Below are 144,179 nucleotides of genomic sequence, written 5' to 3'. Positions count from 1 at the left end.
TGACTGTATCCAAAGTTAAACCACCATTGGCTAATGCATCACCAAAGAAAAAACAGTGCTCTACTGAGGGGATTGTCTCTAATTTGTATTGTCCTGTGCCACTTCCATTACCAAGTGCTGAATTTGCAGAGACTCTTCGTAGCAACCTGGCTACAATCGGCAGTAAGAGCCAGATGTTAAAGTTACTGGAAGCAAACTGTAAGCAGCCTGCTGATCTGGTCTCCACAGAATTTGGGGACCTTCCCCGGGGTTCTGTATTAACTTACCAAACTCAACGTCCACTGTCCATTTTCAGTGAAAATGACCCTGAACTTCCTCTACCTCCACAGCCATGCTCATTTAGCACTGCTCTAGATGATACTGAAAGATTCTTCTATGGTGGCCTGACTGTCACACTGTCTGATGCAAAGCATCTAGAGATGGAAACCAGAGGACAAAGCAGTAGCAAGACCTGGCATCAAGTACGAGCCAAACGCCTGACATCATCATCATTCAAAAGAATCTGCTCCAGGGTGAGAGACTTTGACAGTTTGGCAGCCAGCATGGAGAAACGGTTGACACAAACTAAAACAATGAAGAGAGGCCTTGAAATGGAGCCAGTCGCTGCTGCTGAATACAAGGAAATCACTGGCAATGAAGTCTACCCCTGCGGGTTTGTAATTAACCCCCATGCCCCACATCTGGGGACCTCACCTGATAGGAAAGTGTGTGACCTTAGTGCAGCACCAACCTACGGACTTCTGGAAATCAAGTGTCCAGACAAGGAGAGTTTTAAAGAGTGTGCATACTTGTACTGCAAGACCGTGGAACCTATGCTCTGAAGACAATCCATGAGTACTACTACCAGATGGTGGGACAGATGGGTATCACCGGTATGACATGGTGCGATTTCTTTGTCTGGTGCAAACAGGACCATCACCTGGAGAGGGTCCACTTCAACCCTGAAGAATGGGAAAACATGAAATCCAAACTTGACAGTTTCTTTTTCACATACTTCCTGCCTGCCTTGTGCAACAAAGGTACATGAAAAGAGCATCAATGAAATGAAATGAAACACAGGAGGCCATGTTTAAAAATGTTTTAAAGTGTTTTATTTTTCAGAGGTTTTGTGACAAGTGCTTTATATTTAAAAGTTATTGTGACTTTTACAAAAGTAAAAACTTTAACTTTTATATTTTGTATAATAAAAGAAACTTGACTGTAAATCAACCTGTCAACGTAATTCAGTGTGCTTCATGTGGTGGACAGTATAATTTCAAACCAGTCCATAAAGACAGGTATAATTTCAAGGGTGCACTGGCACTCTTTAGAACAGAGGCCCTTGGAAGTTACTCAAGAGGGCACAAACAGTCCACAGTTGATTGACAGAGCCCACTAGTGTTATTGGTAAGACCCTATCGAATATGTGATACTCTTTGATCCTCCTAATGGCACGCTCAACATGAATGCGAAGTCTGGCTATGGCTTGTGTCTGTCTCACCTCTTCTTGGCTGAAATGTCCACTTGGGCCTAAAAAGGGTGGGATCACAAGGGAGACATTGATTTCAGTGAGAAGGTCCTTGATGAGAAATCCTTTATCCGCCATGACCTCATCGCCTTCCTCAAGCAGACGCAGGATCCCTGATTCTCTTGTGATCTCCTTGTCAGATATCGAACCTGTATACAGGTCACTGACAAAAGTGACTAAACCTGAGGGAGAGATGCCAACTAGGCCCTTTAAAGTGGTGTTACCTTTGTAGTGAGAGTAGATTTCAGAGTTGAGAACTTTTGAACTAGGTCTCTTCACGTGTATTTCTGTACAATCTAATATAACTCTTGTAAGTGGGAAAGTGCTTTGGAAACAAGGAGGCATGAGCTCGTTTACAGTTTCTCTCGAAGGCCAAATTGGAAGTGATCCTAACATGAAATATAGATAGTTTGCTTAGGTAACACAGACCCTGCTTACAGTTGACTGACACATCAAAGCGCACTGCAAGGTCCTGTTCAGGAAACCCTTGCCTAAGACGACAAAGAAATAGAAAAAACTGGTCAATGACGGCCAGTTTAGGAATGCTAAACCCCTGCCTTACAATTTCCCCGTCAGCTTGCCTTATTCGCTGTGCCTGACTCCACCCTACCATGTTTTCTGCAGTGGGCTGTAGGGCCATAAACACTGCTTTCAGTGTGTTGTAATCAGGAAAGCCTGTGAAAAACATGATGTTCTTATCATCGCCTTGGAATCTTGAAAGGAGAAACTGCTTGGTTTGAAGACGTGCAATTAATTCTGCTTGATCGTTGATGATCTTGTGAGCTTCCTTAAGTTGCTCCTCCAGTGGCGGGGGCAGTTCAGCATAATCATGATCGGGGTGTGGAGGGGCCGTCTCTGCACTGCAAGGGCAAGAAAATATTGAGGGACATAATTTTAGGAGAGCATCTTTAGGAAATCTGCTGTCACCACCACCAATATAGAAATATTAGTTTAACACTCAGTATTGTTTACTACAAAGAGATATATAACTTCTTGAAAGGTTCGATCCCAGACAGAATGAAATATATCTGGGTACAATATGTATCATTTTCATGTTTTAGATTTTCAAAAGGATTAAGTGGTAACTACAGAGGGGTGTACTACAAAGTGAGGTTAATGGGTTAGCTAAGTTTGTCACACATGACCAGCGTCAGCCAATAGTGAGCCTACGTGGTGATGTGCAACACAGACGCGCTACGCTTAAACACTACGTAAAAAGACCCGAGGCCCAGAGAGAAGGAAATGAAAAGTGGAATAAAGTCGTTATTTTTGTTTGTTTTTGCGCACAAAAAGTATTCTCGTCGCTTTATAAACTTAAGATTGAGCCACTGGAGTCACTTGGACTATATTAACGATGTCTTTAATACATTTTCTGGGCCAGCAAGTTAAGGTGTCCATAAGCCTGCAGGAGGAGTGATCCAGCACTCAGATTTCATCAAAAATATCTTAATTTGTGTTCCGAAGATGAACGAAAGTCTTACATGGTTGGAACAACATGAGGGAGAGTAATTACTGACAGAATTTTCTTTTTTGGGTGAACTATCCCTTTAATAGGTCTACATTTTAGTGCAGTATTATGAATGAAAAACTTGAAAACAATAGCGTACTGTAAACAGGACTTAACGCGGACACAAACAGTTTTATTACTTTTAAACCAGGAACACTAGCAACCTTCAGTTGTCATTGTTGTGTCTCTATATGAATAAAGGGATGTGTCATAGAGAACGGGGAATGACGACACACAGCGATAATCAACTTCTCCTTCCGGCGCCACCACGTCGAAAGAGTCTCTTCTGCTGCATTTATTTGATCAGAAATACAGTAAAAACAGTGAAATATTATTCCAGTGTAAATCAGCTGTTCTCTATGTGAATATATAGCAAAGTGTAATTTATTCATGTGCTCAAAACTGAATTTTCAGCATCATTACTCCTGTCTTCAGTGTCACATGATTCTTCAGAAATCATGATGATTTGATGCTCAAGAAACATTTATGATTATTATCAGTGTTGAAAACATTTGAGGAGTCTTTGATGAATAGAAAGTCCTAAAGAACAGCATGGATTTTGAAATAAAGTATTTTGTAACATTATAAATGTCTTTACTGTCCCTTTTGTATCAATTTAATGCATTCTTGATGAATAAAAGTATTCATTTCTTTTTTTTTAAAGATAAAAAAACAGTGTTCCCAAACACAAAAAAGAATCTAAAAATAATCTAATGAAAACTGGGGAGTTCAAAAAGAAAGAAAATATATGACAAATGTCATGATTTGTGTTGTATAGCTCAGAGTTTACATTCATCTGGAGTGACACCAAATAATAGTATTCAGTTACATTAGACAGTGATCCCGTTATTGCCATACTTTAAGTTGAACTCCTTGCCACTGGAGGGCGCTCCAGGTCACATGTTGTTTGGCTGATGCTGACAAAGTAATACAAAACGAAGAACAAGTTGTTTTCCCAAAACTCACTGTGTTGTGTCTATTCCTAAAAGGAGATATAAATAATCAGTACTATATGATGCAGACATAATGATAGCCTATATAGCCTGACGTCGTCATACTCAGATTCTAGTCAGAATGTGAGTCTGATACTGCTCCATAGAGATTTGATTATGGGGTGTGTCTCAACCGAACCAGGAAAAAAAAAACCTCTGCACTCAATTGGATAGACCTACAACCAATCAGAGCAACAGAGTAAATGACGCATGTTCTTCATTCATATTTTCAACCAACGCCCTGACAATTTTTGTTCGGGCATAATAGCTCCTCAACGGAGCGAGTCCAGACCGAACTTCCCGACCAAAAAATGTTGTGGGCGGGGTTCGGGCTGGCACCCAGGCTAGATAGCCTATATATTTTAGCACCTTTTTTGACTATTACAAAGCATTTGATTGTTTAGAATATGATTTTATTATGTTAGAGGCAGAAACACAGTCCCGGGGTCCGTTCTTCGCACGTCGCTAACTCAGTTAGCTGGATTTGATTGTTGGCGATTTGGCATGATCTTGGATTGTTTGGTTCTTCGACTCTCATCCTGGACTTGCTGTCGTAGCAACAGGTGCGCAAGCTTAAACCTGCTCGGGAGCTTATTTCATGTAAACAGTATTAGACTGCGGCTCATAAGCGGAGCTGATACGGGAAGTCCAGCGCAGCGCGATAGTGCACTTTCTGAGATATGTATTTTTTCTCGTGACTCGTGAGATTGTCGTTTATATTATTAATTTGTTGGAAACGCACATTTATTTTCGACTTGTCGGAGTCGGGCTTTAACTACAGCACAAACTGTTTGCATTGCCTAAGATTATTTGCAAGTGGCTCTTACCTTTACACTATTGGAGATGCAGAGAACTTGATGGAAAGTGCTGTCTGTCGTGTCATTCGGAGTTTACCTGGCACTTTTAGGTTTAAAAAACAGTTTTAGGTTTTTTGTGGCATTTCCAAGCCACTTAAGACCCAATGTTGTAAAGCAGTTTTTTTTTAGGCTATCATCATTTTTTATGAAGATCATGCAATCATCATGACCATGCCGATTACAGTATATGTCACTCAGGCTTCACTAACGTGATTGGTACCATAGACTATAGGCTAGACCATCAAGGCGTCAATGAAGGGGATTATGTGAACAGAAAGGGGGTCCATAATGTAAATGTGCAGCCCAGTTACTATTGGGGTTTTTAATTCCAGATTAGTAATATTATATCAAATAAAAAAGGCAGTTGACTAAAATCTTCCATATCCCAAATCTGAACGCAAAATGGCCAGGATCTATGCATGACTTAAGAATGTTCAGAGATTCACATTTATGCACATTATTTGAAAGTGGTAAGAAACAATACTTGACAAAGACAGATGGCAAACATGAGGGCTTAAATACACAGACTAATGACAAGAGACACATGTAAACAATGATCAGACAAAGAAAAGACACAAGGCAGGATCACATGACAAACAGGGAATCACATGACAGACATGGAAACATGACATGAACAAACCCAAAACGTGACAACTAACCGGCAGAATATTCCACAATTTTGGCTTAGCTAAATAATCGTGCTTTAAATTATCAGGTACAGTTCCTGATTCAAGACATTTATTTATTAAATTCTAAAAGGTTTTCACATGTTTAACAAGGCGAGGAGGAATTACATCAAGAGAGGAGCCAGTGGGTTTTAGCTTGTTTATAATTCTCTGCAAAGATGAGAGAGAAATTGGTCTGAATTGATTGAAAACCACATGACATGCAGCACAGCTGGGTCAGGTGTTGAAGGCAAGATATTCAATCTTATGTCCCTGTAGCGTTAATAGAGTGATTCTGACTGGTCAATTTAGCTCAAAGGGATTATTAATTAATTTATAGGGAATTCGAAAGAATCACTTATTACAACCGAGCAAATGACTCGTTCGCGGTTCATTTGAACTGGCTGTAATTCTTCAACGGATATAAATATCCAAACTATAGTGACACACTATAGTTAACAAGGTAACTTAGATCAGCAGTTTAAGACATTAATTATGTAAGCACATAACACAAGTAACACTTCTCTTTAAAAATACAATACTTTATTGATTATTCTAACACAGACTAAAACTAATATCTAACACAAACACACGCGCACACACACAAGTTGCAGAAAGGAAGAGAGTGAGGAAAGAGTGAGTTTAAGAGTGAGATGATGAAATCCCAAGATTCTATGCACTTATAAGACATAACCTGAACGAACCATCAATCATTAATTTAACCCTTCTTAGGCGGGTTATTAAATCAATACAATACACCAGTTCAGCTTTTGGTCTGGAGGTTACTTGCTTGTGTTGCGTAGGGATTCCCTTTTGTCGGCGTTCGTTGGTTGATGTCCTCGTGCTTGAACAGATGTCTGGGGCGGCCAATCACGTGGTGTGCTGGCGAATGAATGATAGTCTTTGTTGAAGCTGGCTTTGCAGAAGAAACGTGGGCCGAAATCTTGTCACAAAACTTAACTTAGAACTGAGACTCACAATGGAAAATAAGAAACTAAGAAAAGAAAGGAAATTGAGATGAGAGTAGTTAGATGGCTTGAATGAAGTTGTTGAACCCGTTCTTCTGATCTTGATTTGGGTTCTTTGTCTCTGCGCTTCTACATGGTTACTGTCTTTCTGTTCTCTTCTCCCTTCGCGCACCTTTTCAACCTTGTTGAAAATTCTTTCACCGAGAGAGCGCGCAAACTTTGTTCAGGTCTAAGATTTTTAAACTCACATGTTTGTCCAGCATCCTAAGAGAACTGACCAATTAAGACACTGGCTTAATTTAGGAGGTGGCGTTCTCTTCATCTCTTATCATAAATCAAGCTTATCTGTGCTCTCCTTACTCTCTAAGCTCTAGCAGAGAGGAAAGAGGCCACAGTTTAGACATTATTACTAGTATAAGAATACAGAACATTTCACACAGATTTCACTCAAGCCATCTTTTGAATTAAGAACATACGATCGTACCGATAGGAAGCACGACACACTTTCATTCAAGCATCTAATAGTTACAACAATTACATGAATTATATGGGATCTAAGCATATTAGACATGCCCACATATTGTAAAAACAACAGAATTATGTAGTTGCATGATGTTTGATTATAAGTCCATCGTCAATTGTTCTGGGATAATTTGATCCCAGAGTCAAAGTCTCAGTCTCTTTGGTTTGAAGTGATTTCAACACTGGGTCATTCATAGGTCTCCTTAAGGAGACTGGGGTCTGTTTTGTGTCTGTGTGGAGTCCAGCAGCTTCTCTGCTGTTATCTTGATCGAGCACAGAGCTTTAGCCATCTCTGAACCAATCAGTCTTTGGAACCAATCTAACATTGACACGTTCTTCCTTTAGTTGGGCTCATCTCTTTGAAGCCTGCATGGCCATAAAGTTCTTAGCTGGGGGTTTTCGTTGGTTAGCGTAGACTGGCTGGCGCCTGATTTTATGGCTCTGAATTGGTGATTTAAATGATGTTTTATTAACAAAGTTCGGGAGGAACACGTTCTAATGATCAAACAATCAAGTCATTCCAACCAGCTGTCAGCAATCAGTAATCAACAGGTCCACTCAATCAGCATGATTAAAGGCCTATAAATACTCACAGTCGACTCACCCATTATCCTTGACAGTTTTCAGCATCCCTCCACCACCCCATCTCCTCACACTTAATTGGTTATCTTCCTAACCAAGAGATACGGGGGGAGTACTCTGGGTTCGGGCCCAATTTCCGAGCTCGGAGCCCTCCCCCCGGACAGCACGCCAAATACGCATAACTATTTATTCTCTGATCATTTGTAAGTGTGAACTCGTGAAGTTCTGGAATGTTGAGTCCTGTGTGGAGTTATGTTTGAACAAAACACCTGGAAGCTTCATTTGTGTTTGATTCGCACTCAGTCGTCACACTAGTGTGGATCCTCTCATGTGATTTCAGATGTGATGAGTGACTGAATCTCTTGTCACAGTGTGAACACTTGTAAGGTTTTTCTCCAGTGTGGATCCTCTCATGTGATTTCAGATTTGATGAGTGACTGAATCTCTTGTCACAGTGTGAACACTTGTAAGGTTTTTCTCCAGTGTGGATCCTCTCATGTGATTTCAGATGTGATGAGTGACTGAATCTCTTGTCACAGTGTGAACACATGTAAGGTTTTTCTCCAGTGTGAATTCTCTGGTGCAGTTTTAAACAGTCCGCTGTAGTAAAAGTCTTCTCACACTCAAAGCACATGTACTCTCTCACACCAGTGTGAGTTTTCTCATGTGTATGTAAATATTGCCGCCGTGAAAAACTCTTTCCACACACAGAACATGAATGCGGCTTCTCCTTCGTATGAACTGTCAGGTGTGTCTTCAGGTTTGATGCAAAGACAAATGTTTTGCCACATTGATCACATGAGAACGGCTTCTCTCCAGTGTGGATCCTCATGTGTCCTTTAAGGTTTGAAGATCGACTGAAATCTTTCCCACATTTATCACACTTAAACTGTTTCTCTCCAGTGTGAACTCTCATGTGTAGCTTCAGTGTACTTTTAAGAGCAAAACTCTGTCCACACTGATCACACGAGTACGGTTTCCCTCCAGTGTGGATCCTCTCATGTGACCTCAGATATGCTGATCGACTGAATCTCTTGTCACAGTGTGAACACTTGTAAGGTTTTTCTCCAGTGTGGATCCTCTGGTGCAGTTTTAAACTGTTCGCTTCAGTAAAAGTCTTCTCACACTCAAAGCACATGTACTCTCTCACACCAGTGTGAATTTTCTCATGTCTATGTAAATATAGCAGCAGTGAAAAACTCTTTCCACACACAGAACATGAATGTGGCTTCTCCTTCGTATGAACTGTCAAGTGTTTCTTCAGCTCTGATACACAGATAAATGTTTTGCCGCACTGATCACATGAGAACGGCTTCTCTCCGGTGTGGATCATCATGTGAAGATTAAGGGATGATGATCGACTGAAATCTTTCCCACATTTATCACACTTAAACGGTTTATCTCCAGTGTGAACTCTCATGTGAACATCAAGACCATATTTGCTTGTGAAACTCTTTCCACACTGAGTGCAGGTGAAAGATTTCTTGTCTCTTCTTTTCTTTAAAAATGTCTTTTTAGTCTTTGAGCAACTCAGAGGTTTTTCTCCAGGTTTGACATGATGTTCCTCCTCCACTTCACTCAGTTCTTCACTCTCCTCCTTCACTTCACTCAGTTCTTCACTCTCCTCCTTCACTTCACTCAGTTCTTCACTCTCCTCGCTCTCTTCCATCAGGTCTGACATGAAAGAAAAATGTATTAAATAATATTCAGTACATCAAAATAATACACTGAAAGAAATACAAATTGAAAGGACATGAAAGTGAGCCCTAAAGTAATAGTAGAAAGTAGACAACTGTTTTAAATATTATGATAATTTGCTGCCTTTTTATAAATTGATTATTTATCAGTTAAAATAGTATGTTGATAATCAATATAAAAATTTCTCAAACCTCCCTTTACTGACCATTTGTTGAAGAAAACCCAAAACATTCTGTACCGTTTCATAGTTGAACTGTTTATCTAAATGTGATGAAGTGCTTGAATGTTTCTAACATGAATGTTCCTCAGCATCATGAATGAATGAAGAATAAACACCAACCTCTTTGTTCTTCAGGATCTTCAGTGTGTTTCATTCTGCAGGGTTCTGGATCACTCATGTTCTCACTGTCCTCTTTAATAAACTCAAGTCTTGGCAGATTTCAGCTCTTCCTGATGCTCTGATGCTCGTCTTCACTTGTAGCTGATGGGAATTTACAGCATTTATTGGAGAATTGATGTGTGAGGAGCTTCACTGACCATGTGACTGATGTGGGAGGAGCTTCACTGACCATGTGACTGATGTGGGAGGAGCTTCGTTGATGATGCAATTGGTGTGGGAGGAGCTTCACTGATCTGCCCAAAATCAAAAATATATCAGTTACTGAGTTTGTTTTTATACTAACTGACACTTGAAAATTTCCTTGAACGAGGGATATTTTTCTTCCAATTATTTTTAAAACATTATCGAATCTGAATCCAGGGACAAATCCCATTGTTGCCATATTTTGACACCAACTTTGAGACTGATATTTATTTTACTAAAAACGTTTTGAATTATTAATGGCCGTTCACACTAGACTTTTCCTTGCACTGACTTCCATTCATACGCATGTGAAAGTGGGACACCAGAAACACAAGCTCAAGTGAATAACCCTGTGAGAAATAACAACCCATTCATTATTTGTATTGCTAATCCTAACATTATTCTGTTTCTTCATTAAAATACAGGTATCTAGAAATAAATAAAAGAATATAACTAATTTAAATTCTTCCAAATATGAATAATGGTTAGAAAAACAGTTAAACATCATAAACACAGAAATAAATGTACATATAATAGCCAGCAAATCCCCTCAGTCTGCTGACACCAATGAAATGAGCTTTAAGTGTCAATTTACAGGAGATCTGAAGACATCAGCATAATAAATGAGGTGAAAACAGGAACTATTGTCATGAAATAAAGAGTGTTTTCAGCAGATCTGTTAATATTGATGAGCCTCAGACTATCAACACTCATTCAACAAGCCATTCAGGATCATCAGCAGATCATCTCACTTTATTCTGAGTGTTTGCTGTTAGAAACACATTACTTGAGTCAGGATACATGATAAAAGCCTGTAAAACTGCTCCACTGAAAGACAATACTCTTATTTCTTAAACTATAACATGGATAAAACATCAATAACACAAAACAATGACACTCATCTTCCTCAACCACTACAGATTACAGCAGCATAATGTCCAAATCAATCTAAATATATAGTTTGATCTTATAATAACTACATTAATCACTACACAGTAAATTTGAAATCCGGAAATCAACACCAATGTACATAATTTCAACACTTTAAAAGTGTAAATATGGGAACAACCCTCTAAGTATTAGTTCGACACTTTCAAGAGTGTTGCCTCTCGCAACACCGACACAGAGTTACAACATGAACACTAAGAGAGTGAAATATGAACACCTATTCTGCATTACCTACTTTAAAGAACTGTAAAATACACTGACAAATCATGTAATCTGAAAAAATGAATTCACTTTGAAATAAACACATCACTTTATATTACTCTTAAAAACTTTATTTCAAAACAATCCAGAAATTTAAATTGTAGGCTAACCTTAGTCTGGGATCATAAAAGTGGTTTTCTCAATTAAAATAATAACATTTTATATGCGCAGAAACTGAAAATGATCAGATAAAGATCACCACAAAGCACTATTGTTCCAAGAGTAAAACACTATTCATATTTATTAGTATTGATTTAATGTCTCACATGGCTTATCATAGGCTCAATGTAAAACATTTAGCAGTATCTTTTCCTTTAATAAAGCATTTCTATGCATTTAAAATTAGTTTAATATTATATATCTATTAAAATTGCAGCTTAATAACATTTCGATTTTTAAATCATTTTAATCAAACACTGGTGAAATAATTAATTACATTTACATTTATATAGCGCTTTTCTAGGTAGGCCTACTCAAAGCGCTTTTACATGAAACAACCACTTATGTCTGTAATGGTGACTTGATAGCTAGGACTGTAGCTAGGTGAGTATAGGTGACCACTGGTGCATCGGTAAGAATGCAATCGAATACTCTAATGCTCTTCAATTGATTTATTGACAGCCAGCAGATGATTATCTGTCTTCGTGAGTATATAGTATGATGCAATAAGTAAAGCTAGTAAATGGTAGCCTGATTAGTACAACTTTCCCTTCAAGTAACTTTAGCTGCTTATATAACCAAATAATATACCAGATAACACACATTAGCTAATAACTATACAATGTCAGGTGAGTCCACACATAAACACACTAGTAGTGTAACACTATACTAGGTATTAGCATAATGCTAGCGAAATTTATGCTAACATACTGCATTACAACTGAGTATCCCAGAATAGACAACACTCATAAAAAACCTAAGGCACCAAAATACACATACAGTGCTATGCATAAGTTTAGACACCCATACTAAAGTTGACTAAAAAGAGGAATAAAAAAATCATCTTTTGGAAACTGACCTTAATGCCTTAATTTAAAAAATTAGGAAAAATCCAACCTTTAAGGACACCAATTTTCTTTGTGAATGAATAATGTATCGTAAATAAATAAATGTTCTTCCTTAAAATACAGGGTGCAAAAGTTTGGACACCCCTATGTTAAATTCCCATAGAGGCAGGCAGATTTTTATTTTTAAAGGCCAGTTACTTCATGGATCCAGGATACTATGCATCCTGATAAAGTTCCCTTGGCCTTTGGAATTAAAATAGCCCCACATCATCACATAGCCTTCACCATACCTAGAGATTGGCATGGAGTACTTTCCATAAGATCATCTCTCAATGCAAATAAAACTAGCTATTAGGCTAACTGAAATAAAACCATGCCAATCTCTAGGTATGGTGAAGGCTATGTGATGATGTGGGGCTATTTTAATTCCAGAGGCCAAGGGAACTTTATCAGGATGCATAGTATCCTAAAAATTTATAAAAAAAAACACTTAAAAATAAAAATCTGCCTGCCTCTATGGGAATTTAACATAGGGGTGTACACACTTATGCACCATGTATTTTAAGGAAGAACATTTATTTATTTACGATACATTATTCATTCACAAAGAAAATTGGTGTCCTAAAAGGTTGGATTTTCCCTAATTTTTTAAATTAAGGCATTAAGTTCAATTAAGTTTTTTTATTCCTCTCTTTAGTCAATTTTAGCATGGGTGTATTCACTTATGCATTGCACTGTATATCTATAAAGACAGAATAAGAAAGTCTCTATGTGCTTTTCAATAAAAAGGAAAGGTCAATGAAAATTTTAGAATAAAGATTGCTGAGAAGGAGATAGATGAGGTACATGAAGTAAAATTTCTATGGGTTGCTTTAGATTCTCATCTTAAGTTTGATAGACATGTAAAGAGACTGTGCAGAACTGTCAAGAAGACAAATTTAAACTGCTTCCGATTAATAAGACTATAGATACTCATTAAGGCAGTTTATGCATTCTCTGATATTTACTCATCCACCATATTGCATTACTGTTTGGAGTCAGGCCAATCAAACAACAATTACACCCGTTAGGTCATTATATAAACAGGCATTAAAAGTAATGGACCAGAAACCTGTAAGATGGCACCATTGCCTCATTCTAAGGAAGCATAATGTTTAGAGTTTTGACAATTTTGTAAATTATTCATTTCTAAACCTACTTTTTAAGTGTGTGAACAACCTTGCACCAGAAATATTCTGTCAACTAGTAGTGAAACAAAAGAGCGGAATAAGAACTAGAGGCACAATAAGTGGAAACTGTACAGCCGCAAAACGTAGAACAACATTTGGTCAGACATCATTTTCAGTAAGAGGCAAATTGTGGAAAACATTAACAGAGCTCAAGGTTTTTAATGCACATTTAAAGCAATGGCTGAAACTGAAACAATTGTGTGAACACTGACTGTACAGGATACAACACAACGCATACAAACATAAAGTTTCGTGTTGTTGTATTGTTAAATGTGTCTAGATTTCTACATCCATTTAAGCCCATATCTTATTGCATGTATAGGATGTATTTATTGTATGTAGCCTATTTTAATAGTTATAATCTTTTAAATTCAATACTCTGTCATTTCTGTTTTAATTTTACAAGCCTAACCAGGGACAGGGTTTGCAAATTAGTCATGACTATAAACCTGTATGCATGGCATCTACTTTGTATTCTTTATAAATCAATGTTCAATGCATTTGTCCCTGTTAAATAAACAATAAATAAATAGTGTAACTGTTTAAATCTAAATGTGATGAAGTGCTTGAATGTTTCTAACATGAATGTTCTTCAGCCTCATGAATGAATGAAGAATAAACACCAACCTCTTTGTTCTTCAGGATCTTCAGTGTGTTTCATTCTGCAGGGTTCTGGATCACTCATGTTCCCACTGTCCTCTTTAATAAACTCAGTCTTTGCAGATTTCAGCTCTTCCTGATGCTCTGATGCTCGTCTTCACTTGTAGCTGATGGGAATTTACAGCATTTATTGGAGAATTGCAGTGGGAGGAGCTTCACTGATGACAATTTACAGGAGATCTAATAAATGAGGTGAAAACAGGAACTATTGTCATGAAATAAAGAGTGTTTTCAGCAGATCTGTTAATATTGATGAGCCTCAGACTATCAACACTCATTCAACAAGCCATTCAGGATCATCAGCAGATCATCTCACTTTATTCTGAGTGTTTGCTGTTAGAAACACATTATTTGAGTCAGGATACATGATAAAAGCCTGTAAAACTGCTCTACAGATAAATAATTACAGAAGCATAAGATGTACATTTGAATAGTTACATTTTATGACAATCATGAAGTACATAAATTGTTAAAATATTAAAATATACATTTTGTGTGCGCTGAAACTGATCATAAAACGTTTAAAAATAAAGAGCACCACAAAGCAATATTGTTCAAAGAGTAAAGCGCTATTCATTTATAATATTAACATTTAAGAGTTGATTTAATGTCTCACGTGGCTCATTATAGGCTCAACGTAAAGTAAGAGATCAATTCACATCAATTCCCCTCACAGATCTCAAACTTTACCTCTTAACTCTTGACATTCAGTAACAGTTCTCACTCCAAACATCGAGTCAATCACACAAACGAACACAAACTCGCTCAGGTCTGAATGAACTCAACATATTCTCCTCATGCTCGCTGCTGCTGCACTAAATGTTTATTTCAGAAGGAAGACGCCAGAAAAGACGCACAAGTATCGCTGTGATCGATGAAAACAATACAGAAATGAGTCTGTTGCTTAATCAAACTGTATAAAGTGTGTGTGATGGTTGTGTAAATATGAGAAATACCGTGAACTGCTCTCCTCACCTCAGAAGACTCGACGCTGAAACTTTTCTTTTTCTTCTTCTGGTGTTTAATGGCGGATTGGCAGACCAACATAAATGGTGCATTTCAGCCACCTACTGATCTGGAGTGTGGAGTATACTTGGCTTTGGAAGAAAAAAAATATTAATTATTAATTCATGAATTCTTGATTGTCTTGACCCATTTCCTAACAATACTTTTATTGAAATTGTATCAACTCCCATCCATCGTAACTCTTGACTTAACTGTTGTCTCTCCCTTTCATATGCAGCACTTTCTAAAAGAATATGCTGCACTGTTTCTAAATCCTCACAATTATCACAGTTTCCTGCATCATGCTTCCCTATTTTATAAAGACTATAATTTAATGCAGTGTGACCAATTCTTAACCTTGTAATAATGACATCTTTATTCCTATTTCCATATCTTGTCCTCTCATTTCCAACCCGTTCCTGAATTTGATAAATATGGGATGATTATAGTATCAAAATGATTAACACGTGCAAGCACACTTATAAATTAACTTGATACATGTTGCAGAAATGTTTTATCCATGCCTTTCAACTTGTGTGTGCAAAATTCAAAATTGAATGAATGTGAAGCAATTTGTACAAATAGAGACATTTTTGTGAATACAAATGTTTTCCTTTGTATTAGTGTATCATAATTTGCACATGCAACACAGAAGATGTGCATGTGTGGATCAGGTGCAGGGCTTGACATTAACTTTTTTGCTCACTAGCCAATGTGGCTATTGGTTTTCCAAATTTACTAGCCACACAGCATTTTTACTAGCCACATTTTTGTTTTTGTGAAATTACCTGATAAAAGTTGACTATGGCGTGCTAAAATTTACTTGAACTAGATTTACAACCCCTTTAAATGTAAAACCACTGTAGGCTACACACCCAAATCAAGACTACATAAATATATATCAATACAGGTCATTATCATTAGCTCTGATAAGGTTGTGTGTAAGGCTCCTTTTTTTAAAATAAAACCATGTATTATTATGTATTATATGTCGCCACATAGCTCCACACCGGCATACGACGTAACTCCAGCAGGGCATGCAGCTAACTGTCTCTTCATTTCTGTGTTGTCGGTCACAAGCGCGCAAGTGCAAGGCAACACTGTGTGCATGTAATACTCATTAGGGCTGTCAAAATAGCTCAAAAATGACGTTTGAATATTCAAACGTCAAAAAAAAAAAAAACACAGCCTATATTCAAACATCTGGTTGCGCATTTTGTCAATAACAGGACAAATTAATACAAAGAGACATACCTACTTGTATAGGTAGTTTATTTAAGTTTAAACATATTTGACAACGTATTACCTACACAAAAACCAAGTAATTCAACTAATGGCCAAGACCACAGCACTCACTCACTCTCTCACTCTCTAAAGACGCGTTTATGCGCGTCTGGAGGTCTTGCGGCGCGAATGAGGCGTCACGCTCTCTGCGCATAACGGTTTAAATGAACAACAACAATAAGCAAATGTTGAGTGCTGATCAAGAGTTTTGTGCAGGTCGCGACTCTTATAGAGCAGGCTTCATTCAGTGATTGAAACAAATATTATTTACAATAATTTAAGTTTTACAGTAGCCTATATAAAACCGACATTGAACGCTCCGAGCGAGCTGTGCTGTGGTAAACATGGAACTTTTCCTTGACATGAAACAGTAAATAATCAAACCAGTGGAAGCCTGCAGTGCATGAAACTACTGTATCTAACCTACCTTATTCGTTCAATATCTATTCAGTCAGTACAGTAGCCTACACTTTGGTAATGTTTCTGTTTAACGTTAACACTTCTTCCTGTTACCTGTCCCTGACACCCTCCGGCAGCGCGCCCACTCGCAAAGCAGACAGCCGCGCCTCTGCTACCGCGTGCGTTTTTCCACATTCGAATATTCATTTTCACCTTCGAAATTCTGTTTTTTTAAAACTATTAGAATATATATTCGAATTTAGAATATTCACTGACAGCCCTATGGGAGTTGTAGTGTCGTAGTGTCACACTTATTTCAGATGCGTTTTGAAAAGACTACAATTATTCAACCAGCCAAAGTGGCTAGTTGGAGTGACTATGTTACCCTCCACGAGCAAAAGCCACCCGCATTTGGCGGGTGTTAATGTCAAGCCCTGATCAGGTGGCACGCGTGCTTTCTTTGACGTCTTTTCTGAGTCGATCTCATTTGATTAATTTGGATTTTGAGACTTTCTTTTCGAGGTTTTTAAGCATTTCACAACCCACACACAAACAACTACAAATGAATAGGCATGGTGCTAATTATTAATGTGTGCACAACTACCCATCTATTTGACAAATTCACAAATGTGCGTCACTACATTTAAACTAATGCATTGGCATTTTATCAGACGGCAGATCCTCAGCTATTTCACTCTCGCGATGCAGCAGCGTGACGTCACGTGAAACCAACCTATTCAACTTGTAGTGAGACTACCGGAGAGGCTCCACAACAAATTCGCAAGGCCTGATTTTGTATTACTTGTATTTTTTTTAAGTTAAGTTGTATTAGCAGAACTGTATACCATACTTCCATAGTCTATATTTGACCTGATCACTGCAACTTGCCCCCCAATCAGCACCTGACAAGCATCTTAAAACATTTATTCCTTTTTTACACTTTTCTATCAATTTCTAACCATGCCGATTACAGTATATGTCACTCAGGCTTCACTAACGTGATTGGTACCATAGACTATAGGCTAGACCATCAAGGCCTCAATGAAGGGGATTATGTGAACAGAAAGGGGGTCCATAATGTAAATGTGCAGCCCAGTTACTATTGGGGTTTTTAATTCCAGATTAGTAATATTATATCAAATAAAAAAGGTAGTTGACTAAAATCTTCCATATCCCAAATCTGAACGCAAAATGGCCAGGATCTATGCATGACTTAAGAATGTTCAGAGATTCACATTTATGCACATTATTTGAAAGTGGTAAGAAACAATACTTGACAAAGACAGATGGCAAACATGAGGGCTTAAATACACAGACTAATGACACCTGTGAACAATGATCAGACACATGGCAGGATCACATGACAAACAGGGAACAAACCCAAAACGTGACAACAAACCGGCAGAATATTCCACAATTTTGGCTTAGCTAAATAATCGTGTTTTAAATTATCAGGTACAGTTCCTGATTCAAGACATTTATTTATTAAATTCTAAAAGGTTTTCACATGTTTAACAAGGCGAGGAGTTTTTTTTCTAGAGTAAAACATCCATGTTTGATAATGCTGATCAATAGTATTGTTGATTGATTAATTAAATTAAGTATCCCCAACTGAGCAAGCCAAAGGCAACAGTGGCAAGGAACCGAAAAACTCCATCAGGTGACCTAATGGAGAAAAAAAAAACATTGGGAGAACCCAGGCTCAGTCGGGGGCCAGTTCTCCTCTGGCGTTTATGAGGTAGAGACCGGATTTAACTGTAAGATTAAAAGTATTATATAAATGCCTGGCTGAAGAGATGCGTCTTTAATCTAGTTTTAAACTGGGAGAGCGAGTCTGAGCAACGAACAGTATCAGGAAGGCTATTCCAGAGTTTTGGAGCTAAATGTGAAAATGATCTCCCTCCTTTGGTGGTTCTGGATATCCTAGGTATGACCAAAAGCCTCGAATTTAGTGATCTTAAAGAGCGTGATGGATTATAGGGCGATAGAAGATCCGTTAAATAGACTGGAGCTAAGCCGTTTAGGGCTTTATAAGTCAGTAGCAGTACCTTGTAATTAATACGGAACTTTATAGGTAACCAATGCAGTGATGATAAAATTGGTGTTATATGGTCAAATTTTCTTGATCTAGTAAGAACTCTAGCAGCGGCATTTTGGACTAACTGTAGCTTTTTTATTTAGGATGCAGGATAACCAGCTAATAAAGCATTACAGTAATCTAATCTCGAGGTCATGAACGCATGAACTAACTTTTCTGCATCAGAAACAGATAGCATATTACGTAGCTTAGCAATGTTTCTGAGGTGGAAAAAGGCTGTTTTTGTAACATATGAAATAGGATTTTCAAAAGACAGGTTACAATCTAATATAACACCCAGGTCTTTTACAGTAGAGGATAAAGTACACCCTACTATGTTAAAGTTGTATTGTAAGAGGTTTTGTGGGCATTTTTTTGAACCGATAAGTAGTACCTCTGTCTTGTCTGGATTTAATAAAAGAAAATTGCGCGTCATCCAATCTTTTATATCTTTAACACACTCTGTCAATTTGGATAATTTAGCGTTTTCATCCGGCCGTGATTTTAGACTATAGGCTAGACCATCAAGGCCTCAATGAAGGGGATTATGTGAACAGAAAGGGGGTCCATAATGTAAATGTGCAGCCCAGTTACTATTGGGATTTTTAATTCCAGATTAGTAATATTATATCAAATAAAAAAGGCAGTTGACTAAAATCTTCCATATCCCAAATCTGAACGCAAAATGGCCAGGATCTATGCATGACTTAAGAATGTTCAGAGATTCACATCACATTTATGCACATTATTTGAAAGTGGTAAGAAACAATACTTGACAAAGACAGATGGCAAACATGAGGGCTTAAATACACAGACTAATGACAAGAGACACCTGTGAACAATGATCAGACCAAGAAAAGACACATGGCAGGATCACATGACAAACAGGGAATCACACGACAGACATGGAAACATGACATGAACAAACCCAAAACGAGACAACTAACCGGCAGAATATTCCACAATTTTGGCTTAGCTAAATAATCGTGTTTTAAATTATCAGGTACAGTTCCTGATTCAAGACATTTATTTATTAAATTCTAAAAGGTTTTCACATGTTTAACAAGGCGAGGAGGAATTACATCAAGAGAGGAGCCAGTGGGTTTTAGCTTGTTTATAATTCTCTGCAAAGACGAGAGAGAAATTGGTGTGAATTGATTGAAAACCACATGACATGCAGCACAGCTGGGTCAGGTGTTGAAGGCAAGATATTCAATCGTATGTCCCTGTAGCGTTAATAGAGTGATTCTGACTGGTCAATTTAGCTCAAAGGGATTATTAATTAATTTATAGGGAATTCGAAAGAATCGCTTATTACAACCGAGCAAATGACTCGTTCGCGGTTCATTTGAACTGGCTGTAATTCTTCAACGGATATAAATATCCAAACTATAGTGAAACACTATAGTTAACAAGGTAACTTAGATCAGCAGTTTAAGACATTAATGTTGTAAGCACATAACACAAGTAACACTTCTCTTTAAAAATACAAGACTTTAATGATTATTCTGACACAGACTAAAACTAATATCTAACACAAACACACGCGCACACACACACGAGTTGCAGAAAGGAAGAGAGTGAGGAAAGAGTGAGAGTGAGATGATGAAATCCCAAGATTTTATGCACTTATAAGACCTGAACGAACCATCAATCATTAATTTAACCCTTCTTAAGCGGGTTATTAAATCAATACAATACACCAGTTCAGCTTTTGGTCTGGAGGTTACTTGCTTGTGTTGCGTAGGGATTCCCTTTTGTCGGCGTTTGTTGGTTGATGTCCTCGTGCTTGAACAGATGTCTGGGGCGGCCAATCACGTGGTGTGCTGGCGAATGAATGAAAGTCTTTGTTGAAGCTGGCTTTGCAGAAGAAACGTGGGCCGAAATCTTGTGACAAAACTTAACTTAGAACTGAGACTCACAACGGAAAATAAGAAACTAAGAAAAGAAAGGAAATTGAGACGAGAGTAGTTAGATGGCTTGAATGAAGTTGTTGAACCCGTTCTTCTGATCTTGATTTGGGTTCTTTGTCTCAGCGCTTCTACATGGTTACCAGTCTGTCTGGTCTCTTCTCCCTTCGCGGACCTTTTCAAACTTGTTGAAAATTCTCTCACCGAGAGAGCGCGCAAACTTTGTTCGGGTCTAAGATTTTTAAACTCACATGTTTGTCCAGCATCCTAAGAGAACTGACCAATTAAGACACTGGCTTAATTTAGGAGGTGGCGTTCTCTTCATCTCTTATCATAAATCAAGCTTATCTGTGCTCTCCTTACTCTCTAAGCTCTAGCAGAGAGGAAAGAGGCCACAGTTTAGACATTATTACTAGTATAAGAATAAAGAACATTTCACACAGATTTCACTCAAGCCATCTTTTGAATTAAGAACATACGATACGATAGGAAGCACGACACACTTTCATTCAAGCATCTAATAGTTACAACAATTACATGAATTATATGGGATCTAAGCATATTAGACATGCCCACATATTGTAAAAACAACAGAATTATGTAGTTGCATGATGTTTGATTATAAGTCCATCGTCAATTGTTCTGGGATAATTTTATGTATTTTTGTGAGTCAAAGTCTCAGTCTCTTTGGTTTGAAGTGATTTCAACACTGGGTCATTCATAGGTCTCCTTAAGGAGACTGGGGTCTGTTTTGTGTCTGTGTGGAGTCCAGCAGCTTCTCTGCTGTTATCTTGATCGAGCACCGAGCTTTAGCCATCTCTGAACCAATCAGTCTTTGGAACCAATCTAACATTGACACGTTCTTCCTTTAGTTGGGCTCATCTCTTTGAAGCCCGCATGGCCATAAAGTTCTTAGCTGGGGGGGTTTTCGTTGGTTAGCGTAAACTGGCTGAAGCCTGATTTTATGGCTCTGGATTGGTGATTTGAGTTCTGGAATGTTGAGTCCTGTGTGGAGTTATGTTTGAACAAAACACCTGGAAGCTTCATTTGTGTTTGATTTGCACTCAGTCGTTACACTAGTGTGGATCCTCTCATGTGATTTCAGATGTGATGAGTGACTGAATCTCTTGTCACAGTGTGAACACTTGTAAGGTTTTTCTCCAGTGTGAATTCTCTGGTGCAGTTTTAAACAGTCCGCTGTAGTAAAAGTCTTCTCACACTCAAAGCACATGTACTCTCTCACACCAGTGTGAGTTTTCTCATGTGTATGTAAATATTGCCGCCGTGAAAAACTCTTTCCACACACAGAACATGAATGCGGCTTCTCCTTCGTATGAACTGTCAGGTGTGTCTTCAGGTTTGATGCACAGAGAAATGTTTTGCCGCACTGATCACATGAGAACGGCTTCTCTCCGGTGTGGATCATCATGTGTAATTTAAGGTGTGAAGATCGACTGAAATCTTTCCCACATTTATCACACTTAAACGGTTTCTCTCCAGTGTGAACTCTCATGTGTAGCTTCAGTGTACTTTTAAGAGCAAAACTCTGTCCACACTGATCACACGTGTGCGGTTTCCCTCCAGTGTGGTTCATCTCATGTGTTTTCAGATTTGCTGGCTGACTGAATCTCTTGTCACAGTGTGAACACTTGTAAGGTTTTTCTCCAGTGTGAATTCTCTGGTGCCGTTTTAAACCGCCCGCTTCAGTAAAAGTCTTCTCACACTCAAAGCACATGTACTCTCTCACACCAGTGTGTATTTTCTCGTGTCTATGTAAATATAGCAGCAGTGAAAAACTCTTTCCACACACAGAACATGAATGCGGCTTCTCCTTCGTATGAACTGTCAGGTGTTTCTTCAGCTCTGATACACAGATAAATGTTTTGCCGCATTGATCACATGAGAACGGTTTCTCTCCGGTGTGGATCATCATGTGTAGCTTCAGTGTACTTTTAAAAGCAAAACTCTGTCCACACTGATCACACTTAAACGGTTTCTCTCCAGTGTGAACTCTCATGTGAACATCAAGACTATGTTTGCGTGTGAAACTGTTTCCACACTGAGAGCAGGTGAAAGATTTCTTGGCTCTTCTTTCCTTTAAAAATGTGTTTTTAGTCTTTGAGCGACTCAGAGGTTTTTCTCCAGGTTTGACATGATGTTCCTCCTCCACTTCACTCAGTTCTTCTCTCTCCTCCTCCTCTTCACTCAGTTCTTCTCTCTCCTCGCTCTCTTCCATCAGGTCTGACATGAAAGAAAAATGTTTTAAGTACAATTCAGTACATCAAAATAATACACTGAAAGAAATACAAATTGAAAGGACATGAAAGTGAGCCCTAAAGTAATAGTAGAAAGTAGACAACTGTTTTTATTATTATGATAATTTGATGCCTTTTTATAAATTGATTATTTATCAGTTAAAATAGTATGTTGATAATCAATATCAACATTTCTCAAACCTCCCTTTACTGACCATTTGTTGAAGAAAAACCCAGAACATTCTGTACCATTTCATAGTTGAACAGTTTATCTAAATGTGATGAAGTGCTTGAATGTTTCTAACATGAATGTTATTCAGCATCATGAATGAATGAAGAATAAACACCAACCTCTTTGTTCTTCAGGATCTTCAGTGTGTTTCATTCTGCAGGGTTCTGGATCACTCATGTTCTCACTGTCCTCTTTAATAAACTCAGTCTTTGCAGATTTCAGCTCTTCCTGATGCTCTGATGCTCGTCTTCACTTGTAGCTGATGGGAATTTACAGCATTTATTGGAGAATTGATGTGTGAGGAGCTTCACTGACCATGTGACTGATGTGGGAGGAGCTTCGTTGATGATGCAATTGGTGTGGGAGGAGCTTCACTGATCTGCCCAAAATCAAAAATATATCAGTTACTGAGTTTGTTTTTATACTAACTGACACTTGAAAATTTCCTTGAATGAGGGACATTTTTCTTCTAATTATTTTTAAAACATTATCGAATCTGAATCCAGGGACAAATCCCATTGTTGCCATATTTTGACACCAACTTTGAGATTGATAATGATTTTACTAAAAACGTTTTGAATTATTAATGGCCGTTCACACTATGGAGCTATTCTTGTGCCAATAAAAATGAACGTAGCTTTTCAAGAAACTAATGAAAATATAAATTGAAACTAAATAAATTATCTCTAAAACTGAAAAAGTATAAATCGCATTCAAATTTTTTGACTTCGTTTTTAATACACTGCATGTTTTGCTAACTATTTCTCATATTTCAATCGCTGATCTGAACTTACAAATACGCTTCCAGAGTTTTCATTTACGCTTCTGAAGTTTTCGTTTACACTCCCAGAGTTTTCGTTCGCCGTTCTGACACATTTCTCTCGTGGGGGCGGGGCTAGTAGCAGTGTGTTCTCATTGGCTACTGAGCTTTTGATTGATAGCTTCGTGACCTGGAAGTGAAGACGTCAGTGGTGTGTTTATGTGTGGATGTGACCATCTGTAATGCAGCTTTCTATTTCATTTTAGAGATAAGTTGTTTGTTTTTAAATTTTATAGATAAAATACAGATCTGTATTTACCTGCTGCTTAGTTACTACTACTCACAAGAGATCTATTCAGTCTATTCAGGTGTAATTGCACATTAAAGTACTGTCTGTATATAATACTTAAAATATTGTAGTGTCCAATGTTTTCGGAGAATATTTGTTTATTCCTGATGATTATTTTGCATGTTAGGCTCTGATTAGGTTCAGCTGTTACAATTTAAAGAGAATGCTAGCAAACGTGTGTGATATATTCAGTCGTCAAGAAAGTCAAACTTCAACCAGGTAATCAAGGTTGGCAGCCATGGCCATCACACTAACGTTACTCATTGTTAGCATGATATACGTTTACACCATCAAAATTAATGATCACTTAAATAAGAGGAATTTAAACAAAATTAAAATTACAGTCGTGGCCTGCTGTCAGATACAGACCTCAAAGGGCATTTCATCACATATGTCACACAAAGAATGTTCTTATTGCCATTTTTTTAAATTGATAATTATATTTAGTTATTTCATTTAATTAACATTTTCATTTAATTTAAATATATTTTAACAATCATCAACCGTTTCAATCGTGACTTATACAACCAGTTAAATTAATGTAATTGAAAATATGAATTCAAATAAATGTACATTCTTTATTGTCACATGCAATGCACAGTATTCTCATGATATACATTACTATACAAAATGCACAATTACAAATACAGAATACATTTTAAAAATTCATATACATTTTAAATGTTGCAATGATTCTTTAAACAGTTCCTGTTGCAGTACAATAGCAAAGCAGTGACTGGACACACGCAGTGCAAGGATAGTCTACCCAAAACATGAGAATTCTCTCATCATTTACTCTCCTTCATGCCATCCCAGGTGTATATGACTTTCTTCTTCACATAAACATAGACAAAGATATTTAAGGAAATAATCCATCTCTGTGAGTCCATAATACAAGTGGATTGTAACCCGGCATGTACGTAAGATTTTTAATAGTTAAAACAGTTTACATTATTATTATTTTATCTAGCGTATTGTTTGACTTCAGAAGGCATTGATTCATCCACTGAGGTCGCATGGATTACCGTCACGCTCACTGTGTGTGGTTTTTAAAGCGTCTTTAGGACTCGCAGAGATGGATTACTTTCCTTACAATCTTAATTCGTGTTTATCTGTAGAAAGAAAGTAAAATTCATCTGGGACAGCATGAGGGCGAATAAAATAAGAGAGAATTGTATTTTTGGGTGAACTATCCCCTCAACATTCATATGCTATTGGTATGCTAATCCAAGATTAGCATAGTTTAATAAGAATAAAGTGAAACCTCTTGTGTACTTGAGAACTAATGTTTGTTTTAATCTAGAGTAAATTTAAATATTTGCTATATTAAAATAAATCAGGTGTCTGAAGATCAAGATCCCAGTCATTCAAAGGTGATGTGTCTGAACAAAGTAAGATTATTTTCTGACAGGGACAGTGGATCTCTTGTACTATCACTTCATCAGCATCACTCTGTGTCAGCATCAGAATTTTGTTTATGGAAAAGTTGCTCCACTCCCTGGAAAATGAGAGAAGAAATGTATTATAATCTAACAATACAAACTGCTTTGAACTCCCCATACAGTAACAATTTGCAGACTTAAAATATTTATTATATATACAATATATTTAAGGGATTTTACAGTACTAAATATTTACCTCGGAGTCAAGCAGCATTTATCATCTGTAATACTGTTGTGTAACCAGTAGATGGCTGTATAGCCCTATATATAAACATATCTCCATGGCTGTGTATTCCCTAGAGTTGATGGATGTTTTCAGTCATAATTACTTGCATGTATTAAGTTTTTTATTTGGACATATATTTATTATTAAAGACTATTAAAGATTTAACATTTGTCAAAGAAATGTTCATTTGAAGTGCACTTTTTTCATTATTATTAGTCAAATATTGACACAGAAAAAGCAATTTGTTACTCATACTAGATACATATAATAGCTTAGCTTTATCAGTCATCTTTATCACACAAAAGTAATCAGAATAAATACTGCAACCAGGGCGATACTTCAAAATAATTGAGTGTACGAACAGAGACGTGTTCTGTGGTCAAGTCGTGTCTCTCCTCTTTCAAAAACTCTGCATCGCAAATTAATCAGAAATTGAGGAATTTAGGTTTAAATAGCTTTATTGGCATGGTAAAAAGGCTTTACATTGCCAAAGTTGAATCAGGCAGTGATTGACAGTCCTCTGGTCCTATGGCATCAGTCATTGACTGATACAGTACAGATAGGCTACTGTACAGTACTCTAGCTCAATGTTGTTTGGGGTGGCTGGGGGGAAATATAATCTAATCGAAGCAAATATGATCTAATCGAAGACTGTAACCGAATGTAGATAAACAAGTCATGTAATGATTGGACTAACAGTTAAATCAAGACAACAAAGCTCAGCTGTATAATGTTATGGGCTCTCACTGAGCTCTAAAATGCCTCTCCACCTGAAAAAAGCCAGTACTGTATTATAAATAGTATTAAAAAAAAAAAACTAAAATCAGACTTACCACGAGTAGGCTTATCCAGTAACGTTATCCTCCTGATATAGCGACGATGACTAATGATAAATATCATTCGTCTGTACTATTCCTTCTACAAGAAATCATCTCAACAATATAGTGTAGCAGCAAATAAATACAGATATAAACTTAATATCACTCAAATTAAATAGAAAGCTGCGATTACAGACGCTCACATCCACACATAAACACACCACTGACGTCTTCACTTCCAGGTCACGAAGCTATCAATCAAAAGCTCAGTAACCAATGAGAACACACTGCTACTAGCCCCGCCCCCACGAGAGAAATGTGTCAGAACGGCGAACGAAAACTCTGGGAGTGTAAACGAAAACTTCAGAAGCGTAAATGAAAACTCTGGAAGTGTATTTGTAATTTCAGATCAGCGATTGAAATATGAGAAATAGTTAGCAAAACATGCAGTGTATTAAAAACGAAGTCAAAAAATGTGACTGCGATTTATTCTTTTTCAGTTTTAGAGATAATTTATTTAGTTTCAATTTATATTTTCATTAGTTTCTTGAAAAGCTACGTTCATTTTTATTGGCACAAGAATAGCTCCATAGTTCACACTAGACTTTTCCTTGCACTGACTTCCATTCATACGCATGTGAAAGTGGGACACCAGAAACACAACCTCAAGTGAATAACCCTGTGAGAAATAACAATCCATTCATTATTTGTATTGCTAATCCTAACATTATTCTGTTTCTTCATTAAAATACAGGCATCTAGAAATAAAAAAAAATATATAACTAATTTAAATTCTTCCCAATATGAAAAATGGCAAGAAAAACAGTTAAAATCATAAACACAGAAATAAATGTACATATAGTAAGCAGCAAATCCCCTCAGTCTGCTGACACCAATGAAATGAGCTTTAAGTGTCAATTTACAGGAGATCTGAAGACATCAGCATAATAAATTAGGTGAAAACAGGAACTATTGTCATGAAATAAAGAGTGTTTTCAGCAGATCTGTTAATATTGATGAGCCTCAGACTATCAACACTCATTCAACAAGCCATTCAGGATCATCAGCAGATCATCTCACTTTATTCTGAGTGTTTGCTGTTAGAAACACATTATTTGAGTCAGGATACATGACTAAAGCCTGTAAAAAACTCTACTGAAAGACAATACTCTTATTTCTCAAACTATGACATGGATAAATCATCAATAACACAAAACAATGACACTCATCTTCCTCAACCACTACAGATTACAGCAGCATAATGTCCAAATTAATCTAAATTTGAGCCCGGCCGATATTAGGCATTTTCCTAACTATCGGTATCGGCATTTATAACGGCCGATAAATTAATATTTAAAAAAAATGCAGCGTGCAGTGATTTATGTAAGGATGGCGCTGCCAATAAAGCACCTAAAAGCTGTTACAAAGAACTGGCAAAAGTGGCAAAAAAATAACAGCGCGTCCGGTGTAGACACAGTGTTAAAGCTCATTCTGCTACGTTACAACATCAAGCAATATTCCAATAATTTATGTAATTAACACTTTATATAGGGCTATTTTGCATTAAAAGTAGCCAGATGGAGACGCGACACGTTCAGAATTAATACACTTTTAGTAAACTACAGAACAGCGCGAGCGGGAAGCGGCGCACCTCACGCGGGCAGAGAACGCGTCCGAGAACGGACACTGTTAGTGATATAAAACGCACACACACAGGTCTGTTAAATTAAGCAATACTTTTAAAGTAGTCTAATATTTTTCTGACTAACAAAATTACTGACACAGTTAAGGGTAGATTTAAATAAAGAAAAACGAAATTTAAATAAAGAAAAATGAAATTTAAATAAAGAAAAATGAAATTTAAATAAAGTTAAACGAAATTTAAATAAAGAAATTAAACGAAATTTAAATAAATTAAACGAAATTTAAATAAAGAAATTAAACGAAATTTAAATAAAGAAAAACTAAATTTAAATAAAGAAATTAAACGAAATTTAAATAAAGAAATTAAACGAAATTTAAATAAAGAAAAACGAAATTAAGTTAAATTAAAAAACGAGATTAATTTAGATTGATAATAACGGGTAAAAAGTCTAATACATTTTGTTTCTATTCTTCTATTTTCCACAATGTCAAAGCAACACAGCTTAATCCAAAACACAAGCTCAGGCATGCACTTCGGTCCATACAAACTCCGCTGTTCTGCGCTCTTGCCAGAGAAGACTTGCGCGTCGGTTCTATTTCTAGCATGCACGCGTTTTCCGCGTGGCTCGAGCCGCGCCTGAGAGACGCGTGTCTCACGCAGGCAGTGTGCAAACTCCAACCTGTTAACATGGGAGCCGAAATAAAAACGGCCATGCCACGCAGTCAGTGTGTCGCCGGCCTTATTCAAGCACGAATGAGAACCGTTTCGCGGGGGATCCCAGATGTGAAAAAAACAACAACAACTAATATTCGAATGTCAAATTTTCAAATCGAATACCAACCCACCGAACGAATATTCGGGTCCAGCCTTGTAGCCTAGTTTCTAGGGGTGGCTCGATACCACTTTTTCATGTCCGATACCGATACCACACACTTGAGTATCTGTGGATACCGATACCGATACAATACCATATATTTTTTCTTAATTAAGCTGTTAATAACACATTTGTCAGGAGGATGCACTGTGCTTAACCTAGCCATCTAAAAAGCATCATGCTCAAACAGTGCAATAAATGTTCTACTTTCCTAAAGGAAGAAATAAGTAGCCCACAACATGACTCAGTTGTGCAATACTGCTGCTTAATTTTTATTTTTTCAAGTATGGCTCTGTCTTACGTAAGATAGGGTGGAATTTCCTTATATGGGTCCTAAGGGCACTTCTCCGCGGGCGCGTGCGCGCACTCATAGACCAGAGAGAGAAGAGAGCGAAAGCAGTACAGTACGTTACCTCAAAGCGCCCTGCCCGGCTTTTAGGGAAGTCAATGTCACCAAAGAAGTGGGTTTTTGGTTGCCAGGGCAAGACAACCCTGCACAGATTCCCAAAGAACCCAGCGTTAAGGGAACAGTGGATGGAGTTTGTTTTTTCGAAGCATCAACAGAGGTTGTGCAAGACTCTTTGTTCCCTGCATTTCGACGATGATTGTTTTATAAACAAAGCCCAGATCGACGGATTTGCAGATCGTCTAATGCTTAAGCAGTCACAATGATAAAGGTTCGCTGTCGCATGCGGTGAGTAAAGTGCTTCAAATGTCTCTCTGTGTTGTTGTTAGCTCGGTTAGCACAGCTATAGCACACCGCCCACACGGCCCGCCCCCAGCCGCTCGGTTTTTTCCGGAAAGACTCGGTACAGCCTATCTTTCTTTTATAAATATAATAAAACTAAAGACGTTTTGGAGATATGAAGGATGCAATACTACTCAATAGGTACTCAAGATTAACAGGAGATTGAGTGAAAATGAGCATTTCAACCCCCCCTTTAAGAATTTGTATGACAATTTAGGACTAAGGGACGTGATCGTATCGGATCGGGTTATACTCCCGCGATTCATGCAATATCCGATCCAGTGATTTTGGCCAGTATCGGACTAATACCGATACCGAATATCGGATCGGCGCACCCCTACTAGTTTCACGTTTAGTACATTTTGCTTGCTAATTTAAAATAGTATAAAACTACTGTACTCATTTAATTATAAACGTTTTCATTATGATATTATTAATTTTACTTTACTAAAAAGATCTGAGTTCTTCCTCCACTAAATGAAGATTAAAAATAGAAGAGTATTTAGAATATAATATAATATAAAATGCAATGCAAACTAGTTTGGTTACAGCTCAAATTCTCATCCTATCATTCATCCTGCCTCCATTACATATCTTTGTCACACAAGTGTTTGATCACCACATTTGAGTTATCATTGCAAAACGTTTATATATTTATTCTGTTTATACTGTGTATTCTACATACAGTACCCATCAAAAGTTTGTACACACCAATTGGAAAGTGTCCAAACTTACTATACTATAATACACATAAATAATATTGCTACTGTATTATAATATACACACAAATAATATCGGCCGATATATCGGTATCTGGCTTTTTTTTTTATCGGTATCGGCGCCCAAAAATCCATATCGGTCGGGCTCTAATCTAAATATATAGTTTGATCTTATAATAACTAAATTAATCACTACACAGTGAATTTGAGATCCGGAAATCAACACCAATGTACTTAATTTCAACACTTTAAATGTGTAAATATGGGAACAACCCTAAAAAGTGTTAGTTCGACACTTTCAAGAGTGTTGCCTCTCGCAACACCAACACAGTAGCCTGACTTCGTCATACTCATATTCTAGTCAGAATGTGAGTCTGAGACTGCTCCATAGAGATTTGATTATGGGGCGTGTCTCAACCGAACCAGGAAAAAAAAAAACTCTGCACTCAATTGGATAGACCTACAACCAATCAGAGCAACGGAGTAAATGACGCATGTTCTTCATTCATATTTTCAACCAACAAAATGTTGCGGCTCTCTGTTCCTCTTTTAAAATGAATGCGCTGTGGATATCTTCTATAACGGACGCGATGGCGGAATCTACACATGATGTTTCATAAACAAAGTTTGGGAGGAGCACGTACAAATAATCAATCCAATATCAACTTGTCATCAAACAATACCATGTCTAACGTTACCCTATCTATCAGCATGAGGAAGCATATTCACTCTGTCAACTTACCTAACACGCCTTGACAGTTTTTCAGCATCCCTCCACCACCCCGAATCCTCACTCTTGTCTTGTTCTCTCACAACCAGGAACACGGGGGGAGTATGGCTACCGAGCCCACAGCCCTCGGACAGCACGTCATATACGCATTTAGTCTATCTGACTTATTTGTGTTAACTCGTGAAATCTTATATACGCATTTATTCTATCTGACTTATTTGTGTGAAATCTTATATACGCATTTATTCTATCTGACTTATTTGTAAATGTGAACTCGTGAAATCTCAATTCTCCAGCTGCAGTCGTCTTTGTTGTAAACTAATTCAAATCAAGCGCTCTTTGGTGACGTGGATGATTACGTTACCGTTGCTCATCTGTCCATCATCGTATAAAGCCCGCCCCTGACAATTTGATTGGTCCGAACTATTTTTGTCCAGACCGAACTTCCCGACCAAAAAATATTGTGGGCGGGGTTCGGGCTGGCACCCAGGCTACCAACACAGAGTTACAACATGAACACTAAGAGAGTGAAATATGAACACCTATTCTTCATTACCTACTTTAAAGAACTGTAAAATACACTGACAAATCATGTAATCTGAAAAAATAAATTCACTCTGAAATAAACATTACTTTATATTACTCTTTAAAAACTTTATTTCAAAACAATCCAGAAATTTAAATTGTAGGCTAACCTTAGACTGGGATCATAAAAGTGGTTTTCTCAATTAGATTAATATTAAATTAATTAATGTTAAATTCCCATAGAGGCAGGCAGATTTTTATTTTTAAGTATTTCTTTTAAATTTTTTTTAGGATACTATGCATCCTGATAAAGTTCCCTTGACCTTTGGAATTAAAATAGCCCCACATCATCACATAGCCTTCACCATACCTAGAGATTGACATGGTTTTATTTCAGTTAGCCTAAAAGCTAGTTTGATTTGCATTGAGAGATGATCTTATGGAAAGTACCCCATGCCAATCTCTAGGTATGGTGAAGGCTATGTGATGATGTGGGGCTATTTTAATTCCAAAGGCCAAGGGAACTTTATCAGGATGCATAGTATCCTGGATCCATGAAGTAACTGGCCTTTAAAAATAAAAATCTGCCTGCCTCTATGGGAATTTAACATAGGGGTGTCCAAACTTTTGCACCCTGTATTTTAAGGAAGAACATTTATTTATTTACGATACATTATTCATTCACAAAGAAAATTGGTGTCCTTAAAGGTTGGATTTTTCCTCATTTTTTAAATTAAGGCATTAAGTTCAATTTCCAAAAGATGATTTTTTATTCCTCTTTTTAGTCAACTTTAGCATGGGTGTCTAAACTTATGCATAGCACTGTATATGTAAACATTAAGACCAGGTTACTCACATGTCTCTGAACGCACACATGCACAGATAACGACACAGACGACAACTATGCACTTCAGAAATATCTACGATGTGCTGCCCGTGGTCACTCACATTGTTGCTTTCTACTTCTCCACACCTTTCCCCTCTAATCTCCTTTTTTAACTGCTTCTCTTGCCACCTTATCCGCTTTCTCATTTCCCTGAATTCCAGAGTGTGCAGGGAGCCACAGAAATATGTCATTTTTCCCCTGTCTAACTAGTCTTGAGTTCACAAATAACACTTTATACAAAATGTCTAGATGACTTTTAGTTACACCTGTCTTCATGCTTATAAGAGCTGCCACAGAGTCCAGTGTTTCCCACAGAATTAGATTCTATTTGCGGTGGTGTGGTTTTTGGGGACCGGGGACAAAGTTAAATATATCATATATATATATATCCTAAAAAATGACCCCCTCTTAATAAGAATCACAAGCTGAAATGTTGTGAAATACATGAAGACTGTTTTTTTATAGGTTTTATAGACAGACAGATAGAGAGTGACTCTTGAAGGACCAGCACCACATCCTCTTCTACCACTATTTGAAGAATTCATCTTCTAGAATATGTTTTAATAAGTTTTGGGAGTTTATTTTTAGTCCCTCTCCTACCCTGATGTCCGTTTTGCAGAGATGGACTAAAAATTAACTCATAAAACTTACTGTCAGATTCTGGAAGATGAATTCTTCAAATAGTGGTAGAAGAGGATATGGTGCTGGTCCTTCAAGAGTCACTCTCAATCTGTCTGTCTATAAAGCCTATAAAAAAAACAGTCTTCATGTATTTCACAACACTTCAGCTTGTGATTCTTATTACGAGGGGGTCATTTTTAGGATTCTTTACCTAACCCAAGTCTTTGAGACCCTGACACCTTGCTCTTCTGGAGACTCCAGGTAGGTTGCAGTTCTGGAAAATGGTGGCGCTGAAGACTAAAGGGTTCCTGATGGTTTCACACTTAATTCTTCACTAGAATTCTTCATTCTTTTGCAGTTAACATGTGTTTTTTCTTCTCCACCTGTTTTTGTCTGACCCTGCTGACCCAATGAGCATTTCACTGTCCAATGGTCATGCCTTAACTGCAATCTCTAGTATTACATTAGTATTGTGTCCTTCTCATGGGCATTTAATAATTTTTGACTTTTCAGTCTTTGTTAAATCTCTTTTTTGGCTTATTTTATCTGTAAAAGAAAACTTGCCTAATAATTCTGCACACCTGAAAATAAGACATTTTTCATTTCCAGCCTTCATGAACAATTATATATCACTTATAAATGATTAAATACAAAATTAATAGTAGTTATTAAGATTAATATGGTTTGGAATTGGCAAAATATTCCTGGGAATAAAATATGATCAGAAAATAAACGTGCCTAATAATTCTGCACACACTGTACTAACCATTCAACTCCGGATTGATTCTGGAATCTTCGCTGGGGGAATAAGCATTAAGCACAAACAAACAATCCGCCCTCTTGCTCATGTTTTGATTCAGATCGTGCGGTAAGAGAAGGAGGGGCTAGTCGTGCCTCCAGTGTCAGTTTGTGAGAGAGAGGGGGAGCAAGCAGCGCGAATAAAATACAATTTTACCCATATTAAATAGTTAAAAAATCTGAATCAATCCGTGGCGGTCAGCGTTGATATGTGGCGGGCCGCCACAAATTAATGAATGTATGGGAAACCCTGGAGTCACTACATATTAAGATGTCCTTCTCACTAATATGTCCATTCCAACGCCATCAATATGGCAAACAGTTCAACTGCAAACACACTCAGACTATCAGTTGTTCTTTTACTAAATTCCACCTGATATCTAGGAACAACAACTACAGCTCCTGTTGCATCTGTTTGCATGTCCTTTGACCCATCTGTGAAAATCTGAATACTTTCCTTATACTTATTTTCCATATCTATAAAGACAGAATAAGAAAGTCTCTATGTGCTTTTCAATAAAAAAGAAAGGTCAATGGAAAATTTTAGAATAAAGATTGATGAGAAGGAGATAGATGAGGTACATGAAGTAAAATTTCTATGGGTTGCTTTAGATTCTCATCTTAAGTTTGATAGACATGTAAAGAGACTGTGCAGAACTGTCAAGAAGACAAATTTAAACTGCTTCCCATTAATAAGACTATAGATAGGCCTACTCATTAAGGCAGTTTATGCATTCTCTGATATTTACTCATCCACCATATTGCATTACTGATTGGAGTCAGGCCAATCAAACAACAATTACACCCGTTAGGTCATTATATAAACAGGCATTAAAAGTAATGGACCAGAAACCTGTAAGATGGCACCATTGCCTCATTCTAAGGAAGCATAATGTTTAGAGTTTTGACAATTTTGTAAATTATTCATTTCTAAACCTACTTTTTAAGTGTGTGAACAACCTTGCACCAGAAATATTCTGTCAACTAGTAGTGAAACAAAAGAGCGGAATAAGAACTAGAGGCACAATAAGTGGAAACTGTACAGCCGCAAAACGTAGAACAACATTTGGTCAGACATCATTTTCAGTAAGAGGCAAATTGTGGAAAACATTAACAGAGCTCAAGGTTTTTAATGCACATTTACAGCAATGGCTGAAACTGAAACAATTGTGTGAACACTGACTGTACAGGATACAACACAACACATACAAACATAAAGTTTCGTGTTTTTGTATTGTTAAATGTGTCTAGATTTCTACATCTATTTAAGCCCATATCTTATTGCATGTATAGGATGTATTTATTGTATGTATTTTAATAGTTATAATCTTTTAAATTCAATACTCTGTCATTTCTGTTTTAATTTTACAAGCCTAACCAGGGACAGGGTTTGCAAATTAGTCATGACTATAAACCTGTATGCATGGCATCTACTTTGTATTCTTTATAAATCAACGTTCAATGCATTTGTCCCTGTTAAATAAACAATAAATAAATAGTGTAACTGTTTAAATCTAAATGTGCTGAAGTGCTTGAATGTTTCTAACATGAATGTTCTTCAGCATCATGAATGAATGAAGAATAAACACCAACCTCTTTGTTCTTCAGGATCTTCAGTGTGTTTCATTCTGCAGGGTTCTGGATCACTCATGTTCTCACTGTCCTCTTTAATAAACTCAGTCTTTGCAGATTTCAGCTCTTCCTGATGCTCTGATGCTCGTCTTCACTTGTAGCTGATGGGAATTTACAGCATTTATTGGAGAATTGCAGTGGGAGGAGCTTCACTGATGACAATTTACAGGAGATCTAATAAATGAGGTGAAAACAGGAACTATTGTCATGAAATAAAGAGTGTTTTCAGCAGATCTGTTAATATTGATGAGCCTCAGACTATCAACACTCATTCAACAAGCCATTCAGGATCATCAGCAGATCATCTCACTTTATTCTGAGTGTTTGCTGTTAGAAACACATTATTGGAGTCAGGATACATGATAAAAGCCAGTAAAACTGCTCTACAGATAAATAATTACAGAAGCATAAGATGTACATTTGAATAGTTACATTTTATGACAATCATGAAGTACTTAAATTGTTAAAATATTAAAATATACATTTTGTGTGCGCTGAAACTGATCATAAAACGTTTAAAAATAAAGAGCATCACAAAGCAATATTGTTCAAAGAGTAAAGCGCTATTCATTTATAATATTAACATTTAAGAGTTGATTTAATGTCTCACGTGGCTCATTATAGGCTCAACGTAAAGTCACATCAATTCCCCTCACAGATCTCAAACTTTACCTCTTAACTCTTGACATTCAGTAACAGTTCTCACTCCAAACATCGAGTCAATCACACAAACGAACACAAACTCTCTCAGGTCTGAATTCTCCTCATGCTCGCTGCTGCTGCACTAAATGTTTATTTCAGGAGGAAGACGCCAGAAAAGACGCACAAGTATCGCTGTGATCGATGAAAACAATACAGAAATGAGTCTGTCGCTTAATCAAACTGTATTAAGTGTGTGTGATGGTTGTGTAAATATGAGAAATACCGTGAACTGCTCTCTTCACCTCAGAAGACTCGACGCTGAAACTTTTCTTTTTCTTCTTCTGGTGTTTAATGGCGGATTGGCAGACCAAATGGTGCATTTCAGCCACCTACTGATCTGGAGTGTTGAGTATACTTGGCTTTGGAAGAAATTTTTTTTTTATTATTCCTGTTTTATTTAGATATTTAAATATTAATTCATGAATTCTTGATTGTCTTGACCCATTTACTAACAATACTTATATTGAAATTGTATCAACTCCCATCCATCGTAACTCTTGACTTAACTGTTGTCTCTCCCTTTCATATGCAGCACTTTCTAAAAGAATAGGCTATGCTGCACTGTTTCTAAATCCTCACAATTATCACAGTTTCCTCTATCATGCTTCCCTATTTTATAAAGACTATAATTTAATGCAGTGTGACCAATTCTTAACCTTGTAATAATGACATCTTTATTCCTATTTCCATATCTTGTCCTCTCATTTCCAACCCGTTCCTGAATTTGATAAATATGGGATGATTATAGTATCAAAATGATTAACACGTGCAAGCACACTTATAAATTAACTTGATACATGTTGCAGAAATGTTTTATCCATGCCTTTCAACTTGTGTGTGCAAAATTCAAAATTGAATGAATGTGAAGCAATTTGTACAAATAGAGACATTTTTGTGAATACAAATGTTTTCCTTTGTATTAGTGTATCATAATTTGCACATGCAACACAGAAGATGTGCATGTGTGGATCAGGTGCAGGGCTTGACATTAACTTTTTTGCTCACTAGCCAATGTGGCTAGTGGTTTTCCAAAGTTACTAGCCACACAGCATTTTTACTAGCCACATTTTTGTTTTTGTGAAATTACCTGATAAAAGTTGACTATGGCGTGCTAAAATTTACTTGAACTAGATTTACAACCCTTTTAAACGTAAAACCACTGTACACACCCAAATCAAGACTACATAAATATATAACAATACAGGTCATTATCATTAGCTCTGATAAGGTTGTGTGTAAGGCTCCTTTTTTAAAAATAAAACCATGTATTATTATGTATTATATGTCGCCACATAGCTCCACACCGGCATACGACGTAACTCCAGCAGGGCATGCAGCTAACTGTCTCTTCATTTCTGTGTTGTCGGTCACAAGCGCGCAAGTGCAAGGCAACACTGTGTGCATGTAATACTCATTAGGGCTGTCAAAATAGCTCAAAAATGACGTTTGAATATTCAAACGTCAAAAAAAAAAAAAAACACAGCCTATATTCAAACATCTGGTTGCGCATTTTGTCAATAACAGGACAAATTAATACAAAGAGACATACCTACTTGTATAGGTAGTTTATTTAAGTTTAAACATATTTGACAACGTATTACCTACACAAAAACCAAGTAATTCAACTAATGGCCAAGACCACAGCACTCACTCACTCTCTCACTCTCACTCTCTCTCTCTCTCACTCTCTAAAGACGCGTTTATGCGCGTCTGGAGGTCTTGCGGCGCGAATGAGGCGTCACGCTCTCTGCGCATAACGGTTTAAATGAACAACAACAATAAGCAAATGTTGAGTGCTGATCAAGAGTTTTGTGCAGGTCGCGACTCTTATAGAGCAGGCTTCATTCAGTGATTGAAACAAATATTATTTACAATAATTTAAGTTTTACAGTAGCCTATATAAAACCGACATTGAACGCTCCGAGCGAGCTGTGCTGTGGTAAACATGGAACTTTTCCTTGACATGAAACAGTAAATAATCAAACCAGTGGAAGCCTGCAGTGCATGAAACTACTGTATCTAACCTACCTTATTCGTTCAATATCTATTCAGTCAGTACAGTAGCCTACACTTTGGTAATGTTTCTGTTTAACGTTAACACTTCTTCCTGTTACCTGTCCCTGACACCCTCCGGCAGCGCGCCCACTCGCAAAGCAGACAGCCGCGCCTCTGCTACCGCGTGCGTTTTTCCACATTCGAATATTCATTTTCACCTTCGAAATTCTGTTTTTTTAAAACTATTAGAATATATATTCGAATTTAGAATATTCACTGACAGCCCTATGGGAGTTGTAGTGTCGTAGTGTCACACTTATTTCAGATGCGTTTTGAAAAGACTACAATTATTCAACCAGCCAAAGTGGCTAGTTGGAGTGACTATGTTACCCTCCACGAGCAAAAGCCACCCGCATTTGGCGGGTGTTAATGTCAAGCCCTGATCAGGTGGCACGCGTGCTTTCTTTGACGTCTTTTCTGAGTCGATCTCATTTGATTAATTTGGATTTTGAGACTTTCTTTTCGAGGTTTTTAAGCATTTCACAACCCACACACAAACAACTACAAATGAATAGGCATGGTGCTAATTATTAATGTGTGCACAACTACCCATCTATTTGACAAATTCACAAATGTGCGTCACTACATTTAAACTAATGCATTGGCATTTTATCAGACGGCAGATCCTCAGCTATTTCACTTCCTGCCCTCCATCTGAATTTCGCGCTCTCGCGATGCAGCAGCGTGACGTCACGTGAAACCAACCTATTCAACTTGTAGTGAGACTACCGGAGAGGCTCCACAACAAATTCGCAAGGCCTGATTTTGTATTACTTGTATTTTTTTAAGTTAAGTTGTATTAGCAGAACTGTATACCATACTTCCATAGTCTATATTTGACCTGATCACTGCAACTTGCCCCCCAATCAGCACCTGACAAGCATCTTAAAACATTTATTCCTTTTTTACACTTTTCTATCAATTTCTAACCATGCCGATTACAGTATATGTCACTCAGGCTTCACTAACGTGATTGGTACCATAGACTATAGGCTAGACCATCAAGGCCTCAATGAAGGGGATTATGTGAACAGAAAGGGGGTCCATAATGTAAATGTGCAGCCCAGTTACTATTGGGGTTTTTAATTCCAGATTAGTAATATTATATCAAATAAAAAAGGTAGTTGACTAAAATCTTCCATATCCCAAATCTGAACGCAAAATGGCCAGGATCTATGCATGACTTAAGAATGTTCAGAGATTCACATTTATGCACATTATTTGAAAGTGGTAAGAAACAATACTTGACAAAGACAGATGGCAAACATGAGGGCTTAAATACACAGACTAATGACAAGAGACACATGTGAACAATGATCAGACAAAGAAAATACACATGGCAGGATCACATGACAAACAGGGAATCACATGACAGACATGGAAACATGACATGAACAAACCCAAAACGTGACAACTAACCGGCAGAATATTCCACAATTTTGGCTTAGCTAAATAATCGTGCTTTAAATTATCAGGTACAGTTCCTGATTCAAGACATTTATTTATTAAATTCTAAAAGGTTTTCACATGTTTAACAAGGCGAGGAGGAATTACATCAAGAGAGGAGCCAGTGGGTTTTAGCTTGTTTATAATTCTCTGCAAAGATGAGAGAGAAATTGGTCTGAATTGATTGAAAACCACATGACATGCAGCACAGCTGGGTCAGGTGTTGAAGGCAAGATATTCAATCTTATGTCCCTGTAGCGTTAATAGAGTGATTCTGACTGGTCAATTTAGCTCAAAGGGATTATTAATTAATTTATAGGGAATTCGAAAGAATCGCTTATTACAACCGAGCAAATGACTCGTTCGCGGTTCATTTGAACTGGCTGTAATTCTTCAACGGATATAAATATCCAAACTATAGTGAAACACTATAGTTAACAAGGTAACTTAGATCAGCAGTTTAAGACATTAATGTTGTAAGCACATAACACAAGTAACACTTCTCTTTAAAAATACAAGACTTTAATGATTATTCTGACACAGACTAAAACTAATATCTAACACAAACACACGCGCACACACACGAGTTGCAGAAAGGAAGAGAGTGAGGAAAGAGTGAGATGATGAAATCCCAAGATTCTATGCACTTATAAGACATAACCTGAACGAACCATCAATCATTAATTTAACCCTTCTTAAGCGGGTTATTAAATCAATACAATAAACCAGTTCAGCTTTTGGTCTGGAGGTTACTTGCTTGTGTTGCGTAGGGATTCCCTTTTGTCGGCGTTCGTTGGTTGATGTCCTCGTGCTTGAACAGATGTCTGGGGCGGCCAATCACGTGGTGTGCTGGCGAATGAATGAAAGTCTTTGTTGAAGCTGGCTTTGCAGAAGAAACGTGGGCCGAAATCTTGTCACAAAACTTAACTTAGAACTGAGACTCACAACGGAAAATAAGAAACTAAGAAAAGAAAGGAAATTGAGACGAGAGTAGTTAGATGGCTTGAATGAAGCTGTTGAACCCGTTCTTCTGATCTTGATTTGGGTTCTTTGTCTCTGCGCTTCTACATGGTTACTGTCTTTCTGTTCTCTTCTCCCTTCGCGCACCTTTTCAATCTTGTTGAAAATTCTTTCACCGAGAGAGCGCGCAAACTTTGTTCAGGTCTAAGATTTTTAAACTCATGTTTGTCCAGCATCCTAAGAGAACTGACCAATTAAGACACTGGCTTAATTTAGGAGGTGGCGTTCTCTTCATCTCTTATCATAAATCAAGCTTATCTGTGCTCTCCTTACTCTCTAAGCTCTAGCAGAGAGGAAAGAGGCCACAGTTTAGACATTATTACTATTATAAGAATACGGAACATTTCACACAGATTTCACTCAAGCCATCTTTTGAATTAAGAACATACGATCGTACCGATAGGAAGCACGACACACTTTCATTCAAGCATCTAATAGTTACAACAATTACATGAATTATATGGGATCTAAGCATATTAGACATGCCCACATATTGTAAAAACAACAGAATTATGTAGTTGCATGATGTTTGATTATAAGTCCATCGTCAATTGTTCTGGGATAATTTGATCCCAGAGTCAAAGTCTCAGTCTCTTTGGTTTGAAGTGATTTCAACACTGGGTCATTCATAGGTCTCCTTAAGGAGACTGGGGTCTGTTTTGTGTCTGTGTGGAGTCCAGCAGCTTCTCTGCTGTTATCTTGATCGAGCACCGAGCTTTAGCCATCTCTGAACCAATCAGTCTTTGGAACCAATCTAACATTGACACGTTCTTCCTTTAGTTGGGCTCATCTCTTTGAAGCCCGCATGGCCATAAAGTTCTTAGCTGGGGGTTTTCGTTGGTTAGCGTAGACTGGCTGGCGCCTGATTTTATGGCTCTGGATTGGTGATTTAAGTTCTGGAATGTTGAGTCCTGTGTGGAGTTATGTTTGAAAAAAACACCTGGAAGCTTCATTTGTGTTTGATTCGCACTCAGTCGTTACACTAGTGTGGATCCTCTCATGTGATTTCAGATGTGATGAGTTACTGAATCTCTTGTCACAGTGTGAACACTTGTAAGGTTTTTCTCCAGTGTGGATCCTCTCATGTGATTGCAGATGTCCTGACTGACTGAATCTCTTGTCACAGTGTGAACACTTGTAAGGTTTTTCTCCAGTGTGAATTCTCTGGTGCAGTTTTAAACTGCCCGCTGTAGTAAAAGTCTTCTCACACTCAAAGCACATGTACTCTCTCACACCAGTGTGAGTTTTCTCATGTTTATGTAAATATTGCCGCTGTGAAAAACTCTTTCCACACACAGAACATGAATGCGGCTTCTCCTTCGTATGAACTGTCAGGTGTTTCTTCAGCTCTGATACACAGATAAATGTTTTGCCACACTGATCACATGAGAACGGCTTCTCTCCAGTGTGGATCCTCATGTGTCCTTTAAGGTGTGAAGATCGACTGAAATCTTTCCCACATTTATCACACTTAAACGGTTTCTCTCCAGTGTGAACTCTCATGTGAACATCAAGACCATATTTGCTTGTGAAACTGTTTCCACACTGAGTGCAGGTGAAAGATTTCTTGTCTCTTCTTTTCTTTAAAAATGTCTTTTTAGTCTTTGAGCAACTCAGAGGTTTTTCTCCAGGTTTGACATGATGTTCCTCCTCCACTTCACTCAGTTCTTCTCTCTCCTCCTTCACTTCACTCAGTTCTTCTCTCTCCTCCTCCACTTCACTCAGTTCTTCTCTCTCCTCCTTCACTTCACTCAGTTCTTCTCTCTCCTCCTTCACTTCACTCAGTTCTTCTCTCTCCTCCTCCACTTCACTCAGTTCTTCTCTCTCCTCCTCCACTTCACTCAGTTCTTCTCTCTCCTCCTTCACTTCACTCAGTTCTTCTCTCTCCTCCTCCACTTCACTCAGTTCTTCTCTCTCCTCCTCCTCTTCACTCAGTTCTTCTCTCTCCTCGCTCTCTTCCATCAGGTCTGACATGAAAGAAAAATGTATTAAATAATATTCAGTACATCAAAATAATACACTGAAAGAAATATAAATTGAAAGGGCATGAAAGTGAGCCCTAAAGTAATAGTAGAAAGTAGACAACTGTTTTAAATATTATGATAATTTGCTGCCTTTTTATAAATTGATTATTTATCAGTTAAAATAGTATGTTGATAATCAATATAAAAATTTCTCAAACCTCCCTTTACTGACCATTTGTTGAAGAAAACCCAAAACATTCTGTACCGTTTCATAGTTAAACTGTTTATCTAAAAGTGATGAAGTGCTTGAATGTTTCTAACATGAATGTTCCTCAGCATCATGAATGAATGAAGAATAAACACCAACCTCTTTGTTCTTCAGGATCTTCAGTGTGTTTCATTCTGCAGGGTTCTGGATCACTCATGTTCTCACTGTCCTCTTTAATAAACTCAGTCTTTGCAGATTTCAGCTCTTCCTGATGCTCTGATGCTCGTCTTCACTTGTAGCTGATGGGAATTTACAGCATTTATTGGAGAATTGATGTGTGAGGAGCTTCACTGACCATGTGACTGATGTGGGAGGAGCTTCACTGACCATGTGACTGATGTGGGAGGAGCTTCGTTGATGATGCAATTGGTGTGGGAGGAGCTTCACTGATCTGCCCAAAATCAAAAATATATCAGTTACTGAGTTTGTTTTTATACTAACTGACACTTGAAAATTTCCTTGAACGAGGGATATTTTTCTTCCAATTATTTTTAAAACATTATCGAATCTGAATCCAGGGACAAATCCCATTGTTGCCATATTTTGACACCAACTTTGAGACTGATATTTATTTTACTAAAAACGTTTTGAATTATTAATGGCCGTTCACACTACTTTTCCTTCCACTGACTTCCATTCATACGCATGTGAAAGTGGGACACCAGAAACACAAACTCAAGTGAATAACCTTGTGAGAAATAACAATCCATTCATTATTTGTATTGCTAATCCTAACATTATTCTGTTTCTTCATTAAAATACAGGTATCTAGAAATAAATAAAAGAATATAACTAACTTAAATTCTTCCAAATGTGAATAATGGTAAGAAAAACAGTTAAACATCATAAACACAGAAATAAATGTACATATAATAGCCAGCAAATCCCCTCAGTCTGCTGACACCAATGAAATGAGCTTTAAGTGTCAATTTACAGGAGATCTGAAGACATCAGCATAATAAATGAGGTGAAAACAGGAACTATTGTCATGAAATAAAGAGTGTTTTCAGCAGATCTGTTAATATTGATGAGCCTCAGACTATCAACACTCATTCAACAAGCCATTCAGGATCATCAGCAGATCATCTCACTTTATTCTAAGTGTTTGCTGTTAGAAACACATTATTTGAGTCAGGATACATGATAAAAGCCTGTTAAACTGCTCCACTGAAAGACAATACTCTTATTTCTTAAACTATAACATGGATAAAACATCAATAACACAAAACAATGACACTCATCTTCCTCAACCACTACAGATTACAGCAGCATAATGTCCAAATCAATCTAAATATATAGTTTGATCTTATAATAACTACATTAATCACTGCACAGTGAATTTGAAATCCGGAAATCAACACCAATGTACATAATTTCAACACTTTAAAAGTGTAAATATGGGAACAACCCTCTAAGTATTAGTTCGACACTTTCAAGAGTGTTGCCTCTCGCAACACCGACGACACAGAGTTACAACATGAACACCAAGAGAGTGAAATATGAACACCTATTCTGCATTACCTACTTTAAAGAACTGTAAAATACACTGACAAATCATGTAATCTGAAAAAATGAATTCACTTTGAAATAAACACATCACTTTATATTACTCTATAAAACTTTATTTCAAAACAATCCAGAAATTTAAATTGTAGGCTAACCTTAGTCTGGGATCATAAAAGTGGTTTTCTCAATTAAAATAATAACATTTTATATGCGCAGAAACTGAAAATGATCAGATAAAGATCACCACAAAGCACTATTGTTCCAAGAGTAAAACACTATTCATATTTATTAGTATTGATTTAATGTCTCACATGGCTTATCATAGGCTCAATGTAAAACATTTAGCAGTATCTTTTCCTTTAATAAAGCATTTCTATGCATTTAAAATTAGTTTAATATTATATATCTATTAAAATTGCAGCTTAATAACATTTAGATTTTTAAATCATTTTAATCAAACACTGGTGAAATAATTAATTACATTTACATTTATATAGCGCTTTTCTAGGTAGGCCTACTCAAAGCGCTTTTACATGAAACAACCACTTATGTCTGTAATGGTGACTTGATAGCTAGGACTGTAGCTAGTTGAGTATAGGTGACCACTGGTGCATCGGTAAGAATGCAATCGAATACTCTAATGCTCTTCAATTGATTCATTGACAGCCAGCAGATGATTATCTGTCTTCGTGAGTATATAGTATGATGCAATAAGTAAAGCTAGTAAATGGTAGCCTGATTAGTACAACTTTCCCTTCAAGTAACTTTAGCTGCTTATATAACCAAATAATATACCAGATAGCACACATTAGCTAATAACTATACAATGTCAGGTGAGCCCACACATAAACACACTAGTAGTGTAACACTATACTAGGTATTAGCATAATGCTAGCGAAATTTATGCTAACATACTGCATTACAACTGAGTATCCCAGAATAGACAACACTCATAAAAAACCTAAGGCACCAAAATATACATACAGTGCTATGCATAAGTTTAGACACCCATACTAAAGTTGACTAAAAAGAGGAATAAAAAAATCATCTTTTGGAAACTGAACTTAATGCCTTAATTTAAAAAATTAGGAAAAATCCAACCTTTAAGGACACCAATTTTCTTTGTGAATGAATAATGTATCGTAAATAAATAAATGTTCTTCCTTAAAATACAGGGTGCATAAGTGTGTGTACACCCCTATGTTAAATTCCCATAGAGGCAGGCAGATTTTTAATTTTAAAGGCCAGTTACTTCATGGATCCAGGATACTATGCATCCTGATAAAGTTCCCTTGGCCTTTGGAATTAAAATAGCCCCACATCATCACATAGCCTTCACCATACCTAGAGATTGGCATGGGGTACTTTCCATAAGATCATCTCTCAATGCAAATAAAACTAGCTATTAGGCTAACTGAAATAAAACCATGCCAATCTCTAGGTATGGTGAAGGCTATGTGATGATGTGGGGCTATTTTAATTCCAAAGGCCAAGGGAACTTTATCAGGATGCATAGTATCCTAAAAATTTATAAAAAAAAAACACTTAAAAATAAAAATCTGCCTGCCTCTATGGGAATTTAACATAGGGGTGTACACACTTATGCACCATGTATTTTAAGGAAGAACATTTATTTATTTACGATACATTATTCATTCACAAAGAAAATTGGTGTCCTAAAAGGTTGGATTTTCCCTAATTTTTTAAATTAAGGCATTAAGTTCAATTAAGTTTTTTTATTCCTCTCTTTAGTCAATTTTAGCATGGGTGTATTCACTTATGCATTGCACTGTATATCTATAAAGACAGAATAAGAAAGTCTCTATGTGCTTTTCAATAAAAAGGAAAGGTCAATGAAAATTTTAGAATAAAGATTGCTGAGAAGGAGATAGATGAGGTACATGAAGTAAAATTTCTATGGGTTGCTTTAGATTCTCAAGAGACTGTGCAGAACTGTCAAGAAGACAAATTTAAACTGCTTCCGATTAATAAGACTATAGATACTCATTAAGGCAGTTTATGCATTCTCTGATATTTACTCATCCACCATATTGCATTACTGATTGGAGTCAGGCCAATCAAACAACAATTACACCCGTTAGGTCATTATATAAACAGGCATTAAAAGTAATGGACCAGAAACCTGTAAGATGGCACCATTGCCTCATTCTAAGGAAGCATAATGTTTAGAGTTTTGACAATTTTGTAAATTATTCATTTCTAAACCTACTTTTTAAGTGTGTGAACAACCTTGCACCAGAAATATTCTGTCAACTAGTAGTGAAACAAAAGAGCGGAATAAGAACTAGAGGCACAATAAGTGGAAACTGTACAGCCGCAAAACGTAGAACAACATTTGGTCAGACATCATTTTCAGTAAGAGGCATAAAATTGTGGAAAACATTAACAGAGCTCAAGGTTTTTAATGCACATTTAAAGCAATGGCTGAAACTGAAACAATTGTGTGAACACTGACTGTACAGGATACAACACAACGCATACAAACATAAAGTTTCGTGTTGTTGTATTGTTAAATGTGTCTAGATTTCTACATCCATTTAAGCCCATATCTTATTGCATGTATAGGATGTATTTATTGTATGTAGCCTATTTTAATAGTTATAATCTTTTAAATTCAATACTCTGTCATTTCTGTTTTAATTTTACAAGCCTAACCAGGGACAGGGTTTGCAAATTAGTCATGACTATAAACCTGTATGCATGGCATCTACTTTGTATTCTTTATAAATCAATGTTCAATGCATTTGTCCCTGTTAAATAAACAATAAATAAATAGTGTAACTGTTTAAATCTAAATGTGATGAAGTGCTTGAATGTTTCTAACGTGAATGTTCTTCAGCCTCATGAATGAATGAAGAATAAACACCAACCTCTTTGTTCTTCAGGATCTTCAGTGTGTTTCATTCTGCAGGGTTCTGGATCACTCATGTTCCCACTGTCCTCTTTAATAAACTCAGTCTTTGCAGATTTCAGCTCTTCCTGATGCTCTGATGCTCGTCTTCACTTGTAGCTGATGGGAATTTACAGCATTTATTGGAGAATTGCAGTGGGAGGAGCTTCACTGATGACAATTTACAGGAGATCTAATAAATGAGGTGAAAACAGGAACTATTGTCATGAAATAAAGAGTGTTTTCAGCAGATCTGTTAATATTGATGAGCCTCAGACTATCAACACTCATTCAACAAGCCATTCAGGATCATCAGCAGATCATCTCACTTTATTCTGAGTGTTTGCTGTTAGAAACACATTATTTGAGTCAGGATACATGATAAAAGCCTGTAAAACTGCTCTACAGATAAATAATTACAGAAGCATAAGATGTACATTTGAATAGTTACATTTTATGACAATCATGAAGTACATAAATTGTTAAAATATTAAAATATACATTTTGTGTGCGCTGAAACTGATCATAAAACGTTTAAAAATAAAGAGCACCACAAAGCAATATTGTTCAAAGAGTAAAGCGCTATTCATTTATAATATTAACATTTAAGAGTTGATTTAATGTCTCACGTGGCTCATTATAGGCTCAACGTAAAGTAAGAGATCAATTCACATCAATTCCCCTCACAGATCTCAAACTTTACCTCTTAACTCTTGACATTCAGTAACAGTTCTCACTCCAAACATCGAGTCAATCACACAAACGAACACAAACTCGCTCAGGTCTGAATGAACTCAACATATTCTCCTCATGCTCGCTGCTGCTGCACTAAATGTTTATTTCAGAAGGAAGACGCCAGAAAAGACGCACAAGTATCGCTGTGATCGATGAAAACAATACAGAAATGAGTCTGTTGCTTAATCAAACTGTATAAAGTGTGTGTGATGGTTGTGTAAATATGAGAAATACCGTGAACTGCTCTCCTCACCTCAGAAGACTCGACGCTGAAACTCTTCTTCTTTTGGTGTTTAATGGCGGATTGGCAGACCAACATAAATGGTGCATTTCAGCCACCTACTGATCTGGAGTGTGGAGTATACTTGGCTTTGGAAGAAAAAAAATATTAATTATTAATTCATGAATTCTTGATTGTCTTGACCCATTTCCTAACAATACTTTTATTGAAATTGTATCAACTCCCATCCATCGTAACTCTTGACTTAACTGTTGTCTCTCCCTTTCATATGCAGCACTTTCTAAAAGAATATGCTGCACTGTTTCTAAATCCTCACAATTATCACAGTTTCCTGCATCATGCTTCCCTATTTTATAAAGACTATAATTTAATGCAGTGTGACCAATTCTTAACCTTGTAATAATGACATCTTTATTCCTATTTCCATATCTTGTCCTCTCATTTCCAACCCGTTCCTGAATTTGATAAATATGGGATGATTATAGTATCAAAATGATTAACACGTGCAAGCACACTTATAAATTAACTTGATACATGTTGCAGAAATGTTTTATCCATGCCTTTCAACTTGTGTGTGCAAAATTCAAAATTGAATGAATGTGAAGCAATTTGTACAAATAGAGACATTTTTGTGAATACAAATGTTTTCCTTTGTATTAGTGTATCATAATTTGCACATGCAACACAGAAGATGTGCATGTGTGGATCAGGTGCAGGGCTTGACATTAACTTTTTTGCTCACTAGCCAATGTGGCTAGTGGTTTTCCAAAGTTACTAGCCACACAGCATTTTTACTAGCCACATTTTTGTTTTTGTGAAATTACCTGATAAAAGTTGACTATGGCGTGCTAAAATTTACTTGAACTAGATTTACAACCCCTTTAAATGTAAAACCACTGTAGGCTACACACCCAAATCAAGACTACATAAATATATATCAATACAGGTCATTATCATTAGCTCTGATAAGGTTGTGTGTAAGGCTCCTTTTTTTAAAATAAAACCATGTATTATTATGTATTATATGTCGCCACATAGCTCCACACCGGCATACGACGTAACTCCAGCAGGGCATGCAGCTAACTGTCTCTTCATTTCTGTGTTGTCGGTCACAAGCGCGCAAGTGCAAGGCAACACTGTGTGCATGTAATACTCATTAGGGCTGTCAAAATAGCTCAAAAATGACGTTTGAATATTCAAACGTCAAAAAAAAAAAAAACACAGCCTATATTCAAACATCTGGTTGCGCATTTTGTCAATAACAGGACAAATTAATACAAAGAGACATACCTACTTGTATAGGTAGTTTATTTAAGTTTAAACATATTTGACAACGTATTACCTACACAAAAACCAAGTAATTCAACTAATGGCCAAGACCACAGCACTCACTCACTCTCTCACTCTCACTCTCTCTCTCTCTCACTCTCTAAAGACGCGTTTATGCGCGTCTGGAGGTCTTGCGGCGCGAATGAGGCGTCACGCTCTCTGCGCATAACGGTTTAAATGAACAACAACAATAAGCAAATGTTGAGTGCTGATCAAGAGTTTTGTGCAGGTCGCGACTCTTATAGAGCAGGCTTCATTCAGTGATTGAAACAAATATTATTTACAATAATTTAAGTTTTACAGTAGCCTATATACAACCGACATTGAACGCTCCGAGCGAGCTGTGCTGTGGTAAACATGGAACTTTTCCTTGACATGAAACAGTAAATAATCAAACCAGTGGAAGCCTGCAGTGCATGAAACTACTGTATCTAACCTACCTTATTCGTTCAATATCTATTCAGTCAGTACAGTAGCCTACACTTTGGTAATGTTTCTGTTTAACGTTAACACTTCTTCCTGTTACCTGTCCCTGACACCCTCCGGCAGCGCGCCCACTCGCAAAGCAGACAGCCGCGCCTCTGCTACCGCGTGCGTTTTTCCACATTCGAATATTCATTTTCACCTTCGAAATTCTGTTTTTTTAAAACTATTAGAATATATATTCGAATTTAGAATATTCACTGACAGCCCTATGGGAGTTGTAGTGTCGTAGTGTCACACTTATTTCAGATGCGTTTTGAAAAGACTACAATTATTCAACCAGCCAAAGTGGCTAGTTGGAGTGACTATGTTACCCTCCACGAGCAAAAGCCACCCGCATTTGGCGGGTGTTAATGTCAAGCCCTGATCAGGTGGCACGCGTGCTTTCTTTGACGTCTTTTCTGAGTCGATCTCATTTGATTAATTTGGATTTTGAGACTTTCTTTTCGAGGTTTTTAAGCATTTCACAACCCACACACAAACAACTACAAATGAATAGGCATGGTGCTAATTATTAATGTGTGCACAACTACCCATCTATTTGACAAATTCACAAATGTGCGTCACTACATTTAAACTAATGCATTGGCATTTTATCAGACGGCAGATCCTCAGCTATTTCAATCTCGCGATGCAGCAGCGTGACGTCACGTGAAACCAACCTATTCAACTTGTAGTGAGACTACCGGAGAGGCTCCACAACAAATTCGCAAGGCCTGATTTTGTATTACTTGTATTTTTTTTAAGTTAAGTTGTATTAGCAGAACTGTATACCATACTTCCATAGTCTATATTTGACCTGATCACTGCATGATAAATTATTTTCAGTGACTGGCAACTTGCGCCCCAATCAGCACCTGACAAGCATCTTAAAACATTTATTCCTTTTTTACACTTTTCTATCAATTTCTAACCATGCCGATTACAGTATATGTCACTCAGGCTTCACTAACGTGATTGGTACCATAGACTATAGGCTAGACCATCAAGGCCTCAATGAAGGGGATTATGTGAACAGAAAGGGGGTCCATAATGTAAATGTGCAGCCCAGTTACTATTGGGGTTTTTAATTCCAGATTAGTAATATTATATCAAATAAAAAAGGTAGTTGACTAAAATCTTCCATATCCCAAATCTGAACGCAAAATGGCCAGGATCTATGCATGACTTAAGAATGTTCAGAGATTGACATTTATGCACATTATTTGAAAGTGGTAAGAAACAATACTTGACAAAGACAGATGGCAAACATGAGGGCTTAAATACACAGACTAATGACACCTGTGAACAATGATCAGACACATGGCAGGATCACATGACAAACAGGGAACAAACCCAAAACGTGACAACAAACCGGCAGAATATTCCACAATTTTGGCTTAGCTAAATAATCGTGTTTTAAATTATCAGGTACAGTTCCTGATTCAAGACATTTATTTATTAAATTCTAAAAGGTTTTCACATGTTTAACAAGGCGAGGAGTTTTTTTTCTAGAGTAAAACATCCATGTTTGATAATGCTGATCAATAGTATTGTTGATTGATTAATTAAATTAAGTATCCCCAACTGAGCAAGCCAAAGGCAACAGTGGCAAGGAACCGAAAAACTCCATCAGGTGACCTAATGGAGAAAAAAAAAACATTGGGAGAACCCAGGCTCAGTCGGGGGCCAGTTCTCCTCTGGCGTTTATGAGGTAGAGACCGGATTTAACTGTAAGATTAAAAGTATTATATAAATGCCTGGCTGAAGAGATGCGTCTTTAATCTAGTTTTAAACTGGGAGAGCGAGTCTGAGCAACGAACAGTATCCGGAAGACTATTCCAGAGTTTTGGAGCTAAATGTGAAAATGATCTCCCTCCTTTGGTGGTTCTGGATATCCTAGGTATGACCAAAAGCCTCGAATTTAGTGATCTTAAAGAGCGTGATGGATTATAGGGCGATAGAAGATCCGTTAAATAGACTGGAGCTAAGCCGTTTAGGGCTTTATAAGTCAGTAGCAGTACCTTGTAATTAATACGGAACTTTATAGGTAACCAATGCAGTGATGATAAAATTGGTGTTATATGGTCAAATTTTCTTGATCTAGTAAGAACTCTAGCAGCGGCATTTTGGACTAACTGTAGCTTTTTTATTTAGGATGCAGGATAACCAGCTAATAAAGCATTACAGTAATCTAATCTCGAGGTCATGAACGCATGAACTAACTTTTCTGCATCAGAAACAGATAGCATATTACGTAGCTTAGCAATGTTTCTGAGGTGGAAAAAGGCTGTTTTTGTAACATATGAAATAGGATTTTCAAAAGACAGGTTACAATCTAATATAACACCCAGGTCTTTTACAGTAGAGGATAAAGTACACCCTACTATGTTAAAGTTGTATTGTAAGAGGTTTTGTGGGCGTTTTTTTGAACCGATAAGTAGTACCTCTGTCTTGTCTGGATTTAATAAAAGAAAATTGCGCGTCATCCAATCTTTTATATCTTTAACACACTCTGTCAATTTGGATAATTTAGCGTTTTCATCCGGCCGTGATTTTAGACCATAGGCTAGCTAGACCATCAAGGCCTCAATGAAGGGGATTATGTGAACAGAAAGGGGGTCCATAATGTAAATGTGCAGCCCAGTTACTATTGGGATTTTTAATTCCAGATTAGTAATATTATATCAAATAAAAAAGGCAGTTGACTAAAATCTTCCATATCCCAAATCTGAACGCAAAATGGCCAGGATCTATGCATGACTTAAGAATGTTCAGAGATTCACATCACATTTATGCACATTATTTGAAAGTGGTAAGAAACAATACTTGACAAAGACAGATGGCAAACATGAGGGCTTAAATACACAGACTAATGACAAGAGACACCTGTGAACAATGATCAGACCAAGAAAAGACACATGGCAGGATCACATGACAAACAGGGAATCACACGACAGACATGGAAACATGACATGAACAAACCCAAAACGAGACAACTAACCGGCAGAATATTCCACAATTTTGGCTTAGCTAAATAATCGTGTTTTAAATTATCAGGTACAGTTCCTGATTCAAGACATTTATTTATTAAATTCTAAAAGGTTTTCACATGTTTAACAAGGCGAGGAGGAATTACATCAAGAGAGGAGCCAGTGGGTTTTAGCTTGTTTATAATTCTCTGCAAAGACGAGAGAGAAATTGGTGTGAATTGATTGAAAACCACATGACATGCAGCACAGCTGGGTCAGGTGTTGAAGGCAAGATATTCAATCGTATGTCCCTGTAGCGTTAATAGAGTGATTCTGACTGGTCAATTTAGCTCAAAGGGATTATTAATTAATTTATAGGGAATTCGAAAGAATCGCTTATTACAACCGAGCAAATGACTCGTTCGCGGTTCATTTGAACTGGCTGTAATTCTTCAACGGATATAAATATCCAAACTATAGTGAAACACTATAGTTAACAAGGTAACTTAGATCAGCAGTTTAAGACATTAATGTTGTAAGCACATAACACAAGTAACACTTCTCTTTAAAAATACAAGACTTTAATGATTATTCTGACACAGACTAAAACTAATATCTAACACAAACACACGCGCACACACACACACACGAGTTGCAGAAAGGAAGAGAGTGAGGAAAGAGTGAGAGTGAGATGATGAAATCCCAAGATTTTATGCACTTATAAGACCTGAACGAACCATCAATCATTAATTTAACCCTTCTTAAGCGGGTTATTAAATCAATACAATACACCAGTTCAGCTTTTGGTCTGGAGGTTACTTGCTTGTGTTGCGTAGGGATTCCCTTTTGTCGGCGTTTGTTGGTTGATGTCCTCGTGCTTGAACAGATGTCTGGGGCGGCCAATCACGTGGTGTGCTGGCGAATGAATGAAAGTCTTTGTTGAAGCTGGCTTTGCAGAAGAAACGTGGGCCGAAATCTTGTCACAAAACTTAACTTAGAACTGAGACTCACAACGGAAAATAAGAAACTAAGAAAAGAAAGGAAATTGAGACGAGAGTAGTTAGATGGCTTGAATGAAGTTGTTGAACCCGTTCTTCTGATCTTGATTTGGGTTCTTTGTCTCAGCGCTTCTACATGGTTACCAGTCTGTCTGGTCTCTTCTCCCTTCGCGGACCTTTTCAAACTTGTTGAAAATTCGCTCACCGAGAGAGCGCGCAAACTTTGTTCGGGTCTAAGATTTTTAAACTCACATGTTTGTCCAGCATCCTAAGAGAACTGACCAATTAAGACACTGGCTTAATTTAGGAGGTGGCGTTCTCTTCATCTCTTATCATAAATCAAGCTTATCTGTGCTCTCCTTACTCTCTAAGCTCTAGCAGAGAGGAAAGAGGCCACAGTTTAGACATTATTACTAGTATAAGAATAAAGAACATTTCACACAGATTTCACTCAAGCCATCTTTTGAATTAAGAACATACGATCGTACCGATAGGAAGCACGACACACTTTCATTCAAGCATCTAATAGTTACAACAATTACATGAATTATATGGGATCTAAGCATATTAGACATGCCCACATATTGTAAAAACAACAGAATTATGTAGTTGCATGATGTTTGATTATAAGTCCATCGTCAATTGTTCTGGGATAATTTTATGTATTTTTGTGAGTCAAAGTCTCAGTCTCTTTGGTTTGAAGTGATTTCAACACTGGGTCATTCATAGGTCTCCTTAAGGAGACTGGGGTCTGCTTTGTGTCTGTGTGGAGTCCAGCAGCTTCTCTGCTGTTATCTTGATCGAGCACCGAGCTTTAGCCATCTCTGAACCAATCAGTCTTTGGAACCAATCTAACATTGACACGTTCTTCCTTTAGTTGGGCTCATCTCTTTGAAGCCTGCATGGCCATAAAGTTCTTAGCTGGGGGGGTTTTCGTTGGTTAGCGTAAACTGGCTGAAGCCTGATTTTATGGCTCTGGATTGGTGATTTGAGTTCTGGAATGTTGAGTCCTGTGTGGAGTTATGTTTGAACAAAACACCTGGAAGCTTCATTTGTGTTTGATTTGCACTCAGTCGTTACACTAGTGTGGATCCTCTCATGTGATTTCAGATGTGATGAGTGACTGAATCTCTTGTCACAGTGTGAACACTTGTAAGGTTTTTCTCCAGTGTGAATTCTCTGGTGCAGTTTTAAACTGTCCGCTGTAGTAAAAGTCTTCTCACACTCAAAGCACATGTACTCTCTCACACCAGTGTGAGTTTTCTCATGTGTATGTAAATATTGCCGCCGTGAAAAACTCTTTCCACACACAGAACATGAATGCGGCTTCTCCTTCGTATGAACTGTCAGGTGTCTCTTCAGGTTTGATGCACAGAGAAATGTTTTGCCGCACTGATCACATGAGAACGGCTTCTCTCCGGTGTGGATCATCATGTGTAATTTAAGGTGTGAAGATCGACTGAAATCTTTCCCACATTTATCACACTTAAACGGTTTCTCTCCAGTGTGAACTCTCATGTGTAGCTTCAGTGTACTTTTAAGAGCAAAACTCTGTCCACACTGATCACACGTGTGCGGTTTCCCTCCAGTGTGGTTCATCTCATGTGTTTTCAGATTTGCTGGCTGACTGAATCTCTTGTCACAGTGTGAACACTTGTAAGGTTTTTCTCCAGTGTGGATCCTCTGGTGCCGTTTTAAACCGCCCGCTTCAGTAAAAGTCTTCTCACACTCAAAGCACATGTACTCTCTCACACCAGTGTGTATTTTCTCGTGTCTATGTAAATATAGCAGCAGTGAAAAACTCTTTCCACACACAGAACATGAATGCGGCTTCTCCTTCGTATGAACTGTCAGGTGTTTCTTCAGCTCTGATACACAGATAAATGTTTTGCCGCATTGATCACATGAGAACGGTTTCTCTCCGGTGTGGATCATCATGTGTAGCTTCAGTGTACTTTTAAAAGCAAAACTCTGTCCACACTGATCACACTTAAACGGTTTCTCTCCAGTGTGAACTCTCATGTGAACATCAAGACTATGTTTGCGTGTGAAACTGTTTCCACACTGAGAGCAGGTGAAAGATTTCTTGGCTCTTCTTTCCTTTAAAAATGTGTTTTTAGTCTTTGAGCGACTCAGAGGTTTTTCTCCAGGTTTGACATGATGTTCCTCCTCCACTTCACTCAGTTCTTCTCTCTCCTCCTCCTCTTCACTCAGTTCTTCTCTCTCCTCGCTCTCTTCCATCAGGTCTGACATGAAAGAAAAATGTTTTAAGTACAATTCAGTACATCAAAATAATACACTGAAAGAAATACAAATTGAAAGGACATGAAAGTGAGCCCTAAAGTAATAGTAGAAAGTAGACAACTGTTTTTATTATTATGATAATTTGATGCCTTTTTATAAATTGATTATTTATCAGTTAAAATAGTATGTTGATAATCAATATCAACATTTCTCAAACCTCCCTTTACTGACCATTTGTTGAAGAAAAACCCAGAACATTCTGTACCATTTCATAGTTGAACAGTTTATCTAAATGTGATGAAGTGCTTGAATGTTTCTAACATGAATGTTATTCAGCATCATGAATGAATGAAGAATAAACACCAACCTCTTTGTTCTTCAGGATCTTCAGTGTGTTTCATTCTGCAGGGTTCTGGATCACTCATGTTCTCACTGTCCTCTTTAATAAACTCAGTCTTTGCAGATTTCAGCTCTTCCTGATGCTCTGATGCTCGTCTTCACTTGTAGCTGATGGGAATTTACAGCATTTATTGGAGAATTGATGTGTGAGGAGCTTCACTGACCATGTGACTGATGTGGGAGGAGCTTCGTTGATGATGCAATTGGTGTGGGAGGAGCTTCACTGATCTGCCCAAAATCAAAAATATATCAGTTACTGAGTTTGTTTTTATACTAACTGACACTTGAAAATTTCCTTGAATGAGGGACATTTTTCTTCTAATTATTTTTAAAACATTATCGAATCTGAATCCAGGGACAAATCCCATTGTTGCCATATTTTGACACCAACTTTGAGATTGATAATGATTTTACTAAAAACGTTTTGAATTATTAATGGCCGTTCACACTATGGAGCTATTCTTGTGCCAATAAAAATGAACGTAGCTTTTCAAGAAACTAATGAAAATATAAATTGAAACTAAATAAATTATCTCTAAAACTGAAAAAGTATAAATCGCATTCAAATTTTTTGACTTCGTTTTTAATACACTGCATGTTTTGCTAACTATTTCTCATATTTCAATCGCTGATCTGAACTTACAAATACGCTTCCAGAGTTTTCATTTACGCTTCTGAAGTTTTCGTTTACACTCCCAGAGTTTTCGTTCGCCGTTCTGACACATTTCTCTCGTGGGGGCGGGGCTAGTAGCAGTGTGTTCTCATTGGCTACTGAGCTTTTGATTGATAGCTTCGTGACCTGGAAGTGAAGACGTCAGTGGTGTGTTTATGTGTGGATGTGACCATCTGTAATGCAGCTTTCTATTTCATTTTAGAGATAAGTTGTTTGTTTTTAAATTTTATAGATAAAATACAGATCTGTATTTACCTGCTGCTTAGTTACTACTACTCACAAGAGATCTATTCAGTCTATTCAGGTGTAATTGCACATTAAAGTACTGTCTGTATATAATACTTAAAATATTGTAGTGTCCAATGTTTTCGGAGAATATTTGTTTATTCCTGATGATTATTTTGCATGTTAGGCTCTGATTAGGTTCAGCTGTTACAATTTAAAGAGAATGCTAGCAAACGTGTGTGATATATTCAGTCGTCAAGAAAGTCAAACTTCAACCAGGTAATCAAGGTTGGCAGCCATGGCCATCACACTAACGTTACTCATTGTTAGCATGATATACGTTTACACCATCAAAATTAATGATCACTTAAATAAGAGGAATTTAAACAAAATGAAAATTACAGTCGTGGCCTGCTGTCAGATACAGACCTCAAAGGGCATTTCATCACATATGTCACACAAAGAATGTTCTTATTGCCATTTTTTTAAATTGATAATTATATTTAGTTATTTCATTTAATTAACATTTTCATTTAATTTAAATATATTTTAACAATCATCAACCGTTTCAATCGTGACTTATACAACCAGTTAAATTAATGTAATTGAAAATATGAATTCAAATAAATGTACATTCTTTATTGTCACATGCAATGCACAGTATTCTCATGATATACATTACTATACAAAATGCACAATTACAAATACAGAATACATTTTAAAAATTCATATACATTTTAAATGTTGCAATGATTCTTTAAACAGTTCCTGTTGCAGTACAATAGCAAAGCAGTGACTGGACACACGCAGTGCAAGGATAGTCTACCCAAAACATGAGAATTCTCTCATCATTTACTCTCCTTCATGCCATCCCAGGTGTATATGACTTTCTTCTTCACATAAACATAGACAAAGATATTTAAGGAAATAATCCATCTCTGTGAGTCCATAATACAAGTGGATTGTAACCCGGCATGTACGTAAGATTTTTAATAGTTAAAACAGTTTACATTATTATTATTTTATCTAGCGTATTGTTTGACTTCAGAAGGCATTGATTCATCCACTGAGGTCGCATGGATTACCGTCACGCTCACTGTGTGTGGTTTTTAAAGCGTCTTTAGGACTCGCAGAGATGGATTACTTTCCTTACAATCTTAATTCGTGTTTATCTGTAGAAAGAAAGTAAAATTCATCTGGGACAGCATGAGGGCGAATAAAATAAGAGAGAATTGTATTTTTGGGTGAACTATCCCCTCAACATTCATATGCTATTGGTATGCTAATCCAAGATTAGCATAGTTTAATAAGAATAAAGTGAAACCTCTTGTGTACTTGAGAACTAATGTTTGTTTTAATCTAGAGTAAATTTAAATATTTGCTATATTAAAATAAATCAGGTGTCTGAAGATCAAGATCCCAGTCATTCAAAGGTGATGTGTCTGAACAAAGTAAGATTATTTTCTGACAGGGACAGTGGATCTCTTGTACTATCACTTCATCAGCATCACTCTGTGTCAGCATCAGAATTTTGTTTATGGAAAAGTTGCTCCACTCCCTGGAAAATGAGAGAAGAAATGTATTATAATCTAACAATACAAACTGCTTTGAACTCCCCATACAGTAACAATTTGCAGACTTAAAATATTTATTATATATACAATATATTTAAGGGATTTTACAGTACTAAATATTTACCTCGGAGTCAAGCAGCATTTATCATCTGTAATACTGTTGTGTAACCAGTAGATGGCTGTATAGCCCTATATATAAACATATCTCCATGGCTGTGTATTCCCTAGAGTTGATGGATGTTTTCAGTCATAATTACTTGCATGTATTAAGTTTTTTATTTGGACATATATTTATTATTAAAGACTATTAAAGATTTAACATTTGTCAAAGAAATGTTCATTTGAAGTGCACTTTTTTCATTATTATTAGTCAAATATTGACACAGAAAAAGCAATTTGTTACTCATACTAGATACATATAATAGCTTAGCTTTATCAGTCATCTTTATCACACAAAAGTAATCAGAATAAATACTGCAACCAGGGCGATACTTCAAAATAATTGAGTGTACGAACAGAGACGTGTTCTGTGGTCAAGTCGTGTCTCTCCTCTTTCAAAAACTCTGCATCGCAAATTAATCAGAAATTGAGGAATTTAGGTTTAAATAGCTTTATTGGCATGGTAAAAAGGCTTTACATTGCCAAAGTTGAATCAGGCAGTGATTGACAGTCCTCTGGTCCTATGGCATCAGTCATTGACTGATACAGTACAGATAGGCTACTGTACAGTACTCTAGCTCAATGTTGTTTGGGGTGGCTGGGGGGAAATATAATCTAATCGAAGCAAATATGATCTAATCGAAGACTGTAACCGAATGTAGATAAACAAGTCATGTAATGATTGGACTAACAGTTAAATCAAGACAACAAAGCTCAGCTGTATAATGTTATGGGCTCTCACTGAGCTCTAAAATGCCTCTCCACCTGAAAAAAGCCAGTACTGTATTATAAATAGTATTAAAAAAAAAAAACTAAAATCAGACTTACCACGAGTAGGCTTATCCAGTAACGTTATCCTCCTGATATAGCGACGATGACTAATGATAAATATCATTCGTCTGTACTATTCCTTCTACAAGAAATCATCTCAACAATATAGTGTAGCAGCAAATAAATACAGATATAAACTTAATATCACTCAAATTAAATAGAAAGCTGCGATTACAGACGCTCACATCCACACATAAACACACCACTGACGTCTTCACTTCCAGGTCACGAAGCTATCAATCAAAAGCTCAGTAACCAATGAGAACACACTGCTACTAGCCCCGCCCCCACGAGAGAAATGTGTCAGAACGGCGAACGAAAACTCTGGGAGTGTAAACGAAAACTTCAGAAGCGTAAATGAAAACTCTGGAAGTGTATTTGTAATTTCAGATCAGCGATTGAAATATGAGAAATAGTTAGCAAAACATGCAGTGTATTAAAAACGAAGTCAAAAAATGTGACTGCGATTTATTCTTTTTCAGTTTTAGAGATAATTTATTTAGTTTCAATTTATATTTTCATTAGTTTCTTGAAAAGCTACGTTCATTTTTATTGGCACAAGAATAGCTCCATAGTTCACACTAGACTTTTCCTTGCACTGACTTCCATTCATACGCATGTGAAAGTGGGACACCAGAAACACAACCTCAAGTGAATAACCCTGTGAGAAATAACAATCCATTCATTATTTGTATTGCTAATCCTAACATTATTCTGTTTCTTCATTAAAATACAGGCATCTAGAAATAAAAAAAAATATATAACTAATTTAAATTCTTCCCAATATGAAAAATGGCAAGAAAAACAGTTAAAATCATAAACACAGAAATAAATGTACATATAGTAAGCAGCAAATCCCCTCAGTCTGCTGACACCAATGAAATGAGCTTTAAGTGTCAATTTACAGGAGATCTGAAGACATCAGCATAATAAATTAGGTGAAAACAGGAACTATTGTCATGAAATAAAGAGTGTTTTCAGCAGATCTGTTAATATTGATGAGCCTCAGACTATCAACACTCATTCAACAAGCCATTCAGGATCATCAGCAGATCATCTCACTTTATTCTGAGTGTTTGCTGTTAGAAACACATTATTTGAGTCAGGATACATGACTAAAGCCTGTAAAAAACTCTACTGAAAGACAATACTCTTATTTCTCAAACTATGACATGGATAAATCATCAATAACACAAAACAATGACACTCATCTTCCTCAACCACTACAGATTACAGCAGCATAATGTCCAAATTAATCTAAATTTGAGCCCGGCCGATATTAGGCATTTTCCTAACTATCGGTATCGGCATTTATAACGGCCGATAAATTAATATTTAAAAAAAATGCAGCGTGCAGTGATTTATGTAAGGATGGCGCTGCCAATAAAGCACCTAAAAGCTGTTACAAAGAACTGGCAAAAGTGGCAAAAAAATAACAGCGCGTCCGGTGTAGACACAGTGTTAAAGCTCATTCTGCTACGTTACAACATCAAGCAATATTCCAATAATTTATGTAATTAACACTTTATATAGGGCTATTTTGCATTAAAAGTAGCCAGATGGAGACGCGACACGTTCAGAATTAATACACTTTTAGTAAACTACAGAACAGCGCGAGCGGGAAGCGGCGCACCTCACGCGGGCAGAGAACGCGTCCGAGAACGGACACTGTTAGTGATATAAAACGCACACACACAGGTCTGTTAAATTAAGCAATACTTTTAAAGTAGTCTAATATTTTTCTGACTAACAAAATTACTGACACAGTTAAGGGTAGATTTAAATAAAGAAAAACGAAATTTAAATAAAGAAAAATGAAATTTAAATAAAGAAAAATGAAATTTAAATAAAGTTAAACGAAATTTAAATAAAGAAATTAAACGAAATTTAAATAAATTAAACGAAATTTAAATAAAGAAATTAAACGAAATTTAAATAAAGAAAAACTAAATTTAAATAAAGAAATTAAACGAAATTTAAATAAAGAAATTAAACGAAATTTAAATAAAGAAAAACGAAATTAAGTTAAATTAAAAAACGAGATTAATTTAGATTGATAATAACGGGTAAAAAGTCTAATACATTTTGTTTCTATTCTTCTATTTTCCACAATGTCAAAGCAACACAGCTTAATCCAAAACACAAGCTCAGGCATGCACTTCGGTCCATACAAACTCCGCTGTTCTGCGCTCTTGCCAGAGAAGACTTGCGCGTCGGTTCTATTTCTAGCATGCACGCGTTTTCCGCGTGGCTCGAGCCGCGCCTGAGAGACGCGTGTCTCACGCAGGCAGTGTGCAAACTCCAACCTGTTAACATGGGAGCCGAAATAAAAACGGCCATGCCACGCAGTCAGTGTGTCGCCGGCCTTATTCAAGCACGAATGAGAACCGTTTCGCGGGGGATCCCAGATGTGAAAAAAACAACAACAACTAATATTCGAATGTCAAATTTTCAAATCGAATACCAACCCACCGAACGAATATTCGGGTCCAGCCTTGTAGCCTAGTTTCTAGGGGTGGCTCGATACCACTTTTTCATGTCCGATACCGATACCACACACTTGAGTATCTGTGGATACCGATACCGATACAATACCATATATTTTTTCTTAATTAAGCTGTTAATAACACATTTGTCAGGAGGATGCACTGTGCTTAACCTAGCCATCTAAAAAGCATCATGCTCAAACAGTGCAATAAATGTTCTACTTTCCTAAAGGAAGAAATAAGTAGCCCACAACATGACTCAGTTGTGCAATACTGCTGCTTAATTTTTATTTTTTCAAGTATGGCTCTGTCTTACGTAAGATAGGGTGGAATTTCCTTATATGGGTCCTAAGGGCACTTCTCCGCGGGCGCGTGCGCGCACTCATAGACCAGAGAGAGAAGAGAGCGAAAGCAGTACAGTACGTTACCTCAAAGCGCCCTGCCCGGCTTTTAGGGAAGTCAATGTCACCAAAGAAGTGGGTTTTTGGTTGCCAGGGCAAGACAACCCTGCACAGATTCCCAAAGAACCCAGCGTTAAGGGAACAGTGGATGGAGTTTGTTTTTTCGAAGCATCAACAGAGGTTGTGCAAGACTCTTTGTTCCCTGCATTTCGACGATGATTGTTTTATAAACAAAGCCCAGATCGACGGATTTGCAGATCGTCTAATGCTTAAGCAGTCACAATGATAAAGGTTCGCTGTCGCATGCGGTGAGTAAAGTGCTTCAAATGTCTCTCTGTGTTGTTGTTAGCTCGGTTAGCACAGCTATAGCACACCGCCCACACGGCCCGCCCCCAGCCGCTCGGTTTTTTCCGGAAAGACTCGGTACAGCCTATCTTTCTTTTATAAATATAATAAAACTAAAGACGTTTTGGAGATATGAAGGATGCAATACTACTCAATAGGTACTCAAGATTAACAGGAGATTGAGTGAAAATGAGCATTTCAACCCCCCCTTTAAGAATTTGTATGACAATTTAGGACTAAGGGACGTGATCGTATCGGATCGGGTTATACTCCCGCGATTCATGCAATATCCGATCCAGTGATTTTGGCCAGTATCGGACTAATACCGATACCGAATATCGGATCGGCGCACCCCTACTAGTTTCACGTTTAGTACATTTTGCTTGCTAATTTAAAATAGTATAAAACTACTGTACACATTTAATTATAAACGTTTTCATTATGATATTATTAATTTTACTTTACTAAAAAGATCTGAGTTCTTCCTCCACTAAATGAAGATTAAAAATAGAAGAGTATTTAGAATATAATATAATATAAAATGCAATGCAAACTAGTTTGGTTACAGCTCAAATTCTCATCCTATCATTCATCCTGCCTCCATTACATATCTTTGTCACACAAGTGTTTGATCACCACATTTGAGTTATCATTGCAAAACGTTTATATATTTATTCTGTTTATACTGTGTATTCTACATACAGTACCCATCAAAAGTTTGTACACACCAATTGGAAAGTGTCCAAACTTACTATACTATAATACACATAAATAATATTGCTACTGTATTATAATATACACACAAATAATATCGGCCGATATATCGGTATCTGGCTTTTTTTTTATCGGTATCGGCGCCCAAAAATCCATATCGGTCGGGCTCTAATCTAAATATATAGTTTGATCTTATAATAACTAAATTAATCACTACACAGTGAATTTGAGATCCGGAAATCAACACCAATGTACTTAATTTCAACACTTTAAATGTGTAAATATGGGAACAACCCTCAAAGTGTTAGTTCGACACTTTCAAGAGTGTTGCCTCTCGCAACACCAACACAGTAGCCTGACTTCGTCATACTCATATTCTAGTCAGAATGTGAGTCTGAGACTGCTCCATAGAGATTTGATTATGGGGCGTGTCTCAACCGAACCAGGAAAAAAAAAAACTCTGCACTCAATTGGATAGACCTACAACCAATCAGAGCAACGGAGTAAATGACGCATGTTCTTCATTCATATTTTCAACCAACAAAATGTTGCGGCTCTCTGTTCCTCTTTTAAAATGAATGCGCTGTGGATATCTTCTATAACGGACGCGATGGCGGAATCTACACATGATGTTTCATAAACAAAGTTTGGGAGGAGCACGTACAAATAATCAATCCAATATCAACTTGTCATCAAACAATACCATGTCTAACGTTACCCTATCTATCAGCATGAGGAAGCATATTCACTCTGTCAACTTACCTAACACGCCTTGACAGTTTTTCAGCATCCCTCCACCACCCCGAATCCTCACTCTTGTCTTGTTCTCTCACAACCAGGAACACGGGGGGAGTATGGCTACCGAGCCCACAGCCCTCGGACAGCACGTCATATACGCATTTAGTCTATCTGACTTATTTGTGTTAACTCGTGAAATCTTATATACGCATTTATTCTATCTGACTTATTTGTAAATGTGAACTCGTGAAATCTCAATTCTCCAGCTGCAGTCGTCTTTGTTGTAAACTAATTCAAATCAAGCGCTCTTTGGTGACGTGGGTGATTACGTTACCGTTGCTCATCTGTCCATCATCGTAAAAAAGCCCGCCCCTGACAATTTGATTGGTCCGAACTATTTTTGTCCAGACCGAACTTCCCGACCAAAAAATATTGTGGGCGGGGTTCGGGCTGGCACCCAGGCTACCAACACAGAGTTACAACATGAACACTAAGAGAGTGAAATATGAACACCTATTCTTCATTACCTACTTTAAAGAACTGTAAAATACACTGACAAATCATGTAATCTGAAAAAATAAATTCACTCTGAAATAAACATTACTTTATATTACTCTTTAAAAACTTTATTTCAAAACAATCCAGAAATTTAAATTGTAGGCTAACCTTAGACTGGGATCATAAAAGTGGTTTTCTCAATTAGATTAATATTAAATTAATTAATGTTAAATTCCCATAGAGGCAGGCAGATTTTTATTTTTAAGTATTTCTTTTAAAATTTTTTTAGGATACTATGCATCCTGATAAAGTTCCCTTGACCTTTGGAATTAAAATAGCCCCACATCATCACATAGCCTTCACCATACCTAGAGATTGGCATGGTTTTATTTCAGTTAGCCTAAAAGCTAGTTTGATTTGCATTGAGAGATGATCTTATGGAAAGTACCCCATGCCAATCTCTAGGTACGGTGAAGGCTATGTGATGATGTGGGGCTATTTTAATTCCAAAGGCCAAGGGAACTTTATCAGGATGCATAGTATCCTGGATCCATGAAGTAACTGGCCTTTAAAAATAAAAATCTGCCTGCCTCTATGGGAATTTAACATAGGGGTGTCCAAACTTTTGCACCCTGTATTTTAAGGAAGAACATTTATTTATTTACGATACATTATTCATTCACAAAGAAAATTGGTGTCCTTAAAGGTTGGATTTTTCCTCATTTTTTAAATTAAGGCATTAAGTTCAATTTCCAAAAGATGATTTTTTATTCCTCTTTTTAGTCAACTTTAGCATGGGTGTCTAAACTTATGCATAGCACTGTATATGTAAACATTAAGACCAGGTTACTCACATGTCTCTGAACGCACACATGCACAGATAACGACACAGACGACAACTATGCACTTCAGAAATATCTACGATGTGCTGCCCGTGGTCACTCACATTGTTGCTTTCTACTTCTCCACACCTTTCCCCTCTAATCTCCTTTTTTAACTGCTTCTCTTGCCACCTTATCCGCTTTCTCATTTCCCTGAATTCCAGAGTGTGCAGGGAGCCACAGAAATATGTCATTTTTCCCCTGTCTAACTAGTCTTGAGTTCACAAATAACACTTTATACAAAATGTCTAGATGACTTTTAGTTACACCTGTCTTCATGCTTATAAGAGCTGCCACAGAGTCCAGTGTTTCCCACAGAATTAGATTCTATTTGCGGTGGTGTGGTTTTTGGGGACCGGGGACAAAGTTAAATATATCATATATATATATATATCCTAAAAAATGACCCCCTCTTAATAAGAATCACAAGCTGAAATGTTGTGAAATACATGAAGACTGTTTTTTTTATAGGCTTTATAGACAGACAGATTGAGAGTGACTCTTGAAGGACCAGCACCACATCCTCTTCTACCACTATTTGAAGAATTCATCTTCTAGAATATGTTTTAATAAGTTTTGGGAGTTTATTTTTAGTCCCTCTCCTACCCTGATGTCCGTTTTGCAGAGATGGACTAAAAATTAACTCATAAAACTTACTGTCAGATTCTGGAAGATGAATTCTTCAAATAGTGGTAGAAGAGGATATGGTGCTGGTCCTTCAAGAGTCACTCTCAATCTGTCTGTCTATAAAGCCTATAAAAAAAACAGTCTTCATGTATTTCACAACACTTCAGCTTGTGATTCTTATTACGAGGGGGTCATTTTTAGGATTCTTTACCTAACCCAAGTCTTTGAGACCCTGACACCTTGCTCTTCTGGAGACTCCAGGTAGGTTGCAGTTCTGGAAAATGGTGGCGCTGGAGACTAAAGGGTTCCTGATGGTTTCACACTTAATTCTTCACTAGAATTCTTCATTCTTTTGCAGTTAACATGTGTTTTTTCTTCTCCACCTGTTTTTGTCTGACCCTGCTGACCCAATGAGCATTTCACTGTCCAATGGTCATGCCTTAACTGCAATCTCTAGTATTACATTAGTATTGTGTCCTTCTCATGGGCATTTAATAATTTTTGACTTTTCAGTCTTTGTTAAATCTCTTTTTTGGCTTATTTTATCTGTAAAAGAAAACTTGCCTAATAATTCTGCACACCTGAAAATAAGACATTTTTCATTTCCAGCCTTCATGAACAATTATATATCACTTATAAATGATTAAATACAAAATTAATAGTAGTTATTAAGATTAATATGGTTTGGAATTGGCAAAATATTCCTGGGAATAAAATATGATCAGAAAATAAACGTGCCTAATAATTCTGCACACACTGTACTAACCATTCAACTCCGGATTGATTCTGGAATCTTCGCTGGGGGAATAAGCATTAAGCACAAACAAACAATCCGCCCTCTTGCTCATGTTTTGATTCAGATCGTGCGGTAAGAGAAGGAGGGGCTAGTCGTGCCTCCAGTGTCAGTTTGTGAGAGAGAGGGGGAGCAAGCAGCGCGAATAAAATACAATTTTACCCATATTAAATAGTTAAAAAATCTGAATCAATCCGTGGCGGTCAGCGTTGATATGTGGCGGGCCGCCACAAATTAATGAATGTATGGGAAACCCTGGAGTCACTACATATTAAGATGTCCTTCTCACTAATATGTCCATTCCAACGCCATCAATATGGCAAACAGTTCAACTGCAAACACACTCAGACTATCAGTTGTTCTTTTACTAAATTCCACCTGATATCTAGGAACAACAACTACAGCTCCTGTTGCATCTGTTTGCATGTCCTTTGACCCATCTGTGAAAATCTGAATACTTTCCTTATACTTATTTTCCATATCTATAAAGACAGAATAAGAAAGTCTCTATGTGCTTTTCAATAAAAAAGAAAGGTCAATGGAAAATTTTAGAATAAAGATTGATGAGAAGGAGATAGATGAGGTACATGAAGTAAAATTTCTATGGGTTGCTTTAGATTCTCATCTTAAGTTTGATAGACATGTAAAGAGACTGTGCAGAACTGTCAAGAAGACAAATTTAAACTGCTTCCCATTAATAAGACTATAGATAGGCCTACTCATTAAGGCAGTTTATGCATTCTCTGATATTTACTCATCCACCATATTGCATTACTGATTGGAGTCAGGCCAATCAAACAACAATTACACCCGTTAGGTCATTATATAAACAGGCATTAAAAGTAATGGACCAGAAACCTGTAAGATGGCACCATTGCCTCATTCTAAGGAAGCATAATGTTTAGAGTTTTGACAATTTTGTAAATTATTCATTTCTAAACCTACTTTTTAAGTGTGTGAACAACCTTGCACCAGAAATATTCTGTCAACTAGTAGTGAAACAAAAGAGCGGAATAAGAACTAGAGGCACAATAAGTGGAAACTGTACAGCCGCAAAACGTAGAACAACATTTGGTCAGACATCATTTTCAGTAAGAGGCAAATTGTGGAAAACATTAACAGAGCTCAAGGTTTTTAATGCACATTTACAGCAATGGCTGAAACTGAAACAATTGTGTGAACACTGACTGTACAGGATACAACACAACGCATACAAACATAAAGTTTTGTGTTTTTGTATTGTTAAATGTGTCTAGATTTCTACATCTATTTAAGCCCATATCTTATTGCATGTATAGGATGTATTTATTGTATGTATTTTAATAGTTATAATCTTTTAAATTCAATACTCTGTCATTTCTGTTTTAATTTTACAAGCCTAACCAGGGACAGGGTTTGCAAATTAGTCATGACTATAAACCTGTATGCATGGCATCTACTTTGTATTCTTTATAAATCAACGTTCAATGCATTTGTCCCTGTTAAATAAACAATAAATAAATAGTGTAACTGTTTAAATCTAAATGTGCTGAAGTGCTTGAATGTTTCTAACATGAATGTTCTTCAGCATCATGAATGAATGAAGAATAAACACCAACCTCTTTGTTCTTCAGGATCTTCAGTGTGTTTCATTCTGCAGGGTTCTGGATCACTCATGTTCTCACTGTCCTCTTTAATAAACTCAGTCTTTGCAGATTTCAGCTCTTCCTGATGCTCTGATGCTCGTCTTCACTTGTAGCTGATGGGAATTTACAGCATTTATTGGAGAATTGCAGTGGGAGGAGCTTCACTGATGACAATTTACAGGAGATCTAATAAATGAGGTGAAAACAGGAACTATTGTCATGAAATAAAGAGTGTTTTCAGCAGATCTGTTAATATTGATGAGCCTCAGACTATCAACACTCATTCAACAAGCCATTCAGGATCATCAGCAGATCATCTCACTTTATTCTGAGTGTTTGCTGTTAGAAACACATTATTGGAGTCAGGATACATGATAAAAGCCTGTAAAACTGCTCTACAGATAAATAATTACAGAAGCATAAGATGTACATTTGAATAGTTACATTTTATGACAATCATGAAGTACTTAAATTGTTAAAATATTAAAATATACATTTTGTGTGCGCTGAAACTGATCATAAAACGTTTAAAAATAAAGAGCATCACAAAGCAATATTGTTCAAAGAGTAAAGCGCTATTCATTTATAATATTAACATTTAAGAGTTGATTTAATGTCTCACGTGGCTCATTATAGGCTCAACGTAAAGTCACATCAATTCCCCTCACAGATCTCAAACTTTACCTCTTAACTCTTGACATTCAGTAACAGTTCTCACTCCAAACATCGAGACAATCACACAAACGAGCACAAACTCTCTCAGGTCTGAATTCTCCTCATGCTCGCTGCTGCTGCACTAAATGTTTATTTCAGGAGGAAGACGCCAGAAAAGACGCACAAGTATCGCTGTGATCGATGAAAACAATACAGAAATGAGTCTGTCGCTTAATCAAACTGTATTAAGTGTGTGTGATGGTTGTGTAAATATGAGAAATACCGTGAACTGCTCTCCTCACCTCAGAAGACTCGACGCTGAAACTTTTCTTTTTCTTCTTCTGGTGTTTAATGGCGGATTGGCAGACCAAATGGTGCATTTCAGCCACCTACTGATCTGGAGTGTTGAGTATACTTGGCTTTGGAAGAAATTTTTTTTTTATTATTCCTGTTTTATTTAGATATTTAAATATTAATTCATGAATTCTTGATTGTCTTGACCCATTTACTAACAATACTTATATTGAAATTGTATCAACTCCCATCCATCGTAACTCTTGACTTAACTGTTGTCTCTCCCTTTCATATGCAGCACTTTCTAAAAGAATAGGCTATGCTGCACTGTTTCTAAATCCTCACAATTATCACAGTTTCCTCTATCATGCTTCCCTATTTTATAAAGACTATAATTTAATGCAGTGTGACCAATTCTTAACCTTGTAATAATGACATCTTTATTCCTATTTCCATATCTTGTCCTCTCATTTCCAACCCGTTCCTGAATTTGATAAATATGGGATGATAATAGTATCAAAATGATTAACACGTGCAAGCACACTTATAAATTAACTTGATACATGTTGCAGAAATGTTTTATCCATGCCTTTCAACTTGTGTGTGCAAAATTCAAAATTGAATGAATGTGAAGCAATTTGTACAAATAGAGACATTTTTGTGAATACAAATGTTTTCCTTTGTATTAGTGTATCATAATTTGCACATGCAACACAGAAGATGTGCATGTGTGGATCAGGTGCAGGGCTTGACATTAACTTTTTTGCTCACTAGCCAATGTGGCTAGTGGTTTTCCAAAGTTACTAGCCACACAGCATTTTTACTAGCCACATTTTTGTTTTTGTGAAATTACCTGATAAAAGTTGACTATGGCGTGCTAAAATTTACTTGAACTAGATTTACAACCCTTTTAAACGTAAAACCACTGTACACACCCAAATCAAGACTACATAAATATATAACAATACAGGTCATTATCATTAGCTCTGATAAGGTTGTGTGTAAGGCTCCTTTTTTAAAAATAAAACCATGTATTATTATGTATTATATGTCGCCACATAGCTCCACACCGGCATACGACGTAACTCCAGCAGGGCATGCAGCTAACTGTCTCTTCATTTCTGTGTTGTCGGTCACAAGCGCGCAAGTGCAAGGCAACACTGTGTGCATGTAATACTCATTAGGGCTGTCAAAATAGCTCAAAAATGACGTTTGAATATTCAAACGTCAAAAAAAAAAAAAAACACAGCCTATATTCAAACATCTGGTTGCGCATTTTGTCAATAACAGGACAAATTAATACAAAGAGACATACCTACTTGTATAGGTAGTTTATTTAAGTTTAAACATATTTGACAACGTATTACCTACACAAAAACCAAGTAATTCAACTAATGGCCAAGACCACAGCACTCACTCACTCTCTCACTCTCACTCTCTCTCTCTCTCACTCTCTAAAGACGCGTTTATGCGCGTCTGGAGGTCTTGCGGCGCGAATGAGGCGTCACGCTCTCTGCGCATAACGGTTTAAATGAACAACAACAATAAGCAAATGTTGAGTGCTGATCAAGAGTTTTGTGCAGGTCGCGACTCTTATAGAGCAGGCTTCATTCAGTGATTGAAACAAATATTATTTACAATAATTTAAGTTTTACAGTAGCCTATATAAAACCGACATTGAACGCTCCGAGCGAGCTGTGCTGTGGTAAACATGGAACTTTTCCTTGACATGAAACAGTAAATAATCAAACCAGTGGAAGCCTGCAGTGCATGAAACTACTGTATCTAACCTACCTTATTCGTTCAATATCTATTCAGTCAGTACAGTAGCCTACACTTTGGTAATGTTTCTGTTTAACGTTAACACTTCTTCCTGTTACCTGTCCCTGACACCCTCCGGCAGCGCGCCCACTCGCAAAGCAGACAGCCGCGCCTCTGCTACCGCGTGCGTTTTTCCACATTCGAATATTCATTTTCACCTTCGAAATTCTGTTTTTTTAAAACTATTAGAATATATATTCGAATTTAGAATATTCGTTGACAGCCCTATGGGAGTTGTAGTGTCGTAGTGTCACACTTATTTCAGATGCGTTTTGAAAAGACTACAATTATTCAACCAGCCAAAGTGGCTAGTTGGAGTGACTATGTTACCCTCCACGAGCAAAAGCCACCCGCATTTGGCGGGTGTTAATGTCAAGCCCTGATCAGGTGGCACGCGTGCTTTCTTTGACGTCTTTTCTGAGTCGATCTCATTTGATTAATTTGGATTTTGAGACTTTCTTTTCGAGGTTTTTAAGCATTTCACAACCCACACACAAACAACTACAAATGAATAGGCATGGTGCTAATTATTAATGTGTGCACAACTACCCATCTATTTGACAAATTCACAAATGTGCGTCACTACATTTAAACTAATGCATTGGCATTTTATCAGACGGCAGATCCTCAGCTATTTCACTTCCTGCCCTCCATCTGAATTTCGCGCTCTCGCGATGCAGCAGCGTGACGTCACGTGAAACCAACCTATTCAACTTGTAGTGAGACTACCGGAGAGGCTCCACAACAAATTCGCAAGGCCTGATTTTGTATTACTTGTATTTTTTTAAGTTAAGTTGTATTAGCAGAACTGTATACCATACTTCCATAGTCTATATTTGACCTGATCACTGCAACTTGCCCCCCAATCAGCACCTGACAAGCATCTTAAAACATTTATTCCTTTTTTACACTTTTCTATCAATTTCTAACCATGCCGATTACAGTATATGTCACTCAGGCTTCACTAACGTGATTGGTACCATAGACTATAGGCTAGACCATCAAGGCCTCAATGAAGGGGATTATGTGAACAGAAAGGGGGTCCATAATGTAAATGTGCAGCCCAGTTACTATTGGGGTTTTTAATTCCAGATTAGTAATATTATATCAAATAAAAAAGGTAGTTGACTAAAATCTTCCATATCCCAAATCTGAACGCAAAATGGCCAGGATCTATGCATGACTTAAGAATGTTCAGAGATTCACATTTATGCACATTATTTGAAAGTGGTAAGAAACAATACTTGACAAAGACAGATGGCAAACATGAGGGCTTAAATACACAGACTAATGACAAGAGACACATGTGAACAATGATCAGACAAAGAAAATACACATGGCAGGATCACATGACAAACAGGGAATCACATGACAGACATGGAAACATGACATGAACAAACCCAAAACGTGACAACTAACCGGCAGAATATTCCACAATTTTGGCTTAGCTAAATAATCGTGCTTTAAATTATCAGGTACAGTTCCTGATTCAAGACATTTATTTATTAAATTCTAAAAGGTTTTCACATGTTTAACAAGGCGAGGAGGAATTACATCAAGAGAGGAGCCAGTGGGTTTTAGCTTGTTTATAATTCTCTGCAAAGATGAGAGAGAAATTGGTCTGAATTGATTGAAAACCACATGACATGCAGCACAGCTGGGTCAGGTGTTGAAGGCAAGATATTCAATCTTATGTCCCTGTAGCGTTAATAGAGTGATTCTGACTGGTCAATTTAGCTCAAAGGGATTATTAATTAATTTATAGGGAATTCGAAAGAATCGCTTATTACAACCGAGCAAATGACTCGTTCGCGGTTCATTTGAACTGGCTGTAATTCTTCAACGGATATAAATATCCAAACTATAGTGAAACACTATAGTTAACAAGGTAACTTAGATCAGCAGTTTAAGACATTAATGTTGTAAGCACATAACACAAGTAACACTTCTCTTTAAAAATACAAGACTTTAATGATTATTCTGACACAGACTAAAACTAATATCTAACACAAACACACGCGCACACACACGAGTTGCAGAAAGGAAGAGAGTGAGGAAAGAGTGAGATGATGAAATCCCAAGATTCTATGCACTTATAAGACATAACCTGAACGAACCATCAATCATTAATTTAACCCTTCTTAAGCGGGTTATTAAATCAATACAATAAACCAGTTCAGCTTTTGGTCTGGAGGTTACTTGCTTGTGTTGCGTAGGGATTCCCTTTTGTCGGCGTTCGTTGGTTGATGTCCTCGTGCTTGAACAGATGTCTGGGGCGGCCAATCACATGGTGTGCTGGCGAATGAATGATAGTCTTTGTTGAAGCTGGCTTTGCAGAAGAAACGTGGGCCGAAATCTTGTCACAAAACTTAACTTAGAACTGAGACTCACAACGGAAAATAAGAAACTAAGAAAAGAAAGGAAATTGAGACGAGAGTAGTTAGATGGCTTGAATGAAGCTGTTGAACCCGTTCTTCTGATCTTGATTTGGGTTCTTTGTCTCTGCGCTTCTACATGGTTACTGTCTTTCTGTTCTCTTCTCCCTTCGCGCACCTTTTCAATCTTGTTGAAAATTCTTTCACCGAGAGAGCGCGCAAACTTTGTTCAGGTCTAAGATTTTTAAACTCATGTTTGTCCAGCATCCTAAGAGAACTGACCAATTAAGACACTGGCTTAATTTAGGAGGTGGCGTTCTCTTCATCTCTTATCATAAATCAAGCTTATCTGTGCTCTCCTTACTCTCTAAGCTCTAGCAGAGAGGAAAGAGGCCACAGTTTAGACATTATTACTATTATAAGAATACGGAACATTTCACACAGATTTCACTCAAGCCATCTTTTGAATTAAGAACATACGATCGTACCGATAGGAAGCACGACACACTTTCATTCAAGCATCTAATAGTTACAACAATTACATGAATTATATGGGATCTAAGCATATTAGACATGCACACATATTGTAAAAACAACAGAATTATGTAGTTGCATGATGTTTGATTATAAGTCCATCGTCAATTGTTCTGGGATAATTTGATCCCAGAGTCAAAGTCTCAGTCTCTTTGGTTTGAAGTGATTTCAACACTGGGTCATTCATAGGTCTCCTTAAGGAGACTGGGGTCTGCTTTGTGTCTGTGTGGAGTCCAGCAGCTTCTCTGCTGTTATCTTGATCGAGCACAGAGCTTTAGCCATCTCTGAACCAATCAGTCTTTGGAACCAATCTAACATTGACACGTTCTTCCTTTAGTTGGGCTCATCTCTTTGAAGCCCGCATGGCCATAAAGTTCTTAGCTGGGGGTTTTCGTTGGTTAGCGTAGACTGGCTGGCGCCTGATTTTATGGCTCTGGATTGGTGATTTAAGTTCTGGAATGTTGAGTCCTGTGTGGAGTTATGTTTGAACAAAACACCTGGAAGATTCATTTGTGTTTGATTCGCACTCAGTCGTTACACTAGTGTGGATCCTCTCATGTGATTTCAGATGTGATGAGTTACTGAATCTCTTGTCACAGTGTGAACACTTGTAAGGTTTTTCTCCAGTGTGGATCCTCTCATGTGATTGCAGATGTCCTGACTGATTGAATCTCTTGTCACAGTGTGAACACTTGTAAGGTTTTTCTCCAGTGTGAATTCTCTGGTGCAGTTTTAAACTGCCCGCTGTAGTAAAAGTCTTCTCACACTCAAAGCACATGTACTCTCTCACACCAGTGTGAGTTTTCTCATGTTTATGTAAATATTGCCGCTGTGAAAAACTCTTTCCACACACAGAACATGAATGCGGCTTCTCCTTCGTATGAACTCTCAGGTGTGTCTTCAGGTTTGATGCACAGACAAATGTTTTGCCACACTGATCACATGAGAACGGCTTCTCTCCGGTGTGGATCCTCATGTGTCCTTTAAGGTGTGAAGATCGACTGAAATCTTTCCCACATTTATCACACTTAAACGGTTTCTCTCCAGTGTGAACTCTCATGTGAACATCAAGACCATATTTGCTTGTGAAACTGTTTCCACACTGAGTGCAGGTGAAAGATTTCTTGTCTCTTCTTTTCTTTAAAAATGTCTTTTTAGTCTTTGAGCAACTCAGAGGTTTTTCTCCAGGTTTGACATGATGTTCCTCCTCCACTTCACTCAGTTCTTCTCTCTCCTCCTTCACTTCACTCAGTTCTTCTCTCTCCTCCTTCACTTCACTCAGTTCTTCTCTCTCCTCCTTCACTTCACTCAGTTCTTCTCTCTCCTCCTCCACTTCACTCAGTTCTTCTCTCTCCTCCTTCACTTCACTCAGTTCTTCTCTCTCCTCCTTCACTTCACTCAGTTCTTCTCTCTCCTCCTCCACTTCACTCAGTTCTTCTCTCTCCTCCTCCACTTCACTCAGTTCTTCTCTCTCCTCCTTCACTTCACTCAGTTCTTCTCTCTCCTCCTCCACTTCACTCAGTTCTTCTCTCTCCTCCTCCTCTTCACTCAGTTCTTCTCTCTCCTCGCTCTCTTCCATCAGGTCTGACATGAAAGAAAAATGTATTAAATAATATTCAGTACATCAAAATAATACACTGAAAGAAATATAAATTGAAAGGGCATGAAAGTGAGCCCTAAAGTAATAGTAGAAAGTAGACAACTGTTTTAAATATTATGATAATTTGCTGCCTTTTTATAAATTGATTATTTATCAGTTAAAATAGTATGTTGATAATCAATATAAAAATTTCTCAAACCTCCCTTTACTGACCATTTGTTGAAGAAAACCCAAAACATTCTGTACCGTTTCATAGTTGAACTGTTTATCTAAATGTGATGAAGTGCTTGAATGTTTCTAACATGAATGTTCCTCAGCATCATGAATGAATGAAGAATAAACACCAACCTCTTTGTTCTTCAGGATCTTCAGTGTGTTTCATTCTGCAGGGTTCTGGATCACTCATGTTCTCACTGTCCTCTTTAATAAACTCAGTCTTTGCAGATTTCAGCTCTTCCTGATGCTCTGATGCTCGTCTTCACTTGTAGCTGATGGGAATTTACAGCATTTATTGGAGAATTGATGTGTGAGGAGATTCACTGACCATGTGACTGATGTGGGAGGAGCTTCACTGACCATGTGACTGATGTGGGAGGAGCTTCGTTGATGATGCAATTGGTGTGGGAGGAGCTTCACTGATCTGCCCAAAATCAAAAATATATCAGTTACTGAGTTTGTTTTTATACTAACTGACACTTGAAAATTTCCTTGAACGAGGGATATTTTTCTTCCAATTATTTTTAAAACATTATCGAATCTGAATCCAGGGACAAATCCCATTGTTGCCATATTTTGACACCAACTTTGAGACTGATATTTATTTTACTAAAAACGTTTTGAATTATTAATGGCCGTTCACACTACTTTTCCTTCCACTGACTTCCATTCATACGCATGTGAAAGTGGGACACCAGAAACACAAGCTCAAGTGAATAACCTTGTGAGAAATAACAATCCATTCATTATTTGTATTGCTAATCCTAACATTATTCTGTTTCTTCATTAAAATACAGGTATCTAGAAATAAATAAAAGAATATAACTAACTTAAATTCTTCCAAATGTGAATAATGGTAAGAAAAACAGTTAAACATCATAAACACAGAAATAAATGTACATATAGTAGGCAACAAATCCCCTCAGTCTGCTGACACCAATGAAATGAGCTTTAAGTGTCAATTTACAGGAGATCTGAAGACATCAGCATAATAAATGAGGTGAAAACAGGAACTATTGTCATGAAATAAAGAGTGTTTTCAGCAGATCTGTTAATATTGATGAGCCTCAGACTATCAACACTCATTCAACAAGCCATTCAGGATCATCAGCAGATCATCTCACTTTATTCTGAGTGTTTGCTGTAAGAAACACATTACTTGAGTCAGGATACATGATAAAAGCCTGTTAAACTGCTCCACTGAAAGACAATACTCTTATTTCTTAAACTATAACATGGATAAAACATCAATAACACAAAACAATGACACTCATCTTCCTCAACCACTACAGATTACAGCAGCATAATGTCCAAATCAATCTAAATATATAGTTTGATCTTATAATAACTACATTAATCACTACACAGTAAATTTGAAATCCGGAAATCAACACCAATGTACATAATTTCAACACTTTAAAAGTGTAAATATGGGAACAACCCTCTAAGTATTAGTTCGACACTTTCAAGAGTGTTGCCTCTCGCAACACCGACGACACAGAGTTACAACATGAACACCAAGAGAGTGAAATATGAACACCTATTCTGCATTACCTACTTTAAAGAACTGTAAAATACACTGACAAATCATGTAATCTGAAAAAATGAATTCACTTTGAAATAAACACATCACTTTATATTACTCTTTAAAACTTTATTTCAAAACAATCCAGAAATTTAAATTGTAGGCTAACCTTAGTCTGGGATCATAAAAGTGGTTTTCTCAATTAAAATAATAACATTTTATATGCGCAGAAACTGAAAATGATCAGATAAAGATCACCACAAAGCACTATTGTTCCAAGAGTAAAACACTATTCATATTTATTAGTATTGATTTAATGTCTCACGTGGCTCATCATAGGCTCAATGTAAAACATTTAGCAGTATCTTTTCCTTTAATAAAGCATTTCTATGCATTTAAAATTAGTTTAATATTATATATCTATTAAAATTGCAGCTTAATAACATTTCGATTTTTAAATCATTTTAATCAAACACTGGTGAAATAATTAATTACATTTACATTTATATAGCGCTTTTCTAGGTAGGCCTACTCAAAGCGCTTTTACATGAAACAACCACTTATGTCTGTAATGGTGACTTGATAGCTAGGACTGTAGCTAGGTGAGTATAGGTGACCACTGGTGCATCGGTAAGAATGCAATCGAATACTCTAATGCTCTTCAATTGATTTATTGACAGCCAGCAGATGATTGTCTGTCTTCGTGAGTATATAGTATGATGCAATAAGTAAAGCTAGTAAATGGTAGCCTGATTAGTACAACTTTCCCTTCAAGTAACTTTAGCTGCTTATATAACCAAATAATATACCAGATAACACACATTAGCTAATAACTATACAATGTCAGGTGAGTACACACATAAACACACTAGTAGTGTAACACTATACTAGGTATTAGCATAATGCTAGCGAAATTTATGCTAACATACTGCATTTCAACTGAGTATCCCAGAATAGACAACACTCATAAAAAACCTAAGGCACCAAAATATACATACAGTGCTATGCATAAGTTTAGACACCCATACTAAAGTTGACTAAAAAGAGGAATAAAAAAATCATCTTTTGGAAACTGAACTTAATGCCTTAATTTAAAAAATTAGGAAAAATCCAACCTTTAAGGACACCAATTTTCTTTGTGAATGAATAATGTATCGTAAATAAATAAATGTTCTTCCTTAAAATACAGGGTGCATAAGTGTGTGTACACCCCTATGTTAAATTCCCATAGAGGCAGGGAGATTTTTAATTTTAAAGGCCAGTTACTTCATGGATCCAGGATACTATGCATCCTGATAAAGTTCCCTTGGCCTTTGGAATTAAAATAGCCCCACATCATCACATAGCCTTCACCATACCTAGAGATTGGCATGGGGTACTTTCCATAAGATCATCTCTCAATGCAAATCAAACTAGCTATTAGGCTAACTGAAATAAAACCATGCCAATCTCTAGGTATGATGAAGGCTATGTGATGATGTGGGGCTATTTTAATTCCAAAGGCCAAGGGAACTTTATCAGGATGCATAGTATCCTAAAAATTTATTTACAAAAAACACTTAAAAATAAAAATCTGCCTGCCTCTATGGGAATTTAACATAGGGGTGTACACACTTATGCACCATGTATTTTAAGGAAGAACATTTATTTATTTACGATACATTATTCATTCACAAAGAAAATTGGTGTCCTAAAAGGTTGGATTTTTCCTAATTTTTTAAATTAAGGCATTAAGTTCAATTAAGTTTTTTTATTCCTCTCTTTAGTCAATTTTAGCATGGGTGTATTCACTTATGCATTGCACTGTATATCTATAAAGACAGAATAAGAAAGTCTCTATGTGCTTTTCAATAAAAAGGAAAGGTCAATGAAAATTTTAGAATAAAGATTGCTGAGAAGGAGATAGATGAGGTACATGAAGTAAAATTTCTATGGGTTGCTTTAGATTCTCATCTTAAGTTTGATAGACATGTAAAGAGACTGTGCAGAACTGTCAAGAAGACAAATTTAAACTGCTTCCCATTAATAAGACTATAGATACTCATTAAGGCAGTTTATGCATTCTCTGATATTTACTCATCCACCATATTGCATTACTGATTGGAGTCAGGCCAATCAAACAACAATTACACCCGTTAGGTCATTATATAAACAGGCATTAAAAGTAATGGACCAGAAACCTGTAAGATGGCACCATTGCCTCATTCTAAGGAAGCATAATGTTTAGAGTTTTGACAATTTTGTAAATTATTCATTTCTAAACCTACTTTTTAAGTGTGTGAACAACCTTGCACCAGAAATATTCTGTCAACTAGTAGTGAAACAAAAGAGCGGAATAAGAACTAGAGGCACAATAAGTGGAAACTGTACAGCCGCAAAACGTAGAACAACATTTGGTCAGACATCATTTTCAGTAAGAGGCAAACTGTGGAAAACATTAACAGAGCTCAAGGTTTTTAATGCACATTTAAAGCAATGGCTGAAACTGAAACAATTGTGTGAACACTGACTGTACAGGATACAACACAACGCATACAAACATAAAGTTTCGTGTTTTTGTATTGTTAAATGTGTCTAGATTTCTACATCTATTTAAGCCCATATCTTATTGCATGTATAGGATGTATTTGTTGTATGTAGCCTATTTTAATAGATATAATCTTTTAAATTCAATACTCTGTCATTTCTGTTTTAATTTTACAAGCCTAACCAGGGACAGGGTTTGCAAATTAGTCATGACTATAAACCTGTATGCATGGCATCTACTTTGTATTCTTTATAAATCAATGTTCAATGCATTTGTCCCTGTTAAATAAACAATAAATAAATAGTGTAACTGTTTAAATCTAAATGTGATGAAGTGCTTGAATGTTTCTAACATGAATGTTCCTCAGCATCATGAATGAATGAAGAATAAACACCAACCTCTTTGTTCTTCAGGATCTTCAGTGTGTTTCATTCTGCAGGGTTCTGGATCACTCATGTTCTCACTGTCCTCTTTAATAAACTCAGTCTTTGCAGATTTCAGCTCTTCCTGATGCTCTGATGCTCGTCTTCACTTGTAGCTGATGGGAATTTACAGCATTTATTGGAGAATTGCAGTGGGAGGAGCTTCACTGATGACAATTTACAGGAGATCCAATAAATGAGGTGAAAACAGGAACTATTGTCATGAAATAAAGAGTGTTTTCAGCAGATCTGTTAATATTGATGAGCCTCAGACTATCAACACTCATTCAACAAGCCATTCAGGATCATCAGCAGATCATCTCACTTTATTCTGAGTGTTTGCTGTTAGAAACACATTATTTGAGTCAGGATACATGATAAAAGCCTGTAAAACTGCTCTACACAGGGCTCCAGACTAACTTTTCCACTGGTTGCTACCAACTTTCTCAGTTGGTCGCACCAAATTGTTTTTGTTTTTTTTACAACATGGAATAAATCAATGCATGCTGATGAATAGTTGTCCTAATCTGCGTACCCTAGTTTTACACTGATGTAAAAAGACTGACAGTGACACAATACCTCATGTTGGCAAAATGTTTTAATCTTTTAAATGAAAACCATTAAAAATAACTATCAAAAAAACACAACGTATGTTTTTTAATGTTTGATTGTATTTTATTTAGTACTGTCAATCGATTAAAACAATTAAATAGCCTATTCACGATTAATCACACTTAACATTAAAGTTTTTAATATATTTTTATATTGTAATAATTACACATTTAATCTCCAAATTAATGTAGAAACAACATAAAGTATATTTTAAATATTTGATCTATTAGGTAGGAAATATACATAAATTGAATAAAGTTATCAAACACCTCTCAGTCTTCACTGTAATTTTCTCTGACTTTTTTCTTTGATTTGATTTTTTTACATTAATGTATCACAGAAGCGGGTTTATTAGGCTACTGTCGCTTTAAGATCTGATGCATACATTGGGGATCTGGATCTGACAAGCATGCATCCGATGTTGTCACAACTCTTTGCGTTCATTTAACACTTTAACTAATTTAATACTGTGCTTACAAGGATACTCGACAAAGTGAACATTTTGGCATACTTTTGTGTGTTTTTGTCCGTTCAAGCGTGAAAGAGAACTCAATGCAGCTGCGCGCTGTCTGAAGCGACATTCTGAGCGCATGAGTCCTGTGTGTGTGTGTGTGTGTGTGTGTGTGTGTGTGTGTGTGTGTGTGTTGTGTGCGTATCACACAGAGAGGAGATTTACAGACAGCGCGCCGCCAGTACAGATTTAAGTTCTTATTTTTGCGTTTTATCACGCTTGAATTGTTTCTTAGCACTTGAATGAATGATAGCGTGATAAAATACTAGAGCAGCCAATGGATGAAAGAAAAAATCTGATGCTGCATTATTGCGTTAAATATTTTAAACGCGTTTAACTGAAAAAATTAATCGCACGCGTTAACGTGTTAATTTTGACAGCCCTAATTTTTGTATAATCAAACATAATAAACATAATATGTATTTGTCATATTCATTTGCTCACTTGGTTCCTCCCTGTCCACACCTGTGCTCCCGAGAGCACTCGTCATCAGTTGTGTCTGAGGATGCTGGCGCGTTGGCTTGTAATTCCTGAATTCCTGTACGTTAGTGATTTTGAACATAAGTTATGCAACGGCGTTCTGTTGCGCATGCGTGAATTTAACTGATTAGTACATGACCATGCACTCGCACAAATGCGACCACATAAAATTTTAACTCGCACATTCTCAAAAAATGGTCGCATATGCGACCATTTTGGTCGCAGTCTGGAACCCTGCTACAGATAAATAATTACAGAAGCATAATATGTACATTTGAATAGTTACATTTTATGACAATCACGAAGTACTTAAATTGTTAAAATATTACATTTTATGTGCGCTGAAACTGATCATAAAACGTTTAAAAATAAAGAGCATCACAAAGCAATATTGTTCAAAGAGTAAAGCGCTATTTATTTATAATATTAACATTTAAGAGTTGATTTAATGTCTCACGTGGCTCATTATAGGCTCAACGTAAAGTAAGAGATCAATTCACATCAATTCCTCTCACAGATCTCAAACTTTAACTCTCGACTCGACATTCAGTAACAGTTCTCACTCCAAACATCGAGACAATCACACAAACGAACTCAACATCGCTCAGGTCTGAATGAACTCAACATATTCTCCTCATGCTTGCTGCTGCTGCACTAAATGTTTATTTCAGAAGGAAGACGCCAGAAAAGACGCACAAGTATCGCTGTGATCGATGAAAACAATACAGAAATGAGTCTGTCGCTTAATCAAACTGTATAAAGTGTGTGTGGTGGTTGTGTAAATATGAGAAACACCGTGAACTGCTCTCCTCACCTCAGAAGACTCGACCAGAGCCCGTCTACGGAGAGCCTGTCCACTCCCTATTAAGCCCTATTGTACCGAATTTTGGTTGTAGTACCACCAGAGTTCCACTGGGGGCGCTCGCCATGAGTGCAGAATGAATGGGAGTCAATGGGGCTAGACGGCTAAATTTGTCTCTTTCACCCGATTGCCGTTGAGAAATCTCAGATGTGATTGTAGATTTTGCAAGTTCAACATGGGTTTTAGGTCGAAAGTTGAATGAACGAGTACTTATGTCGTTTTGATTTCTTACAGGTTGAGTTGTTGTTGCCCATAACACGCTAGCATTCTGCTAATGACGTCAGCATTCTGACGTCATTGACATGTTGAAAGACTTTTTTAAAGCAAATAAGTGACTCTAAAAAATCTAACACCCAGCAATGTGTAATTTCTTTGCATCTCCTTTCGAATACAACATTCAAATTACTAGACAAAAAATTATATCCTGAGAAAAGTGGATTTTGAGGGTTATACCGCCATTGACCTCCATTCATTCTGCACTCGTCCTGTGAGCGCCCTCATATGGAATCAGAGTGGAACTGCAACCAGTTCAGAAGCCGGAAGTGTAGTGAGAGTGAAACTTCTCGCCATATTAGACATTCTCTGACTCGACGCTGAAACTCTTCTTCTTCTTCTTCTGGTGTTTAATGGCGGATTGGCAGACCAACATAAATGGTGCATTTCCGCCACCTTCTGATCTGGAGTGTGGAGTATACTTGGCTTTGGAAGAAAATAAATAAATAATTAAATTCTATTTATTATTCCTGTTTTATTTATATTTAAATATTAATTCATGAATTCTTGATTGTCTTGACCCATTTCCTAACAATACTTTTATTGAAATTGTATCAACTCCCATCCATCGTAACTCTTGACTTAACTGTTGTCTCTCCCTTTCATATGCAGCACTTTCTAAAAGAATATGCTGCACTGTTTCTAAATCCTCACAATTATCACAGTTTCCTGTATCATGCTTCCCTATTTTATAGACCTTATGTAGCTCCGCCCCTTTTCAGCGCTGCGCTCATTGTCTTTTGACTTCCGGTCTGTATTTTCACAGCGTTTTGCGTGTTTATTAATGAACGGCTCGTTTTAAAAACTTCCCGGTCGATTTACATTTGTTAAGTCATCTGCTTTAAACATTACAGTCCTCATGATAACTTTCGTTAACTTTACATTAAGTAAATCCACTTAAAAAGCTAATTACTCCTGGACAGAAATGCCATATAAATTTACAGAGCGACCGCAAAACGGAAGTTAAAAGACAATTTTCCAAAGATGGTGGCGCCCTTGTTTCTCTGGTGCATAAGGTCTATAAAGACTATAATTTAATGCAGTGTGACCAATTCTTAACCTTGTAATAATGACATATTTTTTCCTATTTCCATATCTTGTCCTCTCATTTCCAACCCGTTCCTGAATTTGATAAAGTTGTCTTCCTTTAGAGTCACTATTCCATATCTTTTACTAATTTCAATTGCTATTAATCTCTTGATTTCTGATTTACTTAGTGGTACATTAAGTTCTATTTGTGGATGATTTAATGCCTTCTTACATCCACACCCCCATGTGCTGGCACCCAGAGGAAGAATACCAAAACCCCTAACTGCCTTGCTCTAAAAAACATTGCAAAACTTCAAATATTAAATCTTGCCGAGATTCAGATTTTCCACCTCATAAGACTAGTGAGAGCAGCCATTGAATCAGTACTGTTAAGTGAACATGCAATTTATTCTATTAGAACGCCTCATATATATGGGCTGATATGATATTAGGCAAGGCAAGGCAAGTTTATTTATATAGCACATTTCATACACAGTGGCAATTCAAAGTGCTTTACATAGAAGAAATTAATCACCATTGTAGTTTTAGAAGTGAAATATATATGCAATTTATTCTGTATTAATCGGTGACCTTCATATATAAAGTATGTATGTTACTAACCACATTCATAACCTAGTTAAAAAGAGTGTTTTAATCTCTTTTAATACAGATTTCACAAGATGAGAATATTTGTTTTTTATATAAATTACCTCATTTAAAAGAAGATAATTCAAGCTTCATGCCTGTGTGTCTGTATGCCTGTTTGACTGAGTATTCGCTGAGTTACAGTTCATTTTCGGACGCGTTTCAGAATGGTCTTTACTGACAGAGAGAAGGCAGAACTCGCATCATGTTTATTTTTCTTTATTTGGCAAAAAGCACAACACTTTGTTTTTATTGTGAGTATACACAAAAATAATACACATTTAACAGAATCGATTGATGTATGAAACTTGCTTGTAATATCAAAGTCCACAGAGCAAAATGAATTTCTTTTGAACTGAACTGAAAAAAAGCGAGCCTATCGCGCCGGCGCGATTGTCGACCCCAGGGGGATAACAAGGTAACTTAGATCAGCAGTTTAAGACATTAATTTTGTAAGCACATAACACAAGTTAACACAAGAATTTATTGATTATTCTAACACAGACTAAAACTAATATCTAACACACACGCGCACACACGAGTTGCAGAAAGGAAGAGAGTGAGGAAAGAGTGAGTTTAAGAGTAAGATGATGAAATCCCAAGATTCTATGCACTTAATCACGTGCTGGCGAATGAATGAAAGTCTTTGTTGAAGCTGGCTTTGCAGAAGAAACGTGGGCCGAAATCTTGTCACAAAACTTAACTTAGAACTGAGACTCACAACGGAAAATAAGAAACTAAGAAAAGAAAGGAAATTGAGACGAGAGTAGTTAGATGGCTTGAATGAAGTTGTTGAACCCGTTCTTCTGATCTTGATTTGGGTTCTTTGTCTCTGCGCTTCTACATGGTTACTGTCTTTCTGTTCTCTTCTCCCTTCGCGCACCTTTTCAACCTTGTTGAAAATTCTTTCACAGAGGGAGCGCGCAAACTTTGTTCGGGTCTCAGATTTTTAAACTCACATGTTTGTCCAGCATCCTAAGAGAACTGACCAATTAAGACACTGGCTTAATTTAGGAGGTGGCGTTCTCTTCATCTCTTATCATAAATCAAGCTTATCTGTGCTCTCCTTACTCTCTAAGCTCTAGCAGAGAGGAAAGAGGCCACAGTTTAGACATTATTACTATTATAAGAATACAGAACATTTCACACAAATTTCACGCAAGCCATCTTTTGAATTAAGAACATACGATCGTAGCGATAGGAAGCACGACACACTTTCATTCAAGCATCTAATAGTTACAACAATTACATGAATTATATGGGATCTAAGCATATTAGACATGCACACATATTGTAAAAACAACTGAATTATGTAGTTGCATGATGTTTGATTATAAGTCCATCGACAATTGTTCTGGGATAATTTGATGTATTTTTGTGAGTCAAAGTCTCAGTCTCTTTGGTTGGAAGTGATTTCAACACTGGGTCATTCATAGGTCTCCTTAAGGAGACTGGGGTCTGCTTTGTGTCTGTGTGGAGTCCAGCAGCTTCTCTGCTGTTATCTTGATCGAGCACAGAGATTTAGCCATCTCTGAACCAATCAGTCTTTGGAACCAATCTAACATTGACACGTTCTTCCTTTAGTTGGGCTCATCTCTTTGAAGCCCGCATGGCCATAAAGTTCTTAGCTGGGGGTTTTCGTTGGTTAGCGTAGACTGGCTGGCGCCTGGTTTTATGGCTCTGGATTGGTGATTTAAGTTCTGGAATGTTGAGTCCTGTGTGGAGTTATGTTTGAACAAAACACCTGGAAGCTTCATTTGTGTTTGATTCGCACTCAGTCGTTACACTAGTGTGGATCCTCTCATGTGATTTCAGATGTGATGAGTTACTGAATCTCTTGTCACAGTGTGAACACTTGTAAGGATTTTCTCCAGTGTGAATTCTCTGGTGCAGTTTTAAACTGCCCGCTGTAGTAAAAGTCTTCTCACACTCAAAGCACATGTACTCTCTCACACCAGTGTGAGTTTTCTCATGTTTATGTAAATATTGCCGCTGTGAAAAACTCTTTCCACACACAGAACATGAATGCGGCTTCTCCTTCGTATGAACTCTCAGGTGTGTCTTCAGGTTTGATGCACAGACAAATGTTTTGCCACACTGATCACATGAGAACGGCTTCTCTCCGGTGTGGATCCTCATGTGTCCTTTAAGGTGTGAAGATCGACTGAAATCTTTCCCACATTTATCACACTTAAACGGTTTCTCTCCAGTGTGAACTCTCATGTGTATATTCAGTGTACTTTTAACAGCAAAACTCTGTCCACACTGATCACATGTGTACGGTTTCCCTCCAGTGTGGATCCTCTCATGTGATCTCAGAGCTGATGACACACTGAATCTCTTGTCACAGTGTGAACACATGTAGGGTTTTTCTCCAGTGTGGATCCTCTGGTGCAGTTTTAAACTGCCCGCTGTAGTAAAAGTCTTCTCACACTCAAAGCACATGTACTCTCTCACACCAGTGTGAGTTTTCTCATGTCTATGTAAAGTTGGCAGCAGTGAAAAACTCTTTCCACACACAGAACATGAATGCGGCTTCTCCTTCGTATGAACTGTCAAGTGTTTCTTCAGCTCTGATACACAGATAAATGTTTTGCCACATTGATCACATGAGAACGGCTTCTCTCCAGTGTGGATCCTCATGTGAAGATTAAGGGATGATGATCGACTGAAATCTTTCCCACATTTATCACACTTAAACGGTTTCTCTCCAGTGTGAACTCTCATGTGAACATCAAGACCATATTTGCTTGTGAAACTCTTTCCACACTGAGTGCAGGTGAAAGATTTCTTGTCTCTTCTTTTCTTTAAAAATGTCTTAGGTTTTTCTCCAGGTTTGACATGATGTTCCTCCTCCACTTCACTCAGTTCTTCAATCTCCTCCTCCACTTCACTCAGTTCTTCTCTCTCCTCCTCCACTTCACTCAGTTCTTCTCTCTCCTCCTTCACTTCACTCAGTTCTTCACTCTCCTTCTCTTCCATCAGGTCTGACATGAAAGAAAAATGTATTAAATAATATTCAGTACATCAAAATAATACACTGAAAGAAATACAAATTGAAAGGACATGAAAGTGAGCCTTAAAGTAATAGTAGAAAGTAGACAACTGTTTTAAATATTATGATAATTTGCTGCCTTTTTATAAATTGATTATTTATCAGTTAAAATAGTATGTTGATAATCAATATAAAAATTTCTCAAACCTCCCTTTACTGACCATTTGTTGAAGAAAACCCAAAACATTCTGTACCGTTTCATAGTTGAACTGTTTATCTAAATGTGATGAAGTGCTTGAATGTTTCTAACATGAATGTTCCTCAGCATCATGAATGAATGAAGAATAAACACCAACCTCTTTGTTCTTCAGGATCTTCAGTGTGTTTCATTCTGCAGGGTTCTGGATCACTCATGTTCTCACTGTCCTCTTTAATAAACTCAGTCTTTGCAGATTTCAGCTCTTCCTGATGCTCTGATGCTCGTCTTCACTTGTAGCTGATGGGAATTTACAGCATTTATTGGAGAATTGATGTGTGAGGAGCTTCACTGACCATGTGACTGATGTGTGAGGAGCTTCACTGACCATGTGACTGATGTGGGAGGAGCTTCACTGACCATGTGACTGATGTGGGAGGAGCTTCGATGATGATGCAATTGGTGTGGGAGGAGCTTCACTGATCTGCCCAAAATCAAAAATATATCAGTTACTGAGTTTGTTTTTATACTAACTGACACTTGAAAATTTCCTTGAACGAGGGATATTTTTCTTCCAATTATTTTTAAAACATTATCGAATCTGAATCCAGGGACAAATCCCATTGTTGCCATATTTTGACACCAACTTTGAGACTGATATTTATTTTACTAAAAACGTTTTGAATTATTAATGGCCGTTCACACTACTTTTCCTTGCACTGACTTCCATTCATACGCATGTGAAAGTGGGACACCAGAAACACAAGCTCAAGTGAATAACCCTGTGAGAAATAACAATCCATTCATTATTTGTATTGCTAATCCTAACATTATTCTGTTTCTTCATTAAAATACAGGTATCTAGAAATAAATAAAAGAATATAACTAATTTAAATTCTTCCAAATATGAATAATGGTTAGAAAAACAGTTAAACATCATAAACACAGAAATAAATGTACATATAATAGCCAGCAAATCCCCTCAGTCTGCTGACACCAATGAAATGAGCTTTAAGTGTCAATTTACAGGAGATCTGAAGACATCAGCATAATAAATGAGGTGAAAACAGGAACTATTGTCATGAAATAAAGAGTGTTTTCAGCAGATCTGTTAATATTGATGAGCCTCAGACTATCAACACTCATTCAACAAGCCATTCAGGATCATCAGCAGATCATCTCACTTTATTCTGAGTGTTTGCTGTTAGAAACACATTATTTGAGTCAGGATACATGATAAAAGCCTGTTAAACTGCTCCACTGAAAGACAATACTCTTATTTCTTAAACTATAACATGGATAAAACATCAATAACACAAAACAATGACACTCATCTTCCTCAACCACTACAGATTACAGCAGCATAATGTCCAAATCAATCTAAATATATAGTTTGATCTTATAATAACTACATTAATCACTACACAGTAAATTTGAAATCCGGAAATCAACACCAATGTACATAATTTCAACACTTTAAAAGTGTAAATATGGGAACAACCCTCTAAGTATTAGTTTGACACTTTCAAGAGGGTTGCCTCTCGCAACACTGACGACACAGAGTTACAACATGAACACCAAGAGAGTGAAATATGAACACCTATTCTGCATTACCTACTTTAAAGAACTGTAAAATACACTGACAAATCATGTAATCTGAAAAAATGAATTCACTTTGAAATAAACACATCACTTTATATTACTCTTAAAAACTTTATTTCAAAACAATCCAGAAATTTAAATTGTAGGCTAACCTTAGTCTGGGATCATAAAAGTGGTTTTCTCAATTAAAATAATAACATTTTATATGCGCAGAAACTGAAAATGATCAGATAAAGATCACCACAAAGCACTATTGTTCCAAGAGTAAAACACTATTCATATTTATTAGTATTGATTTAATGTCTCACATGGCTTATCATAGGCTCAATGTAAAACATTTAGCAGTATCTTTTCCTTTAATAAAGCATTTCTATGCATTTAAAATTAGTTTAATATTATATATCTATTAAAATTGCAGCTTAATAACATTTAGATTTTTAAATCATTTTAATCAAACACTGGTGAAATAATTAATTACATTTACATTTATATAGCGCTTTTCTAGGTAGGCCTACTCAAAGCGCTTTTACATGAAACAACCACTTATGTCTGTAATGGTGACTTGATAGCTAGGACTGTAGCTAGGTGAGTATAGGTGACCACTGGTGCATCGGTAAGAATGCAATCGAATACTCTATGCTCTTCAATTGATTTATTGACAGCCAGCAGATGATTATCTGTCTTCGTGAGTATATAGTATGATGCAATAAGTAAAGCTAGTAAATGGTAGCCTGATTAGTACAACTTTCCCTTCAAGTAACTTTAGCTGCTTATATAACCAAATAATATACCAGATAACACACATTAGCTAATAACTATACAATGTCAGGTGAGTCCACACATAAACACACTAGTAGTGTAACACTATACTAGGTATTAGCATAATGCTAGCGAAATTTATGCTAACATACTGCATTACAACTGAGTATCCCAGAATAGACAACACTCATAAAAAACCTAAGGCACCAAAATACACATACAGTGCTATGCATAAGTTTAGACACCCATACTAAAGTTGACTAAAAAGAGGAATAAAAAAATCATCTTTTGGAAACTGAACTTAATGCCTTAATTTAAAAAATTAGGAAAAATCCAACCTTTAAGGACACCAATTTTCTTTGTGAATGAATAATGTATCGTAAATAAATAAATGTTCTTCCTTAAAATACAGGGTGCATAAGTGTGTGTACACCCCTATGTTAAATTCCCATAGAGGCAGGCAGATTTTTATTTTTAAAGGCCAGTTACTTCATGGATCCAGGATACTATGCATCCTGATAAAGTTCCCTTGGCCTTTGGAATTAAAATAGCCGCACATCATCACATAGCCTTCACCATACCTAGAGATTGGCATGGAGTACTTTCCATAAGATCATCTCTCAATGCAAATCAAACTAGCTATTAGGCTAACTGAAATAAAACCATGCCAATCTCTAGGTATGATGAAGGCTATGTGATGATGTGCGGCTATTTTAATTCCAAAGGCCAAGGGAACTTTATCAGGATGCATAGTATCCTAAAAATTTATTAAAAAAAACACTTAAAAATAAAAATCTGCCTGCCTCTATGGGAATTTAACATAGGGGTGTACACACTTATGCACCATGTATTTTAAGGAAGAACATTTATTTATTTACGTTACACTATTCATTCACAAAGAAAATTGGTGTCCTAAAAGGTTGGATTTTTCCTAATTTTTTAAATTAAGGCATTAAGTTCAATTAAGTTTTTTTATTCCTCTCTTTAGTCAATTTTAGCATGGGTGTATTCACTTATGCATTGCACTGTATATCTATAAAGACAGAATAAGAAAGTCTCTATGTGCTTTTCAATAAAAAGGAAAGGTCAATGAAAATTTTAGAATAAAGATTGCTGAGAAGGAGATAGATGAGGTACATGAAGTAAAATTTCTATGGGTTGCTTTAGATTCTCATCTTAAGTTTGATAGACATGTAAAGAGACTGTGCAGAACTGTCAAGAAGACTAATTTAAACTGCTTCCCATTAATAAGACTATAGATACTCATTAAGGCAGTTTATGCATTCTCTGATATTTACTCATCCACCATATTGCATTACTGTTTGGATTCAGGCCAATCAAACAACAATTACACCCGTTAGGTCATTATATAAACAGGCATTAAAAGTAATGGACCAGAAACCTGTAAGATGGCACCATTGCCTCATTCTAAGGAAGCATAATGTTTAGAGTTTTGACAATTTTGTAAATTATTCATTTCTAAACCTACTTTTTAAGTGTGTGAACAACCTTGCACCAGAAATATTCTGTCAACTAGTAGTGAAACAAAAGAGCGGAATAAGAACTAGAGGCACAATAAGTGGAAACTGTACAGCCGCAAAACGTAGAACAACATTTGGTCAGACATCATTTTCAGTAAGAGGCAAACTGTGGAAAACATTAACAGAGCTCAAGGTTTTTAATGCACATTTAAAGCAATGGCTGAAACTGAAACAATTGTGTGAACACTGACTGTACAGGATACAACACAACGCATACAAACATAAAGTTTCGTGTTTTTGTATTGTTAAATGTGTCTAGATTTCTACATCTATTTAAGCCCATATCTTATTGCATGTATAGGATGTATTTGTTGTATGTAGCCTATTTTAATAGATATAATCTTTTAAATTCAATACTCTGTAATTTCTGTTTTAATTTTACAAGCCTAACCAGGGACAGGGTTTGCAAATTAGTCATGACTATAAACCTGTATGCATGGCATCTACTTTGTATTCTTTATAAATCAATGTTCAATGCATTTGTCCCTGTTAAATAAACAATAAATAAATAGTGTAACTGTTTAAATCTAAATGTGATGAAGTGCTTGAATGTTTCTAACATGAATGTTCTTCAGCATCATGAATGAATGAAGAATAAACACCAACCTCTTTGTTCTTCAGGATCTTCAGTGTGTTTCATTCTGCAGGGTTCTGGATCACTCATGTTCTCTCTGTCCTCTTTAATAAACTCAGTCTTTGCAGATTTCAGCTCTTCCTGATGCTCGTCTTCACTTGTTTTCCAGCATTTATTGGAGAATTGCAGTGGGAGGAGCTTCACTGATGACGAATTTACAGGAGATCTAATAAATGAGGTGAAAACAGGAACTATTGTCATGAAATAAAGAGTGTTTTCAGCAGATCTGTTAATATTGATGAGCCTCAGACTATCAACACTCATTCAACAAGCCATTCAGGATCATCAGCAGATCATCTCACTTTATTCTCAGTGTTTGCTGTTAGAAACACATTATTGGAGTCAGGATACATGATAAAAGCCTGTTAAACTGCTCTACAGATAAATAATTACAGAAGCATAAGATGTACATTTGAATAGTTACATTTTATGACAATCATGAAGTACTTAAATTGTTAAAATATTAAAATATACATTTTGTGTGCGCTGAAACTGATCATAAAACGTTTAAAAATAAAGAGCATCACAAAGCAATATTGTTCAAAGAGTAAAGCGCTATTCATTTATAATATTAACATTTAAGAGTTGATTTAATGTCTCACGTGGCTCATTATAGGCTCAACGTAAAGTCACATCAATTCCCCTCACAGATCTCAAACTTTACCTCTTAACTCTTGACATTCAGTAACAGATCTCACTCCAAACATCGAGACAATCACACAAACGAACACAAACTCGCTCAGGTCTGAATGAACTCAACATATTCTCCTCATGCTCGCTGCTGCTGCACTAAATGTTTATTTCAGAAGGAAGACGCCAGAAAAGACGCACAAGTATCGCTGTGATCGATGAAAACAATACAGAAATGAGCCTGTCGCTTAATCAAACTGTATAAAGTGTGTGTGGTGGTTGTGTAAATAAGAGAAATACCGTGAACTGCTCTCCTCACTTCAGAAGACTCGACGCTGAAACTTTTCTTTTTCTTCTTCTGGTGTTTAATGGCGGATTGGCAGACCAACATAAATGGTGCATTTCAGCCACCTACTGATCTGGAGTGTTGAGTATACTTGGCTTTGGAAGAAAAAAAATTCTATTTATTATTCCTGTTTTATTTAGATATTTAAATATTAATTCATGAATTCTTGATTGTCTTGACCCATTTCCTAACAATACTTTTATTGAAATTGTATCAACTCCCATCCATCGTAACTCTTGACTTAACTGTTGTCTCTCCCTTTCATATGCAGCACTTTCTAAAAGAATATGCTGCACTGTTTCTAAATCCTCACAATTATCACAGTTTCCTGTATCATGCTTCCCTATTTTATAAAGACTATAATTTAATGCAGTGTGACCAATTCTTAACCTTGTAATAATGACATCTTTATTCCTATTTCCATATCTTGTCCTCTCATTTCCAACCCGTTCCTGAATTTGATAAATATGGGATGATTATAGTATCAAAATGATTAACACGTGCAAGCACACTTATAAATTAACTTGATACATGTTGCAGAAATGTTTTATCCATGCCTTTCAACTTGCGTGTGCAAAATTCAAAATTGAATGAATGTGAAGCAATTTGTACAAATAGAGACATTTTTGTGAATACAAATGTTTTCCTTTGTATTAGTGTATCATAATTTGCACATGCAACACAGAAGATGTGCATGTGTGGATCAGGTGGCACGTGTGCATTCATTGACGTCTTTTCTGAGTCGATCTCATTTGATTAATTTGGATTTTGAGACTTTCTTTTCGAGGTTTTTAAGCATTTCACAACCCACACACAAACAACTACAAATGAATAGGCATGGTGCTAATTATTAATGTGTGCACAACTACCCATCTATTTGACAAATTCACAAATGTGCGTCACTACATTTAAACTAATACAATACAACTGTACAATACAACGTGCAAAATCCAAAATCACATTAATGTGCAGCATTTTGTACAAATAGAGACATAGTTGTTAATACAAAACCTCAATTTTTTATTAATGTAGGCCAGAATTTGTGCATGTGTAACCCACCCAATTAATTGAGGCTGTGTTCCTATGTATTTTTCATGTATGATTTTTTTTTGTTTATTTTGATTTTATATTTTTCCTTGCCTAATGCATGAAATGTTCAGACATCTTTTATTTATTTTTATTTATTTTTATTAATTTGTTTTCGCTGATTGACGAAAGTAATAAAGAATTGCGTCGATGGGTGCTGACGTCACATACGCGCCAGCTCATTGAAGAGAGAGATGTGAGCCACATGTGTGGCTATCCTTAATCTAAACCATCGTTGTCAATATTTTCCTAAATGGATGTCTGAACTGTTTTATTGCATTAGGTAAGTCACAATTGTTTCATATTTTCATAAATAATGTTTAATTTGGTGTTTGTTCATATAAGAACATGTGGATGGTTAGTGCTGTTCGTAATCGAGTATAAAGTGTGCCATAGAACACATGTAAAATGTTTATGCTGTAGAAGTATACTTGTTAAAACTTGTTTGCACATTTGTGTAATGGGAATAGTGTTTTGAGTTGAAAAGTTATGACTGTTAAATGCATTTCGTGATGGGTGCTGACGTCACATACGCGCCAGCTCATTGAAGAGAGAGATGTGAGCCACATGTGTGGCTATCCTTAATCTAAACCATCGTTGTCAATATTTTCCTAAATGGATGTCTGAACTGTTTTATTGCATTAGTGTGGATTGTTTCAACGCTCCGTGATCGTGTTGGATTCGCGCAGTGCGGGAGAACCGCGCTGGCCTGGATTCCACTGTGGAGGAATTGCGTCATCTGGGACTCTGCCTTCACGAGGAAAAAAGAAAGATTCGTTCATCGTTCATTCCTGCAAAGATTGTAGTAGGCATTCACATGCAAACGAACTGAACTGAGCCACTTTCACGCGAACTGAGTCACTTCCACTTTCACACGAACTGAGGCAATTACATTCACACGAACTGAACTGAGTCAATTGCATTGAACTCGGACTTCAGTGTACACTGATTGATTCTTTGTTTATTTCTTCTATTTTATTTTATTTTTATTTTTTTTATTATTATTTTTTTATTGTCATTGTTGAATGATATATTTTGTTTTCAAATGGGGATTCGTAAAAAAGGGGAAAAAAGTATTCTCATGTGATATGTGCAAAGTGATACGTACGCATTGAATTCAAGTTTAAGAAAAGATTTCAGAGAATACAGTTACTGTTAAGTGAATTGATTGTTTCATTCATTCATTCATTCATTTCATTCAATTCAATTTATTATTATTCATTAATTGATTCTATTTCATATTTTATTTTATTCACTGGTTTTTTTGTTTTATTTGTCCAGTTAGTACGGTAGACAACCATTTAAACAAGTGCAGACACACATTTCAGATTATTAAATAATTTTGTTAATGCAAGGTGTGAGACCCCGAACCCGGGACTCCAAATATTAATATAAGTTGTGATTTATTTGTATTTGGTGAGCTCAGACCCGGTAGATATTTTTCCTCCTTTTCTTTTTCTGGTGTTAAATTCTACTAAGGGGTTACATCCAAGAATAGAGAGAGAAAAATTTGGCGCCCAACGTGGGGCTGCGCTTGTTTGACAGAATCGTGTTTTAGTCCTAACTGTTCTGAATATTTTATAAAGAATTTTTTTTCAATTTCATTTTTTTCTCATTTCTCTCACAATGGACTTGTGCAAGCAGCATAATTTTGATCCTGAAAGATCTGTAATACTTACAAAAGTAGATCCAAATACTACTCTCATGGAAGTGAGGAGATGTTTCGATCATCTTGATGAGGTGAAGAAAATAGAGTGGTTAGGTGACAGATTCTCAGGAGAGCTTCTTTGTGAATTTCAGGAGGTTACAACCCCTTTAATAGCCGAAGAAGAATATTTGAATGCAGATGGCCAAAATGTATGGGGTGTTTTGCCATTAGAGGGTAGACAGATCGAAGATATGCAGCCTCACTCTAGCTCTCCAACACCAACACAGAGAGAATATGCAGGTCAAACCTTGGATGATATGGCTGATCAGCTGTTGGTGCAAATAGAGAGTTTAGCACAACTTCACTGTGTAAATGTAAATGATCTAAGCCAGCAGGTTGCGACTAAGCTTGCACACAAAGCTGATGGTGCTGATAGGGGCCCTTCCACTTCCACCCCTGCTCCAAGAAAGTTTGGTAATGTAATGCCAGCATCGACGCCTACTGTAGTCGCCAATACGGCCCCAAAAGTGTCTTTTGCGATTCGAGCTGATTCACCTCCTGTGGAGAGGAACGCAACGCATGAAACTCCTATCACTTTCACAATACCACAGGACGTACAGCGTGTAGTGGTGGAACATGTGGTGAAACATGACTCAGATTACCAGGGACATGTTCCCTCACTCCCCAAGTTAAGAATGTTTTCCGGCCATTGCCCCAAGCCTAATGGGGAAGTTGATTTCATCACGTGGAAATTGTATGCTAGGCAGTTACTCTCAGACACTTCTCTGATGGAGAGGCATAAGAGAAGGCACATTTTGGATAGTCTCCTTCCACCTGCTCTTAATGTTGCCCTAGGAGTAGGTACAAATGCGCCACCAGAAACGTACGCACGGGAGCTAGAGAAAGCTTATGGTAGTGTCACTGGTGGAGATGAGCTGTACATCCAGTTTATAGAAACGCACCAAAATCGAGGTGAGAAGCCCTCCGATTATTTGAGGCGACTCCATTCCCTGATGCAGGAGGTGGTTGAAAAGAGGGGAGTGGTTGGCAAACATTCTGATTCTTTGCTTCTCAAGCAGTTCATCAGAGGGTGCTGGGATGAAGTCCTGATAACACAATTGCGTCTTAAAGATTTGCTATCAGATTCTGTACAGCCTGACTTGAACTATTCCAGCTTGCTTTTCAAACTGAGGTCTTTTGAGCATGAGAAACAGCTTAAAGAGAAACGTATGAATCTCCATTTATGCATGCCTCCTGTAAGAGCGCAGAGCCAAGTGCATATTACCGATGATCAGGGATTTGCAGCGAACACTGAGAAAGCACAAGCCAATCGGGCATTGACAGAACGCATTAAAGAGCTTGAAGCTGAGGTGGCTAAAGCAAAAGCACAGAAGCCAGCTTCAGTGAAGAAACTGCCATATGATCAACACCAGTCAATTGTGCCTAACAAGAAAATGGGCAAAGAAGGGAAGCCATCACGCCCTGTGCCTCAAACTCAAGCTAAGTCACTGGCCTTGAGTGGGTTTTGTTATCGCTGTGGTGAGGATTCTCATTATTTGCAACAGTGCACTAATCCAGTGAATGCAGCCTTGGTGCAGAAAAAGTTAGTGCAGAGACATGAGCAAAGGAGCTTTCCAAATAAAGTGACAACACCCACTGCTCATTTAAACATGGAGTAGCCTCTGTTGTGGAACGAACAGAGGCTGGAGTTGTAAAAGGTTCCATAGAAAAGTTAAACCAGGTTCCTAGGGGCTTAGTTGGAGAACCTTGGGAAAGTAAGGTTTGGGTGGACGGAATTGAGTGTGGTTGTCTAATCGACACTGGGTCACAGGTGACTTGTGTAGCTGAATCTTTCTACAAGCAGTATTTACAACATAGGGGTATTACTCCCATGGTAGAACTACTCCGGGTTGAGGGGGCTGCAGGGCAATTAGTCCCTTATCTTGGATACATTGAAATAGATGTGCAATTTCCCAAGTCTGCTTGTGGGACAGATGCAGTGGTTGCTGTACTAGCGCTGGTCTGTCCAGATCAGACCTACAATGCTCGTTTGCCCTTGTTAGTGGGTACAAATGTTCTCCGTCAGCTTGTACAAGATTGTAATGTGCTGCAGGGAAAAGAATACCTACTGCAAATGCCCATTAGCACAAACTGGATGGCTGCTTATCGTAATTGTGATGATACTTCGACACCTTGTAAAGGGGCACAGTGCCTCACTCCCGTTAGACTGTCGGGCAAGAAATCTGTAACGATCAGTAAAGGGGAAAAGTGTGAAGTGACTGGGGTGTATCGAGCTAAAGATTGTGGCCAGAGCAAGACAATGATCATTGACGAACCACTGATGCACCACATTCCAGGTGGCTTAGTCGTGGAATGTAAGTTGATACAAGCTGAGGCTAGAGCTCGAAATAAAGTCAAAGTAGTCATTCGAAACGTTTCAGATCACAGTGTAACCTTGCAGCCAAAGGGAGTGCTTGCTGAGTGTTCAGTGGTGGACTGGATAAAGTCTGTGCCTATTTTTGATAACACTAGTGCTTCACAAACTACCACTTCCCTGATAGCAAGTCTCATGGTAAAGGCAGATGATCCTGTGGTTCTAGATTTTGAGGGCTCCCCCATTTCTGAGGAGCTCAAAGCTCACATAGTTGAAAGAATAAATTGTGAGGCATCAAGTGCATTTGCCCAGCACGATCTAGATGTGGGACGAGTGTCAGGCGTGGCACATAGAATAGAGCTAATTGAGCATGTTCCTTTCAAAGAGCGCACTCGTCGTGTCTCTCCAGCTGATTTTGAGGACTTGAGGAAGCACTTGTTAGATTTGCTTGCTAGTGAGATTATAGAAGAATCTAATAGTCCATACGCTTCACCAGTTGTACTGGTGAGGAAGAAAAACGGTGACTTGAGAATGGTGGTTGACTACCGCAAATTAAATAAGTTGACAAAGGGAGATGCATATCCTCTTCCCAGGATCGAGGAGACCTTTACATTGCTGTCAGGTTCAAAGTGGTTCACGGTCCTAGATTTAAAAAGTGGATATTACCAGTTAGAGGTTGAAGAGGGTGATCGTCCCAAAACTGCGTTCACTACGCCGTTTGGAAACTGGCAATTTCGGCGTTTACCACAAGGGCTGACGAATTCTCCAGCAACTTTTCAGAGAACCATGGAGAAAGTCATGGCTGGTTTGAATTTGCAGGAGGTTATAGCTTTTCTTGATGACTTGATCATTTTCTCTGACACACTTGAACAACATGAGGCTAGGCTCATGAAGGTACTCCAACGTATCTCCGCTTTTGGGCTGAAGTTAGCACCTTCCAAGTGTAAATTTTTTCAAACTTCCGTCAAATATCTAGGGCATGTTATTTCCGCTCAGGGTATACACCCTGACCCAGACAAGATTTCTGCTCTAACAGAATGGCCCATCCCAAAGACTGTTAGAGATCTAAGGTCATTCCTAGGCTTTGCTGGGTATTACCGGCGATTTGTTGAAAGCTACTCCCAGATAGTTAAGCCTCTGAATGCGTTATTACAGGGTGAATTTTCTACTAGAGGGCGGTCAATATCATCTTACCGCGTTAGGAGTAAAGCGCAATCCCTAGCTGGGAAATGGGATGATGAGTGTCAAGTTGCTTTTGACACTATCATTCAAAAGCTTACAACTGCGCCTGTTCTAGGTTTTGCGGACTGGAAGTTACCGTACATTCTACACACGGACGCCAGCGTCACTGGCGTAGGCGCTGCTTTATATCAAGTTCAAGATGGAAAGACAAGAGTGATAGCCTATGCCAGTCGCGGTCTTTCTAAGAGTGAGAAAAACTACCCAGTGCACAAGTTAGAGTACTTAGCACTTAAATGGGCTGTGTGTGAAAAATTTCACGATTTCTTGTATGGCACAAAGTTTACCGTGTTAACAGACAACAATCCATTAGTGTATGTGCTCACTACGGCTAGATTGGATGCGGCTGGCCATAGGTGGCTCGCGGCTTTGTCTATGTATGATTTTGATATTAAGTACAGAGCGGGAAAAACTAATGTTGACGCAGACGGGCTGTCACGTCGTCCTCAAAAACCACTTGATGCGGAGGCCATACAGATAGATGAACGAGTAGCAAACTTGATAAGCAGAGCAGAATGTGCAGCAACTGAGTTTGAAAACATTGAGCATCAAGCAATCAAAACTGTGTGTTTGCGACATTTGGTGTGTTGTGAGACGCATGTCGTACAGCCGTGTGAGGAGGGAGACCTGCTGGAAGGCAGAGTCATCCCAAATCCCGCTGTCGAGATGCTTCTTTGTAATGATGATGTGGTTCCTGACGATTTGATAGAACCTGAGCACTGGCCTGGACAAACTACTTTACCAAGTATGACTCCCACAGATTGGTTCGAGTTACAGAGAGAGGATACAGCCATCAGAAGAGTAATTGACCTTGTGGTGTCTGGGGAAACTTTAACTCATTCAGATAGGCTCAAAGAATCCAAAGAAGTTAGTTTAATGCTGAGGGAGAGGCCCAGACTAAACTTAGTAGATGGCGTGCTGTATCGTATGGTCTCTGATCACTATGGGCAACAATACAGGCAGCTGGTGGTTCCCCCGAGTTTCAGAGATAGAGCTCTTGAAGGAGTTCATGACGAAACGGGGCACATGGGGTATGAAAGGACTCTGGAGCTCGCAAGAGGCAGATTTTATTGGCCTAAAATGGCAGAATATGTGGAGAGAAAGTGCAGGACTTGTGAGAGGTGCGTCAAGAGAAAGGCTCGTGCACAAAGAGCTGCAGAGCTAGTGAACATCAAAGCTTATTCTCCCTTGGAATTAGTCTGTATTGACTATCTTTCATTAGAGCCGGATTCAAATGACACCCGCAACATATTAGTCATTACTGATTTTTTTACTAAGTTTTCTTGGGCATTTCCCACTAAAGATCAAACAGCCAAAACTGTGGCTTCGGTGTTGTGGGAAAATTTGATTTGCAGTTTTGGTTTTCCTAAGAGAATACATAGTGATCAGGGGGCTAATTTTGAGTCTGAGCTTGTGAAGGAGTTGTGCACACTAGCTGGAGTTAAGTCACGCACTACACCTTATCACCCGCGGGGAAACCCAGTAGAAAGATTTAATCGAACCCTACTGGATTTACTGGGAACCCTGAGTGATAAAAAGAAAGAACATTGGAGAAAATATGTCCGTCCTGTAGTGCATGCATACAATTGCACTAGGAATGATTCGACTGGTGAGACTCCTTTCTTTCTGATGTTCGGACGCCAACCTCGTCTCCCAATCGACCTTTGTTTCGGGATTAACCCAAAGGGGCATAATTCCAAAACTCATACTAATTATGTCAGCGAGTTGAAACGAAGGCTGAAGTACGCTTATCAATTGGCTGTTCAAAATGCGGAAAAGAGGCAATTGATGAATAAGGCTAGATGGGATAAGAAAGTGACTGCTGCTACAGTAGAAGTTGGCGATCGTGTTCTTGTAAGAAATGTTAACATCCGGAGAAAGCACAAGATCGCAGATCGTTGGGAATCCACCATCTATGTGGTGGTAAAGCAGCCTAATGCAGAGATCCCAGTGTATGTCATTCAACCTGAGAATTGCGAAGGCCCTGAGCGTGTCCTGCACAGAGATCTTTTACTCCCATGTGGGTTTCTTCCTACCAGTCCTGATGAGATTGATGAGGCTCCGGCTGTCGAAGGAGTAGTTACACGCAGGAGGCGTAAACGTGAGTTAGAAGGGGACATGGAGGCTGAATGTTGTGATGAGAATGTGGAAACTGAAGGTCCCAATGTGTCTCTGAATCCCTATGCCCCAGAGTTTCAGTTGGGGACAGCCTTGCGAGAAGTCTCTGAATCTTTTGTGTCTCCCAGTTTATTAAATGAGCAAGGAGAAGTCTCTGAATCTTTTGTGTCTCCCAGTTTATTGAATGAGCAAGGAGAAGTATCTGAATCTTTTGTGTCTCACAGTTTGTTGAATGAGCACGAAGTTGAGATGCACCAAGGTGATTGGCAAGGCACTGAATCTGTTGAGGACGACGTGGAAGAGGGCCATGAGAATGTAATCCAACAAGATGTCTCATCCTTAGTGGATGATGTTAATGAGGTGTCAGTACATCCCGATGAGTTGAGTGCTGAAGGGAAACTTGATTCTCATGTTGAGTTAAGGAGGTCCCAAAGAGAGAAAAGACCCCCAAGTAAATTGAAAGATTTTGTATGGAAAGCACAATGTGGGATGCAGAGTGCACATGTAGAGCCCAAACCTAATTATTTTAGTCAAGTACTTGAAATGATGCAACAACAAATGAGAGTGCAACAAACTCAAAGCGAATTGTTGTTTAGCCTTGTGGATCATGTACCAAATTAAGTATCTGATGAGGACATCAGAGTTTCAGCAGGGGAGGATGTAACCCACCCAATTAATTGAGGCTGTGTTCCTATGTATTTTTCATGTATGATTTTTTTTTGTTTATTTTGATTTTATATTTTTCCTTGCCTAATGCATGAAATGTTCAGACATCTTTTATTTATTTTTATTTATTTTTATTAATTTGTTTTCGCTGATTGACGAAAGTAATAAAGAATTGCGTCGATGGGTGCTGACGTCACATACGCGCCAGCTCATTGAAGAGAGAGATGTGAGCCACATGTGTGGCTATCCTTAATCTAAACCATCGTTGTCAATATTTTCCTAAATGGATGTCTGAACTGTTTTATTGCATTAGGTAAGTCACAATTGTTTCATATTTTCATAAATAATGTTTAATTTGGTGTTTGTTCATATAAGAACATGTGGATGGTTAGTGCTGTTCGTAATCGAGTATAAAGTGTGCCATAGAACACATGTAAAATGTTTATGCTGTAGAAGTATACTTGTTAAAACTTGTTTGCACATTTGTGTAATGGGAATAGTGTTTTGAGTTGAAAAGTTATGACTGTTAAATGCATTTCGTGATGGGTGCTGACGTCACATACGCGCCAGCTCATTGAAGAGAGAGATGTGAGCCACATGTGTGGCTATCCTTAATCTAAACCATCGTTGTCAATATTTTCCTAAATGGATGTCTGAACTGTTTTATTGCATTAGTGTGGATTGTTTCAACGCTCCGTGATCGTGTTGGATTCGCGCAGTGCGGGAGAACCGCGCTGGCCTGGATTCCACTGTGGAGGAATTGCGTCATCTGGGACTCTGCCTTCACGAGGAAAAAAGAAAGATTCGTTCATCGTTCATTCCTGCAAAGATTGTAGTAGGCATTCACATGCAAACGAACTGAACTGAGCCACTTTCACGCGAACTGAGTCACTTCCACTTTCACACGAACTGAGGCAATTACATTCACACGAACTGAACTGAGTCAATTACAATTCACACGAACTGAACTGAGTCAATTGCATTGAACTCGGACTTCAGTGTACACTGATTGATTCTTTGTTTATTTCTTCTATTTTATTTTATTTTTATTTTTTTTATTATTATTTTTTTATTGTCATTGTTGAATGATATATTTTGTTTTCAAATGGGGATTCGTAAAAAAGGGAAAAAAAGTATTCTCATGTGATATGTGCAAAGTGATACGTACGCATTGAATTCAAGTTTAAGAAAAGATTTCAGAGAATACAGTTACTGTTAAGTGAATTGATTGTTTCATTCATTCATTCATTCATTTCATTCAATTCAATTTATTATTATTCATTAATTGATTCTATTTCATATTTTATTTTATTCACTGGTTTTTTTGTTTTATTTGTCCAGTTAGTACGGTAGACAACCATTTAAACAAGTGCAGACACACATTTCAGATTATTAAATAATTTTGTTAATGCAAGGTGTGAGACCCCGAACCCGGGACTCCAAATATTAATATAAGTTGTGATTTATTTGTATTTGGTGAGCTCAGACCCGGTAGATATTTTTCCTCCTTTTCTTTTTCTGGTGTTAAATTCTACTAAGGGGTTACACATGCAACAAGTAAGATGTGTATTTGTGGACGAGGTGACACGCGTGCATTCATTGACTCGTTTCTGAGCCGATCCTATTTGATTCATTTGGATTTTTGGACATTTTGAGACTTTCATTTCGCAGGTTGAGGAAGATGAGGAAGAACGCTTGAGGAAGAATGAGGAAGAACGCTTGATTTCTCTGCCGTTGTCTGTTTTAGCGGAATACTGCCATCTAGTGGTAGCAGGTTTTCTCAGACAGCTGTGTGTGTGGATCATGCAAGGCGAAACCTTATGTCCCTGTAGCGTTAATAGAGTGATTCTGACTGGTCAATTTAGCTCAAAGGGATTATTAATTAATTTATAGGGAATTCGAAAGAATCACTTATTACAACCGAGCAAATGACTCGTTCGCGGTTCATTTGAACTGGCTGTAATTCTTCAACGGATATAAATATCCAAACTATAGTGAAACACTATAGTTAACAAGGTAACTTAGATCAGCAGTTTAAGACATTAATTATGTAAGCACATAACACAAGTAACACTTCTCTTTAAAAATACAAGACTTTATTGATTATTCTAACACAGACTAAAACTAATATCTAACACAAACACACGCGCACACACACGAGTTGCAGAAAGGAAGAGAGTGAGGAAAGAGTGAGTTTAAGAGTGAGATGATGAAATCCCAAGATTCTATGCACTTATAAGACATAACCTGAACGAACCATCAATCATTAATTTAACCCTTCTTAGGCGGGTTATTAAATCAATACAATACACCAGTTCAGCTTTTGGTCTGGAGGTTACTTGTGTTGTGTTGCGTAGGGATTCCCTTTTGTCGGCGTTCGTTGGTTGATGTCCTCGTGCTTGAACAGATGTCTGGGGCGGCCAATCACGTGGTGTGCTGGCGAATGAATGAAAGTCTTTGTTGAAGCTGGCTTTGCAGAAGAAACGTGGGCCGAAATCTTGTCACAAAACTTAACTTAGAACTGAGACTCACAACGGAAAATAAGAAACTAAGAAAAGAAAGTAAATTGAGACGAGAGTAGTTAGATGGCTTGAATGAAGCTGTTGAACCCGTTCTTCTGATCTTGATTTGGGTTCTTTGTCTCTGCGCTTCTACATGGTTACTGTCTTTCTGTTCTCTTCTCCCTTCGCGCACCTTTTCAACCTTGTTGAAAATTCTTTCACCGAGAGAGCGCGCAAACTTTGTTCAGGTCTAAGATTTTTAAACTCACATGTTTGTCCAGCATCCTAAGAGAACTGACCAATTAAGACACTGGCTTAATTTAGGAGGTGGCGTTCTCTTCATCTCTTATCATAAATCAAGCTTATCTGTGCTCTCCTTACTCTCTAAGCTCTAGCAGAGAGGAAAGAGGCCACAGTTTAGACATTATTACTATTATAAGAATACGGAACATTTCACACAGATTTCACTCAAGCCATCTTTTGAATTAAGAACATACGATCGTAGCGATAGGAAGCACGACACACTTTCATTCAAGCATCTAATAGTTACAACAATTACATGAATTATATGGGATCTAAGCATATTAGACATGCACACATATTGTAAAAACAACAGAATTATGTAGTTGCATGATGTTTGATTATAAGTCCATCGACAATTGTTCTGGGATAATTTGATGTATTTTTGTGAGTCAAAGTCTCAGTCTCTTTGGTTGGAAGTGATTTCAACACTGGGTCATTCATAGGTCTCCTTAAGGAGACTGGGGTCTGCTTTGTGTCTGTGTGGAGTCCAGCAGCTTCTCTGCTGTTATCTTGATCGAGCACAGAGATTTAGCCATCTCTGAACCAATCAGTCTTTGGAACCAATCTAACATTGACACGTTCTTCCTTTAGTTGGGCTCATCTCTTTGAAGCCCGCATGGCCATAAAGTTCTTAGCTGGGGGTTTTCGTTGGTTAGCGTAGACTGGCTGGCGCCTGGTTTTATGGCTCTGGATTGGTGATTTAAGTTCTGGAATGTTGAGTCCTGTGTGGAGTTATGTTTGAACAAAACACCTGGAAGCTTCATTTGTGTTTGATTCGCACTCAGTCGTTACACTAGTGTGGATCCTCTCATGTGATTTCAGATGTGATGAGTTACTGAATCTCTTGTCACAGTGTGAACACTTGTAAGGTTTTTCTCCAGTGTGGATCCTCTCATGTGTTTTCAGATTTGCTGACTGATTGAATCTCTTGTCACAGTGTGAACACTTGTAAGGTTTTTCTCCAGTGTGAATTCTCTGGTGCTGTTTTAAACTGCCCGCTGTAGTAAAAGTCTTCTCACACTCAAAGCACATGTACTCTCTCAAACCAGTGTGAGTTTTCTCATGTCTATGTAAATATTGCAGCAGTGAAAAACTCTTTCCACACACAGAACATGAATGCGGCTTCTCCTTCGTATGAACTGTCTGGTGTTTCTTCAGGTGTGATGCACAGACAAATGTTTTGCCACATTGATCACACGAGAACGGCTTCACTCCGGTGTGGATCCTCATGTGTTCTTTAAGGTGTGAAGATCGACTGAAATCTTTCCCACATTTATCACACTTAAACTGTTTCTCTCCAGTGTGAACTCTCATGTGTATATTCAGTGTACTTTTAACAGCAAAACTCTGTCCACACTGATCACACGTGTACGGTTTCCCTCCAGTGTGGATCCTCTCATGTGTTTTCAGATTTGCTGGCTGACTGAATCTCTTGTCACAGTGTGAACACTTGTAAAGTTTTTCTCCAGTGTGAATTCTCTGGTGCAGTTTTAAACTGCCCGCTGTAGTAAAAGTCTTCTCACACTCAAAGCACATGTACTCTCTCACACCAGTGTGTGTTTTCTCGTGTCTATGTAAAGTTTGACGCAGTGAAAAACTCTTTCCACACACAGAACATGAATGTGGCTTCTCCTTCGTATGAACTGTCAAGTGTTTCTTCAGCTCTGATACACAGATAAATGTTTTCCCGCACTGATCACATGAGAACGGCTTCTCTCCGGTGTGGATCATCATGTGTAATTTAAGGGATGATGATCGACTGAAATCTTTCCCACATTTATCACACTTAAACGGTTTCTCTCCAGTGTGAACTCTCATGTGTAGCTTCAGTGTACTTTTAACAGCAAATCTCTTTCCACACTGATCACATGAGAACGGCTTCTCTCCGGTGTGGATCATCATGTGAACATCAAGACCATATTTGCTTGTGAAACTCTTTCCACACTGAGTGCAGGTGAAAGATTTCTTGGCTCTTCTTTTCTTTAAAAATGTCTTTTTAGTCTTTGAACGACTCAAAGGTTTTTCTCCAGGTTGGACATGATGTTCGTCCTTCACTTCACTCAATTCTTCACTCTCCTCCTCCTCTTCACTCAGTTCTTCTCTCTCCTCCTCCTCTTCACTCAGTTCTTCACTCTCCTCCACTTCTCTCAGTTCTTCACTCTCCTCCTCCTCTTCACTCAGTTCTTCTCTCTCCTCCTCCACTTCACTCAGTTCTTCTCTCTCCTCGCTCTCTTCCATCAGGTCTGACATGAAATAAAAATGTATTAAATAAAATTCAGTACATCAAAATAATACACTGAAAGAAATATAAATTGAAAGGACATGAAAGTGAGCCCTAAAGTAATAGTAGAAAGTAGACAACTGTTTTAAATATGATAATTTGCTGCCTTTTTTTATAAATTGATTATTTATCAGTTAAAATAGTATGTTGATAATCAATATAAAAATTTCTCAAACCTCCCTTTACTGACCATTTGTTGAGGAAACCAAGAACATTCTGAACCGTTTCATAGTTAAACTGTTTACCTAAATGTGATGAAGTGCTTGAATGTTTCTAACATGAATGTTCTTCCGCATCATGAATGAATGAAGAATAAACACCAACCTCTTTGTTCTTCAGGATCTTCAGTGTGTTTCATTCTGCAGGGTTCTGGATCACTCATGTTCTCACTGTCCTCTTTAATAAACTCAGTCTTTGCAGATTTCAGCTCTTCCTGATGCTCGTCTTCACTTGTAGCTGATGGGAATTTAGAGCATTTATTGGAGAATTGCAGTGGGAGGAGCTTCACTGATGACAAATTTACAGGATATCTAATAAATGAGGTGAAAACAGGAACTATTGTCATGAAATAAAGAGTGTTTTCAGCAGATCTGTTAATATTGATGAGCCTCAGACTATCAACACTCATTCAACAAGCCATTCAGGATCATCAGCAGATCATCTCACTTTATTCTGAGTGTTTGCTGTTAGAAACACATTATTTGAGTCAGGATACATGATAAAAGCCTGTTAAACTGCTCTACAGATAAATAATTACAGAAGCATAATATGTACATTTGAATAGTTACATTTTATGACAATCACGAAGTACTTAAATTGTTAAATATTACATTTTATGTGCGCTGAAACTGATCATAAAACGTTTAAAAATAAAGAGCATCACAAAGTAATATTGTTCAAAGAGTAAAGCGCTATTCATTTATAATATTAACATTTAAGAGTTGATTTAATGTCTCACGTGGCTCATTATAGGCTCAACGTAAAGTAAGAGATCAATTCACATCAATTCCTCTCACAGATCTCAAACTTTAACTCTCGACTCGACATTCAGTAACAGTTCTCACACCAAACATCGAGACAATCACACAAACGAACTCAACATCGCTCAGGTCTGAATGAACTCAACATATTCTCCTCATGCTCGCTGCTGCTGCACTAAATGTTTATTTCAGAAGGAAGACGCCAGAAAAGACGCAAAAGTATCGCTGTGATCGATGAAAACAATACAGAAATGAGTCTGTCGCTTAATCAAACTGTATAAAGTGTGTGTGATGGTTGTGTAAATGTGAGAAATACCGTGAACTGCTCTCCTCACACAAGACTCGACGCTGAAACTTTTCTTTTTCTTCTTCTGGTGTTTAATGGCGGATTGGCAGACCAACATAAATGGTGCATTTCAGCCACCTACTGATCTGGAGTGTGGAGTATACTTGGCTTTGGAAGAAAAAAATAAAATAAATTCTATTTATTATTCCTGTTTTATTTAGATATTTAAAGGGGTCATATAATGGTACATGCACTTTTACAAGTTGATTGCACTGAAATGTCTGTTGGCAGTGCCTGTACACAACCATCCTATCATGATAAAAATCCATCCAGTGGTTTTGTTTTAATCTCCTTATATGTTTGACCATCTCTGAAATCAAGCCGTTCGATATTGTGACGTCATAAGATCGTACGCCCCTCCCGCTATTGTGATTGACAGCCGTGTTTCAACACAAGACCCACCCTGAGCAAGCTGTGACAGCCGTCGTCATAGTAGTCCGCCATTGTTGATATGCTGGAGTAGAATGGCGTCTAAGCGATTGTGGTGTTCTGTTCTTAGATGTAATAAGGAACACAGCAGTCATTTGGATGTTCCTAAATCCGAGCCATTGAAGAAGCAGTGGCTGAGTTTTGTTTTTGAAGAGATATGCCCAAAGGATTGACGCGGGGATTCCCTCACGGGGATTCCCCACGATAGTCTGCGCTTTCATGTTTGCGCGAATCATTTCACACCAGACAGCTTCACAAACGAGAAAAAACGGATCGGTACCAACGTGTTCCTGCTGAACCTCCAGAAGATGTGAGTGTAATGTTTTATTAACCTTTATATTAGTATTTATATTAATCTTTGTGAAATTTGCAAACCTTGCTGCAGGCTTCACGATGAATGCGTCTAAGGTTTACACTCAGGGTACATTACGGCATGTTTTCTATGTACGACGTTCTCAATATAATTCATAATCCCACGTTTATAACGAATAACACGTGGTTATTGTGTTAGATACGGTCAGAGAATGTCTAATACGGTGTACCCACAGAACAGAGGGGCGGGGTGAGCAAAGCTCATTATCATTTAAAGACACATGCACTGAAACGGCGTGCTGAAAACAGAGCTGTTTTTGACCAGGTAAAATTAGTGTTTTCTTACAATACTAATGAGAATTTTTAATTAAAGTATATTACAAACTTTTAATTTAGACCCTAAAGAATCATATTAGCTTGTACAAAAATGGCATTATATGACCCCTTTAAATATTAATTCATGAATTCTTGATTGTCTTGACCCATTTCCTAACAATACTTATATTGAAATTGTATCAACTCCCATCCATCGTAACTCTTGACTTAACTGTTGTCTCTCCCTTTCATATGCAGCACATTCTAAAAGAATACTAATAATAATGATAATAATGATAATTCATAACTATATAAAATGGCTCTGTATTCCATTGCTTTGTTCTGTCACTGGCAGGTGAATGTGTGTGTTGTGCTGTGTGTGTGTATTTGGGTGTGGTTGTTTTTGTATACATTTTTTTTAACTTTACATTCTATATTTATTGTGTGTTAATAATTTGAACTTTAACCTTATTGGATGGGTTGGCTGTAGAACTGAATTGCCCCCTTGGGGACTAATAAAGATATCGATACTTGGTTACTCACGTAACCTCGGTTCTCTCTAGAGAGGGAACGAGTATTGCGTAAGGAACTTACGCTACGGGAAAAGTCATCTTTTCTCGAGATACTGAAGCCAAAAAATTATCCTTAATTTTTCATAATTTGTCAACGCAGTGCAGCAGGCGGCACAGCAGAGCTAGAGAGAACCGAGGTTACGTGAGTAACCAAGTATCGTTCTCTTACGAGAGGTTCTCTCGTATTGCGTAAGGAACTTACGCTACGGGAACCCTTTGTCAACGCCGTGCGGGCCATGCATCCACACACAACTCCAGGGGGAGGGGACCCGGGGAGTGAAGAGTGGGGAGAGGGGTGGCCAGCAATGCGGGCCAACACATGTACATAAGCACCCATAGGGAGAAACAGAGCGGCGCAGCCGGTCTGTATATAAGAGCTTTCCCTGAAAGTGCGGCTTGACCAGAAGAGTCAAATCTAATATCCAGCCTGCGAAGAGCAGGGCATGAACATGATTTTAGACTGCAAGAAGTTTAGCCTGCAGGGCGGGAACTTCCAGGTTATAAAACCTAACAAATGTAGACGGGGAGGCCCAGCCAGCAGCCGTACAAATGTCATAAATGGAAATCCCACTGGACCATGCCCACGATGAGGCAACGCCTCTGGTGGAATGAGCCCGTATGCCCAGAGGGCACTGCAGGTCTTTGGACGCGTATGCTGTCGCGATAGCATCCACTATCCATCTGGATAACGTCTGTTTCGAGGCGGCGAGACCCTTGGTGCGCCCACCAAACGAAACAAAGAGCTGCTCTGAGAGCCTGAAGGCTGCAGAGCGCGTAATATAAAGCCTTAACGCCCTGACAGGGCAAAGGAGGTTATTATCGACCTCGCTGGCTGCCGGCGGCAGGGCTGAGAGGGAGATAACCTGTGCTCTGAAAGGAGTACCCAACACTTTAGGGACATAGCCATGTCTGGGTTTGAGAATGACTAACGAGTCGTTAGGTCCAAACTCGAGACACGACGCGCTAACTGATAGCGCATGTAAGTCACCCACGTTTTGAAAGTGAGGTATTTGAGACCCACAGAGTCTAGCGGCTCGAAAGGAAAAGCTTTAAGGGCCTCCAGGACCAAAGACAGATCCCATATCGGAACCGAAGGTGGCCGCGGAGGGTTCAGCCTCCTGGCGCCTCGCAGGAAACGGGTAACGAGTTTGTTTCTTCCAAGTGCGCGGCCGCGCGCCGAGTCGGCGAATGAAGCAATCGCCGCAACATATACCTTGAGTGTGGAGGGGGACCTGCCCGCGTCCAAGAGCTCTTGGAGGAAGTTCAGAACCTGTGGAACCTCACAGGACTGAGAGTTCAAACTCTTCCCTGTACACCATTTATTAAACACTGACCATTTAGACGCATAGAGCCGCCTCGTTGAGGGGGCTCTGGACTGCGAGATCGTGTTAACTACCCCTTCTGGCAGATCAACGAATATTCGTTGATTACCCATGCATGCAGAGACCAGTGCTCTGGATGGGGATGCAGAATTGACCCTCGGGCTTGAGAGAGAAGGTCTCTCCTCACCGGAATCGGCCACGGGGCTGTGTCTGACATGTTCACCAGCTCCGGGAACCAGGGTTGGTTCTCCCAGTGCGGGGCTATGAGGAGCACTGCGTAGCGTGTTTCCCTGATCTTCGCTAATACCTGAGGCAGCATTGAGATCGGGGGGAAAGCGTACAACGGGACACTGGGCCAAGCCTGGGCCAGTGCGTCCTCGCTCTTCGAAAATAACCTTTTGCACTGAGCGTTCTCGCTTGTGGCAAAAAGGTCCAATTTCGCTTCGCCGAAGCGGAGCTACAACGTCTGTATCGTCTGGCTGTGTAACGCCCATTCCCCTGGGGGAACATTGTCCCTGGACAGTTTGTCCGGGCCGTCGTTCAGGTGCCCGGGCACGTGCGCGGCTCTCAGCGAGCGCCGCGAGCCCTGAGCCCAGACCAAAAGGCGTTCTTTTAGAGCGCGCAGGGCTCTGGATCTGAGTCCGCCCTGGCGGTTCACGTAGGACACCACTGACATGTTGTCTGAGCGAACTAGCACGTGGTGTCCCCGCAAGTATGGGAGAAAATGCTTCAAAGCTTTCTCGATCGCTAACATCTCCAGACAGTTTATATGGAGGTTCCGCTCTGGGCCCGACCAGGGGCCGCAGATTGGTCTGCCCTCGTAAAGCGCTCCCCAACCCATGTTGGACGCGTCTGTCGAGACCACTTTGCGATGTGAGATGGCTCCCATTGTCACTCCCTGACGGTACCATTCGGGCGCTAGCCAGGGCTGCAGGGCTGAGACACAGACCTGAGTTACGCTGACTCGAGCTCTCCGAAACCCACACTCCGCGGGGTACTTTCGATTTCAGCCAGCATTGTAGCGGGCGCATACGAAGTAAACCCAGCCGTAGGACCGCTGCGGCTGATGCCATATGGCCTAACAGCCTTTGGAAACGTTTCAGAGGGAGGTATCTGCCCTTTTGGACGGATGCGGCGAGGTGTCGAACACAGCGTGCGCGCTGTTCTGACAGCCTGGCAGTCATCGCCACCGAGTCCAGTTCTATTCCTAGGAAGGAAATAGACTGACTGGGGATAAGTGAGCTTTTGTCCCAGTTCACCGAAAGACCCAGGCTTTCCAGATGACTGAGAAGCGCTATCTTGTGAGAGATGAGTTCCTCTTTTGACTGCGCTAGAATGAGCCAATCGTCCAGATAGTTCAGGATTCGCATGCCCTGTTTTCTCAGGGGAGCGAGAGCTGAATCCATGCACTTCGTGAATGTGCGGGGTGCTAGGGACAGGCCGAAAGGCAGGACGGTATATTGATACACCTGGCCGTCGAAGGCGAATCTCAAGAATGGCCTGTGACGGGGTATAATCTGGATTTGAAAATACGCGTCTTTCAGATCGAGAGATATAAACCAGTCCCTCGGGCGAATTAGCGCGAGGATCTGCCTGGTCGTAAGCATTTTGAACGGCCGTCTCATGAGGGCTCTGTTCAAATGTCTCAGATCTAATATGGGTCTGAGCCCGCCGTCCTTCTTGGGCACGAGGAAATAACGGCTGTAAAAGCCCACCTCGGTCAGAGAAGGAGGGACTCTCTCTATCGCCTTTTTTCGCAGCAGCTTCGCTATCTCTGCATGCAGCAGATGGGCTGCTTCTGCGTTCACTTTCGTTTCGGTCCGGGCTAGAAAGCGCGGAGGCCGACGACTGAACTGTAGCGAATAGCCCTGTATTACCGTGTCCAGCACCCATGTCGACACACCCGGAATAGCCTTCCATGCATTCGCACTCATAGCTAGGGGTCGAATGGCCTCTGAGTCCCGTCCGTCGCATAGCGCGGGACGAGGAGTCTGCAGTGGCGGGCGCGCGCTGCGCGCTGAGACAGTGCTGCGAGACGGGGACTCGCTGATAGCAGTGACCGGCCGAATTGCGCTGGGAGAGTGCGCGTGAGTGTTTACAGCAGAGTGTGAACGCGGGGGAGTGGGCACAGGACTCTTTATTAGGGACTTTAAGCAACAGCTTCTGGTGGAACGGCAACGGCATTCTGGCGTTGTATTGCGCATGCGCGAATTTAACTGCTACTTTGCGACGTTCTATTGTAACGGTCTACTACGGGAGAACAGCTGATTTGCCGGAGTCGCTACAACGAGAGAGTAAATCTAGGTTTTTAGACTTATTTACATCATACAATAGTAAAAACTCCTCTTCTGACAAGAGATTGTCATTTAATGCCAAAAGCAATCCTTCTCTTGCTTTTTTAAATTACATTTTGTTTGTATCTCAATAAATGAATTAATGCCTGTCCTGTTTACGGTTGCTTAGTGATTTTTACGTTCTTGGCTACGGCGGTGTGACAGCATACTTCCGGTCGCCGTAGCCGTTCCATTCGCAGCTGTTGCTTAAAGTCCCTAATAAAACACGGCCGGCCTGCGCTGGCTGGTTGAGCGGGACCTAGGGCGGCCGCGCTGGCGCTGCTGTGTGGTCGGAGGGCGGGAAGAGCGCTGGGCAGAGCTGCGTGCAGGAGGCTCTGTGCTAGAGCGGCCTGCAGCGGAGCTCGAGCGGCGAGGCAGGAAGAGGCTCATAGCCTGTGATGCCTTCTGCACCTCCGTAAACCGGTCCACGAGGCCACTCACTGCTGGTCCGAAGAGGCCGGTGGGGGAGAGCGGGGCGTTAAGGAAGACGGACCGCTCTGATTCTCCCATATCGGCCAGCGTCAGCCACAGGTGGCGCTCTGTGACGGTGAGCGAGGCCATTGAGCGACCGATAGCTTGTGCAGCTACCTTGGTAGCGCGGAGAGAGAGATCTGTCGCGCTGCGCAGGTCGGTCAAGGTGGTCTGGTCGGGGCCCTTCTCGTCCAGCTGGCGGAGGAGGTCGGCCTGAAGGACCGCCATCGTGTGCAGGGCTGAAGCGTCCTGTCCGTTAGCCGAGAAGGCGCGGTGGACGAACGCCGAAGTAGTCCTGCAGGCCTTGGACGGGAGGGCAGACTTTGAGCGCCATCTCGCGGATGGGGGGCAAAGGTGCGCTGCGACCGCCTGTTCGACCGGAGGGATGTCGTTGTATCCCTTCTCCGCGGCTTTGTCCACTCGGGAGAGAGTAGCTGAAGCTGAAGAGCGGAGCCTGGCCGAAACCGGAGCGTTCCACGCTTTGGAGAGTTCCTCGTGGAGCTCGGGCAGAAAAGGCGCTGGTCTGGACGCTGTAGACTGGCGGCGGTTGGGCAGGAAGCATCCATCGAGCCTGTTCGGTGGAGGCACCGCAGGCGGGGACCACTCGAGGCCTAAGCGCTCGACTGCCTTCGTGAGGAGGCGGAGAAGCTCGGCGTCCACACCGGTATGGGTCCTGCCAGACTCTCTTGAAGACGAGGCGGAGCGGAGTGAACCGGACCACTCTTCGCTGTCTGACGCCAGAAGAGAGCAGCTGTCCAGAAGCGCGTCCACTTCCGCTTCATCCTCAGAGGCGACGGCATCGCGGGCCGTAGCCGGCGGCTGCGCGTCGGGAAGCGGGGGAGGCGAGGGAGAGAGCGAGGCTCGCGGGAGGTGCTCCGGCGAGGGCCTGGCTCGAATCTCCGGCTCCGGTGGTCTCTGCGAGCGGCGTTTCTTCTTACGCGGCCCGGAGACAGTTGGAGCGGGTTCTGCATTGAACAAGGCGAGTCGAGCCCGCAGGGTCGACATCGGCAGTTCCTCGCAGAATTCGCAGCCGCCCGAAGACAAGGCAACGGCTGCATGGTCACGTCCCAGGCAGAGAGCGCAGACCACGTGGCGGTCTCTCTCGCTGAGCGGAGAGCGGCATGAACCGCATGAAACTCGAGGCATTTTGAAACAAACGCCTTGCTCTTTTAGTGAGTGCTGCAAGAAAAACACACACAAAACAAGCGAGAAAGGATATATCGCCGGATAGCTGAGCTGGCACGGCAGGCTGAAGGCGACGAAGATTCGACCGGCTTCCTCAGGCTGTCCTAGGCTGGCTCGTTGCTGGTTTCGACGGCGACGGCTTCTCTCAGAGTGCAGCGATGCGAGAGCTTCGCTGAAGAGACAGAAATCAGAGAATTAAGCCTCTGAGCCCTGTTTTTATACGCTCTGACGCCGCCCCTTCTGGCGGCCTGTGACGCGCGCGCCCTGATTGGGCGTGACGTCACGCGGGGCTCACTGGTAGGCTTAAGCAGTTGCCGCGCGGCAGCCAATGAGCACGCAGTATTGCCCGCTCTAGCTCTGCTGTGCCGCCTGCTGCACTGCGTTGACAAATTATGAAAAATTAAGGATAATGTTTTGGCTTCAGTATCTCGAGAAAAGATGACTTTTCCCGTAGCGTAAGTTCCTTACGCAATACGAGAGAACCTCTCGTAAGAGAACTGAATCTGAATCTGAACATACCTTTACATGAGAAAAGATTAAGAAAGGACATTTTTGGGTTCTAAAAAGCTACTCTCCTAATTTCTACAAAATAGCAGCGAATTTCCATGAATTAAAATTTTACCCACAGGCAGCATCGTTTCTACTAGCAGCAGTGATTCAATCTGCGTCTGAGGAGATTGTAGAAAGCTGTTATTTGCACTTATTTGCATTGCTGGCAACAGAACCAGGAACTACTGTATAATCAAGCAGCGCTTAATATAGTGTTATTATGCCAAAATACTTATTTATTTAGTTTTAAGGCGAGACACGGCAGGCAAAAACATCGTTTTTTTTTTACTGGTCAAGTTTGAGATTTGGGGATATTTGTCTTCAATAACATGTCTTCTTTCAGACTTGTGTTGAAAAAAAGTCCGAAATACACATTTAGGTCTTTATTTTATTACACTTTGTCTGTTTGCGTCTGTAGATTTCTCATAAATTCAACAAAAGTTCGCGTTCTTAATCAACGTGCTGCTCCGCGATCTCTGCCATCAGCCTGTCATCAGAAGCACGTTAGGAAGCTCTCTCTCTCCTGTACAATCCTGTCGGATCCAAATATGGTCATTTCCTTTTTATCAGCAACCAATCGTGAAAGTAAAAGGGCTGAATGCGCAATCTCATTGGCTGATGAAAAATCTTTAAAGCCCGTTTTCTCAAAATGACTTTTCTCTCATACTCCAAGTCCGAAATCTCCACTTCAGTAGCACCTATATACACCAAACTTTCCAGACTTGTACCTAGTTATATTATGAAGACATTTACAGAGGGATTTGTAAATATATTATTCCTAGCCTGATTTATATAACATTTTATTCCAAAAAACATGGCGAAAATCATTTTTTTAAGGCTATTGACAGTATTTTCTGATTTACAGGATAACAAAAGTAGATATCCATAAATCCCTCTGTAATTTTTTTCCCATCTAATATGTGAACACAATGAAAAAATAATTTTTAATCTGGCTTTATCCAATACTCAGATATCGTTTTTTAAAATATATACAAATTAGTGCATATTTGATTAGATATTGCCTGATTTGCATATTTAAACATTAAATTACAGAAAACTTGTAATACATTTTTTTCTCATCTTAATGTAGGTAATCAACTGGGAAAGTTTCATGGTGATATCTGCTAGTTAAAAATTTTACCCTATTCACCTGTAGTGTCTCGCCTTAAATTAAACCATTGTAATCCTGAAAGTATCCCCCCTTTTTTCAAAATGTAACTATAATCTGATTACTCCGTTTTTTGACGTAACTGTAACGGATGGAGGATTAACCCATTTAAAGGTAGGGTAGGTAATCCTGTTCAGAAACATTTTTTTTTATACCGGGTGAAATGGTCCTTCCATTCTGATAGTAGTCAATACATTATGTGTTCAGAAAAAGGAATGAAAAAAATCTGACCTCTGTAGCAGCTGCAGGACAGTAAAAACTCTGACCAATCACTGCCATTCAGTGCGAATGTAAAGAACCAATCAGATGCCTTCATGTCTCGTGCCCGAGCACCACTGCGTGCACAGCCCTGCGTGCACTCATCATCACATGTCACCGTTCCCGGAAATATTCAGCTCACTACACCGAGTAAGCAGGAGTTTGCGGCACAATGGCTCGGCTGAGAAAATGCAGCAAAAAGTACCAATGCCAGCTTTGCTACTTTGCTAAACTACTTCCTCGGACCCTGCCCGCACTCTTGAACGACCTCCTCTGCTTCGCCCTCGACCCCGGAGTGGACCTGTCCTCGAACCGACGATGCGGTACTTGTCACCGGAGTGTAACGTTAGTCCTCATCAGAGTCAACAATGTTTTCATCATGGAAACTCTTACATGCAAAACACCGTATATGTTATGACTCTTACACGAAATTCACCTTCATCACAGTGTAACTGATGGTAATGGAAAAACGTGTATCAATGCAACCTAGCTTTGCCTTATAAATATAGCTCGTTACCTATAGCCTAAATATATATAGCTCGTTACCGAATCAAACAAAATATATTTTAAACTTTACCAGTATCGATATGCTAGCTTGATAGTGAGTACTAAAAGCCATCATATTTGTTTATATTCATAGTGATAAAGTTAGGTATTTTATTACATGTGATTCTGACATGATGTCACTGCATGCACTGCGCTCCTTCCTCTCCGCTCGTCTCAGGTAAATAATAAATGCGTCTTCAGCTGAGCCTGAGCGTTTGGCGTCGCGCGTTCATGTGTTTTGGGGGCGTGGCTTTGGAAGGAGCCCAGAAGGGAGGGGGTGGAGTGAATGGAAATAATGACCTGTGTTTACAACAGTCGTGAGAGGTCTACAGACACTCGATTTTTATACTTTCTTTTTCAGAGTACTTAAATTTTAATTATGTATTGGTATATAAAGACAGTTTAAACAAATTTGGAATGTTTTTTTTTTCTGAACAGGATTACCTACCCTAGCTTTAATCCCAATTTTTTCCCAGACACAAAAATATCCAAATCATGTGTCATTAGTATCCCTTTGAAACAATCAGTCATAATTTTTAGAAATTTTCATGGAAAAGTGTGTTTTATGATCGGTCACAATTGTGACCGGTGGGATACTGTGTTGTATCAACCATTGGACAGACTGAATATAGGTCTATTTGACCTGTGCAGTGTGTTTGTGTGTGTTTGTGTGTGTGGGTTTGAGTGACTAATAAATTTGGTTAGATTATTTTTCAGAAACTGCCCTTATAACTGCCAAATTTCATAACATGTTTTCGTACTGTCGCCTGTCAGTGGCAAAGAGAGCAGAATAATAAGAAAATGTACAGATACAATATAATATCAATGTCAATGCAACTTTGGTGAATGGCCTCTAATACTGTAAACCAACTCTAAAGGATAAGATATGTGTTTATTGCTTTGTTTATTGATATTGTTTTTGCTGACTTTGTTGTGTTGTTTGTTCATTCTCATGAGCTTTATACATTTTTTAACAACTACAGTAAAGAAATTGCTTTTATTGAAACAATATTTGAGTTTATCTTGTGTTTTTATGTAATTTTTTAGTTAAGACTAAGTTTTAAACTGTCAAATGAACATGTTTTAACATGCTTCTCACTTTACAGAGTCCCCCGCCTATAGGGCATGTTTTAAAATTTGATATACTAAGTGAAACAATATAAATAAATTAAGAATAATAAGATAATAAGTATAATAAGAAAAAAAGTTAAAAAGCCTTTAATTTCATCATGGCTTTATAATTAAAAAACTGGTGACAAGTACACACTGACGCGTTGTGGCTAACAAGCCTTCGTCAGGGTGTATTATTATAGGGTGGCCATCCTGACGAAGGCTTGTAAGCCACAACGCGTCGGTGTGTACTTGCTGGGGCGCTGTAAAGGGGGGGTAAACGATGACGATTCTCGGGGCCCATGACTAAGAGGGTGTCATGTATGTGACATGTTGTAGTGTAATTGTGTGAACACTGTGAGGCGCTATTGCTTCACCAGCTGTCTAGAACAACAACACACAAGTAAAGCGAGTTCAGTTCAACCACATGCGGTCTCCTGTCTTCAATACATTACATGGTGTCAGAAGTGGTTAAAAGTATAAATTATGGATCAGCTGAAGCCCCCGGGAGCTTTGTGCTTGGAAGGAAACCTAGCCGAAAACTGGAGAGGTTGGATCCAGCGATTTGAACTGTATCTAATCGCGAGTGGAATCTCAGAGAAGTCGGAAAAGATAAAGTGTGCCACTTTTCTGCACGTCGCAGGAGACGATGCAATCAAGGTATTCAACACGTTTACATTTGATGATGATGTTGACGACTTTGAGGTATTAAAAGAGCTGTTTGCCAAATACTGCGAACCACGAAAAAACCTGACATACCTGAGACATTTGTTCTTTATTAGAGCACAAGGCCAAACGGAGTCGATTGATGCTTATGTGACAGATTTAAAGAATAAAGCGAAGGATTGTGAATTTGGAGAACTTACTGAGTCACTGATAAGGGACAGAATTGTTTGTGGTATTACAAATGACCAGATCAGAGGCAGGTTGCTACGGGAACCCGATTTAACCCTGGGTAGGTCAGTGGATATTTGCCGTGCCAGTGAAGTGAGTCAAAACCAATTAAAGTCACTGCAAGAAGAAATAGAAATCCCAGTGCACAAAATTCACAAGCAGAAAAATGTGAAAAAGGAAAAAGAGTTTATTCAGCCCAAGAAGTCACCAGGAGAATGCACAAGATGTGGATACAAACACGAACCAAAAAAATGCCCTGCATATGGACAGACATGCAAAGCCTGCAACAAAAAGAATCATTATGCAAAGAAGTGCATGACTCGTGTACAAACAGAGAAACAAAGAAGAGTTCATGGAATCAATCAAGACGAGGAAATGTTTCTTGGAACCATTGAGATGGAGACTGAACTGTATCAAATCAGTGATGAAGTGAAAAAGAAAGAGCTGCAAACTGGAGTACAACAGTGGACTGAAACACTCAAGGTAAACAACCAGAAGCTGATTGTAAAGTTAGATACAGGTGCAGACTGTAATGTCATATCAGTGCGAGACCTGGATGCATTAAAGATTGACAGAAATGACATAAGAAAATCAGGATGTAGTCTAGTGACATATTCAGGCCACAAGATGTCGCCCTTGGGTCAGCAATGCCTTGAATGTCAGTACAAAGACAAGCTGTACACTCTTGAATTTCAAGTCATAGAGCAAAATGCCTGTGCAATTCTGGGAAGAGAATCATGCAGTGCTTTAGGAGTGATAAAAAGGATGTACGAAATAACAAAAGACACATCAAAAGATATTCTGAGTGAATATGAAGATTTGTTTACAGGGCTGGGTTGTGTTCCAGGGGTCTACCAGATTCAGACAAACCCTGAGGTCCGGCCAGTGATTCATGCACCCAGGAAAGTTCCAGTGGCATTGAAAAAGGACATTGAAAGAGAACTGAAACGCATGGAAGAGATGGGTGTCATCAAAAAACAGACTGAGCCCACAGAATGGGTAAATAGTATGGTGACAATAGTAAAACCAAACAAGATTAGGATCTGTATTGACCCCCAAGACCTAAACAGAGCAATACGAAGGGAACATTATCCTCTTAAAACAATTGAGGAAGTCGTCGCAGAAATGCCCAGAGCCAAAGTATTCTCTGTGGTTGATGCAAATCAGGGATTTTGGCAGATCCGTCTGGATGACGACAGTTCTAAACTCTGTACATTTAACACACCCTTGGGGAGGTACAGTTTTACAAGACTTCCTTTTGGGATTTCATCCGCTCCAGAGGTGTTCCAAAGGTGTTTGTCTCAGCATCTGGAAGGAATGGAAGGAGTAGTTAACGTAATGGATGACATTCTGGTGTGGGGAGAAGACAAAAACTCACATGACTACAGACTGAGGAAGTTGTTTGAAAAACTGAGAAGCATAAACCTGAAATTGAATAGAAACAAATGCAAGATTGGCCTAAGTGAAATCAGCTACATAGGTCATGTGCTGAGTAAAGATGGACTGAAACCTGACAATGAAAAAGTGAGAGCTATTCTTGAGATGCCGGAGCCAGCGGACAAGGCAGCCCTGCAGAGGTTCTTAGGCATGTTGCAGTACTTAGCAAAGTTCATCCCAAATCTTTCAGAAGTGACTGCACCTCTCAGGAAGCTGCTGGAAGAAAAAACACTCTGGCACTGGGAGAGTAAACAACAAGACAGTTTCAATCGACTGAAAGTGCTAGTGAGTACAGCACCAGTGTTGAAATTTTATGATGTGAGCCAGCCAGTTACCTTGTCGGTGGATGCCAGTTCAGAAGGTTTAGGAGCTGTGATTCTTCAGGAGGGACAGCCAGTAGCGTACGGCTCAAGAGCACTAACAGATTGTGAAAAAAACTATGCACAAATTGAAAAAGAGCTTTTAGCAATTGTGCATGGCTGCGAAAAATTTCACCAATATCTGTATGGACGCTGCATTCAGGTTGAGTCCGACCACAAGCCATTGGAGATCATTTTCAAAAAGCCACTCTATAAAGCTCCGTCCAGACTTCAAAAAATGATGATGAGACTGCAAAAGTATAGCCTGATGGTGAGATATGTTCCAGGAAAGGAGTTGCACATTGCAGATGCATTGAGCAGAGCTTACCTTCAAGAGCATTGCAATCAGGACAACAGAGAAGAGGACGAGATGGAAGTGAGTTTTATACTTCACCAGTTACCTGTTTCAGAGGAGAAAAAAGAACAGTTTCAGTCAGCGACTTTACAGGATGAAGAACTGAGATTAGTCAGAGAAGCGGTTCAGTCTGGGTGGCCAAACTCAAGAAGCCAAGTACCAAAACCTATCCAGCAGTACTGGACTTTTAGAGAGGAACTGAGTTTCACAGATGGACTGTTATTCAAAAACGGTAAACTAGTAGTCCCAAACAAAATGCGAGATGAAATGCTTGAGAGGATCCATGAAGCACACATGGGTATCGTAAAGTGCAAGGAAAGAGCTAGAGACGTCTTGTTCTGGCCAGGGATGGCAAAGCAGATCGAAGATGTTGTCAGCAAGTGTGACATCTGCAATATGCACAGAAACAGCAATCCCAGAGAGCCACTTGTGTCACATCCTGTCCCAGAAAGAGCATGGTCAAAGCTTGGAATGGATTTGTTTCACTTCAGAGATGCGGATTACCTCCTCGTTGTGGACTACTTTTCCAAGTACCCTGAAATCGCTAAATTAAGTGATATGACAAGCAAGTCAGTCATTGCGGTTCTCAAATCAATGTTCGCCAGACATGGAGTGCCAGATGAACTTTTTTCAGATAATGGTAGTCAGTTTGTAAGTGCTGAAATGCGAGCGTTTGCAGCCAGCTGGGAGTTCATTCATACTACCTCAAGTCCTGGATTTCCGCAGTCAAACGGTCAGGCAGAGAGGGCAGTGCAAACAATAAAAAATCTGCTGAAAAAAGCACAAGACAGTAACAGAGATCCATACATTGCTCTCCTGGAGTTTAGAAACACACCGTTGAGTGGAATAGGCCTTTCCCCTGCACAGTTACTCATGGGAAGAAGACTGAAGTCAAAGATTCCAGTATCAAAGAAACTGCTGATGCCCAAGGTTTTCAGACAGGTGCGTAACAGACTGGGTCACAGACAAGTCAAACAAAAGCAATACTTTGATCGTGGGACAAGAAAGCTGCCGGAATTGAAGAAAGGAGAAGGAGTGAGAATTAGACAGGATAACAAATGGCAACCTGCAGTTGTTCTCGACAAACTTCAACAACCAAGATCTTACATTGTTCAAACACCAGAAAGTCGCATCTTCAGAAGGAATAGAAGAGATTTGCTGAAAACAAAGGAGACAGTGTGTCCTTCTTCACATCAAACTGAAGTTGAGGATGATTTACCCCTTCCATCACCAGATTCTGAGCTGAATTCAGAGCAAGAAAACAATATGAACAATAACGCCAGTGCAAGTTGTTCATCTACTGTGAGTGCCAAGAGTTCACCTGTGAGAAATAGTCCATTTCGTGGAGTGGGTAGTGAGAGACTGTCAAGATTTGGTCGGCCTATCAGAGTGCCTAGTAGGTACCGGGAGTAATGCAGAATAGCATCAAGTCCTAAGAGTAACTTAAGTTTAATGTTGTGTGCAAGTTATATGTAAAAAAAAAAAAAAAAAAAGGGAGATGTCATGTATGTGACATGTTGTAGTGTAATTGTGTGAACACTGTGAGGCGCTATTGCTTCACCAGCTGTCTAGAACAACAACACACAAGTAAAGCGAGTTCAGTTCAACCACATGCGGTCTCCTGTCTTCAATACATTACAGAGGGGGCCCAGAGAAGCCCCCAATAAAATTGTGGTGCTAAAAAAAATATTTGATAGTAAAAATGATTAACTTTAAATTATTCTATTTGGTGTTTCCTGGTGTCAAATAAATGTATTTGTTTAGGAAACACAAACGTCCGTGGGCCCCCTCCCCCTCTCGATTATCATAAAATGGTTCAGTCCGCCCAAATTGTATCCAGGCAACACAAACAGCTTGACTTCACTTATATCGCCGGTGTGATGAAGTATCATAGAACGGAACGGTTCGTTGGACCATTTTTCCTGCCGACCAAAATTTCACTATTTCAAATGTAGGCGCGTTGCGCGTGGCAAGCGCGCTCATAATGTAAGAGACGCCGGCGCGACCACAACATTGTCCAACATCAAATGTGCAAACGTAATGTAAGCGGAACGAAACTGGGCTACTCGTTATTGTGTGGTTGAAGGACCGCTCATCAGTTTGGACCAGTGCAGCGCGAGCGATCTTGATCAAGCGACACTGTTACTACACAGCGGTAATAAGAGATCCAGTAAATAAATCATTTTAATTCGCCACAGAAGTAATAACATCGCTACGAGATCTAGTGAGAAACATTCACATTTGTCCGTTTTTAACGGATCAAACAGCGCGTGGAAGCCAGGAAGAAACATTGTGCCATGAATGAACTATCAGTGTCCACAGATCTGCAACATTCACCATGGATTTACTGTAGTAACACTAACTGCAACCATGGAAGTTTGGCAGGAATAGTAGGCTATAATGGCTTCAAGTAACATTACGTCGGTACAATTGCTGCCCTCAAATGTTAATCTGAACTAGAAATAGACCTTTGTTTATAACTACTACAATATTAGGTTACATTTAATTTTTTTCCAAGGAGCAGTTTTGTTTATGCTCCTAAGAAAAGTCTATTATAGCTCCATCATTGGTCAAAGTGTGTTAGTTTTAATAAATAAAATAATAATAATAATAAAAAAATTCTCTGGCATTTATTTCTTTTTGCTGTATCGAAAGCGTACCAAACCGTGACACAAGAGTATCGTATTAAACCGAACTGTGAATTTTGTGAACCGTTACACCCCTACTATCTATATCTCTCTTACCTATCTGTCTACCCCTCTGAAACAATGGTTGAAGCAATTTGAATGCTGAGAAACTTTACTAAGACGATTTGAAAAGTTAGTTTATCTGTTTATTGTTATGAATGTTTGATATTTACCAAAAACATCACTTTGCAGTGTTTTGTTGAATGAGTTTTTTTATAATAAATGTATTTTTAATTAAAACATTTGTTATTAATAGTCATTATTGGGATTTGATCTGGTGTTTTACGACACGCATAATGGGTGCGATGTAGGTCTTAATTTTCATTAAAGTGGTCTTAAAAAGGTCTTTAAAAAAGTCTTAAATTTGGGGTGATCAAACCTGGGGAAACCCTGGAAAGAGGCAAAGGGTCGACAGTATGTTACCCAATATTTCACAAGAAAAGGTGGGTTTGTAAGTAGGCCTAAATTGTTAGTGGACCGCCCGTGACAATGATCGTAGCCTACGGCACTTTTCTGTGCATACGCACGCTTTGTACATGAGGCCCCAGGTCTCTACGGTAGCATTTTCCGACAAGTTAGCACGTTTCGATAGAGCAGGGTGCAGCGGGTGCACGGCTTTGCCTCGCATACATACAAATATAAATATATGTGAATACACTATATGACACATGTACAGCTATGCACAGTATACATTATACAGTACTGAAGTAGTGCAGTATTACAGAGGACAAATTACGGGTGTGGAAATTGTCTGATTGACTTAAATATATGAGAATGATAGTCAAAATACCATAAACCATGATTTTATGTAAATTAATATGAAAAAAGTCTCAGCTGTGTTGGGGGCCCTGTCAAGATTCTTTTCATGGGGCCCAAAATCCTTAGCAGCGCCCCTGTGTACTTGTCACCAGTTTTTGTGTATTTGGAGCAAGTGGTGTTTTGCTGTTGTCTCATTAAAGTTGCGTCTTCAGATTATGTGCTCCTATTGGTTTTTGATTTGATGTTTGTCAAAGAAGTCACACTGCAGGACTGTGTCTCAAAACTTCTGACACTGCCAGAATTTCGTCGAAGGCAAAACTTGATCACAATGGTCATTAATCAGCTTTCGGCGAACATGTCAAACTAGTGATGGAAGACTTGAGATTTTTGCCTAGGATAAAAAGAATTGTTTAGGATTCACAAAAGTTGCCCAAATATTGGCCAAAATCATACAGTGTAATCCAGGCTTCACTCTTTCCAACTAACTGATGCAGACAGAGCATGATTCAGGAGACCAAGTTATAATAAAAATGAGCATTTATTGTGTTTATTGAATAATCTCCATCTGACTAGCACAAATTCAACATCTGTTATTCAAGCAAAGCAAAAGCAGTGGAAACTGCTACACAACATTGCCATTCGCTTATATCTAACTTACTTACTTGTAAAGACAATACAGCACACAACATAAGATTACAGTAATAGAAAAAAAAAACTAGAAATCAATACAGATCTTTAAATCATTTACGTCACAATTACATAATCAAATTATTTTCGAAGAATAAAAAAAAAATGTGGGTAATTAAGTGTGGATGTGAAGTAAACAATGTAAGGATGTAAATTTAGAGCACTCAGCATACATTTTGAAGTATTACTTTAGTTTAGTACAGCAGGGCTTTAGTAATGCCAGGATCATGGGATCAAATAACAGGGAATACAAATTTTGACCAATTTTCTGCCTAATGTGAATTTCTCCTTCAGTGGGATTGAGTTTGCTCAATTGTTATCCTGTTAGTTTTGTTCCAACCTAGAAAAAGCCCTCATACTGATTGCTTGGAGACATTATTGTCACTTTTATGTATAGTACTTTTAGATATTTATTTATACAATACAGATTGTAGTTTCAGAGTCGCTTTACCGTGATATTCTATACATTATGCAAAGGCCCTTTGCCTTTGAGCATCTGCATTTAGATATAGTTGATTTCCGGAAAGCCACTGAACAATTCAGCTCACTACTTTTTCCAGAGCTTTCCAACTTGTACACAGTCTCACACCAGAGATTTTTCTGGTCTTGTCTTGTCTTGACAGCAGTGACTTTAAACGTCTCATATGGAGGAATCAGCACCTCTTTCTGTTCAGGATACTTGGAGTATTTGATCACATTAACACCGTTGCAAGTTTTGATTTCAAAACAAGATTTAGTTCCAAAACCCTGTGCTACTTTACGATCAAGAGAGGATGAAGCAAACGAGCCGAAACGAATCTCTGTGCCCGTGACATTCTTATAAAATTCAGCTTTAGTACCACGATATGTTGACTTGCATTCCTTTTGTTTATTAGTCAATATCTGTATTGCATCTGTTATCAAAAATTGAAGTGAATACCATTTGAATGTCCGGTTTCTGTAGTTTTGTTTACCATTATAAACAGCCGTATCAAAATTGCTATATATGCTAGAATTAAGGTTAGTGTACACATACAAGGCAATAGAATGATTATTTGTCAGTTTATCTTCTGGCGCTCTGGCATTCTTTTCACCTTCTTGCCAAGCCTTTTCAAATTCAGCTGAGTTATTGATTTCCTTCTTTAGATATTTATTCCTCACCAAATATGCCATTTTTTTTCCACAGGCCATATACTGATCATCAACTGAATTCGGTGCCATATCTAATGGATATATCTGTCCTTCAACAGCAGCAGCAGCAGCTCTGTGATCCTGCAAAAAACATGAATCATAATGATCACATCATCAGTATTCATGTCTGTAATATTCAAACTAGAACACAAGCTTACCTGTCCTAGAGCAGCTAATATGAGAAGAAGAGCTTCAATGATGAGCAGCATTTTGATTCAGTCAAATCCTTCAGATGATCTAGTAGATCTAGTGAAGAACGGACGATGAAAGACAATGAGAACAGTATTTCACAAAATCTCCAATCAGGAATATGTACAGATTTACACACTAAAAATGTTACACAATAAAGTTGTACCCTGGTGTCCTTGGAATGTTCTGCTAGATAGCAAACCATTTGAAAATAATGAATGAAGGAATTAATCAGTGAATTTATAAAACAATAATAATTCATTTAATCCCTTGAAATCTTTTAAAATACCCTCTTGCCATCCAGAGGCTTGCATTCTGCAAGTGAACGGCGCCTTGTGGTGTCATCCCAAAAAGGCACAATATCACTTGACTGTTCCAAGCTGGTGGCATGACCGGCCTAACTCAAACTGAGCTGCTAATGTTTTAGCCATTGTCAAGAAACTGCTGAAGACGCATCTCACGTGCAAAGGTTGCATTTTAGGGGCATTCTGAAATTTCACCCGAAAATCGCATTTCCCTAACTTTCTGTAAGTAGTATATATATAGAAACGTTGCTACATGTACTGTAACTGAGTCTAAATGTCCTACTGTTAGTTTGATTGCTTATATTGCTCTTCTCATTTGTAAGTCAATCTAGATAAAAGTGTCTGCTAAATGATTAAATGTAAATGTAAATGTAAATTACCTTGGAATATGGTAATTTTTTTTTGTAAGGTTCTTCAGTTGCTCAGGAACATTGATGAGAGAAGATCAGAAAAGTCATCCAGTCTGGCGACAACAGCAGTATAAAACATAAACATATGATTTCATCTAAGGCTGTGTCTGAAGTCAGTTGTAGTTCTTGTGTTTCTGCTCGTCTCTTTTTCTGTCCTCTTCTTTCCTTCAGTGATTCTGCTTGTTAAACAGGCTTATTAAGGCTGAGATGACTCCATATTTAATATACACAGGTTTTGTGGCTCAGATGAGCTCCAGTTCTGGTTTATTTCTTTGCTCTTGGCTGGCATGTGGCATTGCTATGGCCTGCTTGTGGCCCAGATCTGGCAAACAGGAGCGGTCCGCTCAAGGGCCGTCATTCCACGCTGCATGAGGGCCAGATCATCTTTCCACAAGTGCCGGACCTGGGCCGAAACAATGTTGCTATGTGGGTCATACGTTTCATATCATACGTCCATATCTATACAAACGTACAAAAAGTAAATTTTCTATCTTTGAAAATGACATACTATAACGTACGTATTAACAATGAGACCAGGCTGGTATGGACCTTGGGTTAAAATGCAATGCTTAAATAATGCTTGGAAAGAACATTTCTTAAAATGGAGTTAATGTAGAAACAACTGTATTTGACTTCCTCTTTTTTGTAGAACATGATGAGATAAGCAAAAGTTTTGAAATTTAGGTTCTTGAACTTAATGTTTCTTAACCAACCACAGAGATTATCAAGAGGGCTGCTTAGATGAGGTGTATCCTCCAATGTTACTGTCTAATGCATTAAAGCACGTTCAGCGCTTCCACATTGAGCAATTTACAATCACTAATCTGCCTATAAGACACATGCTGTGACACACACATGCACAACATAAAACACAGACTACATTCTTAATAACCAAAAAAAATAAAAAATGTTCTGGGATTGTTCAACGGTACTAACATTCACAGAACGTGCATGAATCAAAAAAATATTACATGGGTTTTAGTAAAAGTGAAATAACAAATAAATGTAAATGTGAATGTGAAAAAGTCAAACCTGAGGAAATCTGTGTTCCAAACAGCAAACAGTTTTTCTGCTGGATAGTTTATAAGAGATGTCTTGTTTTCTTGAATTATTTTGCTGTATTCTTTTGCCACGACATTGTGGGCTTATATATGTGTACTCATGTGACGTAAGATGTATGCCAGCCAATCAGGATCTGCATGTTACTGAGACATCATATGTCTACTTTCTCTTTCCAGTAAATGACATAACTTTCAGGAAAAACTAAAACAAACAAACACAGTATGGGTCCGGGTGGGAGAGTGGGAGGCAGGGTTGTGACTGGAAATGAACATGAATATCTTATTTGATCTTGAGATGTCTCTAGACACATACTCTGTGTATTAGCAGATGACTGTTGGATGTTAACTGAATGCATGATTTGTCATTGTTAGATCCTATAGCTATACATTATTGTCATTTTGAAGGATGTGCTTCAGTTGAATCAGCTCACTCATAATATTCCCCCGCCCGCTGGTTGAAGACTTTCAGAATTGACGGAGACTCACTTGTGCTGCTTATTTTTTGAGGTTCAGTTTGTAGTTATACAAACCGTCCTTCTTCTGTCATTTACATTGTTGTCTTCTTCAAGCACTCTTGCTCTTCTTCACTGTAGTCTTCGTCTGTCTGGTGGTTTCAAAAAGGTTCTTTTCCCCCTCATGGTTGGTTAAGAAACATTAAGTTCAGGAAACTAACTTTCACAACTTTTGCCCATCTCGCCCAGTTCTTCTTCTTCTTCTTCAAAAAGTGGAAGTCAAATACAAGTTTCAAGTATTGCAGGTTCTTTCCAAGCAGCATTCAAACATCTTTATATGGCATTAACTTAAAAGCAAGCAAAATAACATTTATTTGATAATGGTTTCTTTTGAATAGCAATATCAACATCAATATCCAAAACACGTTTATCAGCTGGAGAAAATAGTTCTGAAAGTAATTCCAACAATATTGTTTCTCTGTTCCGTTATCATTAAAACTGTTCTTCATTTAGAACAATTTTAAGAACTATATCATTATCGTTATCTTTGTAGTTATCATTCTTGGTGTGAACGGGCCTTAATACTGTTCTCGCAATATGACATGGACAAAACATCAATAATACAAAAACAAACACCAATGACACTCAATTTCATCAACCACTACACCTTAATAAATACAGCACCATAATATGTCCATATTGATTTAAATATATAGTCTGATTTTAAAACTGCATTCACTGTGATTATGTAATTAGATCATTGACATGTTACAGTTCCCTTTCGAAAGGGAACTCTACACTACGTCAGAATGACGCTATGGGGAACGCCTCAGGCGTGACAGGTGTCTGAAATCAAATATCAACTCACGGCAATCATGTTGACCGGCGACAGCCCGTGAATCATCAGCTTGATTGATTAACGCGCGACCAGAATGTATAAAAGGGAGCCTGGAAAACATGACAACATCTTTTCGTCTTCAGGGACTGTTTGTCTGTTTAAGAGAATATCGCTTTGAAGAGGCATTAAGAGCACGCACGGCTCTCGAGAGAGCCTCTTGTGCAAACTGTGAGCGTGTTTCATTTGAAGAAACGCTCCGCTCTCGTCTGACCCTTTTTTCGAGGGAGGAGGGTCAGCATTTGAGCCCTATGGTGCACGCGATCTGTGAAATAATACTGTTGGGTGCGAGGCATTCACAGCCAGCTCCTGAGGGTGCTGGCAGTGTTCATTGAAAATATCTCTGTGCGCGTGCATCCGTGCACTTTCGGATGTTTCAACCTAGCACCTGTTGACTTTCTTCTCGAGGGATGAAAGCCAAATATATTTTACGGCTCGAATCTCGCGTTTGCCTAGGCAGTGTGTAGATTATGAGACCATATATAATAATAGTAATTAAAACAGCTGCATTTAATTCTATGGAATTAAAATGATGGAATTTTATCTGACTTTAAGAAGTTAGATATTTTAATTCAGCCTACCATCCAGACCGTGTTTCACTTATCCAGTGTTTTTGGCTGCATTTAATTCTGAGGAATTAGAATGATACACTGCAGGTGTACTGTCTGGTCTTTTTGTAAAATGTTTTTGTGCGCAAATAACATTTTCTTTTGTTTGTTTCTCTTACAGACCGCGTCTCCTGTATAGAGTGGCTGTCAAGGAGTATTTCCCCCCCCAAAAAAAAAAAAAAAAAAAATTATTATGTGGTGTTCAGGTTATCAGGTCAGAGGCTTCACCAGGCCTTCCTGAATATGAGCTCCCACATCCTGTGGCAGGCCTCCTCTCCTTGGAGAGTCATTCTGCTGAGGCCTCCATAAATACATGTTCCAACTATATAGTTCGGCAGTTTTGGTCTGTACTCTAGCATGTGTCAGGCTTCCTCTCCTTCGAGAGTTATCCTGAGGCCTCCATGCAAACAGCATTACAGTCGGAGTTGAGGAGTGGCCCCTCCCTCTCTGAGGGGGTGCCTTAGGCCCTTCACTCCATGAGCTCTGATGGTCCTACTATCTGTCAGGCCTCCTCTCCTTCGAGAGTCATCCTGCTGAGGCTTCCATGTGTACAGATGTTGCAGGTAGAGTCTTAGAAGTGGCCCCTCCCCCTCTGGGGAGGTGATTCAGGCCCTTCACTCCTTGAAGCTCTGATATATGTGCCAGGCCTCCTCTCCTTAGAGAGTCATCCTGTTGAAGCCTCCGTATACATAGTTAAGTCTGTAGCATGTGGTAGGCCGCTTCTCCCTTGAGAGTCATCCTATTAAGGCCCCATGCAACCAGCTTTGCAGGTGGAGCTGAGAGGTGGCCCCTCCCTCTCTGGGGAAGGTGCTTTAGGCCCTTCGCTCCCTGAGCTCTGGTAGTAAATAAGCTAGTTATCATAGGTATGTGTGTTGGTTTCCTCTCCATTGAGAGTCATCCTGCTGAGACCTCCATATATATACAGTCATATGTGTTAGGCCTCCTCTTATTCAAGAGTCATCCTGTTGAGGCCTCCATGCCAACAGCTTTGTAGATGGAGTTTTAGAAGTGGCCTAGCTATGTGTGTTAGGCCTCCTCTCCTTCGAGAGTCATTCTGTTGAGGCCTCCATATATACAGTGGCCATCATAAGGATGTGTGTCAGGCCTCCTCTCCACTGAGAGTCTTCCTGCTGAGGCCTCCATATTCATAGTTAAGCTGTCTATGGTTAGATATGTGTTAGGCCTCCTCTCCATTGAGAGTCTTCCTGCTGAGGCCACCATATACATATCTAAGCTGTCTATGGTCAGATATGTGTCAGGCCTCCTCTCCACTGAGAGTCTTCCTGCTGAGGCCACCATATACATAGTTAGGCTGTCTATGGTTAGATATGTGTCAGGCCTCCTCTCCATTGAGAGTCTTCCTGCTGAGGCCACCATATACATATCTAAGCTGTCTATGGTTAGATATGTGTCAGGCCTCCTCTCCACTGAGAGTCTTCCTGCTGAGGCCACCATATACATAGTTAGGCTGTCTATGGTTAGATATGTGTCAGGCCTCCTCTCCACTGAGAGTCTTCCTGCTGAGGCCACCATATACATAGTTAAGCTGTCTATGGTTAGAGATGTGTCAGGCCTCCTCTCCACTGAGAGTCTTCCTGCTGAGGCCACCATATACATAGTTAAGCTGTCTATGGTTAGATATGTGTCAGGCCTCCTCTCCACTGAGAGTCTTCCTGCTGAGGCCACCATATACATAGTTAAGCTGTCTATGGCTAGATATGTGTCAGGCCTCCTCTCCATTGAGAGTCTTCCTGCTGAGGCTACCATATTCATAGTTAAGCTGTCTGTGGTTAGATATGTGTCAGGCCTCCTCTCCACTGAGAGTCTTCCTGCTGAGGTCACCATATTCATAGTTAAGCTGTCTATGGTTAGATTGTGTTAGGCCTCCTCTCCATTGAGAGTCTTCCTGCTGAGGCTACCATATACATAGTTAAGCTGTCTATGGTTAGATATGTGTCAGGCCTTCTCTCCACTGAGAGTCTTCCTGCTGAGGCCACCATATACATAGTTAGGCTGTTTATGGTTAGATATATGTGCCAGGCCTCCTCTCTTTCGAGAGTCATCCTGTTGAGGCCTCCATATATACAGTTGGCTGTTTTTGGTTTATACTCTAGCATGTGTCAGGCTTCCTCTCTTTGAGAGTCATCCTGTTGAGGCCTCCATGCAAGCAGCATTTGAGTTGAAGTCTGAGAAGTGGGCCCTCCCTCTCTGAGGAGGTGTTTCAAGCCCTTCGCTTCCTGAGCTTTGATTATGGTTGCTAGAAATGTGTTAGGCTTCCTCTCCTTTGAGAGTCATCCTGCTGAGGCCTCCATATATACAGTTCGGCTTCACTCCCTAAAAGAGTGCAGTAGTTATATTCTAGCATGTCAGGCCTCCTCTCTTTCGAGAGTCATCCTGCTGAGGCTTTCATGCAAACGGTATTGCAGGCAGTAGTTTAGAATAAGGGCCCTCTCAATATTGGAGAGTTGTTTTTAGCCTTTCTCTGTCTGAGCTCTGTATTATGAACTTTTCACTTTGAGAATAAGTTCTGGAGACCATGTTGGTGTAAATGTGCAGGCTTTCTCTGCTCTCTAGTCGTCCTGTGGAGGCTGCCGCTTCCCTTGGGTACTAAACAGGTTGTTGGCTTCAGCATTAAGTGTGATAGCCTCCCTGGCATGGGGGTCGTTTTTGGTCCCCCCGAAAGGGTCAGAGGCCTCAATAGGCTCTCCTGAGTATAAGCACCCACATACAGTGGTTATCAGGTTATAGGCCTCACCAGGCCTTCCTGAATATAGCTTCCACATAACGTGGTTATTAGGTTATAGGCCTCACTAGGCCTTCCTGAATATGAGCTCCCACATGTTGTGGTTATCAGGTCAGAGGCCTCACCAGGCCTTCCTGAAGGTGAGCTAACTCATACTGTATGTGTTTTCACTCAGCATGGTTTTCAGGTTGTAGGCCTCTCCAGGCCTCCCTGGAGTTTAGTTCCAACATATTTTGAGTTTCCACTTAAGGTGGTCTTCTGGTAACAGGTAGTAGGCCTCTCCAGGCCTCTCTGTAAGTGAACTCCCATGAACTCCCTTAGGCCCTCACAGGCCTCCTCAGTGGTTTGAAACACAAACACTGGGTAGATCCGTGGATCGAGTAGAGAAACTCCCCTCGCTGGCAAGGGTTGTAAAGCACTATGCTGAGTTATACTCTCCGGGATATCCCGCATTTCAGTCCTAGGTCCTCAAAGACCTCCTCAGTGTTTTGAAATACAAACACTGGGTAGATCCGTGGATCGAGTAGAGAAACTCCCCTCGCTGGCAAGGGTTGTAAAGCACTATGCTGAGTCATACTCTCCAGGATATCCCGTCTCTGAAATCCGGGCCAAGTGGTTCACTGCCTGCTTTGCAGTCTCTTGGGTTGGATGCCTTACCTAAAGGCAAGTGTCCAGAGGCTCTGTCTTCAGACAGACAGGAAGTGGCCAGACTTAGTGTCTTATGTAGTGACACCAGGTCAGGCCTGCCTGGTGGCATTTCAGGTGGCACGTTCCCCTGAATAGTGACTGGCTGGGGTTCCCTCGGGTCCCCTAGCCACATTCCCTAGAAGGGGACCCTTTCTAGTTTTTGAATTGTGGTCCTAGGCCTTTGAGCTGGCCCAGGTAGACCTTCCTTTAAATTTGTGGAGGTTTTTCTGTGGTATCCTTTAGCTTGGGCTATGACCGTAGGGAATGCTGTCACTGACAGCCCAGTGTGACCTGAGGGCATGCACTCCCCTTAGCATGGTGGCGTTGGTATATCGTTCCCCATAGCGTCATTCTGACGTAGTGTAGAGTTCCCTTTCGAAAGGGAACGTCTCAGGTTACGACTGTAACCTATGTTCCCTGAGAACAGGGAACGAGACACTACGTCTTCCTGCCATGCCTCGGGGCCTGCCTGCAACAGTCCCTTCAGACGATGGGATGTTGTCATGTTTTCCAGGCTCCCTTTTATACATTCTGGTCGCGCGTTAATCAATCAAGCTGATGATTCACGGGCTGTCGCCGGTCAACATGATTGCCGTGAGTTGATATTTGATTTCAGACACCTGTCACGCCTGAGGCGTTCCCCATAGCGTCATTCTGACGTAGTGTCTCGTTCCCTGTTCTCAGGGAACATAGGTTACAGTCGTAACCTGAGACGTTTTTATATGTACAAAAACCGACAATGAAAAAAAGTCTCTGTCAAACTGTATTCATATTTATCTATATTAACATTTATGTATAGATTTAAAATGTCTCACGTGGCTCATTATAGGCTCACTGTAAAGTATTTCTCAGTATCTGTTCCAGTATGCCAGCCAATCAGGATCTGCATGTTATTGAGACATCATATGTCTGCTTTCTCTTTCCAGTAAATGACATAACTTTCAGGAAAAACTAAAACAAACAAACACAGTATGGGTCCGGGTGGGAGAGTGGGAGGCAGGATTGTGACTGGAAATGAACATGAATATCTTATTTGATCTTGAGATGTCTCAAGACACATACTCTGTGTATTCATAGCAGATAACTGTTGGATGTTAACTGAATGCATGATTTGTCATTGTTAGATCCTATAGCTATACATTATTGTCATTTTGAAGGATGTGCTTCAGTTGAATCAGCTCACTCGTAATATTCCCCTGCCCGCTGGTTGAAGACTTTCAGAATTGACGGAGACTCACTTGTGCTGCTTCTTTTTTGAGGTTCAGTTTGTAATTATACAGACTGTCCTTCTTCTGTCATTTACATTGTTGTCTTCTTCAAGCACTCTTGCTCTTCTTCACTGTAGTCTTCGTCTGTCTGGTGGTTTCAGAAAGATTCTCTTCCCCCTCATGGTTGGTTAAGAAACATTAAGTTCAGGAAACTAACTTGATCAACTACTGCCCATCTCGCCCAGTTCTTCTTCTTCTTCTTCTTCTTCAAAAAGTGGAAGTCAAATACAAGTTTCAAGTATTGCAGGTTCTTTCCAAGCAGCATTCAAACATCTTTATATGGCATTAACTTAAAAGCAAGCTTCTTTCCTGATAATGGGTTGGACCGAGGGCTGTCTCCTCCACCTCAAAATGTTGTTGTTGTATTGACGCACATTATGATGCAGTGGATACAAATCCGTGGGAAGCACGACTTGATTGTTTGTTAGGTTATTGAGGGGAGCAAGGAGACAGAACCCGCTCTTTACCCTCTTGGGACTTATATCTGGCACTGCAGAGACCTCCCTTGAGCCCTGCAGGCAGTGAGTTAAAAATCCTGTTTCAGAGAAACAGTCCTCCTGCTTGTTTGGTCTCTATCTAGAGGGTAGGGACTTGCACGCATTTTCGGTCAACGAATCGTGCCTGGAATTCGGGCTGGCTAACTCTCAGCAAATCTGAGACCAGGCCTGGATATGTGCCCATGGTTCCTGCATCTAATCACATAATACACTGAGGAATGAGCGCTGCTTTTAAATGAACATTTCTTTAAAACAAAATTGATTTGACAGAATTTCACTTTCTTATTGGCATAAACAGGCTTTACTCCCTTGAAACTTAAACTGGAATGTCACTGTGACTTCCCGAACAGGCAAACAGGCGTATGCACAGATCACTTGTGAATTAAAATTGAAGATCGAGGATGCAGTGCATCGTGATACTTTACTTTACTCTATACTTTATTGTCAGACTGAAGTCTGAAATGTTTCTTACATGACAGTATCCATGTTTACCACAACATTTAACATACATTCAACATTGACATTCACTCAAAACACTTATCCATCAACCCCACCATCCCAATACTCTTAGGGTGCTTTCACACTAGCACTTTTGGTGCGCACCCGGGTTCGAATGACGTCATAGTTCGGTTCGTTTGGATGATGTGAACGCTGTTTTCCGAACTCGGGTGCGCACCCGCGAACCGTACTCGAGTCCGCTTAAAAAGGTGGTCTGGGGTACGGTTCATGTGAACTCGGGTACGATTCGCTGCTGATATGAACGCAATCGTACCAAATCGCGGAAGTGAACCGCTATTGATGACGTATAATGTGGTGCGTGCCTGCGTGCGTGTGTGTTTAACAACTGTAAAAGGGTCTATACGCTTACCTTGACGAAAACAGGGATTGACGCATGCAAGCAGAGAGATGATTTCTGCTTGCCTCCACAAAAATTGTCTTCGGCGGACATCCCGCGCTGTCTTTGGAACGGTTTTAATACTTTTGCGGCAGACAGACGCAAGTGTGTTTCTGTATATTTTCTTTGAAAACAAAACCAAAGGTTAAAAAAAAGAAAAAGAAATGTGAAGCGAGCAATTCTATCCATTTTGACGCCTTTTCATAGCAGTTACCAAGCAACACGAGTACGCGCCAGCTGCAGCTTAATGATGCAAGCGTACCACGGTTCGGATGCAAATAATATAATGTGAACACAGTCCATCGGGGGCAGGGGGAGGGGGGAGCAATCGAACTCGGGTTCGGAACAGACAATCGAACCAAGTGTGAAAGCACCCTTAATCTCTGATTAGGTTTTCGGTGATGCATTGTGATATCATATTGAACCGAACCGTGAGAGCAGTGTAGGTTCACACCCCTAGTTTTAATGTGACCATATATTTTCAACAAGACACACCAAGCGTTGCGAATTCAGCATTTATTATTATAACAGCCTGACGTCTGAATGACATGACGTGTTTCAACTCTGGGGTTTTCAAACCCAGAGGAATCATTTTAATTGCCCAACCAATTTTCCATAACGAGCTAAAATACTCTAAAACGCTTTATCAGAGATAAACGGAGGTAAGTTTGACAACATCACCTTTTTCGAGAGGTTAGACAAGGTATACAGAGTGATGTTGTTACAGCCTAGCAGCCAATGAGAGCAAACCTGTCCACCAATGAATGCTGTTATTATATGTTGTTTACAGTACAACATGTTCCAGGAACAACATCATGTCTAACTTCTGTTTCTGTTTCTGTTTGTTTATTTATATAGCACTATTAAAACACAACCAGGGTTGAACCAAAGTACTTTACATACAGATTCCAATGAGGAATAAAAATAACAACATACCTAGACCAGTCAATAAATAACATATAGAATTTCACATCTACTCATTATAGGCTAACGACATCAGATGCGATTTACACAAATGCTTAAAAATCGACAGCGATTTTGCAGACCTGATAGATAGCGGCAGCTCATTCCACTGTCTCGGCCCTGTTACCGCAAACGCCCGGTCACCCTTATGAAGGCGTTTTGTTCTAGGCACTATCAATAGTTCCTGATTCTCTGAGCGTAGTGTTCTGGAGGGGGTATACAAAGTTAAGAGATTCGCCAAATATGGTGGGGCCTGATTATTTAGCGATTTATATACAAACAGTAAAATTTTGTATCTTATTCTGTACTGTACTGGAAGCCAATTTAGAGACTCCAGTGCAGGTGTGATCGACTCATATTTCTTTATCCTCATTAAAAGCCTCAACCGCCGCATTTTGGACCGATTGCAGTCGAGACAGAGATGCGGCGGTGATGCCACAATACAACGAATTACAAAAGTCGAGCCTTGAGAAGATAAAAGTGTGGATAACTCTTTAAAAGTCTTTATTTGATAGAAATGGTTTTGTTTTAGCTAATAGACGCAGATTGTAAAAACAAGCCCGAACCACAGAATTAATTTGCTTGTCCATTTTTAGGTTATTGTCGATAAAAAAGCCTAAATCTCTGACTGTAGATTTCGTGTAAGATGCTAGAGGACTTGAATCTAATATAGTTTCTGCTGATTTATTTTGATGGCCAAATATAATAACCTCTGTTTTGTCCTCATTTAACATTAAAAAGTTTTTAGCCATCCAGTTTTTGACGTCCTTTAAACACTCTAAAAGTGACTCGAATGAACTGGTAGAGCTGAGTGGTAGATACATTTGCGTGTCGTCGGCGTAACAATGAAATTACACTCCATACTTTCTAAAAATGCTTCCCAAAGGGAGCAAATATAATGAGAATAGTATTGGAGAAAGGATAGACCCTTGCAGGACCCCCCACGGAAGTTTTTTTTTTTCCTGAGGTCCTATTATTATAGTTAACTGAAAAACATCTACCACTCAAGTAGGACTGAAACCATTTCAAAACTGTGCCTTTTAAACCTACTGAGTGTTCCAGACGGGAAATAAGGATGTCATGGTCAATCATGTCGAAAGCTGCGCTTAGATCAAGCAGCACTAAAACAACATCATCTCCTTTGTCTAAGGCCAAAAAGATGTCACTTAACACTTTCAGTAGCGCCGACTCTGTGCTGTGGGCAGTTTTAAACCCTGATTGGAACATTTCTCCTATTACATTTTTATTTAGAAATGATAGTAGTTGCTGCAACACAACTTTTTCAAAAAATTTTGAAACGAATGAAATCTGAGAAATTGGCCTGTAATTTTTCATATCATCCTGGCCCAAGTTTGGCCGCTTCAACAGCGGTGTCACCACAGCATGTTTAAACTCTTGAGGATATGTCCCACTGGACAGGCTCTTACTAAACAAATGTGCGAAACTCAGTGCTACACAGTCAAAGGTCTGCTTTAACAAACGACTAGGCATCAGGTCATTTGCACAGCAAGTTGGTTTCAGTTTTTGTACAATATCCTCCAAAATTGTCAAGGTAATAGGTTCAAAGGCACCCCATTTAGCAGTGCAGGCAGAATAGTTAGATGGATCTGTATTTACCAAAGGAATCTGGGAGCGTTGATTAACAATTTTTTGGCTGAAGAAATTAAGAAAGTCCTCACAGGAAATAAGTGAGGGCTTTTGATGTATGTTATTTAAAGGTTGCATTACAGAGTTAATAATAGAAAATAGGAGTTTTGAGTTATTACTATTGGCCCTAATTATATTGGAGAAGTAAGTATTTTTGGCCTTGGTTACAGATTTTTGATAACTAAATAGAGCGTCTCTAAGAACGTCATAGTGGACTTGTAGTTTACTCTTTTTCCATTTCCTCTCACTCTGCCTACATTGCTTTCTGAGGTCCCGAGTGTTATCATTTAACCATGGATTTATTTTTCTTTTATTGCTTGTCAGTCTGAGCGGAGCAATAACATCTAAAATATCCATGCAGGTTGAGTTTAGTACAGTCCAATGCTCATCAACACTTAAAAGATGAAGCGGGGTTTCCAGCATCAAAATATTGCACTTATTTTTAAATAGTGCTGCAAAGTCAGTGCTAGAGGTGCTGTTTAGTCTCCTTGACCAACGCCTAGAGTCCTCCTGGGAAACAGGTTTGATGGTAGTAGAAGTCTTGAAGATTATTGGCATATGGTCAGAAAAGTTAGTCTCACAGATATTTACATCATCTATTTGCAGGTTATGGGTTAAAATTAAGTCTAACATGTGTCCTCGTTTATGGGTAGGGCTTTTAACCCATTGTATTAAATCAAACGACTCTATCAAATTTAGAAATTCACTTGAGAGGGTATCATTTGCACAACAAATATGAACATTAAAATCAACTAGAAGTAAGAAACAGTCATAATTCGTAGACATTGTGCTCAAAAGATCAGAGAATTCCTGAACGAAAGCCTTGTTTGGTTTTGGGGGCCGGTATATTAAAGCCACCGTAACAGGGTTTATAGCTGCGATTTGAAACAGTTGTAGTTCAAAACTCTTCGGTGGTTCGACCGTGAGTGATTGGCATTGAGTGGATTTTTTGTATATAGTCATTAGTCCTCCCCCGCGACCAGACGGGCGAGGAGAATTTATACATACATACATATCCCTCAGGCAACAGTTCAGACAGCGGTAATGAGTCTCCTACCTTAAGCCAGGTTTCCGTTATGAAGAAGAAGTCCAGATCGTTTGTCATAATAAAATCATTTAAAATGAAAGTTTTGTTTACCACAGAGCGGGCATTTGCCAAGGCCAGCTTGGTTGGTATTAAATCTTTAACCGGGCATTTCACATGGCGCAGGCTGCGGAGATTCTTGAGATCCACACCTCTCCCCTTTAAGCGTGGTGGCACGAACCTTCGGGGAACTCCAGGAGAGCTCATCCCCACCGGTTGAATCCAGCCGCACAGTCCCTCCAAGAAGCGTCGCGAGACAAAGCGGCCATGAACACCTGCCTGCAGGAACGATGATATCCATCCCCTGGACATCAGATGGGGTGTCCGCAGTGTCTTCAATTTGACCGCGAAGCCGCCTCGACATCCTCTTTTACGGCGGCGCTTTTTGCGTGGCGCGTCGTATACCGGGTGCCAAAGATAGCTGGGGACGCTGGCCAGGAAGGGAGGGGGATCACGGCCCTCTCCTGTACAATCCGCTGTCAGCGCATCATTCAAAGTTGACTTGATGGACAGAAGTTGGTCCCGGTCATAAGACAAGAGTCCACAGATTTGTTTGGTAAAACAAGTTAAGCACAGTAAAAACAACACACCAACATATCCCCCAGACAGACGGCTAGCCACACACATCGGCGCCATCTTGAATCTTGGAAAAAAATTTTTTTTTGATAACTTGGCAAAATCACTTTTAGTCACTGTGTACATATCAGTAGATGTGCTGGAAATGTTACATACAAATAATGACACAGTGTATGGGAGCAGTTAGTCTGTTTTTCTATTTGAACTCCATGAGATGACGCATAGGAACACTCTGTTGCTGTTTACGGTCAGGGACTATTTTTTTCTAGCGGAAGGAAGGCTTTTAGTGATTTTACTTCATAAAAGATGCATTGATACATATTTTTTGGCTTAAATATTTTTTATTGTGTGGTAACCATTTTATAAAAAAACAATAAGGTACTGGAGGCATGTGCTGTATCGTTACTCCGGTTACTCCGCTTCACGTCATGCCTAACAACACCCTTCAGTTGTGACTTATTCACAATACTCGAGTACCTTATTGCTTTAATAAAACGGTACATATGCATATGCGCTTTATATGCGTCCCCGAATGCACTTTATTGGAAACCCAAACAAGCAGTACATGCAGAGACTGAGACTGTGTGGATCGAGCAGCATTTATTATAATTAA

The 144,179-nt window shown here is 38.7% G+C and overlaps 6 protein-coding genes and 1 pseudogene across 22 annotated transcripts in view; all 7 read right to left on the bottom strand.

The window, feature by feature from the left end:
* Positions 1-6,081: 6,081 nt before the first annotated feature.
* On the bottom strand, positions 6,082-36,913 carry LOC311288182 (uncharacterized protein). 8 transcript variants are annotated; one of them, XM_084405447.1, is made up of 6 exons: positions 36,866-36,913; positions 35,883-36,095; positions 23,464-23,527; positions 23,268-23,407; positions 9,639-9,931; positions 6,082-9,274 (listed from the first exon to the last, which is right to left on the bottom strand). In XM_084405447.1, the coding sequence occupies exons 5-6, from the start codon at positions 9,694-9,696 to the stop codon at positions 7,851-7,853; spliced, it is 1,482 nt and encodes a 493-aa protein (XP_084261573.1). In that variant the 5' UTR covers positions 9,697-9,931; positions 23,268-23,407; positions 23,464-23,527; positions 35,883-36,095; positions 36,866-36,913; the 3' UTR covers positions 6,082-7,850. The 8 variants fall into 8 exon arrangements, with proteins under 8 accessions (XP_084261573.1, XP_084261572.1, XP_084261576.1 ...); XM_084405446.1 differs by having other exon boundaries at positions 23,268-23,527; positions 35,883-36,022; positions 36,866-36,910; XM_084405450.1 differs by lacking the exons at positions 23,268-23,407; positions 23,464-23,527; positions 35,883-36,095; positions 36,866-36,913 and adding exons at positions 13,954-14,166; positions 14,962-15,009 and having other exon boundaries at positions 9,639-9,779; positions 9,868-9,931.
* A 3,711-nt stretch (positions 36,914-40,624) lies between these two features.
* Positions 40,625-66,977, bottom strand: LOC311293744 (uncharacterized protein). 3 transcript variants are annotated; one of them, XM_084414234.1, is made up of 4 exons: positions 48,782-48,815; positions 47,774-47,986; positions 43,476-43,767; positions 40,625-43,111 (listed from the first exon to the last, which is right to left on the bottom strand). In XM_084414234.1, the coding sequence occupies exons 3-4, from the start codon at positions 43,531-43,533 to the stop codon at positions 42,066-42,068; spliced, it is 1,104 nt and encodes a 367-aa protein (XP_084270360.1). In that variant the 5' UTR covers positions 43,534-43,767; positions 47,774-47,986; positions 48,782-48,815; the 3' UTR covers positions 40,625-42,065. The 3 variants fall into 3 exon arrangements, with proteins under 3 accessions (XP_084270360.1, XP_084270362.1, XP_084270361.1); XM_084414236.1 differs by lacking the exon at positions 48,782-48,815 and having other exon boundaries at positions 43,476-43,615; positions 43,672-43,767; positions 47,774-47,987; XM_084414235.1 differs by lacking the exons at positions 47,774-47,986; positions 48,782-48,815 and adding an exon at positions 66,672-66,977.
* On the bottom strand, positions 54,092-70,750 carry LOC311293719 (uncharacterized protein). Of its 5 annotated transcripts, XM_084414196.1 has the most exons (5): positions 70,700-70,747; positions 69,717-69,929; positions 57,338-57,401; positions 57,142-57,281; positions 54,092-56,776 (listed from the first exon to the last, which is right to left on the bottom strand). In XM_084414196.1, the coding sequence occupies exons 4-5, from the start codon at positions 57,197-57,199 to the stop codon at positions 55,551-55,553; spliced, it is 1,284 nt and encodes a 427-aa protein (XP_084270322.1). In that variant the 5' UTR covers positions 57,200-57,281; positions 57,338-57,401; positions 69,717-69,929; positions 70,700-70,747; the 3' UTR covers positions 54,092-55,550. The 5 variants fall into 5 exon arrangements, 4 of the variants coding, with proteins under 4 accessions (XP_084270322.1, XP_084270319.1, XP_084270321.1 ...); XM_084414193.1 differs by having other exon boundaries at positions 57,142-57,401; positions 70,700-70,750; XM_084414195.1 differs by having other exon boundaries at positions 57,142-57,401; positions 69,717-69,856; positions 70,700-70,744.
* A 3,708-nt stretch (positions 70,751-74,458) lies between these two features.
* On the bottom strand, positions 74,459-81,894 carry LOC311287235 (uncharacterized protein). The gene is made up of 4 exons (XM_084403934.1): positions 81,688-81,894; positions 77,566-77,661; positions 77,370-77,509; positions 74,459-77,005 (listed from the first exon to the last, which is right to left on the bottom strand). The coding sequence occupies exons 3-4, from the start codon at positions 77,425-77,427 to the stop codon at positions 75,900-75,902; spliced, it is 1,164 nt and encodes a 387-aa protein (XP_084260060.1). The 5' UTR covers positions 77,428-77,509; positions 77,566-77,661; positions 81,688-81,894; the 3' UTR covers positions 74,459-75,899.
* A 4,434-nt stretch (positions 81,895-86,328) lies between these two features.
* Positions 86,329-94,843, bottom strand: LOC311306834 (uncharacterized protein). Its single transcript, XM_084435418.1, has 5 exons — positions 94,781-94,843; positions 93,823-94,016; positions 89,703-89,798; positions 89,475-89,614; positions 86,329-89,110 (listed from the first exon to the last, which is right to left on the bottom strand). Exons 4-5 carry the CDS (start codon positions 89,530-89,532, stop codon positions 87,849-87,851), a joined length of 1,320 nt encoding a protein of 439 aa, XP_084291544.1. The 5' UTR covers positions 89,533-89,614; positions 89,703-89,798; positions 93,823-94,016; positions 94,781-94,843; the 3' UTR covers positions 86,329-87,848.
* A 33,105-nt stretch (positions 94,844-127,948) lies between these two features.
* Positions 127,949-131,310, bottom strand: LOC311299445 (ecto-ADP-ribosyltransferase 4-like). Of its 3 annotated transcripts, none has more exons than XM_084423014.1 (4): positions 131,223-131,310; positions 130,161-130,593; positions 129,445-129,532; positions 127,949-129,367 (listed from the first exon to the last, which is right to left on the bottom strand). In XM_084423014.1, the coding sequence occupies exons 3-4, from the start codon at positions 129,493-129,495 to the stop codon at positions 128,564-128,566; spliced, it is 855 nt and encodes a 284-aa protein (XP_084279140.1). In that variant the 5' UTR covers positions 129,496-129,532; positions 130,161-130,593; positions 131,223-131,310; the 3' UTR covers positions 127,949-128,563. The 3 variants fall into 3 exon arrangements, with proteins under 3 accessions (XP_084279140.1, XP_084279141.1, XP_084279142.1); XM_084423015.1 differs by having other exon boundaries at positions 130,161-130,649; positions 131,223-131,294; XM_084423016.1 differs by having other exon boundaries at positions 130,161-130,243; positions 131,223-131,294.
* A 4,466-nt stretch (positions 131,311-135,776) lies between these two features.
* The window catches only part of LOC311304059 (GTPase IMAP family member 8-like), a 15,502-nt pseudogene continuing 7,099 nt past the window's right edge, over positions 135,777-144,179 (bottom strand). The window contains exon 3 of the transcript in view: positions 135,777-135,913. The product of the transcript in view is annotated as a GTPase IMAP family member 8-like (transcript). The remainder of the gene's footprint in view (positions 135,914-144,179) is intronic.

The sequence above is a fragment of the Rutilus rutilus genome, assembly GCF_951802725.1.
Source record: "Rutilus rutilus genome assembly, chromosome: 1".
NCBI lineage: Eukaryota > Metazoa > Chordata > Actinopteri > Cypriniformes > Leuciscidae > Rutilus > Rutilus rutilus.
This window is presented reverse-complemented; position numbering and strand designations above follow the sequence as displayed.

Bases quoted from the DNA above. Each gene is read 5' to 3' on its own strand.
- LOC311287235 (XM_084403934.1), bottom strand. From the start codon at position 77,427: ATGAGTGATCCAGAACCCTGCAGAATGAAACACACTGAAGATCCTGAA. The intron at 77,006-77,369 runs GTTGGTGTTTAT...CTTTCATGTCAG, and splicing joins AGATCCTGAAGAACAAAGAG to ACCTGATGGAAGAGAGCGAG.
- LOC311288182 (XM_084405447.1), bottom strand. From the start codon at position 9,696: ATGAGTGATCCAGAACCCTGCAGAATGAAACACACTGAAGATCCTGAA. The intron at 9,275-9,638 runs GTTGGTGTTTAT...CTTTCATGTCAG, and splicing joins AGATCCTGAAGAACAAAGAG to ACCTGATGGAAGAGAGCGAG.
- LOC311293744 (XM_084414235.1), bottom strand. From the start codon at position 43,533: ATGAGTGATCCAGAACCCTGCAGAATGAAACACACTGAAGATCCTGAA. The intron at 43,112-43,475 runs GTTGGTGTTTAT...CTTTCATGTCAG, and splicing joins AGATCCTGAAGAACAAAGAG to ACCTGATGGAAGAGAGCGAG.
- LOC311306834 (XM_084435418.1), bottom strand. From the start codon at position 89,532: ATGAGTGATCCAGAACCCTGCAGAATGAAACACACTGAAGATCCTGAA. The intron at 89,111-89,474 runs GTTGGTGTTTAT...CTTTCATGTCAG, and splicing joins AGATCCTGAAGAACAAAGAG to ACCTGATGGAAGAGAAGGAG.
- LOC311293719 (XM_084414193.1), bottom strand. From the start codon at position 57,199: ATGAGTGATCCAGAACCCTGCAGAATGAAACACACTGAAGATCCTGAA. The intron at 56,777-57,141 runs GTTGGTGTTTAT...CTTTCATGTCAG, and splicing joins AGATCCTGAAGAACAAAGAG to ACCTGATGGAAGAGAGCGAG.
- LOC311299445 (XM_084423014.1), bottom strand. From the start codon at position 129,495: ATGCTGCTCATCATTGAAGCTCTTCTTCTCATATTAGCTGCTCTAGGA. The intron at 129,368-129,444 runs GTAAGCTTGTGT...TGTTTTTTGCAG, and splicing joins TATTAGCTGCTCTAGGACAG to GATCACAGAGCTGCTGCTGC.